The sequence below is a fragment of the Lepisma saccharinum genome, chromosome 11 (assembly GCF_977018435.1).
Source record: "Lepisma saccharinum chromosome 11, izLepSacc3.1, whole genome shotgun sequence".
In the NCBI taxonomy this organism is placed as follows: Eukaryota; Metazoa; Arthropoda; class Insecta; order Zygentoma; family Lepismatidae; genus Lepisma; species Lepisma saccharinum.
Window position 1 is genome coordinate 70043353 of NC_139239.1, and position 144179 is coordinate 70187531.

Consider the following 144179-nt stretch of genomic DNA (forward strand, 5'->3'; position numbering starts at 1 on the left):
AAGACCTATTGAGCATTATGCGCAATGTTGTTTCGTTGAAATATCACCCTTTGGAGGCAGTGGTGCCATGGTCTGAGGAGGTATTTCTTTTCAAGGACGTACAGAGTTGGTTCTTGTAGAGAATGGGGCAATGACAGCTTGCAGGTATATTACAGAATGTGTGGCAAATCATGTAGTACCATATGCACCATTCATAGGCCCGGACTTTGTTTTTATGCATGACAATGCGTGTCCTCACATTGCGAATATTGTCACGGAGTTCTTGGACGAAGTTGCGATTACGTGATTAGAATGGCCACCACAAAGTCCAGACCTAAATCTGATAGAGGACGTCTGGGATCAACTGAAACAACATATCAGAAACCGCGCAATAGTTCCAGAAACAATTGAAGAGCTAAGACTTGCTATTCAAGAAGAATGGGAGCAATTGGACCAAGAAGTGATTGCCAACCTTATTCGAAGTATGCCACAGCTGTTACAAGCTGTAATTGATGCCAGGGGAGGTAACACCCACTACTAGACAGCTTATATACCCCACCAGTACCAGTTAACAATATTAAAAAAAATATTGGTAAGATTTCCTTTTCTCTTTTTTTTGGGGGGTAGTTTTCTGTAACTTTCGTTTTTGTTCTAATTTATCTTATTAACAATAAATTGTAATTTGTCTTCTGTTGAATATATTCAGGTTTTCTTATTTCCAATAATTTCTGCAACCTTTAGTTAGCCTTCGAATCAGAATTTATGCGTTATCACAAAAAATGCAAGTGTCCGGTTTTTTTTGTCCAGCAGTATATTAAAAAATATATGTTTCTCTATGGGGGAAGTCCACCTTGATATCCTATTTAGTGTCACTGCTATTTTCCGGATTTCACCATAATATAGTGGAAATTTTTTTTTGCCACGATGCTTTAGTCGGCACGACGTCTAACTGCCACGCGGAAGACGCGGGTTTGATTCCCGGGCGGGTGATAAAAAGTCGAAATTTTTCCGGCATTGTTCCTACAAGAAGCGGTCCTGGGGCTCACTCAGCCTCAAATGGGTACGTGGGAGTAAAGTGAAAAACTGTGATATGAAGGTTTTGATTATATTATGATATTGTAAGTGAACCAAAGAAATTCCTGGAACTTGAAAAGTGCCAATAATGAACTTTCTTTACACACTATAGATATACGTACTTGTATATATAAAAAACAGTTTTTAAAGTGATAGAAATATAGTTGTTGGTTGCGCCAGGAGTAATGTGTGACTACCGCCATGATGGCGGCGCCATCTTGTAGCCCCTGCGTTACCATTCGGTTATGAATGGAGTCGTATTACAAGAACAACAATGGAGATATTCTTTGGCAGTTGGCCCGCCAGATCACCGGTTCTGTCCGCTTGTGATTATTTTCTTTCTGGATTCAATTGAAAGCAAAGGTCTTCCAACCAACCCTCACGCACCCTGTGAACCACAACGAACGGGATCCGGGAGGAGGTGGGTCTAATTCCTACCCAAAGAAATGAATAAAGTAGTTTATTTTGCTTAATTATGTATGTTTTGTTATGTATTATTTTGTCTTAAGCGTGGGATATTTAAAATCGCCCGATTGATTCATTGTTACACCTTAAACATGACGGAAATAAACAAGGGCGTCGTTAGCGGGAGGAAAAGGAGTAATTCTGAAAAATATGGCATATATAAGAAATTGATGTATTGTGCAGTGGGATGCACAAATAATGCTCGGCAAATCGTCCATGACTATTTTCATTAATTTTCCTCTTGTATATTACACGTTTTTAAGGGCTAGACTTTTACGTATGCCGAAGCAGAGGCTATCGGCCGTTTGTTTGGCATTTTGTTTCAATTCCAAAAGCTCTTAGTGCATAATACAACGAGAATAAGCATGGTGGTGGAGAATTTGCTTGGTAATATTCATGCATCCCACTGTAGAGCGCGCCATTCAATCACTTACGGGAAACCATTTTATGGAAATAAATGAATGGAGGAACGTTATTAAATTTAATTGTACTTTTTGCAATTTTACCTCTCTACGTCTGAATGCCAATCAAGAAGGGGTAAATTTCTGTAATCGAACTTTGAACATCCTACACGCACACTTCTATGTCACTATACTTAATCATAAACAAGAGCAATTAATATACGCAAATATGTGAGCAAGTCTTCTCAGGCAGCAGATCATTTACAACTACGAAACCTTTAATTTTAATTCATAAAACGTAAACCGTTCGATTAATTATACGAGTGAAAGCTGTTCATGGTCAATATAAAAGTGTTTGATTGCACAATAAAATGTATGGTAATAGTGCAATATGGAAGAGTTACACGCTGGGGAAAAGTAGCATTTACATATATATTCGTTGGGGGAAAAAGTGAACTTGAAAGACAAGTGCTGGTGTTTACATCAGATTGTTTTAATATACGCCAGATACCCATTTTACATAGCTCATGACTTTCAGACAGAACCATATGTGCTTTTGGATGTGGATATATGTAATGAAAGAAGACAATTATATTCAACAAATGTAGAAAATAAAACACTAAAATATATATTAAATTCCCCTCTTGGTTTTAGCCTTTTGGTGGAGTTTGTCAATCCAAGCTGCTCGCGACGATGATGATAGAATGGTAATTACATGAAATCGAGAAGAGATGATCACAAAGGGAGTTTCATGCACAGGTGTACAGTGGTATCCACTATTGAAACACATTGGCTGGGTTGAACTCGGAAATTTTATGCAATAATATATGTCATAAGTAGCCTGAAGATTTGCCCTAAATTATTTTTTCCTTGGGCAGAAAATGTAGTCTTTTAAGTTTAAAAACTGATTCTGGCAATTTATGAGAGGAATACATGAATTTTGTGGTGGATGTTTTTGCCTATTTCACTCATAAGTACCTATTTCAAAGATTTAGTGCCTAATCTGGGAAAATGGTGAAAAATCTGCCCCAATTAATATTGCCTATTATATATTTTTTCGATGCTTTTTGTCTGCCTGTTTTGAGACTTTTTATTGCCTATTGATCACATCCTGGTTATAAGCCCTTATTTTACTTTCCTAATAACAATGTGACCACGGGTAGTGAAAAGTATCATATTGGAGATTTAACAAATTATTATGAATTTTTTTGATAATCAGCAATAAAGTTGTGAGATGTATAATGATGAAACATCATGTTTTTTTAAGCGAGGGGATTTTGTAAAAAAAATATAATAACTAGGCACATTATGGGATGGGTTCGAGCCCTACGGACACATATAAGTTGGCGCTAATGGAGGTGTATAAGGTTTTTACAATTTGTTCTCCATTTTGAAAAAAAAATAGACTGTTACGATATTGGAACCTCGCTGAAGCCGTATGCAGCAGTCTTTGGGTGCTCATTCGAAATCCGTTGACCAAACCAAATAATGTTTTCCAAGAAAGTTGTTTGAAATTAAGAGATTTATCGAACGAGGTGTCACTGGATCTCCTTTACCATTGAAAATGTTTGAGGTACTCCGAGATTTCCTTCGCCAGTAGGGCACCATGCACGTTCAAATCACCACGATTCGATTCGCTCCAGGCTTTTTCGTGAGCTGGCGTTGATAGTCTGTGAAATTTATTATACGTCTCGGAACTTCTACTCTACAGATTCACCCTGTTTAGGACTATGTTATATTCTATTGGTAAAACGTTAGTGAAAACGTCATAGAATAATTTCTTGCTCCCTCTTGTAGTTTTCTTTCTGACATCGCTGCTTAGAGTGAAAGAGAGCGAGAGAGGAAGAGAGAGAGAGAGAGAGAGAGTATTTAAAGCAATAGCTACAAAGGCAAGAGTCCACATGCAAATATTTTGTCCACTCTTGGGCCAGAATGACGGCTGTTCATTCGTTTACCCCTAATTTTAGAAAAATATACAATTGGATCATCATTGGCCAATAAGGGGTATATCCAAATGTCAACCTCACCTCCACGTAGTACACCTTGAGCTGCATTTTGCAGACTAACAAGGCTCTGGCGTCTGGACTCATGGCCAGCAAAATCCTCTATGGAACTTTTGTTGTGTGCCGTCCATATATGTTTGTAATTGTACATACCTTCATCTACTTCATATCATCTTATTACCTTATATCCTCATCTTTGCAATTAGCCAAAATGGCAGAAACGCGAAGTAAAATAAATCAATTCAATCAATCAATTATTGGCAAATATACCCACCAGCCCTTGTCCACCATTCTGCAATTTTTCTGCCATCGATACTGTAGGTAACCAAAATGATACACTTAATCAGAACTGGAGCAGGCTCCGAGAAACAATATGCAACAATATCAGCTCAAGATACAAAATAAATAATATAATCAAGTATGCATTTATTCCACAATTCCTTTCGTTCAAGTAAAAATAGTGGAAAGTTATTTAGTGCAATTCCATGTAGAACACAGTGCATCGTGTACCAGCCTTTTCACGTAAACATGAACATTCCGTTCATGCCACGTTCAAGTAATATTCAGATAAACCCTTGACATCCAGCGTCTTCGTATTTAACGAGCAATGAATCACTTTATTTGAGGCACATATCGAGAAATGCTAATCGTCCAACAAGAGGCTGGAAAACCACATGCTAATATGAATCTGCTTTCACCTTGATCAAGTAGAAAAGGAAAAAGAAAGGGCGGTATATAAGCGAAAGGCGGCCTGGAGGGGGTACCACAATTGCTTGTGAACTGCAGCGTGTAAGATCGTTCTTGCGAGGTTGAGGAAAGAAGAAATGGGAACATTTACTTGGCTGGTGAGTTTGTAAACTGTGTTTAAATTTCAGTGTTTTTTGTTGTTGTGCGTGACTTACACTGAAGTCATGAAGGTTTAGTGAAGAGTGACTGGTTTAGCAAATACGAAATTGTGGCAAACACAGCAAAAAGAAAATGACATAAATGTTGCATTTCTGGGTTTTCGTTATCCACATAAAAATGGGACTTACTCAATTCAGACCACATTTTAGAACAAAAAAAGAAAAGACACGACTCTTTAAAGTGAGAATAAAATTTGTTTTATGTGTACAAATCACTGTGCGATGAAAAACGAAGACATGTCTGCCCGTAACTTTTACGATTACACGCAGTTCTGTAATTACACTTGTACTGATATTTATAACCTGAAAACTAAAATCTTGTACTTCTACTCGCATGTATGTGACATAAGCATTACATTACTTTGTTTTGGGGTGTGAACGATTCATGATAGTGAAAAATTGCTCAAAAGTTGAAACTCAGAAATTGTAGATTTACGGCGATCTACATTACTAGTTCGACAATGATTGCAGAAAAGTAACACAGAGATAGACAAGCTACGTAAAGCAACTACAATATAAACCTCACTTAACAGTATGCCAATGCCAAACCAAAAGTATTCCTCAGCATTAGGAATGTTGGCAACATTAGCGTCATAATAGTAGATGTAATATGTGTGTGTGTGTGTGTAATTGATATTTATATTTTTGTAATTTCATGTCGATTTTCTGTCACTTTTCACAAATCGCAACGATGAAGACGTCAAACAGAAAAGCGTTATTCGGAAAGTTGTGTTAAATCCACTTTTATACACACATAGTCTAATCGGGACTGGCCTTAGAGTTTAGAGTTGGATCCGAACCTTTATGTGCCTCCACCGGCTATCGAACCCGGAACTTCTTGATTACAAGGCGGCGGCGACGTTACCACTACGCCATCGTGGAGACAAGGATACTTTGGGCCCTCTCGAAGGCGTAGAGACCAAGATTGTAGCCTTGCAATCAAGGGGGGGAGTGTTCGGTTCCCGGTGGGAGCACAGTCCTTTTGTTAATTGGTTCGAGTTTTCTTTTTAAGTTCACTGTTTGCACAGAAAGGCTCATTTGGACTCAAGTGGGATCCGAACCACTATGTGCCCGAACCCGGGACTCCTGATTAGCACAGTCTTTTTTATTTTTAGATATTTTTCCGATTGGAATATCTGAATTCAAAAGTGGTTTAAACGCACTGAACTAGAAATAGTTTTGTAACACCCGCTCCTAATTCGCACCGACAGCGTCAGACATAGAAAAGCAGGCGTTCTTCCTTTAAATTTAAACCGGTTCATTTATCACAAAAATGAAAGCTATTTAATGTTTTCGGTGTACTTCAGCGCTACAAAACGATTCATGATTCGAAATCAATGCTACCATTGCCACATGACTGCCGCTGGTCACACAAGCGACAATAGATGCTGTAGGACTTTAACACAAACAATACCCCGATAACTAGAGATGTAACACTTTGTTATTGTATGGTAGGATTATGGTGACCTTGTCTTGAGTGGAAGCTGCTTCAAGTTTTTATAAAATGGCTTGGAAAAGGTGGTTACCCATATCACCATCGAAGGACGAACCTATTAGTAGTGTATGAAATGTATAGTCACCAATGAAAATGGTATCCCTTTATCCTGAAATACCCGCTCCCCTGCAAGTTATTATGTGTGTTATCTAACACTACGGCTATGGCAGAAGTTTCCATTGAAGACTTCCTATTGAAATTGGCTCTTCGCCGTACAGTTAGGCAACACACACAACGCCTTACAAGGGGAGCGGCTATTTCAGGATGAAAAGATCCCATTTGCATTGCTCGCGACTGTTTTACAAGCCTGTGTGAAGCCAACCCCCTTCATTAAATTAAAACCATGTGAATACTAAGAAAATTAAAAGTAAAGTTAAAGCTGTGCATTGCATCATTCCAAGAAAAAGAACTTGATACCCTTCGCGGGTGTTCAAGTTATTGGCTGTAAAATATAGGCTAGCGCGTTCTTATTACTTTTTTCTGAAAGTTTTCTTCATCCCTGTTAAGATAAAGCTATTTTGAAATGTGAGTTATCTAGAGTACACAATTTTTGCTTTCTACAGTTAGCGTCTTCAGTAGGAAATAAATTCTGTTGTAAAGCCTTAAATGCAGAAAATTAATATAAGGTTACCATTCATTACCCTTGATTCTAATTGGTATTCATCGTCACATTTTAACTAGCCCCATGAATATGTGAAGTAAAAGGCACAAAGCAAGAAGAAACGAAGCAAACTGCCCAAAGACATAATAACACGTCCATCAAGGTTTGCGTGAAGATTTTCCTAACCTACTTCATGCACGAAGTTAGAAGAGAATCCTTGATTGTAGGGGAGATTGAAATCACTATTTTTCCTCCCCTTCTCTTGCGGTGTGACCCAATTCTACTGTCCGTTGGACGGTGTTCGCTCTTTAGCTCCTTATACCTAGGGTTGCCACCATATCTCTCCTTTACCAATAGAGAACGCACACTGAACGAGCTTGTGCTACTTTATTCACAGAGATGGAGTTTGTTTAGAATCACAAAAAATGTTCCTGCTAGTGTTGCCCACGAGACGAGACTTTGGCCTGTCTCGTCTCTTGGAGTCTCGTGGAAATGCTGTCTCGTCTCGAAAATATTCGTTTGTCTTATGGCACATGGTCAATCTCGTCTCGTCTCGAATTTTTAAAAGCCTGTCCCGTCTCGTCCCGTGGGCAACACTAGTTCATGCTAACCAAACATTTATTTAAATAGGCGACAAACATATCATTAGTTCGCAAGAGCCAAATTCTCTTAGTAAAACAAGTAAAGCACATTTATTCAGAGTTGCCAGAACATTTGATCAAAGTTTTTGCTTGTGGTTACCAAAAGGTCTAACCAAACGTGTTTTGCTGATTCAAATAAATCAGTTTTTCTGTGTACTGTGGGAGAACTGAATTTTATTTCTGTTATGTACTATAAAAAAAAATAAGTTTTTTTGTCTAATTTTAGGTGGACTGATTCGCGACATCCCTTGTTAGGAAGGTAGTTATAGTAAAACTAACGAGAATAGATGGAGAGCTAAAAAAGAATTACCAAGAAAAAGAACAATTGGAAAACAATATGGCAATTTTCCTTTTTCAAGTGGGGGACTCAAGCAAACCCCTTTAACCTTCCTTGCGAGTGTCCATTTCATCCTCATCGTCGCGATTAACCTAAAAACATAGAAAAATCTGCATAGAAAAACAAAGTGAAACATAATCGAGGAAAGTGTTTACAACTTGTTTCGATAACTGCCGCTATCCTACTTCCCACAGCAGCGAAGAAAGTCATTTCCAACAATTTATTCCAAGTCGCCATCAATTAGAGAGAACGGAGTCACCACGGCACAAACTCAGCGGTCCGTGATGCCAGAACGTGAACGAAGATTGTGATCTTTCCCCTTTCTTGGTCATCCTGCTTCTTAATTATATTTACGAAGCATCCACTCGTAAGAACCTTCCTTATCCTTTCGATCCCAATAAGAGGAGGAACACGAAGTTTTGAAAAGCGCTCCCCAAATGGATTCGTTCCTTTTTTTCCCCCCCACACGTGGAGCAGGTTATGTGATGTGGGGCATTTAGCAGCGTGGTATTTTTATATAACGCTCGCTTTCCCGGCGAAAGCGTCTACGCATCTCCACGGACAGTGTTGCCAAGCACTATCAGTAGAAAAGAACTGAATTGCACCTGAAATGGAACCAAAAAGCGCTTTCGAGGAAACTACAGCTTATAACAATGTACAGTGCTGCTTTGGAGGGAACGTATCTTTTCCATATCATATTCCGGTGAAGGTAGGAATTTCTCAAACTTCTTCCACAATTCGAAACAGAAGTTTATTCTGTTGTTTGAGATCTAAGATATTTTGGTCGACTTTCTATCTCTCCAAGGAAGTTTCCAGGTTTGAATCACGAGTTGGGCATGGGTGTCCTATGTGCGTGTCCTTTCAGCAATTTCATCTAATAATTACTTATGTTCATAGTCGCGATTTGCGAAAAGTGGCAGAAAAGTTACGCTAAATAATAAGAAATACAAATGAGTTTGAGTTTCGTCTCTTTGAGTCCACTTTTATGGGTTAATTGGGACTGGACCTACAGTTTAAAGTAGGTTCCAGACCACTATGTGCCTCCACCGGGTATCGAACACGGGACTGCTTGATTACATGATAAATATTTAAAAAATCGCGACATTTAAAGTCTATTTTAGTTTTAATTAAGTATTTGGGTGACACGGAATTTCCAAAGAGAAACGTCCCAACATCTGAAAAGGTGGTAGCTTTATGTTGAATACGAATGCAAAATTGGAAGATCGGGTTTAAGAGAAGCAAATTGGCAACAATGGAAGATACACTGTTAACTGTTTTAGGTGATGCACAGCAACATATATTTAGAAAGTGTATTTCTTCGTAACAAAATAAAGATTGCTAACACCGAAAGTACTAGATCTGTAGTTAGTGTGCTTCTAATGGACTATGAGAGCTCATTGTAAAAGAGCCAAGTTGGCAACAGTGGCATGAAGAGATGTAGAAGTACGATGGCCGAGATTTCAAAGAGGCTCGTTCAATACCACGATTTGAGCAACGGATCATGAAGGGAAAAGTAATTGATAAAAATGACGGCAAGAAGTTATTTTTCCAGCAGTCGTTTCAGCATTGCATCAGAAGGCCCTGTTGAAACGTGTATCAAGATGAAACGGTAGTTGTCGAAACAGATGGGAACCGTTGCATGTATGAGATAGACAGGAAAAGGAAAAAAGACAAAAAGATAAACAGAATAAGATCACGATAGGTCAGTGTTCGCACTAAAAAAGGAGCAGGGAATCCCCCCTCTTTCTGTTCTTTCTTTTGCAGCCTCTACATTGTTAAAGGGGCCTCCCCTATGGCGCAGTGGTAGCTTCATTACCTTGTAATCAAGGGGTCCTGGGTTCGATACCCTGTGGAGGCACAAGTGGTTCGGATCCCACTATAAACTGTAGGTTCAGTCCCGATTAGCCTTACTGTGCATAAAGTGGACTTTAAACACCAACTCAAACCAAACTCTACATTGTTAAATTCGTTAACAACCGGATATAGAAAATTTTCTCCCCTGTGAGTTGTTTTATTGATTGAATTAGGTTATTATACGTAGTGTTGCCCACGAGACGAGACTTTGGCCTGTCTCGTCTCGTGGAAATGCTGTGAAATGCTGTCTCGTCTCGAAAATATTCGTTTGTTCTCGGGACACATGATCAATCTCGTCTCGTCTCGAATTTTTAAAAGCCTGTCCCGTCTCGTCCCGTGGGCAACACTAATTATACATCATATTTATGTCACATTTTAGTTAATCGCAACGATGAGGATGAGTGATGATATTATAAAATCAATAGGCGTGCACAGATACTCTGATTGGGGGGGGGGGGGGGACGTTGATGAAATTTCAGTCGGGAATGAAAAACCTCATTCCATCTCACTGTTTTATTGTATTGATGAGTACGAAACGGGGACGCATATAGTGTGTGCTCGGACCCGCCGAAAAGTTTATGTCTAAAACTATATATATGAAATGCAGCAACATAGAGGCTGCATAACTGACGAATAAAGCATGTGAGACTGTTAATAACTCGAAATTTTATAGAGAAAGAAGCAGGATAGTTCAATTACGTGGTAAAAATGACTCCTCCCCCGGAGTTGCTTAGAAATATTTCATTTTCTTTAAGAGTATAATATCGTTTAATAACGGCGACAAGATTTCTCTGCATTAAATTTCTAGGTGAAAGTATATAGGGGGTATAGACGTTCGGAAAGAAGAAGGGGGGGGGGTGCTGGCTACATCTATCCCCGCGAAAATGAATATCAGCCTCAAAGTTATGTATATTTCACACATAGTTTGATTTCAGTCGTAGTAATTTACATTAATTATTATAATAAGGATGCAAGAACGTGATAATTTCAAACTCAAGTGGTGTTTCATTTGCCTCCTCTTGCCAACCCGTGCGCACACCTGTGGATAAAATTGATGAAGGAACACTCACAAAGATCACTCATGTCCAGGTCGTGATTCGAACCTTGGTGTTCCTCGTGAGTGTCCCTTCATCAATTTCATCATATTATCCCCCATTCTTACTTTCGCGATTAGCCAAAAAATGGCAGAAAAGCGAAATTACATCAACCAAATCAATCCATTAAGGAATCGACCTAGAGCTGTCTGAATGGAATCCAGATGTCCTTCGTGTTTATTGGAGTTATTTTCGTGACTATGTCTTGCCGTGTACGAGTGTTTCATGATACAATCACATCGAAAAGCAATCGGTTAAGATAAACACGAATGTGCATAGATTTAACAAAAGAACGATGCCAAATTCTGCAAGGCCCCATTCGCCTCTTACGTCACGCTGATCAAATTGAGATGTGTCTTAGCTGACTGGAGAGAAAAAAAGGGCACACCAAGACTCGACATATGTCAACCGCAAAATAAATTATGCATGCCTTGCGTGAAAGTCCACTCGAGCAACAGTTCCACCAAGAGAAACAATAGCAGTTCGAACTGGTGTTTTGTAGAGTGAAAGTTGTTAAGGATTTAGGTGTTCTTTACGGTACGTGATTTGTTTTTTTTTTGTAACGTTTTGCTGGTTTCGATGATGATGTGATATCCGCTTTTCTTTCTGTGAAGTGGGGGAGAAAATCATTATTTGCCATGTGCTTAGCATGTCGTTAGCGACAACACTTGCTCTCTTTGGTGCGTGTTCAAACTTCCTTTCTTTATAAGCTTCCGTAAACATGTTGATCGGCGTTCACAAATTCCTTCATTCAGCGATAAGAAAGCTTGTCCGGGCACGCCTTCACATATTCATCGTAGAACTCATCGCTGTTCAAGGAATCATTCAATCGGTGCTTTCACCGGATAGATCAATATCACTCATCAAAGAAACCTAGTAATAACACAGTGAAATGTGTTAAACATTGGGAAAAATATATGATTAATCGTTTTGTATTCTTTCTTCTTTTCACGGCCTCTCCCTGCGAGGGTGTTGGTTACGCCACTGTTGCACATTACCCTCAGGCTGTAATTCTGGAATGCAGCTCAGTGGACCAATATAGGCAAAGGTGTTTAGCTGCTACAGCTGCCTGTGTCTGATCCTTTCAAGGACAGTCTGGGCACAATTTCTTCCTTTGATTCTGCAGACCGTAATTCGATTAATGGCATTTTCTTTTTTTGCACGCTTGCAAGAGATGGAGAATTACGGACCACGTTAGTTTGCCAAACGAGAAAATCAGGTTTTCGCTCAGCACAGACTGTTTGAGTTTCTTCTTCTTCGGATAAAGATTGCACTCGAGCAGAAATGTTGTACCATTGCTGATATACCTTCTTTTTTTACTTGTTAAGCAAATAGCATGTACTGTCGTATCAAGAAAGTAAAACACCCTCCAACGCTGTCGTCGAATTTTCAACCCTCCAATCAGATGCTTCCCTTGGCATCCTTCCTGCCCCGTGCGTTGCCAGAATGGAAGGCGTTCTTCAACGAATCGTCGTCACTTTTTTTCAGTTCCAAGTGTTCGAAGAGGGAACCGTACACAGCGAAAGCAGAAACGTAATATTTAACGTTGTTGAATTTGTTGTCAACAAAGCAAGAGATGTACGGTAGCTTATTATCATGGATGTTCGCAGGATTTTTTCCAGGGAGGGGCAAGCAAGGTAGTTTTTTCCAGGGGGCCAAAGTAGGCATATTTTCCCCATAATAGTGATACCCCCTAAAAAAACAACACTATATCAGTCTGAAATTATCATGTTTCTTCAACGAATTTATAATCATTAACATAAATTACTGTGACTGAAATGAAATTATGTGTGAAATATATACTTTATAGGTTAACACTAATTTTTCAGGTGGGACGTGTCCCCCCTTGCCCCCCTTTCCGGACGTCCATGCTTATTATTCAGCATGGCAACACGGAGACACGCTGGTACAAGCAAAGGGGAAGCGAGAGAATAAAACAAATGACTGTTCACTTTAGTTTGAGAGTAGACTGCGGTGTTTCTCTTGTTGATTCAACTGAGTTTGACTTCCTTCCCTAGATGTTAGAAAAACTACAAACTTGAGTTTAGTTGCTTCAGTGGTTGATTTAATTAACAGCCCTAATGTGTTCCACTAGGGCAACCGCATTGTGGACAATAGAGGTCGGTGAGAGGAAAGTTTCAAGGAAATGTTTGTTGTCTCAGTTAAGAGAATCACTCCAGCATTCACTTCAAACAACTTACACGGAATTCCTCCGCAAGGAGTGTATTCGATCTGGTAGATTCAGAATACGAATCTAACTTGAAAATTGCAATAATGGTAAGTTGTGACACTTAAGTTCATCGCCGATTTTTTTTAAAAAATAGTTGTTTTATTTTCAAACGTCTCGGATTGTTGGTTGCTCCATCCGCCAAACACTTCCCACAAACCCGCCAATGCATATTTGTTGATAGAAATAAAAATTCCGGGTCCGTCAGAAAGCCGCCAACTTTCCAGAGCAAGTAAGTAAATAGCCAGCCAATCCGTCCATCTGAAAACACCACCAACACGTTCTGCCCGGGTCACACCATAAAATGGGCAAGAGAGCCCTTTATACACAGAACAGATATCAAGAATTACAACATATATTTTTCTGTTTTAGCGTCCCTATCTTTTCTCTTTTGACTAATGAATATGAAGATGAGTGATGGTTACATGAAATTGATGAAGGGACACTCACGAAGGAGCATCCATGCTTTGCCTGTAGTTCACGCGTGTAAGACATTGTTGGTGTTTAAAGTCCGCTTTATGCACAGTAAGGCAAATTGGGACTGGACCTTCAGTCTAAAGTGGGATGCGAACCACTATGTGCCTCCACCGGGTATTGAACCGGGGACACCTTGATTACAAGGCGACGACGCTACCACTGCGCCATCGGGGAGGCTTGTAAGACACTGTATGTCACCGATTAACATTTCTGACTTCAGCAAGTATTGAGCTTAACAGGAAGTACCCGAGTTTGGTACAGATTCGCTCCGCCTGGGCCAACGACCACAGGTTGTGCCGCCTGGAGTAATTGTAGAAGATGCATGGCAAGTGTGGCCGCCAAGGGAAAGAGCGCTGAACAAGTCGCTGTAGGTTTCCAGCAAGGTGGGGGTCTATTTCCTGATTATCAATATTCCTGGCAGTGTTAGGAAAGTCGTTCAAGTTACTTTACTTATCCTCAAAATGTAACACATTACCATTATTTTGAAAACCAACATGTTACTAACGATAGAAAGCAATTATGATTCTATTTTTCAATGAAGCTTTTCCCCACATCTTTGAGAGGCAACGAAGACTGCTGTTAAGTTCATTTGTGTGTAATACCCCTCCTCCAGAAAAATGGATGGCCCTCAGTACCCTAACAGCGTTTAGAAATAAATCTTTGGACTATCAATGTATGTGCATATAATTCTGCCACATAGCTACAATATCCTGTATTAATTTTCAAACTTCTGATATTTTTTGTGTGCTTGGTAACAATGTCAGTGTTCGCGACAGAGGTATACTGGTTGAATCAGTGGAGCCTAGACAGCATTGCATGGGACTCCAACGTAAAATGACTTTATGCCAATTAACATCCATCTTCATACACAGTTTCAGTGACGTCATGTAATTGTGGAGGAGGATCTTTATATTTTTTACTCTTTTCAGTTGTTTCCATTCTTATAATGTTATTTTTCTCGTCAGGCTTTCCGATCTTTCTTCTTACTCTTCATGTCAACATAGGGTTCACTTAATTTAATATAATTTATATAAGCTGACATCAGTGCAGGATCTACAAATCTTAGCCCCCACCGCAAAATATTACCAAAGGCCCCCTCTACCTACCTTTACACACACACACATTATATATATAAAAGTATGTATATATATATTACACATATATAATGTCTGTGTGTGTAATTCTTGATCTCATGTTGACAGACTCAAGGAGTTAGGCTGGGTACAATTGATAGAAACAGGTTAGGCTTAGGGGGAACCACGTTGGTGTGTTCCAAGCGGATGTCCACCATAGTAGTGGCCACCATATTGAATTCAACTCTTTTTTTAAAAAAATGGGAAGGGGTGATGTGCATAGGCGCTGATTTGTTAAGAGATTGGGGGGGAGGTAAACCTAAGTAAAGCATAAATACTGATTTCTTTCTGTTTGCGGGAAGAGGGATTTTTTTTCCCCTTAAGGTGGAACCTAATACACTTGAATTAACCTTTGAAAAATAGTAATTGCAATAACTGTATTTGACAACAAAACTTATATATCAGGGTACATCGAACTTTATTAGCTGGACAAAAAATTCACTGCACTACTGTGATTCTATAATTATACAATATAATACTTTACATGTAACTTTTGACTGAGAATTTTTTATCATATTCTGTTTTTAATACTTATTCTTACAATCCTTTATAGGAGTTTAATATCTTCACACATATTAACATAAAAAAGGAAGGCCCAAGATAAAATTTTCATCTGGGCGAGCGATTTTTGACATTTCCGAAGGGAAACAAAGGAGCCTATTTTCCAATGGGCTGGCTCATTCAAGAGCATGAAGACTGCAGTATTTCAATGCTTCTTCCTCTATTCTCGCACATATTCATTCATAATATGCCATGCGTTTTCCTAATTTCATTGTCAGTTTGAAAAAGGAAATACTGAAATAGTAAGCGCACAAGCACAAGACACACCCTCAAACTGAGTGATAGTCCCACATTATTGATTCCCATTTCAGAGCAGAATCCTGCGTAATTTCCCACCTGTTGTGTGTGAAGTTTCTGTGTGCAAAAGTTATGTAATATGTTGGAAGATATGCATTGGGCCCCTTATAAGGGGGTCAAACGAGAACTGGATGGGCCCGGGCCTCTCTGCCCCTCCCTCCCGGTTTCGACACCGGTAGTTATGTGATATGATGACACTATTTTCTCATGAAATTGTAGCCTGATTTGATCTAAGGTCGGAATCTTTCCGGCTTTGTCCCCGCAAAAAGCTGATCCAGGGTCCACCCAGCATCAAATCAAATGGTACCCGTTGGGTGGGGGGTTTAAATGCGGCCGGAGCGTAGTGCTGATCACATCACCTCCAAGATGTCCAGCATCGAAAATATGTGGGCCCCTGCCCCCACATATCCTAAATGTGCCTTCATGACACGGTGCTACATGCGCAGGGAACTTTAACTTTAGCTGTGGTATTGTACTCGTTTCTGTACCTCTGAGTAACTACGTTTATTTTTTATATGTGCATATACGAACACTCTACTATGTAAATGGCTGAGGGCCCCCCTAAAGACTTACTTGTATCCGTCCCCGCACCGTGGGGTTTTGCGGGTTGTAGATCCGGCACTGGCTGACATCTTCCTCTTTACTGGATCCTTTCTCCCCTCTAATCAATCTTTCCAGTCATGGGAGTTTGCAGGGAGGAAACCTTTGAAGACGTTTACAAAGAGCAAAAAATGTTACTTCTTTTTCCTCACCCCCTTTTATTTGTAACTCTTTGGTCTATTTCTTTATTTTTAGTTCATTTCCAGACTTCGATCTTCATGTCTCAGTTCTAGTACCTCTTCGTTCGTGTTTACTTCTTCTCTTCTCCATTCCATTTTTCTTTTTCTCCTCCCACTTTGTCTGTTTCTCTTTATACTTTCCCTCTAACTATTCTTCCATCTCATTCTCTCTCTCTCCTTCTTCCTGCGTTTCCTCTAAATTTATTTATTTCTCTCCCTCGATCTTATTTCTCTCTCTCTCTATATATACACACACACACACACACACACACACACACACACACACACCTGTTTTCCCACCCTCCATTAAGAGGAAGCTGGACTTTTCACGCCAAAGCGAGGAAGTTTTAAAAGTGCTCTGATTGGACTGAGATTTTTACACGTAATAGAGCTACTCCCGAGGATAGCGGGAATCTGGGTGTGGCTGCTATACACTCCATGGAAGTTGAGATATTGACAAAGAATGGGCGGACAAGCACAGCACCCCCAAGAGAGGAAGGTGCAAACTTAAGAGTATTGCGAGGAATCGTTATTCATTTGTTATTTCTTAGGTCACACACTGCGTTGACGAAACGTTATGTAAGAGGAAGCCACAAGCACCAAACCCCGAAGCGAGGAACCAACTAAACACAATAGTGTTCGTAAAACGTGAATAGAGAGGAACTACATGATGATTGGCGGTTGATTCGAAGCACGCGCTGGTGTTTGACGGTCATAACTCGGCCCCCATTGGCTGCGCCAGCTGTCAGTAATCTGCCGTCGATCACGCCGCAACCCAAGCACTGCCCTCCATACCAAATCATATGGGAATAAATGTTGCAACAATGTGCGAGAGCGTCTCCGCGCCAAAAGGGGTGGAACAAGCTGGTTTCGGATGGCTTAGTAACGGTGCAAGCGGTACGACAGGCGAGGAACGTACGGTGGCCATTTTATACCTCGCGCAATTAGTCGACGTAAGGTGAAAGGAAATAAATGCAGGCCCGTAGCTAGAGGGGGGCAGGGGGGCAACTGCTCCCCCTGCGAAATGTACAGAACACCTTCTTACCTGGTATTCTCACTAATCTTTACAATTATATCCTGTATTACTCTAGAAACATAACAAAGACACTTATTGATTTTGTGATTTAATGAGGTGTGTGGGAAATAAAAGTAAATAAATGGGGAGTTGTATCTTAGGGAGATAGACTAAATTGTGGTAGAATGAAAAATTACTTTTATAAAAAGAATATATTTGAATTTTCATCACATGGACTTGTTACTTGTTTGGGTTAGTTCTTAACACCGCTTTATGCACAGAAAGGCTAATCGGGACTGGACCTACAGTTTAAAGTGGAAATCGAACCACCTTGCAATGTGCATCTACCACCACCATTGCATGGCATCAGATACTATTATTTCGATGGATATTGTGATGCGTTGGAGGCTGATCGCTGTTAGTATTGTCAGTTGGGATGTCTAGATAAAACTGTTTTAAAATATATCTTAATTCTGGCCATTTAAGCCATGGTTGAATTTTCTTCACTTCCATTGGAACACCGTTAAGTCATGTTGATATTTACTTATATTGATTTATTTAACATAAAATATGTGTACCGTCACGTTGACCTAGAAGATGATCAGATGAGAGAATGAATGAAATGTATATATGAAATACAGGGTGTTCCATTCGGTCTCGGCCCAGGAGAATCCTGATTTCGGACTGAAACCTAATTTCGAATTTCTCTTTTTCTGCATAACCACTAACCATTTGTAAGCTGCCACTTAGAGCGATTTGATTCAAGATAGTTTTCAAATCCGAACCTGTGCATGTGATCAATATTTTCAAGGGTTCGAGACAGTATCGCCCTGTGTCTGGGTATTACACAAACTCTTGTCGAACGATGGAGAGGTGGTCTCGACACATTGATTGATTGATTTGCTTCATTTTACTTCGTTTTTTGTGCCACTTTTGGCTCATTTGAGAAGATAGGGATGAGTGATGATATGATGAAATTAATAAAAGTAAAACATTCTCCTAAAGCCGACGCCACCAAAATAATCCAGTCAAGGTCACACCATCTACCTACAGTTTTTTAATAAGCAACAATTTCAACTGAAAGATTTATACGCGATCAAATAGAACGTAAATTATAGCTGTTGTCTACTCTTACGGCGGACGATCTATATGCTGGCAAGAAAGGTGGGAAGCGAGGAAAATTCAGCAGACCAACCCGGCCACAGCGTATGCGCCTAGACTTACGACGTCGCGGAAGGAGGTGCTTCACGCACCTCATACTACAGCAGCTTAACACAAGGCTGCTGCGCAGTGTTGCCAACAACTTGAACGTAAAAGTCGCTAAAAGTCCTTAGAAAATCCGCTAGAAAGTCGCTAAATGAAATGTAAATGCTCTAGAAAAAGTCGCAAAATCAAATGTACTTTTAAAAAATAGCAAAAAGGTGAAAAATCTAGTACTTGCCTATAAAAATATTTCCTCGTTACTTTCCTCTTCCTCTGAACACTGCACTTCACACTGATTACCGATGTCAGATACTAAATCAGCGAGAAAATGCATTGCAAGAACGTTGTTTATTATTTCTGTGCACTTGGTTTTATGCAGACGAATGCATGCTGCACTGCACCTGTCACCAAACCTTTTCATACATAATTCGGACAAGTGATTCACGGTTAGCAAAGAACAGTGTTCGGCAACGAATAAAGCTAAACCAGCTTTAGCACTAGAAGTATTTAAATTTTCCGATTGAACTTTTTTTCTGCTGTTTTGCAGAACAGAAGTAACCAGATCTGACTTTATGTTTCTGTGTTTCCGAAAGTTTTTTTCAGATCAGTAGCTTTGGCATACAGATAGTTCTACTTTGGAGTACTTACAGTACGCTTTCGCCGTGTCACTATCGACAGGGGCCAACCATTTGTAGAGTTTTCCCCACTCTTTCCAGCAATGTTGCTTGTATTGCGGTTTTCCCATACTGGACACTACCCTGTCCTGGCCTGCGCACAAATCCACACACGAACTTTATAATTTACACTAGCACTTCCTTTGTCACCATACACTACACAAAAAACTACAATCTGAACCCACGCACGACGCGACCGCCAAGTCAAACGTTCTGTTTTATAATAACTGAGCCCCAACGGAGCCAGGAGGAGTATCGGATAACAATGAGCTGTGAGCAGTGATGTTTACAAACATCACAAACCTTACTGGAAAAGGGGATACGCTTTGCGTCGGTTTCTGTTTGCGCATCAGAAGCGAATTGCGAGGGTGTTTACTTATTTAATAACTATGAAACGGTATTTAGACGTACCTACGCATATATTTTGCGAATTCTCCAGATTAGTTGCTACAGAGCACACGAAGTAGCCAGAAAAGTCGCTCGTCACTTTTTCACGTCTTTTGTCGCCAACTAGCATTACAAATCCGCCAGGTTTAGCGACTTCTCGCTAGAGTTCACAACACTGCTGCTGCGTTTCTTATCGCGCTGGGTTGGTCGCTTCCCCGATCCCCACTTCTCTTGGCAGAATGTAGAGCGCCTGCCGTAACATTAGACAAGAACTATAACTTGCATTCTAATTGATCACCTATACACTTTCATTGACAAAAGTTTGTAATAAAATATTCAAATTAATTTTGAAAACAAATAGGCTACAACGTTATTAGCGTAAAATGTCAGCTATATTTTATGGTTCATTTGAACGAATTTTGCTGCGCATTGATCTTGCGCGCTCGCTACTTGTGGCTTTTGCCAGGCTTCATTTACTTACTGCGGATGCAAATATTTCCCGTAATTCTACAAAACATTATATTCGTCTCTTCCACAGTAATAATCAACACACTCACTCTCTCTCTATCTCGGTAACAACGGCGGCAGACGATTAGTCATCTAGGAGTGCGGAAGGGGTACGGAATGAAATGTATGGAGTACGATGTTAAAAATATAGAATGCATGAAACCTTTAGCCACTACATCAAATACTAATCAACTTTTAGTATGTTTCTATGAAAATATGTCAATGAAAGTGAAGACTTCTGTAGGAACTAACTTAATTTTTGTATATATGTGTTATTTAGCATCGCTTTTCTGCCACTTTAGACCAAACAGGATGATGAGGATGAACGATGATTAGATGACATTGATGAAGGGGAACTCAAAGCCGGGGCTCTATCCATTAAACTTCAGTGACAATATCAAAAGTCCACCACTTATTGGACTGTGCCATCGAGGAGGCACTTAATTTTTGCAAGTTTTTTTTTGCTTTTTACCACAGCCAAAAACCACATGCTATGAAATTCGAAACGAACAAAGCTTGTTCAAGGCTGGCCATGGTATACTATATTGTGTACAACGCTATAAGTTACAATCATAAAGAACTAAGTGTTGTTTTTATCAACAATACTCAAAAAAGAAAATATACTCACACTAAGCTACAGGTAATTATCGAAAGCGACAAAAAAAGAAGAAACAATTCTTAACAACAATGCTGACGGAAAAGATACAGCAGCCGCTGATCTTTGTAGAGACTGCATTGAAGCAAATGTAGCTTTCTAAATTTTTCGTTGTCTGCAAGATCCTTGAAAATCTTATTAACCTTTGCAATGATTATTTTATTTTGCTTCCTAGTGTCCGTTCGGGATGCTTCACTTCCACCGGCTAATGTTCCACACGTAAGATGCTGCTCCTCAATCCTCAATACTCAGTGGCGACGACTGGGTTCCAAAACCAGGGGGCAATATACCAAAACTGGGGGGGGGGGGGGGGGCAAAAACAGTATATTTCCCTTTGTAGATAAGATTTAGCATAGTGTGAGGGCAAGATTGCGAGAAGTGAGGGGGCAACTGCCCCCCCTCGCCCCCTCCTAATCGCAGCTACTGTACTAATACTAAATAGATAACCAAATAGCGCTTTCACAAAACAACATCGAAAGCGAAACCAACCGCAAACGTACGGTCACGGACACTTGTAGGTTGTAATGATTTATTTGAAAGTCAATGGTATTGTTATAATCCAGAAGTGTCCCTGACTGTACAAGGTGCAAAGTGTCAACTGAGCAGCTTAGAACAAGCGAGGCAACCCTAGAGTGCCAGGGGTGTGGAGGAGGCAAGGGGATACTCCGAAAGCGAGTGTCCTTGACTAGACTATAATTGGCGTCAGCTTTAGTAAAGTTTAATATCACTCATTTAGAATTCATGAATACCTAAAAAATTAGTTGTTCACACAATGATGAAGTAACTCTCTTTGTAAACAAGAATTACAGGCTGTATTATCGATGTATATAAATGCCTGAATTATTGACAATGCATTTATATTTTGCATGAAAAGTGTTCACAATTTAGATTCCCTGCTGTCAAAAACTCTTCGCCACAAAAAGGTAAAAAAGGTAAAGTGCTCCCCTGTGCTTAGCACCACGCCATGAAGGCGTATAGGGGGTGTGGGGATAACGTCCCACACTTTCTTGATCCGGTCGTGAGTGGGGGTGATGTGATCAGCATTACGCCCCTGACCGCCTTTACCCCCCATGGTTTCCCCCAGGTTCCCATGTTATTCGACGCTGGGTGGGCGCCGGGGCCGCTTCCATCGTTAGAAAAGTTCCCGGATTTGAACCGGCCGGGGATCGAACCCGGGACCTTTAGCATGGTTGTCAGACGCGTTACCGACTGAGCCACCGCGCCACAAATAGGCACAACAAAAATGTTAATTAAATGAATTTCACTGTTTTAATGCGACGTAATACCCAGAAAAGAATATTCCCTCTTGTTTCTCTGCACCTGATTTTTATTTCACTAGCGTAATTGCTGCATATATCAGAGAAGTAGCCTCTTGATTTTTTTTCCAGAATAATACACGAGCTTAATACATCCCGTGGCGTAACAATTCTGCACATGGTCTACAAAGATGTCAACGGAAAGTTTAAAGCTTGATGAAAACCTTTTATAGGAGTGTCTTCTCGACATCTGCGACATCAAAGCGTCAAAAATGATAAATAGAAAAAAAATCGACTTTGGTAGTTTTTGTTCCTTTTGTGCGGTCCTGGAAGACAATATGTGTAGTCATAGTTAAAGCCCGCTTATTTCTCTTTCGGTGGAGCCCTATTTCAAAGCCGCGGGTTTAGCTGCTTGCACATAAAGTCCATTCCAGTGATAACTTGCACTTCTCCAGCATTCAGCATCCCAAGTTGACCACCGCCTGGAATTTCAGGATGGGCTTCAGGACTGTTGATATGTTGTTTTGACATCAAATAGAACAGATGTATAAATTTTCAGATTCACACAATTTTTGCAAGATTAAAACCTAAATTGACGGTCTAAAATGGAAAGTTAGTCTTCTTGGATGCCCCAGTCGTTACAAAGCTATCAAGGAGCACTTATTGGCGCGAAAGAAGAATCCCTTTAATTTTATTTTTTATTTTGTGCGAGACATGAGAGTGTATACGTAGTTGTGTTTGTCCCATTGTGCACTCGTAAATGCATTCTCATCGTCACCCCAAGAGATAAAAAACAACGAAAATAACTGAAGAAAAAGAGAGTGAGTGTCGAGAAGTTTCGACCTTTACAATCGTTGAGGACACGGTGCAACCTAAAAAGATCAATATTGTTAATTGTGTACATTACCTTGTTTTTGCTGATCGCTGATTCAATTGTTTTTTACATACTTCTAAAATATTCATTGCATATTGAAAACACTTGTTTTGTAAAAATAAAACCAATCGAACGCAGGCTTAGGGTTGTCCGACCTGTGATGGCATGCTGTAACTGCTGTTGGCGTAAGTGAAGAGATTCCTTCCTAGAGTTTTCTCACTAGCCACTGGACTAACTGTGATCCTATATATTTTATACCCTTAGTCCCTTACCGTTGGAAAGAAGTATGCACACAAAATTACAAAGCAATTCGAACTTTCAGGATTCGTGATTTTGTTTATTTCCCTTCGCTCTTGTGCCAGGATGAGTGGCGATGCAATTAAATTGATGAAGGGACACTCCTCACACACCCATGACGAGGCCGCGGGATTCGAACGCCGAGACCCATGGCGACGTAGCGTGCTGTGCTAACCATCATCCGCCACGAAGGCCAGCCTTTCAGGATACGTCCATTACAGTGTGGCGAGGGGGTTTAAACTTTCACGTTTAAAGGTAGGTTCCTGTCGCCAGGAAAGAGATGAGCATTTAAGAAATGTTTTCTTTCACCCATCCTACTGGTATATATCATTGTTGCAGTTTAGTGTTGCTATGCGAAGGCAAACTTCCCTCAGGGCAGAAGAATCCAGACAAGATTTTAGGTGAAAAGGGGGCGGCGCCAGGGGTGCGCGAGTGAGTGCTTGCGCACCCCTTAATTTTCTTCCGCACCCCCTTCAGCACACCCTACGTTCAACTGATAACACTAACATTAATATGTAATATTATGTCATGTCATATTGAGCGCCGAATGATAGGTTATTATTGTATGCAACAGGCAAGCACTGAAAGAGGTACCAATACTTTTCTGTACTTGCGGCAGAATTTGTAAAGATCAGCGGTCGTTTTTCTTCTTTCGTCAGCATTGTTGTTATCAATTTTTTCTTCTTTTGTTTCTTAAGTGGTCTGTTAGTGGTTTTTGATAATTGCCTATAGCTTAATGTGAGTTATGTTTTTTTCTTTTTTGCATTGTTCATAAACTGTTTGTTTTCCGCCTACTTGTTCTTCCTTCCACTGGAGCAATAAATTCAGGTGCTTTTAAAATATCACCTCACCAGGTCGTGCTCTGGAAATTATTTAATGCGAGTTGTAACATGAAGGGTAGTTTTCTTCTTAATACGTTCTATGTATTTGTTCCACGAAAAATGTCCAGTAAACGTACCATTTCAGGCTTTTTCAAAGACTGTTAGGAAGAGGCCCAATGTTCACGAATAAATTTTACAGTTCGTTGTTGGGGATAGTGCTGCAGAAGGGATTTTAAAGATGACACAGTTCCTGTGCCCTTCGCGTTTTGTCTTGTGGCAGACGGTGCCTTCATTGGTTACATTGAGAAGGTTCAAAAATTGTCTTTTTAAGGGCAGGATGGATTTATTTTGTATTTCACTACTTTGTTCAACGTGTATCTGAATGTTTACACTGCATGGTACGACCACTTTCTTGGAGTAGAAGACTTAATACATGTCATCATGGACGTCCAGGGGGAGGGCACAGGCTGGGGGGTAGCATCCCTGGAAAATGAATGTCAGTCTTAAGTTATATACTTCACACATATATTTTAATTTCACTCAGTAATTTATGTTAATCAGTAGCGGCGATTAGGGATGCAGTTGCCCTCCGCTTTTTGCTATTTTTGCCCCTGAACTGTGCTAAACCTTTATCTACCAAGGGAAAGTAAACTGTCCTTATCCTTCCCCTCCCCTCCCCTCCACACTATTGGCACCGGGCTCCCTCAGTTTTGACAGGTTGCATGCGTGTTTCATGTTTTCCTTATTTTCAGAATCGCACCCCCTAACTTTCTTTCTGCAACCCCTCAGCAACCCTAGATGAATAATTCTGGCGCCGCCGTTGGTGAAAAGGGATCGAAAAAGTAGACATATTTGAAGATACAGTCGTTGCATATTAAAATCAAGCTGAATGGAGGCACGAATTATCAGTTTTTCATAATTACATATTTCAAACTTCTTACTTGGGAAAACCGTATTTTCTTCATAAAGTTTTGTGATCGTGTTTTAGTTTTTCCTTGGATAAATGGACATTTTTCATAATGCAAAGGGAAATTATACTTTCCACTTTTTCAAACATTTGTTTGTTTTCTAAGTAACAATTTACGGAGTTCCGTGATTAATAATGTAATGAAATCCGATTGCTCGTGTTCCCATCATCGCGGTTATCAGCTTAAAATGAGTTTGAGTTTTTGTTTTCAGTCCACTTTATGCACAGAAAGTCTAATCAGGTCTAGTTTTACAGTTTAAAGTGGTATCCGAAACAGCATGTATCGAACTCAGAACCTCCTGATTACAAGGTGACGACGTTACCACTGCGCCATCGGGGAGAGGTCTTGGCTTAAAATTCGAAAGATTCCTTGGTAAAGGAAATCTCTCTTTCAATTTTTCATGTCCATGCCTATGTGCGCAATTTAAATGTAAGTACAGAGAAGTTCCCAATGTTTCCTTTTCTCTCTACAAGCTACTCGTGAAGAAAAATATAAAAACCATTAACGTAAATAGTCATTTACAATTTTGAGAACGCCTTTACATGACTAATTGCATGATATGCTTACAAAATTTCAAGGTTGTATAAATCAGTTTGATTTATGTTAATTGTGTGATTGACAAAAATCAGTGTTTCATGTCAGTTTTAAAATAAAAGAAATATACAATAATGCACATAAGTAATTTGTGGATATCAGAATCACTTTTAGTGAAAATACATTAATTTCTTAATTTCAATAGTTTTTACTTAAAGTGGGCTTAAAATCACACTTAAACAAAGAAACAATTTCCAGGAAAAATTAAGTGGACAAATTATATGTACTCATGGAGTTAAACTCGTAAGAGTTATGAATGCAGCACTAGCCCCCCCCCCCGCCTTCCCAACAGATGCATAAAATCAGCTTAAATGTGAACTCCTTGGCGTCGCAAGGTGTTTTTTCGTGAAACGTCCTCTCCCTAATTAATTAACTGCCATATTAATGCTAAACTTCGTCACACCTTTTGCACTACTCAAATACTCTGGGTTTTGAGATATTGCATGAAATAGAAAGACACAAACATTTGCACCGCACCACAGTGACCATGATTCATGGCTTCCTTTGTAACTAGATTTCTCGGAGACATTAGCTGCCACACAACAATCGTAACATAACCCCCCACCTATACTGTTATTGAAGAGTTTGGCTGGTTGTTTCCATCGCGGCTTCTCACCTTTGATCAAAGCCTTGCCGCCTGAAAGTCTCCCTCCCTTGTTTTATCTGATCAAGCTACAGCCAGGGCATTTGAAGCAGTGTTTGTTTTTCGTTACGTGTACTTCGTCTGTGGGCTGCATAGGAGTGCGCAGACACTCCGATTAAGGGGGAGGGGGGGGGGCAAAAGCCTTGATGAAAATCCAGTCGGGGAAATTAAAACCTCATTCTATATCAAGGGCCCATAACCAGGTTTTTTTAGGGCTGCGGGAGATCCTAAAATGTGGAACAAAGAGAAGGGCCGAAAATGCAGTTGGATTAGTTGAGTTGGATTATTTTACGTCACTTTTCTGCCACTTTTGGCTAATCATGTAATCGTGACGATGCGGATGATTGATGATATGATGAAATTGATGAAAAACACTTACAAAGAACACTCATGTCCAGACCGGGATTCGAACCTGGCGTCAGAGCGTGATACGCTAGCCACTCTACCACGGTGGTAGGCGAAAAGCTGTTGGAGTATTAGATGTGACCAGCAATGCTATGGTGGTATTGCAAGGAGATATATAATTGTAGAGTTGCAATTATGATCCAAAGTAACGGGAATAAATTAATTCATCGATATACACCCCCTCTCCCAACCTGACAATAAACAGCACAGTCGCTCACATTCAAAGTCTGTCACACAGCGTACAACTGAGTGATTATTTTTGCACTCAATTCTCAGAAGTATTCTTATAGTACGTTCCTCCGCAAACTGTGTTTTCAATTTTCCATTAATTTTCTTACATCAGCACCATTGAACAACCATGATAATTCTAGGTTTTGATAATAATATATTTATAAATTTAATTATGCGCATTAGCAATGATTCTTCAATGCCCTTATAATAATTAACAAAAATCACTGTGTCTGAATGAAATTATGTGTGAAATACATATAATTTAAGGTGGACATTCATTTTACAGTGGGGCGTTGGCCTGCCTTGCTCCTCTTTCCGGACGTCAATGGTGCCGGTGATTGGATGCCAAAACTTGGGGGTGCAAGGAAAGTTTACTTTCTCTTAGTAGACAAGGCTTAGCTCCAAGAGGCAATGTTCCGGGTGCAAAAAGTAGAGGGGCAACTGCCCCCTTGTCCACTAATCGTTGCCACTGATCTGCAGAATTTTAGAAAAAATAATGTACATGTCGCATTTGACGTAGTATCAGAATCATTCAACCACCTAAGTATGAAGGAGTGCTAAAAACAAGAAATTTTCCGGAATATTAATGACAATAAATTTGTTAGAGGATAAAGTGGGAAAGTCCAATTACATAGTAAGTAACGTAATTGCTTGGAACTCTCATTGACATGAAGATATTTCATTTTTCTTTAGTAGTATAATATTGTCGATAAGATTCCTCTACACTAAATTTCTAATCGGCAGTATTAAGGGACAACTGCCCCCCCCCCCCTTTGCCCACTCCTATGGTGGGCTGTATTCTTGAGATTTGTTTTACAAATTTATACCACACATAATTACAGCCGGGAAGAAATAACCTGGCAGTAACGTCACTCCCTGCTAAGTCAGCGTTGCCAACTACTATGAAAGGAACCATAGCACGAGTAAGAGTACGAGCAGCAAGGATCGCTGTGCAAACTACCAATCTTCAATTTAATGTTAGCACTGCTAGATGTTTATTTTATGTTTGTTTATTTTAATTATTTCATATAATTCGGCTTTCAGCAAACCTTCTGCATGCGGAATATTGTGAGATGATAGCCACGACTTCATTTCATCCTTCTGCTGTTTGATGTTGGGATTTTTTTCAGTAACTTGTGGTATGGAGGATTGTCACACACAATAACAAGTTTGGGGGCAGATTGGAAAGAAGCTGTTCTTCGAACCACAACATAAAATGGTTAGCGTTCATCTCCCCATGATAGTCACCAGAAGTTGTTTTTGAAAGGAACACTAACTTCGCCCCTCCACAAATCCACTTTCACCACCGGCATGCACAATAATAAACCTGGGACCCTTTCCTGTTGGCACTTTTAACCCCCCCCCCCCGAATCTTTGGAATCCAGCCAAACTTTGGGGACAGTGTGGTGTGTGTTCACGAAACTTTCATCCATATAAATGAAAGACCGGCGGTTTGCTCTGTGCACAGTTCTTTAACTTCACGCAACGCAACGATGCTGTTTCGTTCAAGGAGTAGCTTCCTGCTGTTTACGCTGTGCTTTTTTAAATCTGAATCCTAATTTTCTTATGATCATACGCAACGACCAACGCGAAACCTTAAAATTAACATTTTCTTGCAGTTCCTTCATCAGTTTATGTATGGTGACAACAATGCCTTTCGTGTATTAAACAATGGATTGTTTGGCGCACGACTGCTTCATCAAAAGAATCCAGATTTGTGACACGTTGCTGGGCGTTCGGTCGGTTTTTGCCCGCCGTTTAAAAAGATTTCCCGCTCGCAATCGCAACACTTTTGTGTTTCTTCTTCAAAATTCTCCACACAGATCTTTCACTGACACCTGTCGCCACGGGCGTTCTGTGAACAGCTGTGGTTTTGTTTTCATCGCAATCAAAGTACTTATACACATTGAAAACTATTTCTCTTGTATCGCTGTGCAAGGGCTTACCTTTCTTTACTCCACTGCTCATTCTACAACAATGACAAAACCAACCAAAAAACCCTCCCTAACAAAGAAACAAAATAGCCTGCAATCCCTCGCTCGTAGCTGCGGTTTGTTAGACTAATTAGCAGTGTGGGGGTTTGCACGCCTGCATCACTCCTCTCGGAATGATTTCGATTGGTTTGCACGCCACCTTGTCGTCCGCTCTAGCGAATGAGCCTTCGCTTCTGGAAGGAGAGGTGAAGGTGGGAGATGACGTCACTGCCAAGCTATTTCTTCTGCGCTGTAGGGCCCGGGACTTTATTGTTTTAAGTTATAACAATTTTTTCATTTGGCATCGAATCGAATACTTATCTACGCTTATCTGATGAAAATCAGCCGAAATAGACAAACTTGACAAGGCATATTTTAACATATTTTACCAATTTCGCGTCTTTACAACGTATTTCTTCAATTTTCTCATAAGAAGACATATTTCTGTATAATTTCGTAATTGTCTTGCACATAATCGGTTATTTTATAATTTATTGTTCGTACCTTTAACGCAACGGATAGTTTATATTATCGATGGAAGTATAATTAAATTAAGGACAAAGAAATTAAAAGAAGATGCTGTTTTTTCTTTCCAACTAATACAGAACAATAATACCCCCACCCCGATTTTTTTTATCCTGCGGCAGTTGATAGCCGTGCGAACATTATTGAGGAAAGAATGTACTCTGTCATTGTTGTGCATGCACAAGACTCACAGTAAACAAGTGTCAATTGTTCTCGTTTGTTTACCTTTTTCTCGCTTCTCACAACAATCAGTCAAAAGCAAAAATAGCATTCTGTACATTACAGCCCCTTCTCTATCGGCAATCGAGTACAGGAGTTTCAAGATATTTTTCGTTGGAGCCAGTGTATATACCAGTGTCCTGCGTTGATATCGACACTTGGGGTAGCAATCAGTGGTGTGCCCAGGGAGGTTGTTGTGGGTCATAATCCTCCTCCCCCCTTTAGGGTCCAGTATTCCTAAAACTAGAACGTCAAAGAAAAGAAAGGATTGCAAAATGAGGAAGGACTACTGAAAAGAAGCGCGTGTTAATCCCACCCACTTTCGAAAATCCACAACATGTTGATTTGACTATTAAGCCAGAGATCCCGGGTTCGAACCCTTACTTTGCCATGGGTGTTATTTGTGTTTGTTCCTTCATCAATTTTATCGTACCATCTTGACGATTAGCCAAAAGTGTAGGAAAAGCGAAGTAAAACAAACCAAATTAAACAATCAATCAATGATTTGATTTATGCTACTTAGCGTGGCTGTCACATTTGGTTAATCGCGAAGATGGTACAATACAATTAATGAAGAGACAAACCCAAAAAACACACATGCCGAGGTAGGGGTTCGAACCCGCCACTCCTGGTGTCATAGCGTGCAGTGATAACCACTCCCCCGCGGTTGGTTGATTTGGTGTTTAAGTCCACTTTATGTACATAAAAGCTAATCGGGACTGGACCCACAGTTTAAAGTGGGATCCGAACCACTATGTTCCTCCACCTGGTACCGATCCGGGGCACTTGCACTCCTCCACGGAGGTCCGCCGACAACAAGGATGAGTGGAAAGCTCTAACTATTCGGATACTTGGGTATCGGTAAAGCAAACTGTATATTTACTCAGTGGTACGTAAATTTCAATTGGATTTTTGAAACACCGTATTTGTATATGATTAACGTTTTTCCAAAAAAAAATGCATTGTTTGATTTCCCTAATTTCTCCATCTCACGATCTCGTCACTGAAGGCAGAAAGGTGAAGTAAAATAAACCAAACCAACAACAACAATTAGAACGCAAGTTTACTTGCCCAAATTAATACATTCGTATTTATGATTGTTTAGCTTACCCATTTTTTATTGTAGGCCAAATTATTTGTATATTTAAATAAAACTCTACTAAAACGAGAGCGAGAGAGAGCGTGAGCAAATATTTGTTATTTAATCATTCTATATTCCATATTTGAAAAAAAGAAAAGAAACCATAACACTTTTGTCTTCACATAATACAAGTACGTTCCCATTCATATACAAATAAAACTACGTACATCCCATATTATACATAATACTAATACATATTGAACAACGTTTAAAAGGTTGTGTAAATACAGAGAACATAAGTACTGCAGAAAATTTTCCCGTGAGTTCTTTAGAGGATTTACAAAGGAATCGAAGGGAAACCAATCCCCTATCTGTCCTATAGGAGATAGACTAGAGGACCTGAAACCACGGACTTTCAACCATTGGAGAGGGCGGCGAGGGGGCAAGGGAGGTACAGGCAGAAATCTTGTCTTTCCCTTCGGCCGGTTGTCTATACCTGGATCTGGTAAGGCGGAAGAAGAGCCAGCTAGGGTATCCAGCCTTGCCAGCTGATCACAACGAGGGACTAGAAGCGCGTGTAAAGAAGTGTTGCATATGAACTGAGGCTTCAAGATAATAAATATTGTGATTTGAAAATAATTAGAGACGTGAGATTGATTGATCTATCTCTGCTAGACTAGCTACACCTCAGTGCACGTCACTGGTGTATACTCTGTCCTGGCTTAGAATAATTGTAGTGATCCTCACGATATTTCCTATATTTTCCCACCACATTCTTCGGTTAAAGGAATTCTGTCTTTATTTAATACCCCACCTTAATCCATCTTCTCCGAATAATGAGAAATTTAAAAGTACTGTTGTGCATATATTTAGTTTTACAGGGAATATTTCTGCATTTTCTAACATTTTACATTTTTTATGACATAATTACATACATATTTTACAGTATTATAGGACGTAAAGTCCTGGACCCTACACATAACACATGCCCTAAGCTCTTGTTCTCCCTTATTTGCATAATGACGATATGACCACGAGCAGTGTTAATAATATAGAACACTGACAAGTATCAAATTGAAAATCTAATAGATTATTATGAGCAGTAATTAAGTTGTGAGAATTCTTTAAGGGTATGCTGTAATTATGAAAATCTTTGTTTTGTTAAATGCTGGGACTTTATTTCTAAAATATAATATCAATACGAGACAAATTGCTGAGTGCTCTTGAGCTCCACAGTTGGCGCCACTGAGGTAAATCGTACCTGGGCAATTCCGTTGAAGATTTTTCACCTATTTGATGTTCTTACGTACGAGCAACACTCCAGTACAAAACAAATTTTCGTACATGTACGTTCAAAGGAAATAAAATCAGCTACTCAAAATTCATGGTAATGTAGTAAAAAGTCCTGGAAATATAGAAACTTTTTTTTTCATCTATCCTTTCATATCATATTTATCGAGAAGTTACCTCAAAGACACTGGGGTCACCTATCCAGAGGTAGCTTCTCTCACAGACCCCTTACAAAAGCACTGAACGGATCAATGCTCTTCTTCTTTTCATTTTCATATTATTTCCTAATTCCATCTACAAGAAAGAATGCTTTTAATCTTCTAGTGTCATTAGTGTGCCAGAGCAGGTGTTGGTTGGGCCATCCATACCTCTCATCCCTTTGCCACAGCTTTCCTTTAAAATGAAGGCATCAGCCTCCCTTATGAAAATCCTTCACATACCACTGTATGGGGTACAGAAAAAGTTTGACAAGCAAACCCGTGAATTGCTTTAAAGAAAATGCAAGGGGGGTGGGGGTCGAGATACATGTACATTTGATTCCAAAGTGAAGTTTTTTATATTCAGACAGAAACACGTATATTGCTGGGTGGTTTATGCTTGATTGTTGTAATTTGTATTCTTCCGAGTTGCTGTTTGAACTTCTTTAGCTTAATAGCGATGATTGGATGGAATTTATGATGAGGCATGCCACCAGAAGCGGTAAATCTACTATTGGAAAGGTTGACGTATCTTCATAAAAATAAATTCACAGTACCATTTATACACGATTTGTATGTTATGAAACGAGTGAATTATGGACAAATAATGATTGCTTATTTAAATCATAGCTTAATCTTATGTACTCGAGGTGGACCAATCGTGAGGCTGTTACGCTGCCACGCGGGGCACACGGATTTGATTTCCAAGTTGGGCGATCTCCAAGTCAATGTTTGTGTCCGTTATATGCACAAATGGGTTATTCGAGACGGGGTTACAGTTTAAAGTGCTATCCCAACCACTGTGTGCCTCTATGGAGAATCGAGACGTATTTGTTCTGCTTGCAATTTTTAACCTGGCAGGACGCACGCTGTGTAATTTTAATTGTTTTAAAGCTTGTACTTAGTAATACCTTTATTGATTAATTTAATTTTATTAATTTTGAACATTTGAATGGAATCACACAATTGATAAAAACGAGAAAAAAATAACATGTTGAAACACCAAACTGAAACGTGTGAGCACGCGTTGGGTTAAATTTATCCAGGCAGTTTCTAAGATCCTGCTAACTAACGAAGTAACTCAATGGGCCATATTATCGGTTACGTCACTGGCAGACTGCTGCATTTGGAACGCTTTTTCTCCTTATGCTATACCATTCGAGCTAGATCGCAAGGCAGGGTCGGCTTTAGGGCGGTGCAAACGGTGCCACCGCACCGAGGAGGTATAGCTGTGGTGGCGCGTCAGTTAAGATTAATTTGAATGTTGTGTTGCCTCTGCACTAAAACCATCCTTTCTGATATATTTCGCGATATGACGGAATACTTCCTAATTTCGCATGTCATATTTGTAGGAGACAGAAACAGACACAAGGGGCTGATGGTATTGCAGCATCCCTAAATCCATGAACGAAAAAATAAAAATGTGGGAAATGTTTGAGAGATCATACGTATTTTTTTTGCTCACTACACTCGCAATACAAATGTTTCCAGAAGGATCATACCAAGTTTATACTTAGGCCTATTACTTTGAAAATATTGGTGCATTATCAAACTAATGTTGTTTTTGGTTTGCAAATAAACATATTTGCCAAAAGAAAAAATCGTTCTTTTAGACATCATCAAATGTTTCTGCGTGGGGTCTCGGGTTTGATACGCGGTGGAGGCATAAAATGGCTCGAATCCCACTTCAAGCTGTAGGTCCATTCCCGATTAGCCATACTGGTATAAAGTGGACTTAAAACACCAACTCAATAAATCAATGAAATGTTTCTTCTCTTAAAACTAATTCCGACAGAACTGGAAGATTTTTCTTCCTAAAATTGATGTGTGGCGCCGAATTCTTTTCTGATCGGGGCCCAGGAGTGCTCACAAGTGAGATTCATGGCGTTCCTGAGTCATGGGGATATTTAGGGGGACAAGATTCTATAGTTTAGCTACCAATTATACATATCTTCACACAAATATGTGGGGATCGTTTCGTTTGATTCACTTGTTATTGATTTTTAGTTATGGTTGTTATTATGTACAGTTTTTCTACCTACCTGTGGGTGATCGCGGCGATGGGATAGAAATGAAACACCCCCTCTTATGCCTTTAGAATCGGTTTGGAAGGGTGGGGGAAATGCTGTTCTCATTAATACAAGGTTAGTGAAGCAAACAAACTAACAATGGCAGTGAGACTCAGCAGTTTTGTACGTTTTATGTTAGCAAACATGAAAGTGAGCCGTGCCTTTTCTTTCTTGTGTCTTTTAATTTCAACTGGATCCTGATATCCGGTTCTGATTTTCGGTTCCGGATACCCGATTTTTATTTTCATACCAGATCCGAATCAACAGTTCTAAATTCAGATGTAGATAATTATGCATCTCCCATTTTTTGTTGTATTTTCTTTATACTACTTACGATACTCGTACGTTATGCTTCTAAATTGAGCATAGAAATGAGAGAAGAGAAAAGAGAGTTGTCATGGTTTTCTCTTTCGTCCTATTGTTTGCAAAGTTAGCATATAATTACCGGGAAAAGCAACTTTAGAAGTAAAAAATAAACCTGTTACATTTACGTACCTAAAAAGTAACAGAGTTGCAGTTATTCCCTTTGGAAGGTAACTTCGTTACAGTTAGGTACTCGATGAATGTAAGTATTAGTTGCAAACGGCGGCATTAGAAGTAACGAATTACTTTGAAGCACTGACCCATCTCCACTATTTACTTACGTACATAGTCTAATCTTCACCTTCCCGTTGCAAATTTCAAACACTTCTGCCTTATAGTGTAAATTAACTAACTAACTCTCTAGCCTTCTTAAACCCGAAGGTTCATGGCTGCAGAAACACAGGCCTTCCATCTGTCCTCATCTTGAGCAAGATCTATATACTCTTTTCCATCCCTACCGATTTCCTTTAGGTCTATCTCAACGTTCTCCCTCCATCTTCGTCTTGGCCTTCCTACAGGTCTCTTACCATCAGGTTTCCCAACAAAAATCCAATAAACTCCTCTTTCCTCTCTTATAGTGTAAAAAATATAATAAAATTAAAGTTAAATTGTAAGCAAGAAATGCCATCTATCCCCACGTGAAATCACACATTCCAGTTTGGTACCTTTCTTGAGGTTACTTTTTAAAAATTGTAAATAAGCGAACATTACACAAGAATGAACCCACCACGACAACTAGCGCCCCCCCAATCTTATGACCCTTTGCCTCACAGAGGGTGTTATTGATTATTTTGGGCATCACTACTCGAGCAATATGGTTTACCATTGGATCTGATCCCAACAGATACATGATGCTACCATTGACGGGAGTTGAAAAACAAAATGGTTATGCAGTTAAACCTGAGTTATATGTATGTCAAGGTGAAGAGAAAATAATACGTATAACCATAGGCGCCGACTCCATAGGGCTTGTGGGGGGGGCTTTAAGCCCCCCAATATTAACTATGTAGGGCAGAGCCCCCAAATAATTTTGCTTAAGAGGATCTAATGTATTATTTTGCTTCTCTTGTAAAGTTTACTCTGAATTGTGCCACATGAACTTAACTTTAAATAAACATTTAAAATTTTCTAGACCATCAATTTGGGGGGGCTGAGACCGCTAAACCATCAACTCTGGGGAGGCTATGACCAGAGACAATCTGAGTATTGTTAAAATCTTTACTAAAAAGAGTTTCAAAAGACGATGTGCATGAACTAGGGTAGTGGATGGGACGTTCTGGCTACAAATGGCTCTCACATGACATTCAGAACGAGATCATTGATATATTAGGGAGATCTGTTTTGCGCTCCGTGGTAGCAGATATTAAAAGTCGGGAATATCTTGCTATTATGGTTGACGAAACTTGTGACATGTCCATCCGTGGTATATTAATATTCTGCAAAAAATTGATATTTTTGAGGAATTCATGGGCTTTTATTAGGGGTGTGCGGGACGGGATCGGGACGGGAAAAATTTTCTATTTCCCGACTAGGTCGGGAAATTTTCGGGACAGGAAATGTTCGAAATTTCCGGAAGCTCTGAAAATCTCGAATTCTACACGTCATTTTCACTTTAAGTGATTTGTGGATTAAATACTAACAATTTACGATAAGTTCCAGAAATTGACAATGCAGAAAACGTCGAGAAATAACGACATTTTAAAATGAGCATTCGGTATTTCCCGACTGCTCGGGATCGGGACGAGAATTTTTTTCCCCGATCCCGGTCCCGACTTTTCAGAATCCCGCACACCCCTAGCTTTTACGAGATTCCGAACGCTGAGGCCAAAACTTAAAAAAGGGAGAAAGTGAGACATTCATTAATTTTTTTCAGTGATCAGAGCCCCTGCGTATAACTGAGAATTACTTTCAAATCAGATTTACATAACACGCCATTATTAAAATAAGTGCATATATTTTGAGTTACAACATACAGTATAATAGAGGTCATTTCTGTCATAAAGTGCTAAATTAACGAATTTAAAAGTTAACAGTTTGATTCTTAAGTACATTACATTTGCCACTTTAATAGTTTTATGTCGATTAGCGTCCACTTCCCGTATACAACTTACTTTCTGGTCAAGCATGTAACTTTTCCTCTCTCATGAATTTAATCATATCATCACTCATATTCATTGTTGCAATTAGCCAAAAGTGACAATAAGACGGTGTTAGTAGACCTAGTGGCCCGGTACTGAAACAACATTTGAGGCTCGGTGAGGCTCGCAGTGTTGGCAACTGCTTACTCAAAAAAATCACCAAGGTTTTTGTTGGTTTAACCTAACCTAAAGCAAGGAGCTGGCAATTTTGCTTGAGAGTTCACAAACCGGAAGTGAGGCTCGATCGCCTTAATGGATTTCTCTCGTAAGGCATGATCTCCACTTGATGGCGCAGTGTTGTCAACTCCTTACCCGAAAAAATCACCAAGGTTGTGGCGCTCGTTGTAGCCTTTTATGATGTACATTTTGAGGGGCAGAGTTGGTGATACTGTGGGGGCACTGTAGCCTTTTATGAGGGGGGGGGTTTATTGCCCTCTGTTTACATCTGGCAACACTACCGTAGATTTTTTGACAGTGTTGTTAACCTACTGGGTTTTTCACTGTAAATTTTCATCAAAGGACCTGAGGGGTCCATGTACTCTTTATGTCTGGCAATACTGTTGGGGGGGGGCCTAGTGTTGGCGACACTGTGGGTTTACTGTAGCTTTTTATGAGGGGGTCTATTGCCCTCTGTTTACATCTGGCAATTTTATTGGATGTTTTGTTTGAGGCTTGGGTTTTGCCAACCCATCCGAAGAAAATTCCACTATATGATCTTTCACTGGCTAAGCTAACCTACAAATAGGAATTGGCAACACCGACGAGTCTTGAATTATTATTTGAGGCTCGTCGGTGTTGCCTACCCACTCTACAAAAATTCTACTATATGATATTTTGAAACTTTTGAATGCAACTTATCGTAATTTTCTAACTGTGGGACCAAATGTTTATATATCGTGACTTTTGTAAACCTCTTTCGGGAACAATGTGTCGCACACACACACGTGCGCGCGCGTGCCTGTATTGTGACGCAAGCAAACAAAAAAAAACTTTGCGTGTCATTACAAAAAAAAACTTTGACCGTATTCTTAAATAACTAACAAAGACAATGAATCTTTTTGGCTTCCGCAAACAGATCAACATGGAGACTGCACCGCCAAATTCCAATAACCTCTTACCTTCCGTATTATCTAAACTCAATGGTTTACTGATTGTTCATCTCAACAGCATTTGGACGAAACTGAATGACGATGTGGGCAAGATGTTTTATGTTTTTAATAACAATTTACATTTCTACGAAATTCCGATCGACGGGAAACTTCAAATCACCGTGAATCCGGAAAACGCAGGCGAAATCAAAATTTCTACCGGCAAGAATATTTTTCGAATCAAGCACGACAAGATGCTTTCTAACATTACGTACGATGTTTCTGCAGGAGATTATTTTTACATGGAACTCCTCGGAGATTACGACAAACTTATTCCTCTTTTTGTAGAATTACGAATCGTCTATCCTATTATAAATAACCGTTAACCAAAAATGCCTAACGACATTTTCGGCAACACCAAGCGTGTAGACCACGCAGAAGAGATTCTCATGTTGGACATTCGAGTTAAGAAGTTGAGGACCGATTTGATCGCTTTGCAGGAGACCTTAAACAAAAGTTTAGAGTCGGAAATCGCTACGCTCCAAACGCAATGTCTCGACCCCATTCTGAAAATCGATTCCGAACTGAAGACGCTCATAAAAAATTATGTCGACGTACCTTCTTACGACAACGTTCAAAATATACAGTTGAGCGTGGATTCGCTTCAAAATGATTTGGCCAAATTACAGCAATTTCAATCGAAAAATGAAGATTTGGAAAAACTGAAACTCGAAATCGAAGAACGAACTTCCGCAATAGAAAAGAATTTCTCCGAACTTCAAACCGTGGTGAACGATATAGACGCAGAACGCTTGCACGTTGTCGTTTCCAAATTACAAGAAGAATTCACCGGCACGTTGGAAGAAATTAAATCCAAGTTGCAGACTTTGGAAGATACCATGACGAACCTACCATCGTCGGACGAACTGCAGGTCATCGGTAAAAGCGTCGCGAACATAAAAATTCAATTGGAGGCCTATCAAGATTTCGAACACATTCAAACCACCATCGCTACGCTTCAGGCGTCCTTGGAATTGATCAACGAAGAAATTAAAAATATTCACGCCGAAGCGAGAGCGTTGACGAGCATTCAAGACACGTTGAGCACGGTTCAGCATAAAATCGAATATTTAGAAAATTTAAACGTCGAATCCAATCTTGCTCATTTTCATCACGTACTGGACAACATACAGGGTGACTTGGAATCGTTACGGACGAGCGTGCCTTCGAGCGAAGATTTGGAAAAATTGAAAACGGCGGTGACGGCACTATCCGATTCGAACGACATCAAAAGTTCATTGAGCGATCTCGAGAGTAGGGTGGCCAATCTCCCCACCTCCAAAGAATTGCACGCTTTGAAAAGAAACATATCTCGAATGCTGAAACGACTAGAAACGGAAACGGCGAACGTGGAACAGATTCGAGACGAAATTAGTTCGCTGGTGTCGACGCTGCCCACTTCGCAGAGCGTCGCCGACCTTCACACGCAGTTTACAGAGATGCGAAGCATCGTGAACGATCTTACCGAGAAGAGCTCGAAATTGAATCAAGTCGAGAACCTTCAGAACATCGTCGTCAACATCAGAGATCAAGTCGGAGTGCTGGAATCCACGCAGGAATCGACGCTGGCTTCTTTCGGCGCCAAGTTGCAAGAACTCAACGAAAACTACAAGCAGTTGAACGTGGAAGTGAAAATCAAACCGTCGTTTTCTGCCGTAACGGATACCATAGTCGAGCATTTGCTGCCCATCGAAAATAAACTCGGACAAGTTCACAGTAATCTGCTCGGCGTCGACACTAAATTCGCCAAATTGTTCACCCTGCAAGCCATCGAAATCAACAGCGTACCCAATCAACAGAGAATCTCCACGTTCGTCGAAGGTAACAAACTGTACATGTTGCATCCTTATCATCCGTACTACAAGTTTCTCCTCGATGGCACGATTCAGATAAACGAATTTTCGTACTGGTCTCACGGTAGAAAAGCTAGCGTTCCCACCATGACTTTGATATCGAATCGTGGTGTCCAGAAAGCAGGAAACATTCCTCTGGCGCGTTGGAACGAAACGCGCAACATATATGAAATACACGAAGACGAAGATCTCACCGTTTTCGACGTGAGTGCCGGCGATAAGCTGATCATTCAAAACACGAGCGAAGTGCCACCCTCTTTGAATCCCATCACGCTTGTGCTTCTCTTGAAACGTAATCTCTAAGAAAAAATGTCTAGGCAAGCCATCGTCGAAGAATTGCATAAACCTGCACGCCGTAACTACGAACGTTTGGCTGTGGTAACCAAGGGCATCGACGACCTCTGGCAAAGTGACCTCGTGGAGATGAGTAGCGGCAATTTGAAAAACGTGCATAAATTGAACAAGGGCAACAAGTACCTTCTCACCGTCATAGACACGTTTTCGAAATTCGCATGGGCTCTACCTTTGAAAGCCAAAACGGGAACGTGCGTCACGGAAGCATTCAAGACAATTTTTCGCGAAAGCGGCGGCAGACGACCACGGTTTCTGCAAACGGACAACGGTAAAGAATTTTACAACGCCGTATTCCAAAAATTTATTCAAAAACACAAGATTCGACATTATTCGAGCTTCAGTCACATCAAAGCCAGCATCGTGGAAAGATTCAATCGAACCTTGAAAACACACATGTGGAAACGATTCACGCTTCGGGGAAATTACAAATGGGTCGACATCCTGCCGGAACTCGTCGACACCTATAATGATACGGTACACAGAACAATAGGCATGAAGCCAGTTGACGTTACCAAGTCTGACGAGCAGCGTTTAATTTCTACCGTTTACTGTCCAAAGTACACACCCACGACAAAAAAAGCTAAATACAAAATTGGAGACCAGGTGAGGATCAGCAAATTCAAACGCACCTTCGAGAAGGGATTCACAAAAAATTGGAGCACGGAACTCTTTACGGTGGTTCGAGTTCTACCCGGAAACCGACACACGTATATAATAAAAGATAGTAGCGGCGAGATTTTGAAAGGAAGATTTTACGAAGAGGAACTCTCTAAAACAAAACACCCCGACACGTACCTCATCGAGAAAGTATTGCGTAGGAAAGGTGACAAACTTTTGGTCAAATGGCTGGGACTTCCGGAAAAGAGTTGGATCGACGCGAACGAAGTGATCTTGTAAGTACGTGGAACGTGGTGAAGCGTCTACCGGATCCGGAAAGTCAAACGAGAAAAAAAAAGAACGGCGAGTTGCTTCCCGACAGCATCCGCTGTCTGATCGTAGGTCCTTCGGGGTGTGGGAAAACGACACTGCTCGTGGACAATTTTCTCCTCGCACCGAATTGGTTAGATTGGAAGAACAGGCACCTGTACGTGTTCTCGAAAAGTTTGGAGCAATCCAAATACCAGCAACTGATGAAACTGTACGATGGCCTGGACATTGCAACGTTCGCCTCGGAAATAAAACCACTCGACGATTGTCGTGAAAATTCAGTCGTCGTGTTCGACGACGCCATCCTGGAAAATCAAAATGAAATTCGCAACTTTTTCACGCAAGGTCGTCACAAAGGAATGGATTGCTTCTACCTGGCTCAAACGTTTTCCAAAATTCCAAAGCAGTTAGTGCGCGACAACGCTAATTTCATATGTTTGTTTCGTCAAGATCACACCAACCTCAAGCATGCGTACGATGACTACGTAGGCGGAGACATGAACTACAATCAATTTTCGGAAGGCTGCTGCTCTACTTGCTGGAACGGTGACGATTTCGGATTTGTGACGATCGACATGACGAGGAAACCCAACGACGGAAAATACAGAAACAAAATCAACGACTTTCTAAACGTTGCAACGTTGTGAGAAACGACGTGTATAAATAACGTCATGACGAAACGAAAAATCGAAGACGAAAATCTCAAGCTTCGCGATTACCTCGCGAAACGCTTCAAAGGTTGGAAATCCGAGAATCGCGGATTCTACGAAGAGAAGAAACGTCAGGATCAACCCGTGATCGATGCCATCAGCAGTCTAGGTAAAGAAATTAAAAGTGTCACGGAACAAAATAAAAATTTGATTAATGAACTCGTACCGCTCGCAGCTAAAAGTTACGCCGTACCCACGCCCATTTCGAGCATTCCTTCGACGCCGTTCGAACTGAAGGATGCACCTGCACGACGTCGAGCCATAGGCAGCACGTCTTCGGATAAAATCGAGTTGGGACCTTTGGCACGAGACTACCTGAGCACGGGGAAATTCGACAAGGATGAAGTGTTCGGATTGTATCCCAGCATGGAAACCAGCGAAGGCGGCGGTGTGGTGTGGAAGATTGGGAAATCGAAGGTGACCTTCGAAGGCAACGACATTAAAGTCAATTTAGGCGACAAGGATAGTTGGAACAGGTATCCGGGTACGGTGGGACTGTGGGAACTCGTCGCCAAAAAGCAGCCGAAAGATTACACCGACGAAGATTACCAAAGTTACAAGGAAATTCTGATCATGACGGATGCCTTGTACCAGAACAACGACGCCTCGCAGAATAGGGTGAAATCGAGCAGCGGCGAGAAGTACAGGAATCTCATCAAACCGATTTGGAACCAGGTCAAAACAGGCAGCGGCGTCAAACGCTACAACACGTTACCCAAAGAATTCGTTTGGGTGGACGACGTTAGGAAACTCGTGGACCGATTGTTGGTGATAGCCGGCGAAGAGAATGCAGGCAACCGTAATTTCTACAACGAGAAGGTTGGCATCGTGGACATGATCAGCACGAAACTTTCCAACTTCATCGTGAACGACGACAAGGGCATAGGTTACCTGATCAAAATCATCAACACGCTGCCTCCGAAATTCTGGAACGTGGCCGAAGGAAAGGGACTCGTGAACGACATCATCAACAAGTTACCTTTCGAGATGCATCTACCTGGCTACCAGTACTGCGGACCAGGTACCAAACTCGAGAAAAGATTGGAGAGAGGAGACAAGGGTGTGAATCCGTTGGACGCGGCATGCAAAGATCACGACATAGCCTACAACACCACGCAGACGGATCTGGACGCACGTCACGAAGCAGACAAAAAATTGGAACATGTAGCTTTCGAAAGGTTCGTGAGCAGAGACGCATCGCTGGGTGAACGGGTCGCCGCACTGGGTACCACCATCGCCATGAACACGAAACAAAAATTGGGGTGGGGTATATAAATAACATACCGTAAAAAAAACTACACAAGGAAAAATCTCAGAATATATATATATAAATAACATACCGTGAAAATAACACATAGAGCATCAACATGAAGCCCAAGGGTGTCGTGTACCAGATACCATACTCTAATCTTAAAAATCTAGGTGCCCTCGATGGGTTACTCACCAAGAAACAACGCGAGAAGAAACGTTCTTGCTTGTCGAAAGGACACGGAATGAAATTGCTGCTCAGCACACCTCAATTGAAAAGATTGCAGCGTTCGCGGAAACAGCAAAAGATCGGAGGTTTCATATTCAGCATCCCGGCCATCCTGGCAGCATTGGGGGCCGTTGGAAGTTTGGCCGGCGGAAGTGCCGCCATCGCGAAAACCGTCATCGACTCGAAGAAGAACAAGGCCGAGTTGGAAGAACAGAAACGTCACAACCTGGCCATGGAGAAGAAAGGAGGAAAGGGCGTGATGAGAAAGTTTAAAAAAAAGAAACAGAAGCACTCACCAACCGAGACATTGAATCTCTGATCGAACCGTTACAAATCAAACACTTCAGAGGAGTTTTCATGTCCGACTCGTTACCTTCAAGCGTTAAAAAAAGAGAATGCGGAGTAGTCAACTTGGACGGTCAAGAAAATCCAGGCACGCATTGGATATGTTACCACAAAAACGACAATGATAAAGCATTCGTTTTCGATTCTTTCGGAGGTGTTCCACCTACAAATTTAATTCATTATCTGAAAACGAACAAAACCTCTATATACTACAACGACGAACGCATTCAAAATTTCGGAGACGTGAACTGCGGTCATCTCTGCCTCTCCGTGCTCGCGTTTCTCTCTAAAATAAATAACCCTACGATCGAGGATTTCCAGAAAGCATTGTGGAACCTCAAACAGCATCACTAGGATGGGCGTGTTCCATCTCACGAGCGAATCTTCAATCTTGAAACTCACGCTGCACGACGACATCGTCTATCCTAAATCCGTGGCTCTGCGTGCATTCTACAGCATGTACCTCATACCCAATGTTACGCAGCACAACAACAAAATTAGCGTCGGAAGCGAACACATCGTCGTCACGCCAGGCCAATACAATCTTTCCACTTTGCAAGCTCAATTACCCAAAGGTACATACCTTTCTCAAAATTCGGTCACGCACAGAGTGGAAATCCTATCCGCGACGGAGACCGTGGACCTGGGCACCATGGGAGAACTTTTAGGTTTCGAGAACGACACCAAACTCGAAGCTTGCATCAAGCACGTGGCAACCAACATTCCTAAATTCTTGGCCATAGAGACTCTGAACGTACACTGTAACGTGGCCGAAGGTATGATCACGAAATCTTCGGACGGATTGTTAGGAAGTCACAAGCAGACGGGAATCATAGCCACTTTCAAACCAAGTTCCGAGTTCATGGAACCGATCATCTACACGCCCTCTTCGCCAATCTATTTTCCAGTATGTCGCAACCGCATAGACGACATAGAGTTGGTGGTGACGAACGAGAAAGGAGAGGTGGTGGATTTCGCAGGTGCCACTACGACGGCCATCGTGGAGATCAACATATAATAAATAACGATACATGTAAAATGGAGCAAATCGAAAGTTACGAATTGCAATCTTTCCCTCCCAACCGTCGCACGTTCGCCAATCTGAACGAGGCGAACAGGGAGATCGAATACGACGTGGACGTAGGCGACGGGTTCATTCATCCTCACAGAGCGGACCTCTACCTTCAATTCGACGTGGTGAAGAAGGAAAGCGGGGACGCGTTTCCCGCAGCAGCAAACTTGATACTCGTGGACAACTTCGTGCCTCACCTGTTCTCGCAGGTGGAGGTGAGGAAACACAACACCGTCATCGACAGAATAGATTATTCAGGCATCACGTCGACGGCGGTGGGAACGTTGAAATTATCCAAAACGGACGCAGCGTACTACCAGGCCGGGGGATTCGAAGCCGGGACCAAAATATCGACGAGAAGTCACACGGTGCTCTTTCCCATGCGTCTGCTGCCTGGTTTCTTCTCGGACTACAAGGAGATCATGTGGAAGGGAGGACTGAGGGTCACGTTTCGAAGAGCGGCCAACGACAACGACGCACTGATGCGATACGCTACTTTGGGTCCGGACGGCACCACGCCGATAGCCAACACTTTACCCGAAGCGGCGAAATGCGTCATCCGGAGCATGGAATTGAGAATGCCGGTGGTGGAATACGAAACGAACTACGCCCTCAAGTACAAAGCGGAGATCTTGAAAAGTCCGCAGGTGCCGATTCACTTTCACGGTTACCAGTGCGTGCAGAAGATGGCGTCGGGAAGTCACATGGAATTCGACGTGACGACACAGTTCAACAACATACAGTTCGACATGCCAGATTTCGTCGTAGTGCTTTTTCAGACCGGACGCGATGACGATCAGGAAAAAGATTCCAGCAAGTTCGACGACTGCAAGATCAAGAACGTTTATCTGAAGAACGGTAGGAACGAAGTGTTCCCGCGCGAAAATTACAACCTCGACGTGACCAAAGACGATTACCTCAAACTTTACGAAGCTTACACGGCTTACAAACGCGTGACCGAAGGAAGCGTGGACGTGTACTACGCGCCCAGCGAATTCAAAGCACGCAGGCCGATGTTCGTCATCAACACATCTAAGAGGAAGAAGGTTGTGGTCAACGATCGTACCAACATCAAGATCGTATGCGAGTTCCACGATGCCTTGCCTGCAGATACTCTGTGCAGTGTCATTCTTATTGCAGAGAAAACATTTGTGTATGACGTCAAGAATGAAAGAGTAACTGAACAGTTTTAAATAAATAAAAAAAAATAGCACACAATAAGAAATGTGGAATTTTATATATATAAGTACAAATTGCAATTAGCAGTTTCCAGAAGTTTAATTTTGCTGTGCCATGCATGCATGTAATCGAGGAAGTGGAAGTAAATTAAAATTGTTTTTTTCGCATTGCCTATTACTTTTTGTTACACTCTGGGCAGGCCTTACTAGTTTGGAGGCGATAGTGGCCCCACGGAAGTGTATGGACCCCACATTCAAGAATACACCTCTTGTCGTCGTGTGCATCCAGAGCAACTTTCCTGACAATATTAGTTGTAAGCACATGATCGACGCTTTGGATACGATGCTCTTTTTGTAGAATGGGCGATTTTGTTCTGAGGCACTCGAGGTAATCCTCAAACTTGAGGTGCTCCCGAACCACTTGCCTGCTTACACCCTTTGCCTTTTTTGTTACAGAACCCTCAGCCCGGATCGCATAGGCTTTGGCACGAAGTCCAGCAAACTCCACAATCACATCCCCGTCTTTCTCGTCCTTGAGTTTGCCGGGTATTTTTTTGTTCCGGGGCAGAATTCCATACCGGTTTAGCTGGGGATAGCCCGATGTGTCGAAGAGCTTGACAAGAGCTGGAACTTTGGCTATATCACCATATGCATCGGCCGTGCGAACATGGTACACCAAGCTGTCCGTGTCTGTGTAGAGGAGCGAGATATTGTGGTTGTAGTGTGCACGTAGTATGCCGTAATATGTCTCGAACATGCACAACTTGCTCAGATCCAAAACTGCAGCTCCCACATAGATGGGCTTGTTGAGTAGCACCTTGCCCCGGTTCATGTGAATCAGAGACATCTGTTCGTTGTAAATTGTTCGAGACCCGAACAGCGGGCTTGCAACAAGTCGACGACACTGTGTTTTCTTCGTCACCAACCTCACATCAACGCGATTTCGCACATTCTCCATGGTCTTCCCAAATACCGCATTATTCATTAATTTGAAAAAATCGCGATCAAGTTCCGAAGTGGCAGCAGTGCGATGGTTGGTGTTCAGTTCGATGTACGGCTTCAACCATGGAGACTGCCTGAACAAGAGCACGCCGTAAACTGCTTTGACCGAGACCCCTTGCTGCATTAACCACTGGAGGTTCCGGTAGTGTAGCACATAACGCTTTTTGGGCTCCAAGTCCATGACGAGCTTCGGTTGATCCGAGCCAGGTGGACACTTCAATTCCGGAGCAGGCGAAAGGTCACAGAATGTATCCTGCAGCTTCTCGGGGAAGTCAAGGTCCACCTCGGCGAAGAACCCATGTTCTGAATCGTCGAAGCTTTCGATGTCGAAGTTGGAGGGGTCAGCCCACTCAAACTGTCCTGTTGGGAGTGGCTGCATCATGGAGTGCCCGTAAAGATTATTCACGTCAGTGTACATGATGTAGCTTGATGGTTGGGAGGGGTCGTAACCAGTGGCCATGTGGTGATTGTTGGCGTGTGCGAAGCGTTGCGACACTTGGACCATGCCGCCCCGGATAGCTCTCTCGATGAAAAGCATGATATCATTATCGGAGATAAGTGAAAGTTTAACTTTAGTCAGCAGGAGCATGGCCGACGATGCCAGTCCAGGAAGGCTGTAAAAATATACAGGGTCCAGGTTGTAAATGTTTATCGCAGTCGCCCGAAACGCCTGGAACACATCGGCAAGAAGCGTCACATCAAGCTTCAGGTATGCATCGTGGTAATCACCGAAAGTTCGGCAACCCAACTTGACCCACATAGACTGAGCATGCTTGTACTCCTCGTCGGTAATACCTGAACCTCTCAGCTGGCTGTAGAACTTATCCTGGGGAGGCAGCAACTCTTCTTCGAACTTGGAAGGGTCTGTGACGTATTCGTAGGGGTAGACCCCTTTACGTCTGATGAGTGCGACATCTAAGTTCGGGAAACTTGATGTGGTAATGGCTAGTTGGTCGTCTCTGAGCTTCCCAGCAAGAGCATCGAGGCTTGCCTGGAGGAACCTCAGAGAGTCGAGGAACCGAAGCTCGATGCTGCTGCTTGAGTTGGGGATCGGCACCCACTTGCTGATGCTAATATAACGCTCCTCGTTCTGTGCCAGGACATTGATTCTCGCATTGTCGTACCCTAGATGTGTAACCAAGTGATGGAAATCATATCCCGAGCCATTGTGAAAAAAGACCGGTATGAAGCGCGGGTCCCTGGCTCTCAAGTTACATCTGTTGCACCACGGGCCAATGTAGCTTCCGGTCCCATAATGGTCATGGTGGTGGACCTTTTTGTTATCGTCAGTGAAGACCGAGTTGCAAACAGGACAATTTAGAGCCATTTCGTGCTGATGCTTGTTTTTGGGAGACAGAGGCAGCATGGGCTTGGGGGCCAACAGCACCTTCCCTATCTTGATGGCTTCCTGTTGCATTCTCTCCAGGAAGTGTTTGGCCGGGTCGGGACCGCGATACACATAGGGCTCGGAGGCAATATGTTGGTCTCGCCACACCACAACATAGGAGTAACTCGAGGCCTCGTGGATTTGGAAAGGAATGGTAGAGGATGTTTCGGGGTTGGGCTCGCAGTTAGACAGAGGTTGAAGAAAGGCCTCGAAGTCTGCTACAATATAGGCAGGATGCTTCACCATAGCACTGTGCATGCGAAAGCACTCTACTGCACCAGGTTCGGGCAGGATAATTCGTGCAGGCTTGTTGGTACTACAATAGAACATGTGGCGAGCTAGCTTCTCAGCAGCAATGTTGGGACCTCTGATGCGCCGGTAATTTTGCTGTTCTCGATTATGAAATATAGCCAAGCACCTGCGACACACCTCGACGTGGCGACTATCACTGCTCCGTTGGCTCGAAACAAGCCGAGAGAGGGAACGGATAAGGGTGTAATGGTGATGGGTTTCGTCCTTGATGAGCAGGAGGTTGATTTCTCGTACCTCGTTGTTGTTGCTCACGTTGCTCACCCGGATGGGGTGGACCTCATTTTCGTTCTCGGTGAGACCGTAAACATTGATGGCTAATTGCAGGCCCAACAAGTTACGAGCACTAACCTCAAACTTGCGAATATGGGAGACTTCTACAGGGTAGGCAATCCCGGCCATTGCAACCTTCAGTTCCGACTCATACTGCGTGTAGTGGTTAACACGGCGTGGATTGTTTTCCCTAGGTATAGGGTGCAATGCTGCCAGCACCGACCAGAGGAAACATTTGGTGTCTTTGTTCTGAATATTGAGAACAGCTTTCCTTGCTTCAACCTCGGGTGGCAGGGCAATATAGCTAGACCCTGCCAGTGGCAGGAACTTGCTAAGTGTCAGACAAAGTTCGTGGGGGTCGCCACACAGCGAACCGCCCGAGCCTTTAGCCTGATGCTCCTCGTGCTTTGCCACAAACTCCTCGACAAACTTGTTGTAGATGCTGTCGAGGTCAGTGACATCTGCCTGATGCAGTGTTTTTGCTTTTGTGGCATGGAAGAATTTATATATTTCATCAGACGGTTTCTTATACTTGCAGCATAGCACAGCATAGAATTTAGTGGAGTATGTAGCCAATGCATCGTTGAGGATGGATATTATCTTAGCTCGCTCGCTCTCCAGAAAACTATGCACATCGCATGAGCTGTCTGATGTTATGTTAAAGTCTTCTAATAAATGCTCAAACGCAAATCGGTCTGCTTTCTTCGCCAGCTTGACGCGTTTGGCAGGTGGCGATGCATCGAGGGAGGTTACTTCTACCTTTCGCTTGGAAGGTTGCGGTAGAGATGTTCCAGTGCTCTTGCAAGTAAGCTGGTGTCGCTTGAAGTAGTCAATAGAAAAATTTATTCCACACTTAGAGCACAGTTTGGTTGCACATATTCGCTTTCCCGGCACACAAGTACGACAGTGCCTTTGAAAATTTTTACTTGACATAGTAATTTGGCACGTAGGGCAATTTTTTTCAGAACGCATAATGCAGAGATTTTTTGGGGGTATGTTATTTAATACCTAATGCTGTGCAATGCAAAATATAATTGCTCACTTTTTTTTTTAACTATTTTCTATGACCTTACCCGGTTTTTTTGTTTTTTTTCGCCAAATTATATGCTTCTAGTCTCCTATACAATACAATATACGTACAATATTGTCACCAGTATCATATTTGAGCACGTCGCTTGTCACCTAAACACTACAGCTCACAGGTCGGCAAAATCTGACATGAAAGCAGATAATACGCTTATGCCTTATTTATATATAATTTTCACGGGGCGTTCAATATTGTCATCAGTATTATATTTGAGCGGGTCGCTTGTCACCTAAACACTACAGCTCACAGGTTGGGAAAATCTGACATGAAAGCAGATAATACGCTTATGCCTTATTTATATATAATTTTCACGGGCGTACAATATTGTTAAGAGCGTCAGTTTCCGTAGAGCTCTCTTTTTCCATCTTCCCTCTATACAGTGAAGCTGTAGAAGACACAATTAGCTAACCTAGCATACAACATACTTTCCTAATTAATATGGATATTGTCACACATTCCTCTTATTTTATACTGTTGTAAATGGAAAAGATTATGTACGGTAAATGTTTTGTACATTATAGGGAAAAAATGCAAAATATCCCCCAACTTTAATTCGATCCACCTCTGAATCGAATTTTTTACATATTTTCACGCCGCCATATGTTGTTCTATTTTGCTTCTTTTACTTGCCTTGCTTAATTAACTCTCGCTAATTAGCATTTTGTACGCTGGATGTGCTTTTTATTATTTTGTGTTCGGTAAGTACAAGTATATTCTTACATAAATTATTGTTTAATTTAATAAATTGTAAACTCGGAGCCTGCTATACTAACATTCCTTCTGTCTATTGAAAGCAAATGTTGCATACATGCGGAAATAACACACAAAAAAAAGCGGATGGAAGCAATTTAAAATCAGTGGAGCAAGGTCAGTATTACGAGAGCGTAAAAACATGTGCTTTCATTCAACTTCGAAAAATAAGAATAAATGTGTGCATACAGAACACATATGCTTTCTTTTCACAGTTGTAAAATCATATAAATTGTACATGAAGTAAGTTACGGGAAGGCTCTCTCTTTTATGTCTGTGTATATGTTGTACAATTAGGTACAAGTATTGTATAATTAGGTACAAATTGTTGTACAATTATTTTCCCCAGTTGTCCAGTTGGAGTTGGGGGCATAACACTGGTACTATTTGTAATCACAGTGCTTACTCATGTATTTTGTTTAATATTTTATTTCAAATTCACTGTCAGAAACTAGCGTTGCTGGATGTAGGTTTACCTACTCTGTTGGTTGTCATTGTCAAGCTTCCAGTATTCGTACAGCATAAAAAGCTATAACCCCCCTCTCAAAATATATACATTGTATACGCCAAGATGCTCAATAGTCTAGCAACACATCATGAAAAAACATGTCAAGAGAACACAGTGGGTTTATAAGTCAGTGCTGCCAACTCCTATTTGAGCAGGTCGCTTGTCACCTAAACACTACAGCTCACAGGTTGGTAAAATCTGACATGAAAGCAGATAATACGCTTAACTCTTCCCTCTCTTTCTCTCCTCTCTCTTTTTTTTTTTTTTGTAAAAAGCTGTAGGTAGGCTGTCGGTTGTTTAACTCTTCCCTCTCTCTCTCCTCTCTCTTTTTTTGTAAAAAGTTATGGCAAAAATACCAGTAGGTTAGCAACCTTGCTTTATGCACTGTAAGGCAAGCCTCAAGCAAGGTTGCCAGCTCCTTGCTTTAGGCTAGGTTAGACCTGGTTAGGTTAGGTTAGGTTAGGTTAGGTTAGAGTAGGTTAGGTTAGGTTAGGTTAGAGTAGGTTAGGTTAGGTTAGGTTAGAGTAGGTTAGGTTAGGTTAGGTTAGGTTAGGTTAGAGTAGGTTAGGTTAGGTTAGGTTAGACCTGGTTAGGTTAGGTTAGGTTAGAGTAGGTTAGGTTAGGTTAGGTTAGGTTAGGTTAGGTTAGGTTAGGTTAGAGTAGGTTAGGTTAGGTTAGGTTAGCCAGTGAAAGATCATATAGTAGAATTTTTGTAGAGTGGGTTGGCAACACCGACGAGCATCAAATAATGATTTCAAGCCTCAAATAATAATTTCGAGCCTCAAAAAAAGAACATCCAATAAAATTGCCAAATATAAAAAGGGGGTAATAAACCCCCCCCTCATAAAAAGCTACAGTAAAAACCCACAGTGTCGCCAACACTAGGCCCCCAACAGTATTGCCAGACATAAAAATACATGGACCCCTCAGGTCCTTTTATGAAAATTTACAGTGAAAAGCTTTCATTTTTCATGATGTCAAGAGCATCTACCTCTAGCGCAGGTTGCTTGTTGCTGACTTACAGACTGATAAGAGCTTATGCAAGAGCACCCTGCTTGGCGAGCTGTAGAAGCCACAATTACCTAACCTATTTTTTTTAAAAATATATTTGTAAAATCCATCTAATGTCTGAATTTAAAAAAAATATATATTATATTTGTTAACTGTTTAAGGAAAATTTTTGCAAAATACCCCGACAACGTTTCAGCTACTAGGACCTCATTACCATGAGCCTAATCCTAGTAAGCCACATACACACCTGTTCTTCGTATCGCATATACTAGTAAGTCAGATGACATCATGGGAGAATCACATTTCCCCCAAGAAGCCCACCACAACAAACGTCGCACATGCTAGAAGAAACAGGATCAGGATATTTTATGCTAAATTTACGGCTGCCTGTATGCAGTTATAGGCAAATCATTAAAAGAGCGCTCTAATATACAATGATTTCTCCTACCATGTACCCTAACATACAATTTAACATAACAAGTAAAATTTCGATTCGTCTATATATACCCAACAAAACTCAGAAACTCTCATACGCGAGAGCTAATATTTTGCAACAACTATAATTACCCAACACTAGCAACAAGAACAAAAAAAATATATCAATTATTTGTATAATATTAATTAGTAACTTTAGATAATATTAATTATTAGTTTTCAGTTGTAATTAATTTTAAAAAACAATTAATAACATGTTAGGTGATGATAACCAAGTGCAAAAAGCATTGCATTTTTTTTTACACACAAACAAAACACCACATAGTTCACAAAACCTCTAACAGATGGCAGATAGTTACATGGTTCTAGTTAGGATGATTTTTGGGTTGTTGGATTGGGGTTGAAGAAGACTATTTGTTGTAGTGACCACAGTATTGTTTTTTTTTTGTGTGTGTGTTTTCTGTTCTCTTACGAGAATTAATATAGGTTGTCATAGAACCCTCCAATTCATGACTTATGAAAAATCTGTTTGGTGATTCATCACGTACACCTATATGTGAGAAAAAGTATGAATAGTGGTAGTGTTGCCAGATGTAAACAGAGGGCAATAGACCCCCCTCATAAAAGGCTACAGTAAACCCACAGTGTCGCCAACACTAGCCCCCCCCCCCAACAGTATTGCCAGACATAAAGAGTACATGGACCCCTCAGGTCCTTTAATGAAAATTTACAGTGAAAAACCCAGTAGGTTAACAACACTGTCAAAAAATCTACGGTACTGTTGCCAGATGTAAACAGAGGGCAATAAACCCCCCCTCATAAAAGGCTACAGTGCCCCCACAGTATCACCAACTCTGCCCCTCAAAATGTACATCATAAAAGGCTACAACGAGCGCCACAACCTTGGTGATTTTTTCGGGTAAGGAGTTGACAACACTGCGCCATCAAGTGGAGATCATGCCTTACGAGAGAAATCCATTAAGCCGATCGAGCCTCACTTCCGGTTTGTGAACTCTCAAGCAAAATTGCCAGCTCCTTGCTTTAGGTTAGGTTAGACCAACAAAAACCTTGGTGATTTTTTCGAGTAAGCAGTTGCCAACACTGCGAGCCTCACCGAGCCTCAAATGTTGTTTCAGTACCGGGCCACTAGGTCTACTGGTGTTAAATAACAAAAATCAAATAAAATCAAAAGGAAAATAGATTAAAGGGAATTTTGTAATATTTCAGGAAACATATAAGCAGCATGACTTTTTCTTTGCCAAAGAGGGGGGCGGGGTGTACTGGACCCTGTGCTCTTTTAGTTATAACTACACCCCCCACCCCCGTATGCATTCATGGATGTCCTGATTTTCTGTTCAGAAAACCTGGTCAACCTAGTGTACGTACAAAATAAAATTGGTATCTTGTTCTGAACAACTGCGTCAAATCTCCTCTGATTTCATGCCGCGTGCCGCCTCTGTTTGTTGTCTTCTCTGTGATACCGCCGCGCCGCACTCCCCTTTCTCGCAATTCCAGACCGACCGCCGCCATATCCACCTATCCTGTTGCGTATTTGTGTTTTTGTGTGACATTGTTGTAGCTTGGTTACGTACAAATCAACTGTATTTTATGTTATAGGTATTATAACACAGAATTACCTATAAATGCACTACGTACAAGTAAAGGTTAATTAACACGTTTTAAAATTATATTTTCCCGAGACCTACAGTAATTGACGTATAAAACCGAATTACGCAGAACTGAGTTACGTATGAAGGAATGTGGATCGTTACGATACGTTCAGATTGGGTTCGATTGTTGGGCAGAGTAAAACACCCAAACAAACAGGCTGATGTAGAATAGGATATCATATTGTATCAACTTGATAATTAATAGTCAAGTCAAATCACCAAATTTCGTACTTGTAACTAATAGTTTCGAAAATATCGCAACTCCAAATATACCATGTGATATCGGTTTGGTGTTTGATTTCTTTTTTACTTAAACCTATCCAATCATTAATTTTACCTTTACACCAAGCACCATTAAAGTGTTTATCGAACCTATTGGTAAACAGCTAATAAACACAAGAAACCAACCAACACAATAAACAGCGTCTAAAATAGAGGAGTAGCATAACCAAAATCTCTCTCTTTTCTGTCCGGTTTAATTGATTGATTTGGTGTTTTAAGTCCACTTTATGCACAGTAAGGCTAATCGGGACTGAACCTACAGTTTAAAGTGGGATCCGAACCACTGTGTGCCTCCACCGGGTATCGAACACGGAACCCCTTGATTACAAGGCGACGACGTTTCTGTCCGGTTTAAGTACTAGGGTATAATAATCGGAGGTTGAAATATTCAGCTAATGAAGATTTTTCTTCTAATCTGGTAATTCGCTTTCTACTTTTCTAGTGATTAACATTTTATGTTGCAGTTGCAGGTGCATAAAAATACATGTTTGGTTGAAAATATATTTTAACGCCAAAAATAAAACTTGTGAACTATCGGTCATTCTAAACGCGTCCTCAGGGCCTCCCCGATGGTGCATTGGTAGCGTCGTCGCTTTGTAATCAAGGGTTCGGGGTTCGATACCCGGTGGAGGCACATAGTGGTTCGGATTCCACTTTAAACTGTAGGTCCAGTCCCGATTAGCCTTACTGTGCATAAAGTGGACTTAAAACACCAAATCAACCAACCAACGATTTGTGAAAGCTTTGATGAATTTACTTACTTTTATAGCTCGTAATGCAAGATAGTACAGTTCTTCAAAATTTTCTTGTGAAGTAATACATTTCAAGCCCGATGAGACGCGGCAGGAAATTTAATAAAATTCCAGATTGTTTCTTGCAGACAACAGGAGCCTACTAGGCGTATGTCCACAATTTAGATGCGAAGAAAATCGTAAACATCAAGAAGTTTTAACTTGCATTTTGCTATTTATGGTCAAAATTATATGTATACTGGTTAATTGCGGCGATGAGGATGAACTATTAAATATGTGATAAAAGAAACACAATCTAAAGGCAGCCACACCCTGACCAAGATGAATATCATGACTCATTGAATTTGCTGTCAGAATTAGTAGGTCACTCCACTAGACACTAAATAACAAAAGGGGAAGTGAGTTACATATTCCTTCAAAATTCTATTACTTTAAACAAGAAGAGTAAAGTTCTATACACCTGTTTCTTCAATCTATTAATATTTCCAATATCAATTTTCAGAATTTTATGGAGTTGATTGTATCAATATATATTTCAATGCATAATAATAAGTATAATGAAAGCGTTCGTTATAATTGAATTGAATTGTTATTTTAAGTCGACTTTATGCACAGAAAGACTAATCGGGACTGGAACTACATTTTAAAGTGGAATCCGAACAACTATGTGTTTCCACAGGGTATCGAACCCTGGACCAGCGATTGCAAGGTGACCACGCTGCCACTGCACCATCAGGGAGGCCCACACAGACCTATTATAAGTCTCGAAGTAAAAATCATATGTTGCAACAAAAGGAAAGAAGTTAATGACGAACTATGCATGCAAAAACAATAGTAATTTCTCATACGCACATTCTTCGTTTGGCAACTTCACTCATTGCCATACCATTTCTTCCCTCTAATCTCTTCAACGCTGTCACTTACATTGTACTTAATTCCTAGCCATACAAGCGATTTCAGGATTATTGTGTTTCTGCACAGCAACAACAAGAGATGAGGGCCTTGGGGAATACTGCATACACTCAAAATGCCAAAACATAGATATCAACTGAGCAGACGGTCCCACGAATCACAACTGTTGCCACTTTCAGGTGAATGTGGAGGAGGGGATATAAATTATATACGTATACATACGTATATAAACACAACTGTTTATTATTATTATTATTATTATTTTATTTATTTGCTTACTTAAACGTCCTCGTTGTCTCCAACGGAGAGAAAACCACAATCGTAAATCTTGGTGCGTTGCCAGAATTAATTATATACAGAGCATTCCCTTACATTCGCTACGAGACTCGGCGGCAAGCGGCCCGGTAGCAGCGCTTGTCTTTCCCTGTGAACGGGGTCCGCGACAGTCGCTCGAGTCGGCTATTAAAATTACAGTTTTCATATTGTGTACTAACCTTGACTACAGAAGGTGTTGAAAATGATGTCCCTCTGCTACAACACATTCCTGGCATCTCCGAAAGAAATTGACATTTACACGTGCAAGTTCGTTTACTACTGTAATTCTCCCGATTTCTCGTATAATACTCTCTTTTAACTCACGGATGGTGTGCGGATTGTCTTTGTATACTTTATTTTTTAGATTTCCCCATTTTTCTTTCCACTTTTATTCAGAACTGACCCTGTTACTCTAAACTTTTTTACGAGGTTTAATCCGAACCACTATATGCCTCCACCGGGAATCGAACCCGGAACCCCTTGATTACAAGGCGACGATGCTACCACTGCGCCACCGGAGAGGCCAAAAATTTGAAAAGAACAGCTTGTTGAAGGGAGGCCAATGACACATGAAAAATTGGAAGATTTTTTCCAAGGAAAGGCAAGCAAGGTATTTTCCCACAGGATGGGAGGGAATATGTTTCAGAAAATTGATGACACATTTGGCTTTTAAGCCCATAAAAAAATTGAAAATTAAGAATTATATTTACAACCTTTCTACCTGCATATTTAAATTTGATCACGATCGGACGATTTTTTAAAATTTATTGATTTCTTGTTTGGAAAAAGCAAAAAAAAACGGTAGTTTTTTTATTCTCAAGACGACTAAAAATCGAAAATAATTGGTTACTATAGCTTAACACAGAATTGAAACAGTCAAATTTTGATGTAACTCGTTTTTATTTAGGTCTACTGATTAATTTTTAATTGGAGTCCAAAACTCGAGTATACATAGCTTTTGATCCGATAGTAGGCAGACAACAAAAAAGGTGTATCAACAATGCAAAGGATAACACAAAGCACCTGACACTGAGCTATAGGCATTTATCGACAAACACAGACTACGTGAAACATAAGAAGAAACCATTCTTAACAACAATGCTGACGAAAGAAAGACAATGGCGGCTTGCCTTTATAAACTGCCGACAGTACAGGAAAGAAATCGGGGATCAGTGTTTGCCTGTTGTAAACAATAACAGCGGTCTCACTTAGAACGTAACATTCGGCGCTGAATATGACATGAGACAGCATGGCACTCGAAGAGTTGTTGTTGTTGAGTTGATGTTTTAAGTCCACTTTATGCACAGTAACGCTAATCGGGACTGGACCTACAGTTTAAAGTGGGATCCGAAGCACTATGTGCCTCCACCGGGTATGGCACTCTAAGAGTTGGTGTTATTGGTTGAAAAATGGGTGCGGAAGAAAATTAAAGGGTGCGCAAACACTTCTTCGCACCTACCCCTTGGCACTGACAAAGAAAGGGTAGTTCAGAATTGCCAAGCATCTGGTCTGAACGTCTGACCACTCTCCCCCCACTTAAACAGGACAGGGAGGGGGGAGGCGGCGGCGTTTTCCTTTGGTTCGTTTTTTTTTTCAAGGGTAGCAAAATACTCATTGCAGTTCATTCCATCAATACTTGCGTCAGTAACATCTCTACAAGCAAAGGACAATTTGATCAAATCTCATACTCTATTAATTAAAGTAGTTAATATTATTATTATTATTAATATTAATATACATATTCAAACTTGCAAGCATAAACGTAATTTCAATCAAGTTCAACATAAGATTCTTTTTAAGTACACTTGATGCCTAGAAAGGGTAATCGGGATTAAACCTACAGTTTAAAGTGGGATCGGAACCACAATGTGCCTCAACCGGGTAACGAATTCTGGACCTCTTGATTACACTACGTCCTGGAGAGAGAGATTCTAAAATGGCAAACTTAGGTTTCTCAATGGGTTAACACTTGTATTGTAACAGTGAATAGTACAGAGTATACAGAATATGAGAATCGCCTTGTAAACTGGCGATATGCAGTGGAGGTGCACTATACACTGGTTCGAATATTATATTATATAATATGTAATATATTATATATTACATCTTATATATTATAAGAATAACTTACTTTCTGTCCTCCAAAATCTGGGGGAGAGGTTAGTTCAGTGTAATACGACGCCAGGGTTTCCGGGTTTGATTCCCAGCCTGGGCATGAGTGTCCCTTCCTAAATTTCTTCTAATCACCACACATCCGCACCGTCGCGGTTAAATAAAATGGCAGAAAAGCGCCTCCTAATAAAATTATTGAACACTGTGAAAAAGTAATTCGCGGACTGTAATTTCTTTCTTAAAATGTGTCAGCCATAATTCTGTTTAATTACGTTGGTTTTATGAATAATTTTAAAAATATATTTTTAAAAAATTTATAAAGTGCTTATTTTTATTACAAAGCGAAATGAAATAGAATGTTTATGGATGAATGAGGAAAGAATCTGATTCCAATATTTCAACTGATTTCACAGTCGAATAATCATTACTGACTGAGGGAGCGTAGGGTGGCAGTTGTCCCTCACTTTTAGCCACTTTTGCTCCGCCACTATGCTAAAGCTTATCTATAAAGGAAAAGTAAATTTCCTTTGCCCAATCCAGTTTTGGAACCCAATCGCCGCCACTGTCGACAGCACGCCTTGCAACACACACCACCATCCTGAGCCCAAAGGAAATTTCCCTACCTGGCCACCTTTAGTTGTCTTTGTTAGGCTGTGAAGTGGAAATGGAAACTTGCTACTCCTTGCCGCAGGCCTGTCTCTCATCCCTCCCTCATGTATATGCCAGTGGGCGATGCACTGACCATACGTAGGGGACGATTCGTTGCTGCCACTCGAGAAGAGGGAAAACATGTGCCACATACTAAGTTAAATACTAATGAGTCGCCGTAGTTTTCTGGTTTTCGATATCATAGTCTGCTCCAATTGTTCTCACGTTGCCACTGTCGTAAGCAGGATTTTTGTTCTGGAAGGGCTTACAAATTTTCATTTAAAATTTGGATTTTCTTAAAATTTCTGGAGGGCAGTAGCCCCATCAGCGCCCCCTGCGTACGCCAGTGCAAGGTGCTATGCCCCACAGGAAATCGAAACCTTTATTGCTCGCACAAAGTCATGCGTGTCGTGTCGTTTCAGTTTGAAATCCCCATGTAACGTGCTTCTTGAAAACAAAAATTTTGGACTGAAGCGACACAAGCTGCATTTGTAGCTTGGACTGGACTATGTTCTCAATACGGTGCATCGTGTCACCTGTTTCTGTTGTTCCCGCATACGCAATGAATCTTTTGCATTAGATTGTAGGGTCTCGTGTCGCTTGTCGCTTGGGTGTGAAATCACCATGTCGCTCGGGCCGTGCATCAAATTGACTTGGTCTGTTCACTTGTGTGCGGTGTATGTGTTGCTTTAGTGAGCTTTTGCATGTCGCTCGAACTGGGCTCTTCTCTCATTGAGAGATTTCACATTGAAGAGACACGTGGTGCTTGAGAATCTCACCAGTCAAACTCAGTCTTCTGGGGCTACCGCTAAGGTGTGAAACGTTGATATTGATTGACTAGTTCCGAAGCGACATGTGTTGTGTGTCGCTTTGGTCTGAAAGCTGCTTGGCATCTTCGTGTTGCTTGTCGCCTGTAATTTTCAGACCGAAAGGTCAAGCAACACGTGGATTTCACTCCAAACTGCAAGTGCAAATGACATATGTCGATTGGAAACGCGTCAATCCGCAGCAACGTTTCATAACGTAGCGGCAGGCATAATAGGGCTCAGAAACTTGCGTTGGATTGGTGAAATCCTCAAACAACACCTGTCGCCTGTAGTGTTGCCCACGAGACGAGACTTTGGCCTGTTTCGTCTCGTTGAAGTCTCGTGGAAATGCTGTCTCGTCTCGAAAATATTCGTTTGTCTCGGGACACATGATCAATCTCGTCTCGTCTCGAATTTTTAAAAGCCTGTCCCGTCTCGTCCCGTGGGCAACACTAGTCGCCTGTAAGTTCGGTGTGAATTCTACCTTACTTTAGAGACATGTATTACGAAAAATATTGAAATGTTAGTGAAGAACCTATTCTTATTAATGTTTAACTACGTATTTTGCCATTTTTGAACATATGCATCTGCATTCTAGTGACGAAAGAAACATTTTAAGGGTGGAAGGTATTTCGGGAAGGAGATTGAAGTCGTACACTTAAATACGCCACTGTCACCACAGAGAAGGAGATGCAAATTTTTAACGAGTGGAGTAGACGGAGAAAACGAATAGTTAGACCACAATTAAGAACGTAAATATGTATGTTGTTTTTGTACTATACTGTCCTGTATCTGGCTTTTGTGCTTTAGTTAGATTAAGCGCAATCATTTCCAGTATTCTAGCATAGGAACTCTGGTTGAATATTTTGTTAATTAATACAAGAAGAAATCCTACTAGTTTGCTTTCTTGATGAGGAAATACACAAGAATTTCCTACAATATTCTTTGCTCGCTCACACGCGCCCTCCGGCAGATTGCTACAATTCTTCGTTGATATATATCTTTTCCGAGAAATACGAGACATAATTGCCCAAGCTCAAACCGATATATTAAATACGGCTACTATCACACAACGAACCCTCTCAGAACGCAATCGTGAAGCGCCGTTAACATTTCCCATGTAGACAATGATGTAGCAACGCTGCATTCTCCAGCGTTGCAACTTATGCAGCACTGCGAACAATGCAACGTTCAGAGCCGTCAGTGAAAAATGCTGAGTCATGTAAGTTGAGGGGGAGATCCGACAACGCTGTTCTCTGCAACCGCAGGCCCCACCCCCTACGATCTTCCTCGCTCCGCCTTGACGTCACCGCCGATGTAGTTCCGCAATTTTTCACACACTGCAGATGTCTCTGGCGTCGCACAAACGACACACACGTTGTGTGTAGGTGATAAGCACAGAGCCCCGTTGAGAGGAACCGATAAACACCTGATACACACGTACAGGCACAATGCCCCGAAAAGAGGAACCAGAAAAATGCACTGTTTTGTAGCATAACTCCGAGTACAATTGTCGGACATTGTTCTATCTTTTATCAAAATATAGATCTTGGTCCCCTTCGTCGATTAATTCCACGACATTAAATTTTCCTTTGCCGGTTCGGCCATAATATTAAATAATGTGCTTTCTCGTTCCGAGGAACCACCAAAATTACCTCGCAATGAAAAAGTCCCTCTTAATGCTGGTAATTTTTCTGATCTTGTTCCTCCTAATGACGGGTATACCAACGCACACACACACACACACACACACACATAACCTCTCTTTTTCTCTCTCGCACTCTGTCACTTTCTCACTATATAGCTTCTCAATTTCTTTCTTTCTCTCTCTCTCTTTTTTTCTTCTTTATTTTTTCTTTCTCTCGCTTTCCTACCTGTTTCTCTGTCTTTCTCTCTCTTCCCCCTCTCTGCGTGTTTGGCTTCTGTTTTCCCTTCCCCTCTCTCTATGTGTGTGTGTGTGAGTGTCGCTTCTTTACTTCTCTTTCTGTATATATCTCTCACTTACGTTTAACTACTCTTTCCTTCTCTCTCTCTCTTTCTCTCCCTCTGCCTTGCTTTTTAATGCTCTTTCTTACTCTATCTCTCATTCCCTACCGCTTCTTTCAACTGTCTCTTTTATATTTACGGACATCACTTTTTCCGATTTGACTCCTCTTGGATAATTTTTTGCAGGCGTCCATGCTTCCAGCGGATCTTTTAGCGTGTAGTTTCTTCTTAGCAGGTGTCCAGGCCAATTTATTTTGATCGCTTCCAGCATTGCTGTTGCTATTCGAGCGCCACTTCTGAGCGATCGCAATGAAACTTCCAACATCGCCTGTTCTTAACCCAGATTCGAAACGCGATGCCCTGAGCAGAGGAGCAGACGACGGTGCGCCAAGAATCCAACAGCGAACGTGCAGAACTGTCGAGCAACTTACGAGCAGTGATGCCAACCCTAGAATAATGGGGCTAAACGTAGCACAAGTTGAACTTAGTTGGCACCTAGAACCTTGGGTTTGGCATAATATTAAAATCATCTGCAAACGCGCGAACTTGGGAGACATAAATTGAATTGAAAGGAATATATTAAGAAAAAATTAAGAAAAATCCGCAGATGTTTGTGTGCAAATGTTAGAATAAAAAGGTATCTATCATGCCGATCCAAAGTCAAGTTTTTTCCAGCCACACCCTGTTATATCAGTATTTTCTTTATCCTTCCTTACTTAGCCCACGAGAACATTTTATTGGAAGGAAATCGGTAGAAAATTCACAAATGACGCTTTTCCTAGTCGTCGAATTTTCTCAAACTTTTTCAAGCGTTACATGGAAACCATTTCATTAGTTAAACTATTGTAATTAATTTAATGGGAGAAATTCCCAATATTGTTTAATTATAGTAAATAATCAATAACGCACGTTCACAACTCACCCCAAAATAGATGAATAAATTGAAGTTATAAACTAAGTCATCCGAAAATAATAATAATACATTAATAAGTATATAATAATATAAATAATAATAATAATAATAATAATTGATCCTAGCGCAATTTAGTCGCATTTAGCATAGTTGAAGAGTTTAATCAACACTTTTCCTGATCGGAAGGTTGGCAACGCTGCTTACGAGCGACGAAGCTGCAAGTGAAAGTGCAGGCCGCTGGTTGGCCGAATCTTCGTCCGTCCAAGAAGTGCTTTACCGGGAAGCTTTTGCAGCGCCCTCTTGGAAGGTCGCCAGCGGAGGGAAAAGTGGAGCATACTTGCGGCCCAGGGTGTGGACGCTTTCTCGAGCGCTGACCGACTTCCGTTACGACCGCCGCAACAGCACATGCTACGGGTCTCTGGGTATGCTAATCTCCCCATTTTCTCGCGCAATGGGCAAGCTATTGGTCTAAATACTGCCTCGCTAGATTGTCTAAAGGCGTACGATATCACGACGATGGCTTAATGAAGCCCAGGAAGATCCACGAATGAACTCTCCACGGCTCTGTTGAAAATGTGCAGGTGTAATAGTCTGCAAAAGGACATACATCGTCCCTAATGAATTACATTCAGAAGAAGCAAAAAAAAAAAAGCTGATTTGTTTGAAAATAGAAATAAGAAGATTGCATTTTGCCTCGCTCTTCGTTTGTACAATGTGTTTCCTACTATAAACCACACCCCACGCAAGCCTATCGAAACAAGACTCTCATAAAATAAGGGGGCACACCAATGAATTTGAAAGAAACGGGGAACTTTTGTTTTCATTTTAAGGCCAAAATGGCCATAACTTTGTCTGTTAAATTCTTAGGGAGGTGTTGCATGTTGAGCGTGTTTGGACAAGTAACTGATAACGTGTTCAAGTTCTTTTTATTTTAAACCTAACCTTCAGTTTTGGAGCTATATCAGTTTTTCAGATACTGAGCAACTGAGGTGATTTTCTGGATTACTTAGTCTAGGAGAGATACATTTGCTTACCAAAGTTAATCTTTCTAGTAATTGGGGTGTAAGGGTAATCCTTTACGAAGACACCAAAATGTCAATATCCCTTCCGGGTAGTACACTCTGGACTACATTTTGCATACTAGCGAGGCTCTGGCGCCTGGACGCACAAGCAGTATAATCTTCTGTGGGTCACGTGTTGTGTCATTCTATATGTTTCTGATTGTTCCTCTCATCCATCTCATCACAATTCATCTTCATTTTTTCATTAACCAAAAGTGGCAGAAAAGTGAAGTAATCAATTAATTAAATAATCCAGTAATTGCAGTTATTAAGACCTTGATGACCGACACAGGCACACATACTCGACATTTCAATAAGCATATTTCATCAACTCTCGCACAACAATAGGTACTCTAAAACGAATAAAAATATTAGCCTACTTTTCGGACAGTAATACGATCTAAACTCCAAAAGAAATACAACTTGAATGCATAAAAATTTCACAACCAAATAACACCTTCTTGCAACAACCAGGTACCAAAGATTTAGCTTCCAAACAATGAAACAAATATTTACGCATATTATTGGTAAGGCACATGTGTACAGAGCTCTCTACTTTCTCTGCCGCTCGAGCACTACAGAGCAAATTTACTTACGAATAAGTTTATATTAGGGCACCATTATGCTGTGTAAGCAGTTATATTTGCTGATGTAATTGAGTATCCGGTAAAGGAACCATTACGTTGTTGAATTCATTAGACAAATGCTCTACTCTTTTTTCTTCCGTTTCGATTTCCGAATAACTTCGTAGTAATTGGCTCTCATCAAACATACAGACGAAATTGCTCTCTGGCAAAGATTCAATGTTCTCTATGAGAGTTTTGAATTGAATCAAATTGTTGTTTTAAGTCCACTTTATGCACAGAAAGGATAATCGGGACTGGACGTGCAGTTTAAAGTGGGATCCGAACCACTGTGCCATGTGCCTCCACCGGGTATCGAACCTAGGACCCCTTGATTACAAGGCGACGACGTTACCATTACACAATCGGGGAGGCCTATGGGAGTCTTGAGATTTCAGAAATGTAAAGTTGCGAATTAATGGTAATCAAATTGGATTCGAATTATTGTCTTCAGTCTATTTATTTGGAGTAAAATTTCGGAAATGTTCTTAACCCCTTTCTCATGAGATGAACTTTGTCTGGTTGACAGGTCCAGGTATTTTCTGTTATGTGGATAAGACGCACTCACCTAGCGAAATCACGTCGCTTTCTGTTAGTGTTGCGAGCGAATTGCAGAAGAATATTTTCACTGCATCCATTTCTGTACGAGCAAACCTAAATATTCATGTAATGGAGGGCTAATACTTGCACAGGCAAAGTATATACGACCAGACTTTAGGACCAGACCGGAAACTAACACGACTCGAGTGAAATTGAAATTTGTTAGCCCCTCTTCTTGCATTTTCAACATCACACGAAAGTATTGAAATGATTTATAGACAACACGAGCTACGTCTGTGTTTTCCCCACCTGATTATTACTAATTCTTTGGAGTCATTGTTTCTGTTCAGTAGGTGCCTGGCTGCTCAGTCGTGCATTGCAAGTCCATGAGGGAACAGAAAGGAAATATTTATTCACCACTGCAATAATATATATATCTGTGATCGATTGTGAGCAGTATATTAAAAAAAGGGGGGGGCGAATGTGTGCTTTCGAAAGGGCCCAGCGGGATTTTTCCCGGAGTTCCGGTGGGCCAGTCTGACCTGACTTTTACCCAGTGGCGACGATGACTCGAAATTGATGGCAGAGCCAATCCGACTTTAACCGTATTTATGGCACTGGTACGTGGAGAAGAGATTCAATGTAATTGACTCCAATTGTTGACACATTTTCAATGTTTACCGACAGTAAACAACAGCGTTGGCTTCTGTTTACTTCGCACAAGCTTCAAACAAGGAAGATTTTTCTGATTAAAATTGCGACCTTGTTGGCTTGGAGACGTAATTTGAAAGAAATGTGTGTTCACTTTGAGTACACACAGACACAAGCACCCGTTCCTTGAATCGAATTTTCTGTATGTGATATTATCCGATATATTTCTGAGTTACACAGAAATTCATCTTTGCGGGGAGCCTTTATGGGGCAAGATGTATGACTCTGTTTCTTTCCCGCCACAAGAGCAAGCGACAGTACGGTGCTGTGTCCGCGAAAACCAATCAGATCGGGAATCTGCTACCGCCGATGTCAAAACTGGCCTCACTCTGTTCATAAGGTCAATCATCTCTGCCATATTGTGGCTTTCTCCCCTTGTTCCAAAATAGAAGTAATGCGCAACATGAAAGGCTTTTTATAGCTTTGTCGAATGTTTTAAATATGGAATAGTTTTGGTCTATTACATTATGACGGTGGGACGCACAGTCTATATTTTTCACATTAAAGTAACTACTCTCATAATAATAGTTAAGCTACATTTTTCTTCTGCCCTTACAATACCTTCCCAGAACTATAGGTGAACAATTTTTTGTCATGGACAGAACAGGTAAAACATTGCCTCTTTAGTTAATAAGAACTTTATTATAATTTCTGTTAATTTTCAAATTTAAAAACAAAGAAAGACTTTTGGATATTGTAGTGGAGTTCAAGGGAAAATGTAGCAGTTAAAGGATAAATTAATTGTATTTTGATGTCACGGGTGGGGCACAATACAAAGTAAAAGAAGTGTATGAAAAAGTTAAAATAAACAAACAACATGTGAAATACCTTCTACTATTAACTAAATTATGCATAATACTTGAATTTCTATCCAAATGACAATTTTAGGTTGTTGCCTCACAAGATAGAATAAAGTTAAATCATTTGATTTAATTTTAGGAATAGAGATTAAGGAGTATTATTTCATTGAATGCCCCTTTTATGTTTCGATGCGAGGGAGACGGTGGTGAACGTGCAAACGAAAAAAGAGAGCACCGTGCGAAGAATTCTTGCAATGTGGAAAGGGTGTACTGGGAACAGCGTGCCTGTGAATCAACACTGACTGGACTGGCGGGAAAGTGACAGAGTTGTAGAGTTATGTCTATGGGAGGATGCAGGGACGTTTGCTACGCCACTATTCGGTCGCCACTGTTTCGCTATCCAAAACAAACACATCTTTTCGTGAAAAAACGAAATCGTTTTCACGTGGCTCTGCATCCAGGCCTGTCCTACTTCCCACATGGCAATACACTTCCATTAAATCTGAGTTAGATTGAAAAAATATTTTGCAACTAATATACGACGAGAAGAGCTGTGGACAAATTGAACACTCTTTCCAACTCTTGGGAAAACATGATCCTGAGATTGTCTTTGGCTAAAGAACGAGCGAGGCAAGGTACAGTAAGTTATGGGAAGTGGCAACCGTAATGTGGGAAATACCACGAAGTCACTTTCTAATGGCGATATAATAAGCGGTTCATGTGTTAGAAGAGGAACTCGTTAAGTGAAATGTAGCATTTAATAAACTGCGATCTCTCAGGTACTCAAGCGAGCATTGAAAGCATTCCCGCTGAGCGGTCATGTGGAAGATAGATCCTCAACAGATAATCTCTTCCATTCATAAAGCTGTTTGTGCCTGGCAATAAGCGTTTGTTCCTGACGAAGAGGGTGAAGGGTTCTGAATACAAGGAAATGTAAAACAATGGAACACAAAATATCACTTCCATCTTTTGCCGAATGACCCTTCACTGGTACAATGTAAAGTGGACCTTGTACTGTTCCACCAAGTGCAAGGATGATGGTATCCCACGTGAGAGTTCATTCTGTCGCTGTTGAAGGAAGATTTGTAAAACCAATAAAGGCATGTTTTTGTATCTGTTACGAATATATGCCACATTTGTATTTATTATGTTTTTCCTCGCTCTTCTGCGACTTGGGTATTATGGTGCTTAATGATGATTTGACCGCGTTTGGTCGCACCCATTAGCTTTCCCGCGCTAGCGATCAGTCCACAGTTCCTGTGGCAATTAGAAACAAGGAAAATGACGTCTGCTGGGCCGAGAGGAGCAAATGGGAGCAGAGAACCAGCTCTCTCGCCCATGCTGTTGCCACATCGTTGTCTAATCCTTACTGTGACGAGTGTTTAGCGTGCTGCACATACATTCGTGCATTCCCTTGTAGCTCATCCGTAGCCTGGCTTTATAGCAGATAGCGACAACTTCGTTTCTGCTACACAAAGGTCAGCGTTCGGCACGTACGAGAACAGGGCAAGCACGCCAGTCATGACCAGACCCAGGACTTTTATGTAATATCAAAGTACAAAATATGTACATAAATATGTGGTATCAAAGAATATGTAATATTAATAACAATCGAGTATCCAAGCAATTTCAATAATACTGCTAGATATCTATTTTATTTTAACATATTCAACATAATTCTAAGGACATAAGTTGTTCAAATTCAAATTTATATTAAGCTTATAAACTCAAGGAAAGCAGAACAATGTGTACATATTCAAGAAACCAATTTTGTCAACTATTAATTACTTTTCACATCGCAAATTATTGTATAATATGTAAATAAGAGAGCTCTTTGTAACTTTCGAAACAAATTGTAACAAGAAGCATCTATAGTTACAACAATCGAATGAAAATACAAAGCTACTTTTGAACTTTTTGTACAAGGGAACATATTGTGTAACTCTCTACGTACAAGATACTAGCTTTCTTGACCATCGATGCCAAGTTTCTAGATGCTTTGTATAAATCTAAAAGTGAAACGAAAATATAAAACCAGAAAAGGGGGAGGGGAGAAACTCCAACATCTTTCGGTAAATAACAGTTCCCGTAATTTTCTTTTGATCTTCAGCCTGTCTTTCGACAGTCTATTTTAAGTGACCGTAAGCACTAAGCATCTCATTGATTATAAAATATGACATCACATGAGCTACAAAGTTTCTTCATCATGTTTCAGAAATCGAAAATATAAGAAAAAGGATCAAGATAGAAAAAAAATATTGAAATATGTTGTTTTATGTAAAGTAAATGAGCAAATATGTAAAATATGTAATATCCTGGCAAATATGTAAAAATATGTAATGTGAAACTTATGCAAAATCACGTCAGTTATATAATTCGTTGACATTTTCCTGTTCAAGGTATGTATCTAGAAAGTAATAGAATATGTAATTACATACAAATCGGAGCTCTAGTAATGACATTTCATGCACGTGGAATATGAAATGAAACTGGGGTTATGAGAAATGAACTAAAAGCACATATAAACATTTCCTTAAGATTCATTTTAGGAATTAGATGGCTAAAAATAGTAAGCAACCAGTAGCTATGGAGAAGTGGAGAAATGAATCAGCCTGAGGTACAGGAAATGGAAAGTATAGGGCATACAATGAGACAAAATAATCAAAGCATAGCAAAACTGGGCTTAGATAGGAAGTTCCAAGGCAGAAGGTGATGAAAAAAAACCCTGGAGAGACGCTGTTCAACAATGTCATAGTTTGAACCAGAAAACCTTTCACTCTTAGAGACAAAGAACAGAATCCGCACTCGTGCACTCCTCAAGACCACATATCTCCAAGTAGGGTGAAAAGGTCCACACGTAAATAAGATGAAGCTCTACACTTATGCCTAAGCCGAGATTAGAACCCGGAGCGATAAGTAGCAAGATCGACATATTCGATGTCACAATATACACAATACATTAAACTTATTTAGATTTGTAGTATATTGTGGCTAAATACAGATGATGAATCCCAGTTTTATAAGATTGCATTTTAACAAATTCAAAAAGAAAACACCACGGCCATTGAATGGGTGTCTCAATCTCATCACTGAAGATTCCGTGTTCGAGTCCTGGCATGGTCATAGGTGTACATTTGCGAGTATCCCTTCATTTAATCTTCATTCATCCACATCGTCGCGATTAGCGTGAAGAGGCACAAGAGGAGGTAAAATAAGGAGGAACAGAAAAATTCAAATTTAAACAAGGTACAAAAACAAAAAAATTGACATAATGAAAGTCGAGTGCCACAAATTTACTTTCCTTAATAATCGTTGCATTGTTAAGTACAGTATGTTCTATTAAATAATTCAATACTGGAGACTTGAAAGCGTTGCTTGAAATGACCCAATACTCCTTATGTCGGATGGCAGATGACTAGCACAGTTTTGTAAAACCAAGAACACAATGAAGTCAGGTGTTTGGAAAGAATTTCCCTTAGAAAGCAGCATTCAAGTTCCACTTAGAAGATAATGCAAAAGCAATCGACAGCTTGTGCTAAGGTTGTGCTCCCATTATAATACTCGACACCATTCCCTCATTTCTGTCTCATTGTTGTGAATGTTTCAGCGTGACAAGGTGGTTATGAATTGAGAATCACGGAAATGAAGAGTACAATTAAAGTGAGAATGTGTAAAAGGAAGCGAGAAGATCACGTATGCATGTTCAACTCGTTATGTCCACAGTCCTAAGAGGGTTGCTTAAATGTTTACTCAACTTAGAATGCTAAACGTAAACATGATTTAACAACTTTTTAGGAGAGTTTGTATCATTGTATAATTTATACCTTAATAAATAAAGGGATTATTCTTCATACGAGTTTGTATTTAAGTACACTCTATCCACAAAAAGGCTACAGTTTAAAACAGGATCCGAATCACAAGTGCATCCACCGGTTATCGAGAACTGTGAGCTTCACGCCTGCCCACTACACCTGAAGGCCAGTAAGCAGCAAGGCAGAGTATGTAAAAATACTGCGGAGATGGTAGCGTCGTCGTCTTGTAATCAAGGAGTCCCGGGTTCGATACCCGGTGGAGGCACATAGTGGTTAGGATCCCACTTTAAACTGTAGCTTCAGTCCCGATTAGCCTTACTGTGAATAAAGTGGACTTAAAATACCAATTCAATCAATCAATCAAAATACTGCGGGGAAGGCGTCCTCCTTTCACATTACCACCTCCTGTTCCTTCAGCCTTGATTACAATACAATACAATACTTTCGGATGAAGAAAGGTTTCATATTGCATGAACGCGACCGACGATGCCTCCCCTCTTAAAACGCTACAGTACCACTACAGTTCTCACATGTGGACGAAAGCGCCCATACGGCCGTTTGATCAGGCGTGGTATAAAATATATATTTTAAATAAACTATCCTGGATACTAGACAACCCTTTTAACTTTACTATTTCCCTTGGTTGCGGATATTTAAGGGGTTAGAGGAGCAATGTTGTTCTCACCATGGAAGACCCTATCGATTAGGTTTCCATTGTGTTCTAGAAGATTTAAGTTTCCGGAATTTACAATAATAGATCCAAGTCTTTCAAAGAACATGCATGCTTGTCTTCACTGAGGCAGACTGAAGGTGGTGTGTGTGTGTGTATTTATTTACGCACAAAAAAAAAAAAACCGCTTCGGACCTGGGACGAAGCTAGCCTAGCGTGTTAATAATATTCATCACATAACGGACATATAATTTATGTGCCACTTTTGTTTTATTAATATATAGTAGCAATTTTTTACATTTATGCATAAAAGCCACGGAAAAATTGGGGGTGAGGGAATGGAAGTTTCGGGGGGACCGTGCCTCTCAGGCCTCAACTTAATGGTCCAGAATGAAAGTTTAGCTCCTTCAGGCAGGAGATATAATCTCCAGTCTTCCGCACGCACAAGAAGAGGAACCAACGATGCTCCTCGGGGCAGTTGAGATCAGTGTTGGAAGTGAAGGGAAATTACTCTGGACGCAGGGAAATCCAGGTTGAATTTTAGTAAAAAGGGGAAAGAGGAATATTATGAGAAATGTCAAAAAGTGCAAGGAAATTTGAACATAGTTGCTTCACATGTTATAGTCAAGCTCTAAGAAGTGAGAAATATATTTTCCTTTCTCCCGTCGCGGAATTTCTCCTCCTCCCCCCAAAAAACATTAAAAATTTAGATTTGGCTTTGTAACAGTCAATACCATTTGAATTATCTGATTTTTAAAATGCTTATGGTAACAAAGCTAGTGCAAAGCTAATGTTAATTATTGACATGAAAATTCTCGTATTTTTATTTTTCGCAAACTGTATAATTCTATACCAACAATCTTTATGATTTTGTTATTCTTACCTTTATTTCATTGATTAAATCAAACCCATGTTTTCCTATGAGCCTCATACTAATAATAACTATAGTAATAATGGTTGATGTTGAAGGGGTGTAAAGGTTCACCTTTTCTGACGACACCCAAATGTCAACCTTACTTCCACGTAGTACACCGTGGACTGTATTTGGAAGACTAACGAGAGACTGGCGTTTGGGCTCTCAGCCATTATAATCCTTTGTGGGACTACTGTTGTGTTCTGCCCATGTGCGTTTATGATTGCTCTTCAGCAATTTCATCTTATCATCTTTCATCATCAGCTTCGCGATTGGCCATAAGTAGGAGATCAATCAGCGATTGGTATAGTTTTGTGATGGTGGATTTCAATTTCTCCGAGATGAAGGGAAAAACTGTACCACAAGGGGAAATTTTAGACTCAGATTCTGGAAACACTGCCAGAGTTTTTGTTTATGATGATCAACAGGGAAGACAAATAAACGATGCTAAGGTTAAATGCCAGACGAGCCAGGAAGCGTTGCGTACGATTTGTTTGAGGGATTCGCCTGGCTCGGAAAGGTCACGCTTCTTCAAAGCGGAAAGAATTATTGTCATGCTTACAACTTTTCCCATTTTCATTTCGTTGACCTTTGCTTGCCGTGAATTTACACGTGTAAATGTCAAAGATGATTACTCCTCTCTTCCTCCCAGGCAAATATTGTAAAGGCAATGACTGCAGATTGTTACGATTGACGAGATTCGAGGAGTTTGTAACATTTCAACTCGGGTTCTTTCTTGCTTATTGGAGAGCTATGGTTGATAGACTTTTAGATATTGATATTCTTTTATCGTGGCCTTAGTGGAATATTGTATTGTAAAACTATTCCTTGTGCGTTACACCGTGATAAATGCACTTGAATGGGTGTAAGGTTGAGGTAAGTTTCTCACACATTCCCGATATAGGCCATAGTAGAGGTGTTGTGATCAGCATGCTCCGGCCACTTTTACAACTAGGGTTGTCGCCAGTACGCGTTCATTATAGAGCTAACTGGCTTCCCGCCAGTCCGTGCTGAGTCACGTGAGCACTGTTGCCGATACACTTGTATTTTCTGCTACACGGCAGAAGCGCTTTATACACTGCAATAATTCTTTGCACGGTACTTTTTCAATTAGCTTTTGTGCCTGCACCACCATCTCCTCGCCTACGAACTTATAGGTCCTAGAACCACTACAAAGTACAAACACTAACACCACAACAAGCACAATAAAAACGAACCTTCCATGTCGCACACCTATTATATTTACTGCCACACAGCGGCAGTAAAAGATAGAAAGTCAACATACAGAGCCAACTGACCCTATCAGTAGGGGTGCAGCAAAGTTTGGCAACAGCGGTGACCGGTTTGCCGACGTGGTTGGTTTTCGCTGACAGTACTCCTACTATAGTCTGCTCTTTTGAAGGGAAGCCGCTACAGTTATGCTATTTGATCCATAGAGGGTGTGAGAGCTGCAGAGCCATTTTACGCAGGGACATTCTTTGAAACATTACCACCTGTGATAATTCACCTCGAGGATCGAATCCTGGCCTTCCAATTGGAACACCTTGTATTCGAGGTTCGTTTCCAAGTAGGGTCACGGTGTAGTGGTTTAAATTGTATTTTTAACTGTGGGTCCAGTCCCTTTTAGCCCATCTGCTCAAAAGAGTGTACTTGGAACAAACTTTGCCAAACCCTTACCTGATTGACAATTAAACCCATCTTCCACAAAGGACCAATAAAAAAAATCGACAAGAAATGACCTCAAAATCCAACCATTTCTTAAAGATCCTCCGAACAATCGCCATTTTTCCTTAGTTTCGCTTTTAGGTCCATGCTCTCGCATGAGCGACTTCGATTTGTGACATTACAAAGCATTTTCGTCTTTAAATGTCACCAAGGCACTGCGTTACACGGACGGCATTGTTTCTTATACGTCAGAGCACCATGTTGTGAAGAAATCGAGGCATAAGAAAACTCAGAAAATAGGTGTCGATTTTGGTGAAAACAAAATCTTCAATCGTCTGCTGCCTTTAGAGTGTAGCTAACAACCTAATCTAACCTAACTTATCCTTGCCCAATTATGGAAGGAAGGGAAGTTGAAAAGCACTGAAAAAAGAAGCCAATGTTACAAGTTTTAAAAGTTAGTCTGGCGTTTGTTAAGCGGGAGACGTAGGTTCGATTTCCAGGGTGGGAAATTTCAGGGGGGATTTTTCCAGCAACTTCTTTGAATGGAGTGACTCTGGGTTTCGCTCAGTCCCTAATAAATGGGCACCTGGAGGTAAAGGCGGTCGGAGCGTGGTGCTCATCACCACACCTTCACAAAATTGTCGATATTGTATATGGGGCCACATCTCGCATATTCTTTCAAGGCGTGTTTCAATGTGCAGTGGTACACACCCACACGCATGTTACATATATATTCGTTACTGATCTAAAGTAACTGGCAGGAAGTTATTTGTCAATCCTTATGCGTTTCCGATGTGTGAATGAAGTGTGAATCTTTCTGAACCACCGTGTAGAATATAATGCTCGGAGGTACGATTTCACACTAAACAGAGCAAAAATGACATTTCACACCGTCTGCCGCCAAGAAGGGAAGCTGACAAGAGAAACTAAAGGCATTGTGCGTCAAAACGATATAACAGATCTCAAATGGATATTATTTCGTTATTTAGAGTGAACAAAGGACACTGTAATTTACTCCACCGTCGGAGCGAGTGATATCCAGAGCAGCTAAACGCCTCATCCGCAATGTAATAGCTTTGTGGCTACTCTGGGAAAGCAAGAGAAAGAAAGAAAAGTGCAGCCAGTCACAAAGACCGAAGGAATGCGACGAGAAGCGACCGGATTGTTGGCCAACAATAAACGACTGAGTCACAATGGGCGAGGCTCGAGATTGTAGTCTGCATCCCATATAGGAACTTTCTTTTTTCTTATATTTTTTGTCGGAGGTGCAGGTTGTTCGATGTCTGCATGCGCATGCCAGAATCCTGTAAGATATCACTTTCACTCCCTGCCATGTTCTTTGCTGTTAAATACTTTTCACATGTATTTTGATCCGAATGCAAGTTTCGAAACAGGTTATTCGAAAGGAGTACTAGAACAAACAATAAGCATATCATTGAACTCCTGAGAAAATGTCCTATTCAATTGAGGTGTCATAAGTAGGAAAGGGATTTTAAGGTGCAAAATTATGGTCGGAAAAAGAAAAAAAAGGGTTCTGAAAATTTTTCAAAAAGGTGCTGATAAAATGCCTTTATTCAAATCTCACTTTTTCTGCGCCTTCTGTACATGTATAATGACACAGACCGAATAGAGAACTGTGGTTCTGCCGAGAAGATTTTCTTGAATTTTGTGTTTTCTCTCGCGAATTTTGCTAAATTATCTTGGGAACTATTGGGGCTGCAATGATTATATTATACCATTTCATAGCTCTCGTTCTGCTCTACAAAATGAGACTATAGGATTGTATGTAGCTGCTCAAGAAGAGTGATAACCATTTATTTTTCTGTCTCAACTTTTTTTTTTTAACAAAACATGAAAGAAAACGAAGAAAAAAGGTGCTGAAGCATCAAAGAGGGGGTAAAAAGGGGATAAATGTGCTAATCTCAAGAAAAGGTGCAAAAAGGTGCAGCTAAGTGTGTTCATGAAAACAGCTGTATTTCTGGAAAGGTCCTGCACATTAAAATCCGTTCCCTAGTCATAAGCTACGGCTTCCATTAAATTTTTTGAAATTGAATCCAAGATGGCGGCTTTCGTGATGGTAACAGTCATCGTCACCCTCCTCTCTCATCCCTATTACAAACCCACAGTGTTAGTTCTGCGGAACAGTATGTCATTCAACTGTTTTTCGGATGTCTCCATACTTTTGTACCACCCTGTATATTGTCGTTCGAGGCTTTTGTAAATTAGACCTCAAAGTAAAGGGTGTCTAAAAAGACAGGATATTTTGAAGCTGAGGTGTAGAGACGAGAATGAACAGATGCAAGAGATTTAATCATGGAAATGAACAGTACAGGGGATGCCATCTCAAGCCGATGGTTTTTGCCTTGATGATGACGTCAAGTAGATGACGACCATTTTTGCTGCAGTTATCAGGGGACATCCTGCATAGTTAGACGTTAAGATGTCTACAGGAATCTGGGCGATTTCTTCGCAGATCCTTTCGATTCGACCTGCTGCAACTAAAGAATTGGTAAAGAATCAGGACGAGGGGCTAAAGGTAGATCTGAATTGGTCTGGTTAAGACTGGGGGATGGTTACAATTCGAACACAAAATGGAGGATGACAGCGCAGAATATTCTATATGCGGGCAATTGTCACATTCTCCTCCAGACAAGAGAAAAAAAGCACAATAGGGACATAAATTAATCTAAAATTGATTACGAGAGAGATGATGGGAGGGAAGGAGGGAGGGAGGGAGGGGTAGAGAGGAGAAGAAATGTAAACAAGGAATCTTGTAACTTACATTGTATTTGGACAAAGACTGGAAATATGTTGAGAGGATGAAAATAGTTTATAAAGACTACTAAATGCAAATACTTAATATATAATAGGAAAGCTATAGTGAAAGCGAGGAAATTAAATGTTGGTAGTTGCAGACTTGTAATAAACGAAAAGGGCAAATATTGGAATGTGTGCGCAAATGACTGCAAGGTATTTAGACCTAGTAAGTCTCACACTAGAAGTAAATTCTCTTTGATTCAACTTGGACTTAATAATTTGCCATATGGCGGATTTCTAGGAACCGTCTCACTGCTCATTCACGATGCAATCTCCACACTGTGCAAAATTGCTTAGCAACTGCTGCCACGAAGTTTATTTGCCAGAGTTGTCCAATCCGACCGTTTCAAAAATGGACCTTTAGTTCCCCGCAATATTCTTCGTTAATTTATGATGTAGTTCTGCTGGACAATGCTACCAACCTTGGCAAAGAGAAGTTCTGGTGGGTTTCTAAAGTGAGCAGAGGCATTAGCATATTTGGAGGTTGTGAAGAAGAAGCACATGCCTTAATCCACTCACGCGTCTTCATGGTCACTCATTATCATACCCTGTAGGAGAGTGCGATAACCTGGTATCAGTTACCAGGAATACGTGTTGCACTTGCAGAATGTTACATTGTGGTCAGTATTTCAGAAGGACTCTTTGTGGTTGCAGAAAGTATATTACTCGTATTTTTTATTTATCTTCTCGTCTGGGCCAAATTGTGTTTTCCGAATGATTCTCTTTATGCTTTGGGCAATCAAGGACTGGCTAACACACTCAGAAAACGGCACCAAATGTAGCCGGGAGAAAATTGGTTTTGTTTGGGACTTGAGAAACACTCTCAAATTCCCACAACCTGCACACTGCCCTCACAATGCATCGTGTACTGCCTCTTGATTTGTATACAATTACCTGGCTTGTCCGTTAAAGAGGAATAGAAATAACAAATTTTAGGGACTGTTTTAACGACAGTTCATTTCTTTACTGTTTAAATATGCCGGGTGTTTCATAAATAGTTGAGGGGTTACAAAAATTTATTGCAAGTAAACTATTGAAGTTACGTTAATGAAACCAGTCCAGAAAGATCGAGGAACGCAAACAGTTTGTACGTGTATGTTTTGTTAAGCTGACAGTTCACATCCCTGCCGCTAGGCGACACTCAATTCAGCCACATCACTCAGTGTTTTATGCAATGTTTTGATCCCCAAGATAGAGTAAACCGATAAGCATTAGACGAGGAGTCTGAAATATTCTAGAGTGAGATGAAGCTACGAAGGTGGGTGAGTGAGCCGCTGGGTAAAGAGCTAGTTTCTACAGAGTTGCCACATCGCTTCGGTTCCTTTAATCTTGTAGTTGCTTCATGTACAGTGGGATCCATGAGTATTATCGTGCAAATTGTCCATCACCATGTTCGTGCACTTTATTTGACCTGATAAGAGCTTCAAGAATTCAAAGAAAACTCAAAACAAGATGTTGATAACTTCTGCACCAGCATACATAAAAATCCATCGCTTAAAAACACATAGGATGTAAGAAAAAAGTTACTGAAAATAGTCATGGACAATTTGCACGGTAATACTCATGGATCCCACTGTACCGCTCATTTGAAATGAACCAGATGGTTTCATCGATGTTATCACCTCACGTGTCAAATGCTAAATAGTTCTTACGCTTAAGCAGTAGCCATCCTCGAGTTACATCTGGCAACCTTGCTTCTGGAAACACTCCATGCCTTGGAAAACTTGTCGACTCGATTTTGAAATCTTACTCTACGCTTCTTTATATGGCGACTCTGGATTACACTACTGAAGGTTTCAGGTTCGAGTCCTGACCCGAGGCTTGAATTTAAGTGTTACATCTTCGTCGTCGTGATTAGACAAAAGTGTCATATAAAACGTTGTATAAAAACGTAACAATATATAAACCAATACAAGGTATTGCACCCAAGTTAAAGCAGAGTCTCCGTTATGTCGTACGCTCTCAAACACACATCACGAACACTTTGTAATGTTTACTTGCTGAGTGAACCATTTGTTAGAAATAGGATGGTGTTTGGTAGGTTATTTATATCTCATTTCTCGTTAGTTTTATTAAAGCGAGCTTGCAACCTACAATTGTCGTATTTAAGGTTAACATTCAGGCGCGTGCCCAGGATTTTCGTAAGGGGGGGGTTATGAATCTAACACATTTTCCAGTTCACAGGTCAAATTTCTTGTAATAAATTAGATAATTAATATACTTGGATTTTACCCCAATGAACGCAATCAATGTATTTGCTATGGATGCTTCATGTTTTTATTGCATCATATAAAAGCACCTGCTTGAATATTTCCAAATTATTAATATTTTATATTTAATTGCTCAAATATAATTTTTAAACAAAAAATATGTACACTCAACATTGTAAGAACATTAAAGAGATTAAGACTACTTGATGTCTTAAAGACAGTAATAAATAAGGTACCACAGTTCAACAATTTAAATTCTGAAATTTAGGCATCGAGGTTTCTGTGCGAGTTCTGACAATATGTCGTCACAAGTAACTTTTATATCCCGGTGAATGTTCAGAGCAGCTAACCCATTTAATCTTTCTTCGCAAATGGTATTTCGAAGATAGGTCTTCAAGTGCCTCAAAGTTGAGAATGATTTCTCATTTGATGTTGTTGTTACCGGGATTGTACATAATATGAGCAAACGTGTGTTTACCCAGGGAAATATTACTTCACTGCATATATCAATTGCTTCAAGAGCATTTACTGGACGTCTTTGCATTGCTGCAAGATGACGATACCACAGTTTCATTTCAGTGTGAGCGTCGTCGCCTTGTAATCAAGGTGTCCCGGGTTCAATACCCGGTGGAGGCTAATAGTGCTTCGGATCTCACTTTAAACTTTAGGCCCAGTCCCGATTAGCCTTACTGTGCATAAAGTGGATTTAAAACATCAAATCAATCAACATTGTACTTGTTGTGGAGATGGTTTTGCTAAATATTGTGTACATTTTTGGCATTGTATTATTATATTATTGGTCAAAACATTTCTTTGACAGTCGACAAACAAATACGAACCGCTTCAGTAATTAACATTTTCTACTACAGTGTCATTAATGTGTCATATTCATTTTCATATTAGGTCTATGGAGAGGAATTTTGTATAATGTTAACGTTATGGAACGGCGAAACCAACTGTTGAAGGGGCCACTCCCCCCTTCCCCTCCGAAGCCCAGTACCGCACCACAGGATCTGTCACTGAGCCCGACAAAATCTTGCCAGACAGTGCTCGAAATGCAAATTCGTAGCCGAAAAGGGAGGGGATGTTTGATCGATTTTGGAAATACGAGGGGGTACATCCTTGTATGGATCAACATGGAGACAATACAGTAGGTGGAGGATGCTCAATATGAAAATTATTCTAATTGGGGGTATGATTTGTGAAACTTTCTTAACTGGAGGCAGCATCCCCTACTTCGACCACTGATGCCAGAAAAGATGCTTTTGAATTTATTACTGCACATACATATTACTTATTGTATTTGTTGCGTTTGTACAAGAGAAATATTCAGAAGATTTGTAAGGAATATTTACAGTTAATAGGATGCCTATCTAGTCTATCCCGTGTCGTAATACAAACTTTATCCCTTTCCTACAAAATAATAAAACTGTCCATGCCAACCGTGATTTTATAATGTGGTTGCATACATATACACTAGCGACATTAGTGCCACTGCTCCGACGCCAGGGTTTCAAATACCTTGGTGGATCTATAAGATAGGTAATATCGTTTTTCGAGGGTTCGTGAACAAAACAAAAAGTAAATTATTTTAAAGTCCATTTTATATTCAGATACGTTAATCGGGACTGGTCTTAAAGTTTAAATCGGGATACGTACCACTGTGCAATGCACCTTCACAGGGGATCAAACCCAGGACCTCTTTGATTACACCACCATCGGTGAGGCCCCTGAAATCATTGAGGAAACTTGTTCATCATGATGTTCTCTCGCCCTGCGAAAGTTTATTGGTGATATAGGGTGACATCCTACACACGTCTTCCAGACATACACACGCGGGCACACCCCTCCCCTGCACACACACGATTGTATGCTTACAGCACATGCTGTGCTCTCCCAGAAAAACAATTCTAAATCCGCCTATGGATATATCTGCTATCAAATAATGAACGTCACTTACCTCGACAGTTCCTTGACATAATTTTGCAACAAGGTTTGCAATATCTTCTGTTATGCCTTCTTGTTGAATATCAAGAGTCTGAAAGTTCGCACGTTTCACTCTCGCAATTCGGATGGAATTCCTCTGAACTTAAATCGACCTTTTCTGACGTTCTATTTGTGGAAGGTGAAGCTTCAACTTCCATTTTTTGTTTCTTTTTGAAATAATCTAATAATATATTTCTCCTATTTTTTCTATCCATCTTTAGTTCCACGTCAAAAATCTATTACACACGCAGAAACGTAACACACAACACGACCACTTCGACTTGCTACCTTGCAGACTGCAACTCGCTACAACCCCAGTGAACACCAGGACTTGGGACAAAGATACCGGGCGGTCGAATGTCTGAACCATGCATCCAGCTTGGTCCAGCTCAAATTACGTCACCAGTGTTGACAGCAACCAGTAGTGTTGGCAACTGCTAAATTATTTACGCACAAATTCAAGCGAGATCTTTCACACATGTTACAAGAAAATTCAATAAACTGAAGGCTGGAAATTGGTTGCGAAAAAAATATCTAATTTGTAAAGAGCACAAGAGTAAAACGTATAATATTTTGGCATATTAATTGCTTTTATTTTGTTTATGAACTGAATGGGCCAGTTGCGCTATATAACGCATCCCTCCCTTCCTCCCGGCATGCTATTGTACAAAACATTGCTTGCCTCCTTCGTAAAACCATGCCTCGCTACTGCCTGCAACAATCATTATTATTATTATAATTATTGATATTTTGAAATAAATATGCATCCAGGTGCGAAATAAGATTTTGACTTACTTTGCCTACTAATTGTAGTGATTCAAATCTCACAGAACTTTGCTCTGCTGGTATAAATGGTATAAGAAGGGGAAAGAAAGAAAAGGGAAGTTAGCAGCACTGTCGTAACAGGAAAGGGAGGGTCATTCTCCTAAGAGGGTCATCGTGGGTGAAAGAAAGGGGAGGAGGGATTCCTTCAGTTCGCATTCCAAGGGTTGCGGCTCTTTTCTTGACCATACTGAGAAGGAAATTCTCCTTCCTTTTCAGTGACTAAGGAATGAATGAATGCTTGTGCATTGCTGTAACTCAACTCCAGTATTATCAAAAGTAATTGAAGAAGCAATACATTTCTCATTGCCAAATGTAAACATTTTACAATATTGGCAATTTATGAAATAAAATGTATTTCTGCTTTGATTTTTTTTAAATGACGAAACCAATGGGGGGGGTTTTAACCCCCACCAACCCCCCCCTGGGCACGCCACTGTTAACATTCCTTCCTTCTAAACATAGCGCGCTACGAAGCCAGAGGTCCCGGGTTCGAATCCCGCCTAGGACTTGGCTGTCTGTGTTTGTCCGAAATGAGTAAAATCGAGAATACAGTAAAAATTGACATGTGTGAAAGTTTGAGAAATGTGTGAATGACGGGGGATACTGACGAATAGGGGCATTCCTTTTAAAAAGAAAAGTGGTTAGCACATCGCGCTACAACGCCAGGGGTCCCGGGTTCGAATCCCGACCTGGGCATGGATGTTTGTGAGTGTCCATTCATCAATTTCATCATGTCATCACTCATCCCCATCTTCGCAATTAGCCAAAATTGGCACAAAAAGCGAAGTAAAATAAAGACAATCAATCAAAATCTTCTAAGCAGAAAGTAAGTACTTGCAATAAATATAGTTTTTTGTTGGGGATTCTCTAAATTGAAGTTCAAGTTTAGCAAAGAAATTTCTTAGCTAAACTTGTATTTCATTTTTAAAAGATAAAAAGAGGTAAAGCTAATCCCTGCACATTGAAACATGCAGTGAAGACATATCGGGTACGTGAAGGTAGGGTCTCACATATTCACAATCTCAGCTATCTGTGCTGATGTGATGAGCTCCATGCTCCGGACGCCTTTACCCCTCATCAGGTACCCATTTATTAGAGGCTGAGTGAACCCGAGAGCAGAAAGAAAATACCTAAGCTGTAGTTTCACACCTTGCCATTCCCTTTATTGTTTTCTGATTCAATTTGATTTAATTCTCGACTTTTGTTTTATTCAGAACACACAAGTACAAATATCTATATCTTTTCCAGGATTCGAATCCAGGACCCCTGGCGTCATAGCGCTGTCCACTGAGCCACGGAGGTCGACCCTACTGAACCACCGCGGTTCTTTGTGTTTCATTTACTTTTTACCGAGTTTCAGTTACTTAAAGTAACAACTTGACTTTGAAGCAAAGATTTCCAAAACTAAATCTCGCTTCGCTTTCGATTCAAAGGACACATACGTATCACGTGTTACAATTACACCTTAAATGACAGACTGACAGCACGCATACTTTCGTATCGAAGCCAAGGACGCTTTTTTCACCTCCCACAGTGATCTAGTTCGCTGCAGAACGTGTTCGAGTGCAATAGAACCCGCTTGCCTTGCTCGTCTGTCATTGGTCTCTTCGGACCCGGTTAAATAGTTACGCCGTGGGGAGGTACGTGCAGGTTACCCAACAGCTTGATGCCACACCCCTTGCTTGTGTTTTTGATATTTATATCCGGCCGCAGGCAGAACTGAATGAAGATTCTGATAACATACCAGAGGTGATATCACCAGAGCTTCGGGCGCCGAGGCAAAGAATGCGCCGAACGGGAAAAAAAATAATTGAAAAGAGTATAGTTGTAGCGCGCTGTGAAAGTGTCGACGATCCTATTAAATCAATATTATTATCAGCTTCCAAAGAAAGACTAAGCATCCTTGCACTACCATGTTACAGGCCAGAACAAGAGAGAACTTAGGTAGATGGTGATAAATGGAAGCACGAGAAGCAACACAGTTTCTATACGTTATGATATGTATGTATATATATGTGTATGTATGTACAATTCTTATGTAACGATATATACGCATGTGGTGAATTAATATGTTGCTCAGAGTGGATTGATCAAATAGAATATCGAATTTAATATATTTTCTGTTTTGCTGACTACAAAAAGAACCCATAGGCTCCTGATTTTGCATGTCCATAGAGAGCAGGTAAAAGATGAGTACGCTCATAAAGTTGCTCACCAAGGATATCCTATTGCACTGTCACAATAACAATAACAACAACTATAATGTTGAATAGTGAAAGATGACCTAATGTTACTTTAATGAGACGGCTGGTGCCGCATTTTACAAGTCTATTTACGTCGGTCTTAATAGCAGCAATTTGTATTCCTAGTGTGAGGGTATAGTAGTTCCCTGGGGTTCGCGGACCCCAAGTTGTCGTGCGAAGCCAAAGATCCCAGGTTCGTACCATGGGCAAGGCATGAGTGTATGTCCTATCTTCATTTCATCTGTCGGCGGGATTGTCCCCACCTTTCCCCCAGTTCGAACACTGCTCTTTGCAGTTATTACGATGTTGATGATATTTAGATGTCATTGGTGAAAGAGAAAATACAATGGTACACATCCTCACATGTTGAGTATGTTTAGATGTCCTGCCCGGTAATTGAGTCACCAAGCGTCCATGGGGCACGGATAATGTGCCTCAGGGTTTAGTATCCACACTATTAAAAAAATGGTGCTAAAACATCAGAGACAGTGGCCCCACATTACATTTTGGCTAATGTTTAACCTCACTGATGTTAAAATATGAAAGATGAATGGTTATAATCAACACCATTTTAGCAGGACTAAGGTTAAACATTGACTGAACTGTGGTGTGAATCTCTTGGGTCCACTCTTTGTGTCGCTTTAACATCAGTGTTTGATTTCTTCAATTTACTAGTGACACTTTCCTGATGTAATAAATCAAAGATTGACACGCGAAAGTAGATCGGGACCAGATCAGCCTTCAAGTCTTTGCACGAAACTTTTCGCAGACTGAAATTAGTTCATCCTCAGAACCCAACGCTAAAATAAAAGAGCCAGGTATGTTGGCAGTTTTCTTTTTACAGTGCTGCTAATTGAATAACGTTACTAGTGCAAACATACAGCTTCCTCTATTACATCAGCAATAAACACGATCAAGTTCGTGGGCTAAATGCAAGCCATGCTTCCTAGTTCAGAAGAGAGACCCACTTCCCGCTTCTACTTCAGTTCTGGCGAAACTACTTTCTCTTGCTCACAGAAGCCGCCTTTTCTGCAAGGGCAGATGGAAAGCTTCAAAGAGAGAGAGAATATAGAACTTTGCTTCCACTTGGTAATAAATAACGAGGGAAAATAGATCGAAATCCATAATAAAAGCTACAGAGACGGATAGAAAATGTGGTTACCTTGTACTGCCACTCAATGTGGAAGATAAATGCACAGTTCGGCACTATTCGGAACAGTGATTTATCCACACACCCCTAACACCCCCCCAACACCCTCCCAAATTTTGACGAACACCCCCCCCAAGCAGAAAAGAGGAACACACCCCCTGCAGGGGGGTGTAAATATGGATTATTATATCAACAATAGAATGACAATACTTCAACATAAAGGAACCATTTGTAGCTCTACAAGAAGCGAAGTCCAATGGACCTTTCGATCAACTACAACCAAAATGTCAAAGAAGGAGGGTAGAATGTTCAGCATAGTGATTTCCTGCAAACACCAGCTCCCTTACAAGGCTTCACTAGGAAAGGGACACTGCCATCTGGAGAATGTCAAACTGACCGCTAACCCTCCTTCCAGGGAGCACATACCGCACACAGTGTTGACAGTTCAGCGTTTGAATACCTAAATAAATATTTCTTAAATACGTTACAGGTTTATAAATTCAACCCCTGAGTCAATGAAATTTACATTTCGTTTCATTTTCCTTTCAATTCTTTCCATGGGCGTCCGGAAGGCTTCCGCCCCCCGGAAAATGAAAGTCAACCAGAAATTATATATTTTCCACATATAATTTCATTTCAGCCATAATAATATGCGTTAATTATTGCATGAATGTGTTAAATTCAAATTTAAGCAATGTTTTTTGAGGGAACAATACTATTATTGGGGAAAATGTCCCTTGTTTGCCCCCCTGTAAAAAAATACTTTCCTTGTCTCTTGCTGTAAAAAATCCTGCGGACGACCATGATTCTTTTATGTGAAAAATGTACGATAAAAGTAAGGGAAAAAATTCAAAGATACAGGTTTGACTCTTGTAGTGAATTGTTTTACAATGGTTAGCAACACTATTTTCTGTAACTTGGGCGAGATGGATGATTTTGGAGTGGTAGAGAAGAGAACAGTCAAATGCCTTAGGTCAGTCTCAGTGTAGCATCTCAGTTTGTGTGTTGTCGTTCTACTTAGTGTAACAATGTCTAAAACTTTACTGCAAAATTGGCTGAAGAAGAGAGAGAAATTGAAACCAGACAGAAAGAAACCGAAAGTGGCGAGTAGAAAAGCAGTGGTAGGCATAATTTCTTCCAACGGATATTGATAAAGTACCCCCGGGTTCGATACCCGGCGGAGGCACATAGTGGTTCGGATCCAGTTCCGATTAGCCTTAATGTGCATAAAGTGGACTTAAAGCACCAAATCAACCAACCATTCATAAAGTACCAATATAAAATTTACTGACCGAGTATTCAATATAAAACGGCAAGAATTTCACGAAGAACCTAAGTGATTCATTCACGTAGAACCTAAGTGATTCATTCACGTCTATAGTTGATGTGTGTGACAATTTTTGTGGCCTTAAGAGTTCTTACCTTTGTAAAATAAATTATATTTTATAAGAGATTAGAAAGAGAGTTGTAAAAGGTGGGGGGAGGTTACGCGGGGTTTGCCTGGGTGCAAAGGACAAATGGTCTGCCAAACAAGCAAAACAGATATAAACAGAAAAGCGTTAACGTCGTAGTGCCCTGTGAAATTACTGGCACCCTATTAAAGTTATTGTCAATTTGCAAAGATATAGATTTAGTAAAAATTGTCTTCCTCTTTTTATCTAGTCTGTTCCCCGACATAATGACATATTATTTTTTTCCCCAACTTTTCAGAGGAAGCAAAGGAAGTATAAGGAATTAAACATAAAAAGAAATTTTATTTACATTAAGTCCCAAATTTATATTTGACCATAGGCGCACCAGTGGGGACACGACGATGCATGCCACTGCTTGTTGGAAAACTTGGAGAGAGAAAAATTTTGCTTGTTTCATTGTGCTCTTTGTGTTGGAAAGTGAAAAAAATGCTACTCAATTTTAAAATAATTTAAAATAAAGCATTACCTCAAATTAGAAGTGAAAATTCCTTGCCTTTCCTTTGCAGCTAACGTGCCATGCGTTTATTTGCACATGTTATTTAGTTTTCTTTTAAGGCAAAGAGGCACAATTCCCTAGAGTATCTCGTTCAGTATTTGAAAGATAAACTCTCAACAGCGGCAAGCATATTTTCCAATGTTTTGTGAGGGTAAAAAGACTTCAATATGAAATTCCTTGATCGATTTCATTCAAAAGCAATACCAGATGTCTATCAATTGATAGATTGATTGAGTTGGTGTTTTAAGTCCACGTTATGCATAGTAAGGCTAATCGGGACTGGACTTACAGTTTAAAGTGGGATCCGAACCACTCTGAGCCTTTTCCGGGTATCGAACCCAGGACCCCTTGATTACAAGGCGACAACGCTACCACTGCGCCATGTGGGAGGCCCCAGCTGTCTATCAAACATGCATCTCAACTTCCCACTATATTTTAAAGTCTTCATGGCCATGCTCTAGAGTTTCATTATTTTATTTCAGTTTGTGAATCATTGTTTAAACAGAGATTTGAAATCACCAGCGGCATTTGGAACTCACTCGCAACATAGAACTATTAAAATTATATATATGCATATTTCCTAACTGTAACTAGAACAGGAGGGGGCAGGGGGCATGTGCTGCGGTAAAGAGGACACCGAACGAGCAAAGCAAGATTGTATAGAGTACACATTGTGGGATACTGTGAAATGAAAGTATTGTTGCTATGTTTAATTAATAATGTGCATTATAAGTTTGCAAATAAATAGTTCTAAAAATTTTCTTGCTCGCTTCGCTCGCAGTATTGTCATTTATTTAAGAGTCATATTATATCTGCAGATACATGTACTTATTACTACTACTTCAGACAGGCAAGAGCGCACGCACCCATGCAATGCATTCTCACCGATATTTCATCGATGAATTGGGAACCCCTCACGATAATATGTGAATTACACCTACGATAAGAACCATACAAATACAGTAAAAAAATATTGCGCAAGTGTTCCTAATCTCTTTATAATTAGCTTAAGAATTGCATTAAATGATCCCTGGTAATAATATGTTTAAATTTTGTGTTTTTCAATGTTATCTCTTGTGTTTGTCTAACGATTGATTAAATCAAGTACTGAACTGTAGACTGAAATGTTAACATTGTAACAAAAATATATTTTCCATCTTTTCCAGCATTTGACATTTTTTTTCTTCTGAAATGTTACGTGAAGGGAAGGGAGGGGAGGGGGGGTTAATCTCTGGAAACATCTATGAACAAATTGAATTAGGGCAAACATTTTAAAATGGTCCAAAATGTGCACTTAACATTTCCAAACTTACACCCCCCCAAAACTTCCCAACACCCCCAAAGGGAAAAATCCTGGATAAACCCCTGATTCGGAATGAACCGGCGACACTTCCCGAACATTACTCAAGGAAATTGAACCGACAGAACATTTCCGTTTTATGGAATCAGTCGAATAATATCATCTCAGCATATTCAGTTAATACAATCATAATTTAATTGCATTTTTGAACATTCACGTTTTCAAGTTTTATAACATGGTGACACTCGGTTATACTTGTACATATTGTACATTGCATGCCCACAGCTGATTATGAACATCTGTTACAATTTATAGCTCTTGGGGAGATGATATATACATTCTATAATATCACAACGCTTCGAAAGAAGTTACTGGACTCCCCCCCCTTCCCACCGCGCACCGATAAATTTTCAAATAGAACACTGGTACTACTTAGACGGCACCTATGAGATTAAATATTATTATTGAAATTGTCAAAATTAAGGAGAATTCTGCATTATGCTAGTCGAACTGGGATATTCTGCGCATATCATTTATCAAGATAACATAACCCCACAGCGCTACAGCCCTTGGAGGGCCTTGACTTACCTACCGACTGCTGGTCTCCCTCCCACACTGTTCCTCCGTGATCTGTTATAGCGTGGAGATCTTAGACCAGTATTGGGGTGACGGGTGATCAGCCCGACGAACCCAGCCGTTGTTGTAGGTCTTCTTGACCGGGTTACGCTCACTCACTCGGAGCTTCCCAATTTCCTCACGATGGTGGGTTGCCACCGGCCCTATACGTAGGCCGAATAAATTCAAATCAGAGCCGGATTCGAACCTACGCCGTCCCGCAGCGAACGATCTCAAGACGAGTGAACGCCTTAACCCGTTCGGCATTTATCAAGATATTAAATTTAATTTTCTGCTTTTGTGTATAGAGGGAAGCATATGTACTATATAAAAAACTTTATTATAGTTTTTTGAAGATAGAAGCAAAACAGTATTAGTATGTTCTACACTCCTGATAAATCTGTTTTTTTTAAAAAAAATAAGGTAACAAATATTTTGAAGAATGTCATAACATTCTATTAGTATTATGTAAACCGAAGACTATATATCAACAATCTCTTGATATTGAGCAAATTCCTCAAAATGGACGTAACTAGTTAATTTTTTTCAATAAACTCAAAGATTCGTTGTTGTATTACGAATGATGCAGGGGATAGATTCTAAAATTGTGATTTTCTTCTTTTCCAGGCGATTTTTGCGACGCTTGTCGCGATTTCATCGGCCCAAATAGGAAGCAGATATTCGAATCAGGATGCCGTAGGAGTTCCCCAAGGAGCGGTGTATGGCGGTGGTGGTCCTGGACTCCGCACCAGACCTCGCTTACGCAGCGAAACCGCCAACGCACCTCAACGACCGCAAGCCAACCCCGACTCTTCAGACGAAACTCCGGTGCAAAGGTTAAGACGGCCGATAACAAGGCGACTGCTGCGTCCGAGACCAACCCAATCGGCACAGATTCAACAGACTCCAGCTCCACAAGGCCCAGCCATTCCTAGCAGGGCTCTTCCAAGGAGACCGGTCATTCCTGGAGCCGTCCCTGGTGCAGTTCCTCTACAGTCCCAAGAGAGGGTGCTGACAATTCCCGAGCGACGTCCTGCTAACCCTTCTCCACAGGCTATCAAGCCCGTCGTGGAAGAGGAAGACGAGTACGACGACGAAGAACCTCAGCAAGACGGTATCATCGGTCCTCAAATCCCGCTAGACATACCGATCCCTCCAGGAGCCCATGCCTTACCGTTCCGTCCGCAGACCACCATCGCTGCCATCCAACCTTCACCGTCACCCTACGCGGTCCCTCAACCGGTTCCGCGCCCCGTTCAGCCAATCATATCTCCTCAGCCGCAAATCGTGCCACGCCCAACCCAACCGGTACGCTCGAGACCGCAGAACCAGGTCAAGAAGGTCCCGTCAGGCTACGACGACGACGTCAGAGGACAGCAAAGACAGCAGTTCCAGCAGCAACCGGTACGTTCCCAGCCGCGTCAGCAGGTCCGTCAGCAAATCAGGAACGAGGAAGCAGTACCGTACGTAAAGTCCCAGAGAGTCAAGAAACCGGTAGCTCAGATCATCAAGAAGTACCGTTACGACAACGACGATGGAAGCATAACCTGGGGATTTGAGAACGACGACGGAACTTTCAAGGAAGAGACGATTGGAGTAGACTGCGTCGTCAGAGGAAAGTACGGATACACCGATCCCGACGGCGTCAAGCGTGAGTACACCTACATCAGCGGAAACCCGTGCGACAAGAAAGAGGAAGAACAAAAGGATGAAGGCTACCTGGATTATGAAAACAACAAGTACGTATTTCCAAACGGTGACGCGATCGACTTGCAGACGGTTGTGAAAAACAGAGCCAGACGCCCAACTGGCAAGTAAACAGAGACATTGTTGGACATTATTTCCCATTCTTAAAAAACATTATTGAGGTTTGCTCTGCAGTGCCATTGCTGAAACAGAAAGAGTCAAATCTACAGCAAAGATGCCAGCACAGTCATCGCTCCCTGGAAGCCATACAGTTACATCCGTGTACATAGCATGTAATTTATAACACAAGTTAATATCTCGTTTATTTTCTTCTCTTCGTCCTAGAAACAGTGAAAATGGCGTCCTGTATCAACTGACATAGGTCAGTGATTGAACTCCTTTCCAAACAATGCAACACGATTTATCATAAAATTTCTTGTTAACTTTTATCACTGTTCTCATGTACTATTGCGTATTGAACAATGATTTATTATGGCAGAGGATGTTTGAAGTTGTAATAAAATGTTTTTGTATACAATTGGATGTTTATATTCAGTTAGACAGTAACCAACTATAGTATTGATGCAAAGAAAAATTTTGAGAAAAATAATAATAAATCTGTTTCCAATTATAATTAATAGCTTTAAGAAAACTTTCGGATTACTATCAGGGAAAGTTATCAAATACAGCTCTAACTATTGTTTCCAATGCAACATTTTCTTGCTATTCGTAAATATTATTGACTTTCTGTCAAATGACTTGGATCAACATAGTGCAGACACCTTGATATAATTTCGTCTCTTGTAATCAACCCCTTGAGATGATTTTATCAAGCATTACATTTTGTTTAATTTTTGTTCTCTCTTAACATTGAGCAATGTAATTTTTTACAGCTATATTTGTCTTACAGTTGTGTTTCATTTGTACAATTTTTATTTCACTTGTTTTGCGTCGATGTTCTGTCTCTTTAAACTAATCGCAGCGATAAGGACTAGATAAAATGGAAGAAGATACACAAAGAACACCTACGTCCACACACACACACACACACACACACACACACACACACACACACACACACACACACACACACACACACACACACACACACACACACACACACACACACACATATATAGCTATATATATATATTTCTCTCTCTCTCTCTCTCTCTCTTGACCAAAATGTAGCACTGTGATTGTGTTTGTGTAAGAGTACAGCTGAATCGAATGTAACTACAAAAGAATATTTTCCGTAACCACACAATTTCAAGAATGGCGCAATGATGGGAATGGAGATTTCAGCAAAAAACTTATGTTACGGCCCCCAGGCACCCCTAAAAAAATATGGTTTTCAAGAGTTGATGGGACGTCACCAGGATTTTTTGGAAGGAGACCAGGTCGTTGATATAAAATGAAATAGTGGTGGTAATAATTACAGAACTACTGTAGTATAATCAGTACCAATTATTATCATTGTTTATATTAGATGTGCCAGGAAAGCAAATATCTGCCAGAACTGTTTTCCTTTATAATTTCATACTTAAAACCATTAAAACACTGAAAAAAAATACATAGCATTTCCCACAATTTGTTATAACTTTTAACCACGTCAGGAAGAAAAATGTTTGCAAATTCAGGGGAAATTGTCACGTGGTTTAAGTAGTGTGACGCTTCACTTAAAAACTTAATATTTTGAATTTGGAACAGACCACTTTCTCGTTGATCTATTTATCATTTGGTTTAAGCGGTAGAATATGAAAACATCAAGTTCTGCTGACCTAGTTTTTACATTTCACTCTACTTTTCGAATTGACTCATTTCCCGGGGAAATTTTCCCCCTTTCTGTTATTCTACTGGAATGCGAATTAATCAAAATGTATTTACTAGCCTTTCCTTTATAGCTTGTCACAAATGTAAGATGTTTAAAATTTTCATACTATGAAATAAACTGTCAGTTTTCAGGGGGTGGTCGATTCCTCCTCCCCTCCCCCACTTCTGATGTCCGTTATTAAACACTAATTAAAGCGGAAATTGGCAATTAATGAAGCGAAAATGAATAAATATTTGGAAAACTAGTAAAATAAATAGCTTGGATTGTAATGCAAATACTTGTTCAGTAACTCACTAAAAGAAATACCGAATGAAAAAGGTTTTGAGTTTAGTTTTAAGTCTATTTTATGCACACTTAGGCTAACCAGAACATGGTCTACAATTTAAAGCGATTCACTATGTCTCTCTACAGAGTATCGAACCAGAGGCCACTCGCTTACAAAGCGACGATGTACTCGCTACGTCATCGGGGAGGTCCGAAATGAAAGAAGCGAAAGTGTTCCAAAATGTGGAAAAAAAGGTGTCAGTTTTCGAAACGGGCACTTAAAAGTTTGTCGCCGACGTAGAAACGCTAATAATAACTAATAACCTTGTCATTATCTTTAAAGAAACAATATCAATTCGTTACTAGGTTCCTTGAAGCATCTTGTAGCAACACGCCTGCAGCCTAACATCAATTTGAACTTGAAAACAGGCAATTAAATATAATGCCAAACGCATACTGGGGAATGAAAATAAGTAGATCAATTCACGATAAACGGATGTTGACCCGTTCAAGTTGTTTTGTACCAATTTTTCTGCCAAGGATGCAACCTTGAATTGCAGGATTCACCGGTTAGTTTCGTCAGCATCCGTTCTCAACTTTCTCCACACTTGTCTTTTTTGTTTCTTTTTTGCACTTTCCTTTTTTGCTCTTCTATGTTTCAAACAAGTTCTAATAATTACCCTCGATTCACTACAACCTTGCACGTAAGAAAAAAAGGCAAGAAAATAAAGCACTACATTTAAATGCAAATGGAAGGAATCTGCTACATCTATTTTTACTTGGGCGTCGCCGAAAAATTTTTTATAGGGAGGATCAACAGACCCGTAGCTAAGGGAAGGTTAGGGAGGGCTGAAGCCTAGGGCACCATTCAAAGCCTATTTAAAGACAACAAAGTCAGAATATGCAACGGAGAAATTTACACTTGGCAGAGTTAAAGGGAGAACAAAACATACAAGGTGTTGCTCGCCCCTTGTTGCCATTGAAGATCTTCAATTGATTGATTGACTGAGTTGGTGTTTTAAGTCCACTTTATGCACGGATAGGCTAATCGGGACTGGACCTACAGTTTAAAGTGGGATCCGAACCACTATATGAATCCACCGGGTATCGAACCCGGGATCCCTTGATTACTAGGCGAAGACGCTGCCACTGCGCCATCGGGGAGGCTGAAGATCTTCAAGTGATGAAGTGACCCTTTTCCTTTGGAATTTCACACAACATATAATATCATTTCAATAACAGTGATTTAAATAATTATTTAAAAGTGTTACAGGAACGTGACAATTTCAAGCTGAAGGAGTGCTCTGTTAAGGGGCAACACTATTTTGGGGAAAAAACATACCCTGATCGCTCCCACTGGGAATATTACTTTCCTTGCCTCTCCCTGGAAAAAAATCCTGCGGACTTCCATGCGCTCCGTTCAAACGTTGTCAGTGTTACTTTTTATCGTTATTCTCGTAATCTCCTTCCTTGTTTCCGTTACTGAGCTTCTACGGAAGGCAAATTGGAGGGGACGAGTCTTATTAGATGCTCTGAACAGAAAAACTGGTGAAGTCGTTGACAAAACATGAAAGTATATTTATCTTGTCTCTCCCGTCATGTAGAGAGAGGGAAAAAATGAAATAATTTTTTTGCCGAGATTTCATGAAGCAGAGGAAAAAAGAAAAATGAATCAAGTGAGATGAAGCAAAGCGGAAGTAGAAAAAAGATTATACGATATTATTATTTCAGGGAGCTTGAAATTTTTCGTAGGAAGCATCGTTTCTATTCAAGCTTTTATTGAAGTTATATTTAGCAGAGAAATCCAGTGGCATCGCTTATGGTTTATACTAGGGGTTTCGCAATATATATATATATTTTCATACATTCACCTGTAACTTTCCTCCTTTAGTAAAAAATCTATTACTTGATTTCTTTTCTTATTTAACGGAACTTTTCTCTAGGCCTGGATTTCCAATATATATATGGAGCAACATTTTTATAAAGTACCCCTCTAGCTGTCTCAGTGCCATCCTGTTAAACTAACAGAGCATCCCCTCAGCTAGTTCCAAGGCTCGACCAAACATTTCGCACCTGACAATTTCAACTTCAAGAACTAAATTATTTAACATTTCGCATTACTACCGAAAGGGGGTGTCCCTCCCCGACTTCCCATGTTTTTCCCCACATAGAATTTCCCATGGGGAGACAAACAGAACTATATGAGAAGGCCTAGCGTTATGACAGATGGTTAGTTATTTTTTTAACAGTTTTTACCACAATTCAAATACCTCGTTTTTTAAATATTATGTTACCCATTTCAAAGTGTTTTTCATTTTTCCATATGGAGGGCTGGGTCTGTAGCCCTCTCTCAACCCTCTTAAAATTTGGCATGGCAAACCTTATGTGCAATAGGGAAAACCCACCTTCATGTAATTTTTCAGACAATAAATATTCAGATCACAATGAAGGAGAAGCTGTTACATGTAATAGCAGTAGACTTCGATCCACTTTTCCATATGGAACCCCATGTGGAAAAATAGATGGTGGTGTAGTTACATGTAATACCACCTAAAACAATTTTTTGTAGAGTTAGATCCTCTGAAATACCTCTGGCACTACTACTGAATCACAACATGAGTGAAGAATTAGTTAAAAATTATAAAATCTACAAACTGATATTGTAGAACCCTTTTGTCTCCACTTATACACAAGGTTAGAAACTTGACAGAGTGTGTCGATGGAACACCAATCGATTCCAAAGGAAATGCAAGTTATAAACGGAGGAAATCTGACAGCAAACAGGAAGGCAGCATACAGAAGGGTACACTTTTCAGGCTTCCACGATGGCGCAGTGGTAGCGTCCCCGCCTTGTAATCAAGGGGTCCCAAGTTCGATACCTGGTGGAGGTACATAGTGGTTCGGATCCCACTTAAAACTGTAGGTACCATCCCGATTAGCCTTACTGTGCATAAAGTGGACTTAAAATACCAAATCAATCAGTCAAGTGTACCATTTTCTTGGTTAAAATAAGGAATTGAAGAAAAGCAGCTTAAGACAGAATGAGTTGAACCGCGAGCACAGAAAAAGAAACATTAAAATAGCATATAATTTACAGAAAAGAAAATTGAAAGATATGAGAATCTATTAGAAACTAGCTCCCTAGTCTCTCAATGTGAGGATAATAAATATTATACAAGAATTCAAAATATGAGAAATTAATGCAACAGTTATATCATTGTGTTACAAAGTTCCCATAAAAAATCTCAGGTATCTCAAGGATACAAAAAGGACCAGATGCATTGGAATCTTCTATTATTTTTTTTAAATTCAAAGTTCTGCAGCAACAAAAATGATTTTATATTTAAAAAAATATATATTCAAGCAAGAAGGTAATTGCAGCCACCTGTGGCCAAGCCCCATGAGCGATCAATTCATATTCTCATCACCAAAGATTCAAAGTTCTAGTTTCAGCTTGGGCGTTGGTGTTTTTGTGGGTGCCCCTTCATCAGTTACATTTAATTATCATTTATCATCATCATAATGATCAATATACAGTAGAAAACATCATAAAAAGAAAAATATATGAAACTAATTAGTAGATAAGTAAGCATTATAATGACAATAAACAGTAAAAGAAATGTCGAAGTGAATATTTGTGCATGTTCATTATTACTACTACTACCATTGTTGCTCCTCCACCTTTACTATTTCTACTATCATCACCACTATCCTTAATTTCTGATGTACATGTTACATTTTGAAGTAAAGTGCATGAAAAATAAATTATCTCTTAGGAAGCATTTGACATTTTTACTTCAACTTGAATAAAAGAAACAAAAATGTACTCCATGTAACAAGAACATAGCAAACCCTGTCTCAAATATTTCTGGACAAGATGGAATGCGATGTAGTGTTAGTTTCACAAAGTGAAAGACATAGTTTAATGAATGAATGAAGCTCCACCTTGAAAGCCAAATGCCAAATTTGAGTCCATTATACATAGTCAAACTGGGACTGGTCACACATTTTAAATGGAATCTGAACAACTGAAACAATTTCTACATATCAGTGTAATTCTAGGAGAGTAAGCTTAATATTAACTCTTCATGTCATGCACTGTCATGTTCTTATAATTGAAAAGTATCATTCATGTGGTATGATACTTGTTTCAATAATCCTTAGACCATCATCCATTACAAATATAATGTCAATATTATTTTGTTAAAGAGTCAGAGTGGTACTTAGAAGGAGAATGAGGGGTATCTTCCTCTCCCTTGGTTGTAAATAATTTAGCCTGCTTCATAAGAAATTACTGGAGTATTCCCCCTTTCTCCACTGGATTTTTTCAAGTACCACACTGTGAACAGTCTACTTATAACGCACAAGTGAATACAATTAAATGACATTCAGGTCTTCAGATGCTATTCTTCCATTTCCTACCAGCCAGAAAATATGATGTTCCGGCAACTGAAACTTTATTGAAGAATACAAAAATTTAAATAGCAAGATGTATGAAAGAAAGTGGAATATGTATGTATAATTATTATTTATTATGGTAATAAATTGTTGTACAGTAAAAAAGTATAAAGTTTATGCTATTATAGCATATGTTCTTTAGTACAAATTCAATATAAGAACAGTTTGGAAAAATGTTAGCATATATTCATCCATTTCTTTTCTCAATAATTTTAATGACATCAACTGACATTTGACATTGTTACTATATTGCGATTATTTCATATATCACATACAAAGATGCATTAAGTTAATATATAAACAAGTTTTAATTCTTAGAAAACATAAAACAGAGGTGTGTTTCACTTTTCTCATGAAAGTAATATTGATGTTCTGATTCTAAAAAATTAAGTGTAAATTAAATTGAATTAAAAATGGACATTATATTTTCACAATCAATTATAACATGTTTGGGGTTCTGTGATATATCTTTAGTATTAATTTTTCAGATTTACTTTCCATGGATTGGAAAATGAACACTTTCAGACATTTTAAAATATAATAAATTTCGAATTCATTGTTTGTGTTTAAAAAGAAGCTTGCTAGTGCAGTATTTATTAAGATTACATAATTTACTTTAAAATAAAGTGTCATTTAAAATGTTCAAGATAGTAAACAGTGTTTTGATACATTTCTCTACAATCAGCTTCTAAGGGTTGTTTACTTGTCAAATAAAACAAAACAATATTTTCTTGTGAAGTTTAGATTACTTTTATAATACAAATGGATTTGAATGTGTCAGTGTTTTGTCAAACTTTAATTTTCGCTATCAAACATTATTATTTCTTCCATGGTTGTTAATAAACACCTCTCGCTCCTTCCCTTCAGATCTACAAATGACTAGAGAAACTAATATGTGAAATATATATATAAAGATAATTAAGTTAAAACAACTGAAATTCATGAAAATATGATCCACGCAATGTACATACATAACTTGCTTTACAAAATATTAAATTCCAATAATGTTGATGTGAGAAATATGCATTTTTACCAAGATTTTCCTCTTCAGTAATTCTTACAAATGTATAACACATTTGATTAATGCTGGAGTTGATTATGTATGGATGCAATGCAAAAGAATTCACTTGTTTCTTTACTTTCAAATCTTAAATTTAGCAAAACTAATTATTTTTAATTTAAAAACCAAAATTCCAGACATTAAATGACAATTTGTTATAATTAATGAATCAGTTGGTTTTCACTTATTTATAATTAATAGGTGAAACAAGAAAAATACAAGCAAGCTCCTCTTTCCAACCCAGATTATGGAAAAAAAAACAACACACATTTTACTTATCCACTTAGCCCAGTTTTAAAAATATAATTCTACATGTGTAATAACCCAAACCATCTTGTACCCCTTACAAGAATTCCAAGTACCGCCACCAAAATCTACATAATTCAACCTGCAAATGGAATCTATTATTTACATTATTCTCCTGTCATAATCTATCAAAATTATTGTGTATGAAAAATTCCTAACACTGATTACAAGATTTCTTGCAATAAACAAGCATATAGTCTGGATTTGCACTGCATTGTTTATTCTCTGCCCAGGCTTCACAGTATCTGTTGTGATCACGGCATGATGTATCTCCAGAGGATGCTGTAATAAAGTTACAAGAAATAATAATGTAAAGTTTACTTCTACAGAAACAAATAATCACTGTTCAGTGGTTCCTCAACAAGTAGGGCCTGAGAATCAGTCACTCTGCCCATGTTTTTTCTTTCCTCATCACTCGGTTCAGCATGCCATGCTCGGATCTGTAGATTTTCATTCGTGCAGAATATTAGATTTCAAAGTTCATTTACCTTGATATATTAGCAGAAATAGGTGAATGGAGGAGGAAAACATACAAACAGAAAACAGAAGAATAGAAAAAGAGAATAGCAAAAAGAAAAAGATTCAGTGGGTACAGAAATAAAATATTTTTGAAGAAAGTGGTTATACGGTTGGTATACGCATGAGCCTGGCAGCCATACAGTGTGCACTGTCAGCAAAATGACGTTGCAGACTGAGAACAGTGCTACCACCTACAACTGATAGCACTTGGCCACAGACATTACAAAATGAGACCTAAACAAGATCAGAAAGTGATACTATTATCTTGACCTGAAAAACTTATGTTTATATCCCAGAGTCAGTGGCGTACGCAAGGGGGGTGTTACGGGGTTTAAACCCCCCCCTTGAGCTTGTAAAATATTATGAAGAATGCTGTGGGAAAAAAATGAAATGGCCAATTTTTCACAGTCGAAGATCTGGGACAATAATATTACTATTACTACTACTACTACTACTACTACTAATAATAATAATAATAATAATAATAATAATAATTTGAATTATTATTTCCATGCAGCATGGAGAAAAGCACAGCATTCCAAACACAGGCGTCTTTCAGAGTGATGCCTTGAAAATAATCACGAGTTTATGAGATTAGGTAAGGGTAACTGATTTAAAAGAGAAAAAAAGTTGTTTTGTATCTCAGTTGCAACAATGTTGAATACACTGCCGTAAGCAGGATTTTTTTTTTTCGGGAGGGGCTGGAATAGTAAATGTGGATAGCACATGGCTTCGTTTTGGAGGGCAGGATGCATAATAAAATATTTCGTATTTTTGGAGCTTTTCAGTCTATTAAAATTGTATTCAAAGACAAAAATGGTAATCGGGATTCACTTTAAAAGAGGTTTCGCATTTACACATTTTGATTTTTTAAAGTTCTTAGCGGATTTTTATTTGAAAATGCTGATTTTCTCAAAATTTCGGTAGGGGCTGGAACACCATCGGCCACCCCTCTACGTACGCCAGTGTTCAACGAACATGTATTTTTTTTGTGTGTGAACAATGAGAATTAACAAAATAAAGTTCTTGGTTCGTTGTAAGAGGCTAATGTATAGACAAAGGCTAGGCAGACAAGAATACAGTCACCAGTTCGCCTTCCCATTGTGTTGTTTACCGCAGCACGTTTGAATGTCTCTCTTTAAAATGTCTCACCTTGTTGACTAGACAATTATTGAAACGACAATAAGCTTAACTAATGTAAAATGTTTATTGGTAAGAACAGGGAGACAATCCAGATGTGAATTATCGGGGACATTTATGCGGGGAAAAAGCCGGAAAAATTCCAACCAATTCCGGGAATCGAATCCGGATCTCCCGCGTGATTGTCACTTGTCCGACGCTCTACCGACCAGATTACTGCAGCTCCTTGGATGAGTTCCACACTTTGATTATTTCAATTTATTTTAATATATTTCTTGTATTTATGGATCTTCTTCACCCTTGAAATGTCTCACCTTGTTGACCAGACAATTATTTCGTAACAAAGAAACAAAAAAATGCTCCCAGGATTTGATAAAAATCGAATGACTAGAAAGTAATTTCTTTCTAATGTTTTCATAAATACTATATTTATGTAGATCTCTACTACTTAATAGTAGTAGTAGTGGTATTAGTAGTAGTATTAGTATTAATTTAGCTAATTAATTATAAGTATTATTAATTGTGATTATTATTATTATTTAATTAAAGTATAATCAAACAATGGTAATGTGAATTTGGAAAAAAGTTTTAGAAATAACACCCCCCTTGATGAAATCCTGCGTACGCCACTGCCCAGAGTGAGTTCCGTGCTCACACATACACGTACCAGTGCAGTACCAGAGCAATGCTAAAAGTGTCCAAAATTAATAGCTTCACTGGAAAGTGGAATACAGCTTGTATTCTTTATTTATAGTATCAAAAATATGTGGAACTTGTGTTAGGCAAAGAAACAAACCAACTGAATGAAAAATGATTGGAAAATCGCAAACATCTTATGACAGCAAATAATGACTTAGCTAATCATCAGTACTTTTGGGTTGGTAAACATGAAAGTGGCAATATAATATGAGATGAACCTGGTTTCTGAGTCATGTTGCATATACCCTGTAAAGAATCAGTCAGCTATTTAGACAGAACAGGTACTCAGAACACAACACCAATAAAACATTAAAACGAGTACTGTCCAAGAAGACCAGCACATCAGAGAATCCAGACACACCAGGAAATCCGAATACATCAGGGGACACAGAAATCTCTCCGGAATTAAACCTGAATTCTCAGGAAACACAATGTAAAAACCATTCACAAACCACAGCTGAAGATCAGAAGCCTACTATGCAACTCCAAGGATGATTTAGGACTTAAAACACCTGGAATGTACTGTATTATATGCAAATGCAGTAAAGCATATATTGGGCAGATGGGCAGGACAATAGAATAGCACTGCAAAGAACACCAAATCTACATCAGGAATTTCCTGTGGTGAGAAGTTATTAGTAATATTGTCTGCACCGAGTTTCTCTGATGCCTCATGAGTACTCGTCTTATAAAATCCTACATACAACATCTTTTATCAAACACGAGTTCATTTGTGCCCAAAACAACTAAAAATGTAAGTTTTTGTTGTGTATTGCTCTAGTTTTGTATTTTTATTAAATATGTAAGTTTTGTATTTTAGAACACTCAATGAATATTTGTTGCATTTGTGCCCAAAACAAATAATGTGTTTTATCCAACTAAAAATGTAAGTTTTTGTTGTGTATTGCAAGAGTTTTGTATTTATATTAAATATGTAGGTTTTATATTTTACAGCACTCAATGAATATTTGTTGCATTTGTGATCAAAACAAATAATGTGTTTCATCCAACTAAAAATGTAAGTTTTTGTTGTGTATTGTTCGAGTTTTGTATTTTTTATTAAAGATGTAGGTTTTGTATTTTTTAAATAAATATATTGGTTTGAAAAACAATTCTGTTCACGCTTCGGGTCATCTGAACCACAATAATTCTCAAAAGAATATGTTTTCAATGCAGGTCATCACATGAGTCTGTCAGATGCTACGCGAGCATCGGTGTTAGGAAAATTGGCACGAGCAAGGGAGGGTTAAGTCCACTTTATGCACAGTAAGGCTAAGGGACTTGGCAAACAGTTTCAGGTGATCACGATGAATAATTTTTTGAAAAATTGTATTTCAATTTGCATTGCTGACAGCAAATTATACAAATTATACACAACCATCAGAGTCGAGCAACCATTCTTGAAATGAACAATAAGATATCGAGTATAAAACCTGAAACTCTTGAAGTAATACTTGTACAGTATAATAGCTGTGGGTGTCTGTTCTCTAAATGCTTTCAATTTTCTTACCACAATCAGAATTTTTCCATTGTTTTTGGCAAATATTCATGGAACTATCTATATTAGCATCATTGCTTACCTGTATTGCATGATCCACATGCTTTGGCACAGTATACAGTCATGTAAGCCGTGTTCTTTATGCATTCTCCAATGCTAGCCCACCTCTCACACCTTTGGTTGTAATTGTTGCATCGGGTGCCTGAAAGTATGTACTCTTTTAGAACCAGATAATATGCAATATACAAAAAAAATATTTTATGATGTCTTATTATTTGTGTTCAGCACTTTATGAATGTGCTTCTCATCCTCTAGGCCACAGTCTGGTACCGGAACCTGACATCAATTATACTGAACCATGAGAAGTTCATCATGAGATACAGTGCTTGACAACTAAGTTAAACCTAATTATATATGACTGAACTGAATTGCTTCTGGATTCTAATGCATACTGCTGAAGTCAGATTTATCTTAATGAATAAGTAAAAATATTTTTCCTAGCATTCCTAGCATCGAATGACATGGGTACCTGGGGGAAACCTTGGGGGGTAAAGGTGGTCAGGGGTGTGATGCTGATCACATCACCCCCACTCACGACCGGATCAAGAAAGTGTGGGACCTTACCCCCACACCCCCTATATGCCTTCATGGCGTGGTGCTAAGCACAGGGGAGCACAGATTCTTTGTTTAACCTAATTTGTTGCTATTGTGCGTGTTTAAAGGAAGAGCAACATGTCAATTTATGACTGAATCAGCATGTTTTTAGATTTTCTATAAGTGTACTAAACACAATGAAGCTACAGAATTAAAAGTGCATTCATTTAAAAAAAAATGTGTATGAAAGTTTTTCTAAGTTACAAATTCCACATGCCTTACAAGAGACTTGTTTTAGTTGTTTTATACGATTTCTCCATTGCATTTACAGTTGTATAGATAATTAATTTTCATAAGCAATATATTGAAAACAATAAAATACTTTCCAATAGAAACCAATTCATTACAATTGACCAATCGGTTCCAATTGACCAATCAGTTTGGATTGACCAATTGGTTCCGACAGAGTGTCTGAAAACTCATATTGGCTATCAGAACCAATTGGAATAATTTCCAGCTAGGAACAAACCTAGATATTATTGAACTATTACTTTTCATAGATTATGCGATAATTTATTAATATTAAATTTCAAGGGTATATATTAATTAATGAATAAAGTTAACAAAATAGTTGTTTTATGAGTAAAATTGTAATGCGTGGGCCATCAACTTTGAGTATGATAAAAAAATAATTTACCAGGCTGCAATCTCTTGAACGTTGAGAAGCACATTGCTGTAAAATATAGCACTTTTCAGAATATTCTAAAGCCATCTTACACACTGTGATCATTATTATCCTTTGCTGTATCCTGCCTCTGGCTGGATGTGATGTTTATATATCCAATTTAAAAATAAAATTAAACTGCACTCTGTCCTGGGAAACTCTAAAGTGAACGAATGAAAACAAGTCTTCTGTGCAAGTAGGACTCCAGTGGACTTAACCAATGTACAAGTGAGAGGGTAAATGAGTGCAGGGAAGGGCAAACACGGCTACATCTACCAGCCATTTGCAGCACCATGCGCTGCTTTGCTTCACCCACTCGCTTTCTTCCCTCCACTACCTTCATGCACAGGCTCGCTCCACAGATACCCAAGACAGAGGGTAGTTTTATCTTCTCAGGTTACAAGATTCTAATATAATGGTTGACAGTGTTTGGGTCAGATTTACTAATTTAGTTTGACAGGAATGAGGTGTTAAAAAGTATTAGATTTATTATTGTAGAACAAAAGATGAAAGTAGGATATAATAATTTATCTTGTAGTCTATGGTTGTTACAAGCATAAAAAGCACAGTTGATGATGTTTCACAAAATAAATGTCTGATGATGGGAGCATGTATTCTCCTGAAACTTCACAACAAAACACTGTGTTTTCTATCCATAGACTACAAGAGAAATAATTCTATAATGCAAGCAAAGCATACATACAAAAATAGGATATACTGTAATAGCTTAAAATATTATTTTAGAAACTGAATAATGTTTAATTTCAAACACAATCTCTTTTAATGCCCCTAATTTGTGGACTGCTCTGTGCATTCTGTTTATATTCCAAAGTTACAGCATATGAAGACATTTTTACATTTTATAATACTGGAGGATGCATTGTCAATTTATTCATTGTTAAATATGCATTTTCTGCATTGGAATAAATATAACTCATTTGATTAATTAATCTGTATGTGTTACAACATGCAGAGTTTCATTGTGTTTAAACAAAGAAGAAATTCCTCTTACCATGGATGTCAGAACTAAAAGGGGACTGAAGGGATGCATCTGTTAAGAATTCTGAATCACATTTTTGGAGTGAGGATGGTAGGGTGGGGTGGGAGTTCATGCATTCATCATTATGCCCTCACCCTTCATTTTCAGAGTGTATTATTGGTATTGGAAGTCAAATTATTTAAGCTAGAATGGTATCCCACCTTATATAATATCTTCTTTCTCTGCAGCTCAAAATGAAGAGCAGGAGAATTTTCAATCAAGGCAGTGCTAAATAGCCAGATGATATTGAAAGTCTACAAGTTATAATTCCTCCATAAAATCAAAGTGATACTGGTGAATTGCAAAATATATCCCTACAGTAATTCAAGTCTATTTTAGTGTACTATACTATAATGTCCCTTCAAATAACTAAAAGTTTGACTGTTACTTCAAGTAAATGCAAACAAAAACATCTAGTAAAAATCAATTAACCATATTTAATAGATAAATAACTTAGTTGAAAAAAAAGTGGAATGAACTGGAAATGAACCGGAGATGCTGAAGGGGAAAAATGATGGTTGATTTGAAACCAGGTGGGGCTGAACACGTAATGGAACTAAATGAAACAAGAATTTCACTAGGACCTTCATCAGTGCATAATAATAATGATGATGATATACATATGACAATCTAGCATTATTCAGCCAATAATGGTTTGTGCACAGTTGCAATCTACATGATTTCTTACCCACAATTATAAAATACTAACCACATTGTTTGCATGATTTAGCACAGTTAACAAGCATCCATGATGGGTTCCTTTTGCATTCACCAATCCCGGACCAATAATTACAAAAGTGATTATTATCTACACATCCAGCTGCAAAAGAAAATAGAAAAATTATTACTATAATACTTGGTAATATTAAATCAATACTCTTTTTACATAGTTTTGTAAAAAATAAACATTTCTGAGTAACACGTCTAATTCATTGAAGTTGAAAATATAACAATTAAGAAACTGATCTACTTTAAAAATAAAATTCACTCTTCAATCATCAGGGGTCTTCTAAATGAGGGGGAAGGGGAAACAAATAAATTAATATTTCCCCATTCGATTTCATAATGTGTTCTTGCAAATCCTTTTGTGGAAGCAAATTGTAATTTAAATATATATATTTAAAAGAAAATAATTACATAATAAAACTTACCTGGTTTAGTTGGTTTTACAGGTGGCATAGTAGGTTTAACTTGAGCACCATTGCATTCATACAGGCGGTTCAGTTTAAATAGATCTGTCTGCAAAGAAAGGATTATAATTAGATATAATAAGGTTTCAGCAGCAATGAAATAAATGGTATTATTTTTAATACTTAATGTAACAATTACAATATTCACTCAAGTTAATGGGAGCATTTTGCTTTGCCTACCACACATAAGAACAATTTTCTGCCATAAGTGTGGCAAGTTAGAGCTCTGGGTCAGTGATTTGGTCTCCCACTTTTGATACAAACAGTCACAGGCTCAATTGCAGTGTGCAATTGCTTGCACACTGCTAATAAATGAAGTTGAAAAATTGGAAAACCCATTAAGCAAGAAGAAACCATGTGCATATGTACTGCATGGCCTGAAATCCTTCCTTCTATTTTTCAGTAAGGTCTGGATTTGTTTATGTGGAGGCCCAGGGCAAAGAACATTATGAGTCAGTGCTCCTGTACAATATAAGTTATAACAACTGATATATAAGTTATAACACGTGTGATTGGTCAGCAGGTGTGCGCAAGGCGTAAACTTATTTTCAGTCAAGATGAAAACCCTTGCTATGCTGCACCCGCCCCCCCCTCAAGTTTCATGAATCACACATGCTTCAAATAATTTTCAAAAGTTACCTTTTATTAACATGTGATTCTATAGCAGCAGTAACTTCTGCCAGAAGACATAAAGAAATAAAAGGCATTATAATTATTTTTGGAAACATCAAATAAAATGTATCCATTCAAAGACAAATTACTGTTAAAACACATGAAAATTATATTAACTTTAAATTTCAAACTTTGAAATGCAAGACATATAATTTCTCAATTTTCATGTAAAATCATAATACATAATATATTGTATTTGCCATTTTTTCTGCTTGCGATTTTGACTTTGCCAATTTTTCCTTTGCCATTTTTTCCTTTGCCATTTTTACCTACATTCCTTAATGGTGTTATTATGGAAACCACATTATAGTAACTCGAATGCATTATTTCATTCTCAGTACCTTACTCAAGTTATTGTAGTTGCACTTTTGATAGAAACGTTTATGTATCAAAAGAACCATCAACAAGAAGTTGAGAAAAATGCATAATGTATAATTTATATAAATAAATAAAATGGTGGTGAAAATAAGAAACACAAACATTTTCAAAGACCAATATTTCATGCGAGCAATCTATGTAAGAATTATTTGTTTATTAGATTTCACCACTTGCTTAAGTATAGATCATTTATGTGCCACATTTACACATTAACTAGATCTTGTAGTAAGAATTTATGTATATGATTTCACCAAAAAGTGAGACTAGAAAGAATGATTCTTTGTAATTATAACTTTCGGTTATCTTGGACACAAAAGTTCAAACAATGGAAATGAAAAGGTATATGTGAATTAAACATTGCATGTGGAGAATATTGTGTTGTCTGTGAAGTAACTACATTGTATGTTGTATCAAGCATTTCTATTTTTTTGATATTTACATGATACATTAGACAAGTAAGTCACTTACTTTGCTAAAACCGTGCCTTTGGCCCAGTTGAATTCCAGACTTCACTGGAACAATTGTTGGTGATCTCCGATCTTTGGAGAAAGCATACATACCATAGTGCATTACAGAACCTAGGAAAAAGAATGTCTACAAAGTAAGCAATATAGTACACATGTTAAATGCTTTCCTTGTAGAAAGAATAGTTTTTAAATACATTTTAATCTTCTTGTTTACTTTGAGAAAACTTTGCAAATTAATTTTTAGATATTTCTTTGGCCTGTTTAGGTCTGTGTGGCAACCTAAAAGGAGGGATAAGAAGGGGGTTTATTAGAATACATTTTTGTATATGTGGGAATGAACTCAGCTTTTAGAAGAAAGTGAATTTGTCATTTACTATATCAATAAAAACTTTTGAGGGAGTGGAGGATATATCTTATTATTATAATATTTATTTTCATGTCTTTTTATCTTCTGATGACTCTGATATCCTTCTTCCTTACGAAAACTGGAGCACTTGGCCAATATAATACACCCTTCACCAGTCGGTTTTTGTGGATGGCAATGTACTCTATGATGTATTGTAATAAAATATCGCTTACCTATTTCTTCAATATCACTTCTCCAGTGCCATTTATGTCTTATAAAGCACAAGATTAAACAAAGATCAGATGGAACTTTGTAAATAAATCCCCCTCACTCTGAACAAAATGCTTAGAAGTTTCAAAGTAATATATGAATTCATTAACACAAAAATATCTTGCATGGGCAAAGTTTGGACCTAGACATTTTCGCAATAAATAAGTTTGGGAGGTGTTATGACAGCTGCCTTTCATAGTCTTCAATGATAATTTGTTAAGTTAATATGTGCTCTTAACACAAAACAGTTAAGGAATATCTATGACAATCATCAGATTAAAGTTCAGACATAGTTTACTTATATATTTGAAAATATGAACTGAGGAAAAATACAATAACTTATCAACATATTGTTCATACCTGCCAATGTAAGGAACCAAATGTAAAATGAAGTACTCACTTAACTACACTCACCTGTGTCGTATTGTGCATCCAGATTTTGCATGACTCTCCAATTGAATTTCTGGAAATTATATTCCATTCCTATAATCACGACAAAAATATAAAAGAAATGGATTAACAATAAATAAAACAGCAAGGATAAAAAAAGAACAAAGCTAGCTCCTATTATATGAACAATGACTGAAAAATGTATAATTAAAAGAACAACAGTAAAGAAAGGATTTCAAGTATCTGATGCATATTTATAAAAAATACCGACCACCTATATGCGAATATAAAATATAACATTCCATAAATTTCTTATCTTGAATACTTCATTTGAACAGGAATTCAATTCTTTTCTCCTTTTGATGCATCCCTGAAGGTATAGTGATAAGTTGTCGCCTAATCAAGGTGTCCCACTTTTGATAGCCAGTGGAGGCGAGGCACATAGTGGTTCAGATTCCACTATAAATTTAGACCCTGTCCCGATTAATTATTATGTGCATAAAGTGAATTTATAAAACCTCAACCAATCTTCTCTCCTTCAAGGTAAATTTTATGGTCATTCATTAATAGAATGTTTCTTCTGATCACCTCTTTCTTTATTGGAAGATTACTTTTTGATAGAAGAGCCAAGTTGCTCAACCTGACTTGCCCTTGTGCTGAGATTTGACTTAATCCTCTCGAGAGCAGAGAAACTTCTTTCAATCGTCGCCACTAAAACATAATTAACAAAAATCATAATTCATTCTCTCACTAGACCACACACTCGACCTGCCTTAAAACATTCCACACACCAAGGAAATGAATCCTCTTAGAACATCCCCTGATGGCATTTCGCCTCCAACTGTCCTTTGTCACTTTTCTTATCATTATCTGTACTTTCTCATTTCATAAATAATAAGACTTGGAGCTGCAAGCGTGCATCGTGCTATTATACATAATATAAGGTATAAAAATTGTGGTGTAAATATTGTAATCACTCCCCTGAGTTATTCGAACGAAATGAAAGGTAATCGAGGGAAATCAATTCTCCATCAGTCCCTGTAGGTTATAGACTGGAGTACATGAAATAGAAACAAAGGCCCTTCAACCTTAGCACCAGCCAGTATGTTGGAGTTACGAGGGTGGGGAAGTTTTCCTTGCGGTGGCAGTCTCTACCTGAAACCTGTCACGCCGCCAAAAAGGCTGGTAGAGTAGCTCCTTCCAGCCTGCCTGCTGATCGTTTTGAGGAGTTGAGTGTGTTGCATATGAACTGTGGCTTCAACAAGACAATGAATATTGCACATTGAAAATAATAAGATGCAATATCAACTGATTTATCACCGTTACACTTGCTACTCCTCATTGCACATCACTGAGCTTCAGAATAAGACAAGTAAAAGATACAAAAAGACCAAGTTTTTGCAAAACAAAATTGTGGATGTAATGAGAAGACAATTATCTCAGTGCATTAATCATAGAGTGTGAGTGTGGCAAATGAATAACTGAATGACCCAAAGTGACAATTTATTTTATGCATGTTCATTCATTCATAGCATACTTAATAACAGGGTGGTATTTGTAGTTGGAAGATAACTACTGACAATCATCTTAATAGAAAACTGTAAAGAAATATAAAAAAATACCTCTTTGAATATTCTGCCACATAATTCTCACATGCTGATCTCTATCAGCTCGACTCTGCTCATGCCAGAAGCCAGCAGCGTGCATGAGTTCATGAATGATTATTCCTTTGTACACACATCCTGGCCCAAGAGATACTTTCTGCACATTACCACTTCTACCCACTTCACTGCTGCACCTGCATAAAAGAACCTTTGTAAGTGTGGATATAACTAAACAGAAGATTAACAAGCATACAAAATTATTTGTCACAATCAAAAGTTAGTTTGTCTAAGCTTGTTTCAAGTGTACTTTATGCAGAATCTGAAGCACTGGGTTTTGTCAAGATTATGTCATGTGTGTGTGTGTGTGTGTGTGTGTGTTGCCATTAGAATCTGAATTGAGTTAAAACTGGATGTGAGTAGTGAAAACTAGTTTCTGAAAATGTCTGCAGCTGAAACTCTCTCTTTCACTAGTTGCAAATAGTTTTAATGAATGCTTGCAGCGAAATCTGAAAAATTAATTCAGGTTTCTAGTTACAACTACTTGTAAGTAACATAACTATAGTCGAAACATGTGGAGCGATTGACTGTCAAAACTGGGGCCAAGGAAAGATTACTTGATCTTAGTAGAAGAGGCTTAGCATATAGAGACCATAGTGTAGGGGCAAAAATGGAGGCAACTACCCCCTTGCCCCCTCTAATCGCCGAATCTGGTTGAAACCAATATTCATTAGTTGCACTCCAGTTTAAGCTTAATTGAACATAACCAACATATATATTTTTCAAAGAAATCCTAGACAATAAATTCACCACAAGTACAATATATTTTAAAGTGGTTTGAACTAGCAAAAACTAGTTTTGACAATATTTATGCAAGTTTACACCAAATCTTTGACGCACACAGAAGATCCGCAGCAAATCTGAAAGGGACAATTCTACGCAAGTAAAACAGCGAGACCGAAAAATCAGCGAAAACCAGGGACGCTCGGTGGGTCAGTTGGTATAGCAATGCCACGACATGCAAGAAAGAAGGGTTCAAGTACTGCTCGAACATGCATTTTTCATTAAAACTTCTACAAAATTTACACTAGTTTCAACCCTGGTAAGTACTACGATTTAATTTTATTTTCCCTATAGGCATTCGTTGGAACTAGTTCTAACTACTTATTTCTTCATGCTTCATTGTTAGTATTATTATTTTGAAGGTATTTCTCGGGGGAGGGGTTAAACTCCGAAACTGCTCCTCTTGAAGGGCCTTTGCCCTGATCGAGAATTGAACTTAGAGACGCCTTGATGTTGTGAACATGTATGCCGTAAAGGGTTTTAGTGTGAGGGGGTCAGGTCGTTAATATAAAATTGTGTAATTATTAATAGTTGTAAAACTATTAATAAAACAAATATATGAAAATAGTACTAGAAAGATGAGACGAGAGAGAGAGAGAGAAAGAGAGAGAGAGAGAGAGAGAGAGAGAGAGAAAGAGAGAGAGAGAGAAAGAGAGAGAGAGAGAGAGAGAGTGGGGGGAAAACCCATGGCTGAGCCTCGCCCGCTAAATTAAGTGATTATTTTGATAAACAAATACCGAATAACAAATTATGTCCTTAGGTCAAGGTAAAACAACATATTTTTAAGAAAAACTCTCCCCTTAGTCATAAATGGGAAGAAAGGCAATTGTTGATTTTCCGAAAAAGAAGAAAATAGAATTCAAATCGACTACCAGCGCATGAAGTAGAATTGCTATCTGGGGAGGAGGATGTTTGGTCGAGCCTTGGGTCTAGCTGTGGGGGATGGGATGTTCCTATGTTTTAACATGGTAGCAACGAGACAGCTGGGGAGAGGATGCTTTGCGAAAATTTTGCCAACAAGGGGAATACCATACCCGCAACCCCCTCACTTCGGGCACTGATCCCTACATCGTTTCATTCTAACCTTTTATCCTTTGCTTTTGCTTTTGGGCAATTCATTTGGTCATACTATTTCACGTATAAATGGTGGTTTTTCAATTGGAAAACGATTAGTCAAAGCCATTAGGTGCACTATCTGTCTAACGCTCTTTCGAGTGTTATCGATCGACTCGGCTGTTGTGGTCCACCAGTCACGTTCTCTGGTTGATGTGGGAATTCGTTCACATGGTACAGTAACGTGGAAAGTCACGCCAGAACAGTTGCGAGGAAACATTGGAAATGTTGCGGTCGGTGGTGTAATTAAAAGTAGCTATCGGGATTCAGTGAACCCCGAAATGTCCCGGAGCGCGAAATTATTATGTTTATCATAATTTGCTTACTTAAGGGTGGATAAATATAACGAGTTTTAATTTAAAAAATCATTTGTATGATTTTTTATTAGCATCACAGTTTGATATTTTAAAAAGAAAACCTGCATGAAGTTGCTCGTCTTTCCCCCTCGATACGATACACATAAATATACACATTTGTTTTTCAATGTTTAAATTGTATTTTGATCATGCCTTTCCTAGTGTGTTACGCTGTGCATTAGAACTTTCCACATAAAATGTTCAATTCACAGTGAAAGTATATTTTATATTTATACTAATATGTTGTTTGTGCTTAATTTAGAGAACAGTTATGAACAATTACGTTGTCTCACTCCTCGTGAAACTAAGACGATGGATTTCCTTTTTTCAGTACTTTAATTGTTGAAATGGTAACTTGCTAAATTTTATCAGCCGCCGTGTTTGGTTACAGTTTAATGATAATAACACTATTTACAGTTCAAATTAGTTGGTATTTTGTAATATTTCTACAGAAAATATTTGCTATTTTTGTCCATGAAAACATATTTGTGTTGTAATGCAACAGAAAGTTAGCGTGTGTACAGTTTAGTTTCATATAAAGTTTCCTTTTTGTATGAGTTGTGAGCGTCACCTTTCAGTAACTCTACAAATATTATGTTCCCATGCTTTCCTCTTGAAAATATTGTGTACCTAAGGTTCTAATAAATATCATTGAATGATTACGAGATTAATATACTTTCAGCGAAAGTCATTTCGGGATCTACAAATTATTTTTGTACATGAATCCATAAATTACTTTTTTAACCTGAAAGTGATTTAAATAATTAATTTATTATTTAATAAAATCATGATTTAAATCAGACAAACTTGGTTTATCTGTTTCTCTTTTTCTTTTGTAACTAGCCGGCGTCCATGGCGGAGGGGTTAGAACACCTCTTTACGATGCCAGACGTCCCGTGTATGGGTGTTCTTTGTGAGTAACCTTGCATCAATTTTATCATATCATCCCTCATCCTCATCTTCAGGAGTGGCAGAAAAGTAAAGTAAAAAAATCCAATCAATCAATCAATCTTTTGTAGCCAAGTTGGTAGGGAAATGGCACGGTATGTCAGAGACCTCGTCGAGTCTGCATCGTTCGCTGAAATGTCTACAAAGAAGTTCACATAGAATGTGAAAATCTACTGTAAGCCTAGCCACACGTAAGACATGGGTTGAGTTACCAAGCTGGGTGATCTCTTGCAGGAAATTTTCTCACAACATCCGTGCATTAAGCGGCTCTGGGGTTCACCCAGCGTACAATCAATGGTTACACTTGGATGGCCTTGCCTCTCATGGGAGACGTTTAATTCGCACGCCAGTAACAACGCAGATGGGGGGGGGGGGGGTGAAAGGTTGAGGTGATGCTCCTTACAACCCCCCTAGCAAAAAAAGTAAAACTAGATTAATAAATTATTTTTCAGGCCAGATTTTCTTTGTGTGTAGCAATTATGATTATATTAGATTTGGTCGCCGCCACAGCCTCTCCCCATACCCCTTATTTTTTGTCGTTACTCTAGCACACTAGCCATTAATGCGTAGTGTATTTTGTCTTTGATGGAGCATACGTCCTTAGGAGAGTTTCATGATCTCCCCAAGGGCAGTGACTTGCTTTGGTACAGTTTAGATATTCATAAAAATTTAAATATGCAAAAGTTAATTTATTTCGTTTTTGTACTCTGCATAATACTCACCTGTTGCTCTATCAGTCCCCTATTCAATTATTCGTGCCTTTTGCATCCTTCAATGCTATTACATCACATTGTTAAAAATTCTTTGTGTGAAAAATGTATTGTATCCACAAAGGTAGTGGAGACGCGAGGCATATAATATCGAAATTTCCAAGTATAACAGAGACAGAACTATTTAACGCAAAACTCTGCATATATTAAAGGTACAATTTAGCAAAACGTTTTACAAGTTTGGTGGTGGATCCAGTTGTTTGTATGTGGATGAGACCTTCACACAAGCTTGAAGCGTATCCTGATCTACCCTATTTCTTAATTTAGCCGTTTACAAAACGGATGATAATTTATATTCATTCATTATTTTGACTTTTAATTAGAAAGAGGACTGAGTCTGTGCTTATTACAACGGAAAAAAACTAGAAACCTGGATTCACCTAACCTTTTCAGTGGGTGACGCAGGGTCTACGCATGGAACCCCATTCAGTGTTTCTTTCAGAAAATTTGCTGTGGGTCGGGGGGAAGGGACATTCCAGAGAAGCGAGAGGGAGTTGTGATTCTCATCTGCGAAATACAACATATGTGCGTTTGACATTGAGAATTACCAGTGGACGTTCGTGGTTCGTCAAGGAACTTGACGCTGAGCGTTACAGGTTCACTCTGTTGAACAACTTGAGCATAAACGGGTTTATCATAGCCTGCCTATTGAGGTTTTCCATGAACACTCACAGTATGAGCTGAAGAGTGTTCATGTTTCTCTAATTTCCCATATTTCACCAAAGCTTTTCTGAATGATGTAAAAGGAGCAGTTATGAACACGCCACCTGTCCTTTGCAGAACTTTTGCGTCATTCTTCATGAAATTTTGGCATAGTTTACAAAACGCGCCTCCTTTTACTTCTCTATACTCCAGCCAACTGTACTTTTCTTTCCACTGTTTGTTGTATTGACGTTCCTCTTTTGCACCTGATGATTTCGAAGGATGCAGGTTGGAACTGGAAGATCCCACGGTAGACTGTGTTGAAGGACTACAACTTCCCGCGATTTCTTGCTAGGTCCTGCCACTGAAACACTAAAATAAGAGTATATTGCTCTCTTCATTCTTCTTTTGCCGTGCAGCAAAGAACCGTAATATCCCACTGCTACAACTGCAATACAGCTCAAACGCGCCTTGTCTTTTTTAGACCACCACTTTTCTGTAACGTTTACATTCTCGAAGGTACAAAAAGCAATGCGGTGGCTAGATTATAATAATCGCATAAAGATTTTCTTCTCAACACTTTTCAGTTAGTCCACCTTTGACTCAACAATCGATTTTCTTATAGTTTACAAGTATACTGTTGTGTATCAATTACAAAGAAAATACCGCGTCGGCTTTGATCACAACGAGTCGGCGCTTTTGGTGTGAAAAAAAGGCTAGTACGGTTGCCAGTTTTATTCTGCTTCTTCTGTAAGATTGGACAAGTGTGGGCGTTGTTATTTACAGAGGGAAATATAGGGTGACCAGACATACTCTTTTTAAGAGTATTATACTCTTTTAGAGGTTCATATACTCTATACTCCTTTCAATTTGCAAAAATCCACAAATATACTCTTTTCCTTGCTAATTAATTTCATTCATTATTTTACACATAAAAATACCTTAAAATCCACAGAACGGAAAACTTCAAGATGTCAACAAACTGAAGTATTTACTCCTTGACTCATGAATTTCCTATGAACAATTTCAAGTGTCATTTTCATATTCCATCAACAAGCAAAACATATTTCAAATTCATTGGAATTTAATGATAATGATTAGGGCTGAGCCGAGACCACTTTGAACCGATACCGATACTCTTACCGATTCCCACCGATACCGATACCTGAAAATTGCAATAATTAAAATTTGTTCAAAATATGGATCAATATTGGTGTGTAAATATTCTCCTCCAATTATATGCATCAACATACCAAGAAATTTGCTTTAGAATATTCAAGAATTGCATCAGAATATTAAAATAGATATTATGTAGTCACAAAATATAGTTTTTTGTGCAAAATTAGTGTAAAATAAAAAGGAAGTTTTAATTTTGCATAATTTCCAGGATAATTAGACTGTCAAGAAGTCGCGCAGGATTTTTGTGGACCCCGTGAAAGAGCAAAATGCATGCGCACCTTCAAGCTATAGACTATACTCTTTTTGGTCAACAAATATCTGGTCACTCTAGGGAAATATAAAGACAAAAATATTCGCCACACGAAGAAATGCGGTCCGATGCGAGGGAAAGAACGGTAGCAGAAAAGTTTTATACTTTGGTTTTGTTGTTCAATTTTGAACACCGAAATTTTTGGAGCTCCTACAGAGAATCAAACCCGGGACCGTTCGCACGAAAGGTGAGAGCGCTAACCATTTATTTCAGTGAAAAGGGAAAGCCCCTAAGCCGTAGTTTCCCGCCATTCTCTTTCTCATGTTAATTGGACTTGTTTCGCCACTTTTTTATTCTGGACAAACACAAACATCTACGCAAGATTAGAGGTGAAGTAACATTTTATAATTCCATAATTTATAATTGATGGTCAGTCCTAATTATTAAGTTGCTTTTATATGTTCTGAAAAGTGCAACCATCTTGTGTATATTGTACGAGGCGATTCATGGGTTCTTACGGTTATGACATCATAATGTTCATGTAAATAAACTAAAAAAGGACAGAGTTTTACTATAAATAGTTCCGGATAAAATAGGATCAGCTCCTTATGTCCGAAACAACCAGAATTCATAGTTTTAAGTACTTTACAATGGAATGACTACTTACCCAGCTCCTGGCAATATGTAGATATAGTCCCTCTGCGTTGTCCGTGGAATAAGCCTGATGCATGTCTTCTCATGATAGTCCTTGAAAGCAGCAGCAATAACAGATCTCTCATATATGCCTGAAATTTAAGAAACTTATATTTAGGCAGAGTGATATTAATCCTCTAATATCTCTGGCTTTCCTGTATTTGAAGCTTGGAAGCGAGTCATAACTCCCAAACCGACGAATCAACAAGTGAGTCGCTGACGTAATATCAACTCACCACCTATCGCGAACCTTTTCTCTCGCGCTCTACTCTCTTGGTAGGCTCGCTAACTAATCACGGCTGTAGATGTTCCGAAAATAATCCGACTCTAAATGGGCACTAAAGAGACAGAAGTGGAGAATAAGCTTAACGAAGAAAATAAAATAACACTTAAGAAAAAACTTCTTCCAAGAGCATGGTTGATATAAAGACTGTCCTGTACGGCAACAGAAAAGGTTTCTCACAGTTCCCTTCTACGTCGCTGTTGGCTCTACATTGTCATATCCTTAGATGTTATGCAATACGATATACATGCAGTGTAGTTTTGGGTTGACTATCTATAAGGATGCAGATTAAGGTGTTTTGTTTTTTGTTCTTGTTGAAGAACAAATATTTTTTGTTAAGTGCAGACCGTACCCCGCTTTTCGGTATTTTTTTTTATGTAGAGTTTAACATCTAAACTAGATAAGTTAGCCGCGGGAAATAATTGGAACTTGGATGAAAGTAAGGAATAAAGTCTCCAATATAATATCCATACTTACTAAAAGTTGCTGATATGACGTATGGAATCACACCTCCAGGCCATCTCATACTCATATCCCTTATGGCATTTTTAGTCTGCAAAGAAGGGAAAATATAATTTTGAAACTACTGGAACGTTTCTCAAAGAAATTACTTTTGAAACACATTTCCAACATTTTCAGGAGAGAACTTTGTTATGTTCTGACAAGGTAATAGTTTTGAACAGAAGATTTAATTTAATATCGAAAATAAACCATCATATCTATACATTATGATATATACAATCTATGCACAAGGAGCTCAAAAGTTCATAACTCAGAAAAATAGGTGCTCTAAACAAAAATACGAAACAATACTACACAATTTATGGAATATAAAAGAAAGATGGCATTTTCTTGAGTATCACGTTAACATTGCCAGGTTTAAGGAAGAAATATGCAGCTATGGAACTATATTACGAGCTTTCTATTCAGTGGGGCTAGTGGTATAGCCCTCTGCCCCCCAAAATAAGTTGCTACCATTACGTGACGTCACGCCTCAAGTTGATTGGAGACGGAGTGAAGGGGGCATTATTTATAAACTTTATTGTGAGTATAATCAAATGTAATTTGAAACTATCAGTGGCGTAGCGTGATTGTATGAAAGGTGTAAGACTTCCTTAGATAAACCTGACCTGAATATTGGATAAAGAAAACCCAAAGATATTTTAACTAAATAGAATCTATTTGAATCTAAGTCATGTATGGGCATACTCAATTTCAAACACAAAATGCACGCACACTATGTTAACAATATTAGCATATGTATTACTTAATGAAAATTCTCATTTATTCTGTAACTCGATCCGACAAATTTCGCATTCAGCTTAGTTAAGGACACAAACCCTTCTTCTGGAAAGGTCATGTGATATTTTTATTCTTCTTCTTATTTTTCTTTCACTAGAAAAACATTTGTGCGAAATGCGTAGGATACAATTTGCAAATGCATTCGAGAATATTACTCATTATCATGGTTACGATATTTGCGCACATTTTGAAAAGCATATCAAGCAACTTAGTGAAAGGAAAAGGCAAAAAAAATATATATCTGTAAATCACAACGCTAAGTATTACGCGTATGCTTTTAACATTAGGGTAACTGGGATGCACGCGCCTAACTTTGCGGGCGCTGCCGGATCTAGGATTGCCAGACATTCCTCTTTTATCTTTAACTTCGCTGCTTCTAATGAAGGTAATATCCAACATTATACCATCTCTTTGTTAACTTAATAGTTAGTTTACACGACACCCGTTTTGTTAGCTACACCTCCCGTCAAGCACTGTTGAAACAACACGGGAGTCGATTTTCTTGGTTCTCTTCGGACCGTGGCAAACATGAGTCAGACGCAGCGGGGACAGAAATTCTCGCCAGTTTGCACCCACTGTAATGCGTCTTACAGTTTGCTTACAGTGCGTGAGAATCGGGGCGCCCTGTCATTGGTTGAGAAGATACTACGCGAGCAAACACACCCGCTATGGGCGAGTCCAAATCATTTCTTCCATTCTCCCGCACGTAAGTCCTCTCAAGAAGCCTTACAGAGAAACAACTCGAATCAAAACAAGTCCTCAATTGTTTCGTTAAAAGTTCTACTTGCAGTCTGATATATCTATGTGCGTTCAAGCGATAAATACGTGAATTAAATAAGTTTTCTCCAATAATTTCAACTTGTAAGGTGGACTTACAAGCCTTACGTGGGCACTACGCCGCTGGAAACTATTGGACCTATTCTTTCAAATGTTATGTGGATCATTCGCATACGATATATAGTTCAGGAAATATAGCTCTAGGAAATTGAGTATCTTTTTGAATCACGGTGCATAGAGCTCAATTTGGTGTGGAGCTACGGAGCTACTTACCTCACCAGTCCGGCTAAAGTTGTGTGGTCCTGCACCGGCAATGTCCCCTTCAAAGAGGCCAGCGATTTCCAACGGATCTGGGGAGTTCTCGTCCTGAGGAGGCAGCAGCAACTCTGTAATATAAAGCAACAGGCCAATGTATCCAACTGTGAATGGATACAAAACTCAGATAAAATGCAAATGCAAGCCATACTGCTGCATTTGTATCAGCAGTTTAGATCTTTCGCTGGTTAACAGATGCAAACACACAGTTGACGAATGTAGTAATAATACATGTTATTGTGTAGAGAAATAGTTTTTGTTCACCTGCTCCAACTAGGGTGGCAAGAGGGTGGGTCGGTTTTTCGACCCTCTTACCATCCTGGTTCGAGCAACTGCAACGAACTACTTCCGCTTGTTTCTTCTATAGACGACAAACTAACGTTATTTCCAATCGTACTGAACAATATTTGCAACACGAATATTAATTGATTTGTGCATTGTGTGGTACTCACCAAGGCTCTCAGCATTCTTGAAATCTTGTGGAGTGAGCGGTTCCCCCGGAACATTCTTCTCCTGAAAAATGAAAGGTCAAAGTTACTCCACACAGAACCACACATAAATCTAACTACATGGAAGTGAGGTTGATATAAGGAAATACGTTGAGAGAGAACAGAAATAACAGAATATATATAGCCTATATATATATATATATATATATATATATATATATATATATATATATATATATAGAGAGAGAGAGAGAGAGAGAGAGAGAGAGAGAGATCCTTCGATATACGATACCAATATTACATACTTATTCGAAGAGTAGAGTACTATGAAAAATCAGTCAATAATTACTTGCAGAATATAGTAATTAAGCATCTACCATAAAAGTTTGTTAATATATGGATTCATATTTTTCAAATATAGTGAGAGGTACGTTATCCTGCCATAAAATACTCAAGTCAGATTGGAATAGCAACATGTGCATGTAAAACAACATAGCGGGTTAACGAGTGTTCGAAAAGATAATCCTTAGAATAATATTTTACGAGCCAAGGAGATACTTGTTGTACCAGCAGGACATGCGAGCAACCTTGGAGTAACAGGAAGATTACTTTTATCTCTAGACGGACAGTAATTGTGATTTAAATGCAGGAAAATATGTGTGCCTAGTGTCAGAGGGAACGGAATCGGTAACTTAATTGCAGGACGACAACGAACACAATCCAAATAAATCATATACAATTCATTGGAAAGCATGGGGCCTGTAGAAAAACTCCAAAAGAGGTCAAAAACGAAAAATTAAGTGGAACATATTGATTGAATTGATTAATTGAATTGTTGTTTTAAGTCCACTTTGTGCACAGGAAGGCGAATTGGGACTGGACCTACAGTTTATAGTGGGATCTGAACCACTATATGCACAGATAAGGGTATATACACCATTATCTGTGCTATTGCCTCCACCGGGTATCAAACCCGGGACCCCTTGATTACAAGGAGTCGACGCTACCACTGCGCCATCGGGGAGGCCAAGAACATATTGACCATGTTTTCGTGACCAGAAGAGAAACTCTTTAAGGATGAGATCAAAGAAGACACAAAAGAAACAATAAAGAATGAGAGAAATGACGAAATAAAAGAACAAAGAAAGGAAGATGAGGAAAATAAAGAAAAGGGAGAGAGAGAGAAGCAAGATTCATAGAAGACAGAGAGAGAGAGAGAGAGAGAGAGAGAGAGAGAGAGAGAGAGAGAGAGAGAGAACAAATAATAAAGGGGGACAGAAATCGTGAACGCAAAAGAAGAAGAAATAAAGGAGGGATGGAGTAATCACGAACAAAGGAATACTATACGGCGTACGCTTTTAGAAGGAATATGAGTTCGGCCAATACACAGCCAGTGCTACTGGGCTGTTGCCAAACTAACTGCTAGCGCAAGGGAAGGACAGATGATTCGCGATGTGTCAATTAATTTCATAATGCATGCACAGTATATATGAGTGAAATATAGGAATATTTCATAGTGAATATTTCTACACAGCATTATAATATCATACGCGTATCGCTGTAGCATATACAAGAAACCCATACCTGACAGAATCTTGAAGGTATTTATTGTAGAGAAACTGCCAGGTCATCCATTATCACTGCTTTTGTCGTCTTCCTCGGTCTCCGCGTCACTCATTTAACTCATTTCCGAGTCACTCTCCTGGAGGTTAATGATTAGATTTTGCACCCTTGGTGCCTGTACTACTGGTGATAGATTTCGAGACTGACATTATTTAAAATAAAAATAACACACGAAAGGGCTGTATTTAATCTTTTCACAAACTGTTCTTCGTGGCGCACGAGTGAACGATAAGCGAATAATTTTACACCAGACTTGCTACGAAAACGCTGAACTCAAACTGACCCAGACTTTCAATGTTCGAGAACGCCCAGAACAATGAAGGGTCATTGTTTATATCGAGACGAATTTAACACCCACCGTTTTACCTAGACACAACAACTCAGCTGCGTCAACACGGTGGCGACGAAAAAAAAACAGGCGGAAGGAAATGAAAGGTGATGTTTCCCTTGTTTCTTCAAGGAACGATAACTCCGGCTGTAGGCGACGGAAATTCATGGGACTTGGACAGTCAGGTTAAAAATGTCTTGCCCCATCTTATCATGAACCTTAAAGTGGCGAGTTTTATGAAAACTTCTTGCGCGCAAGAAAAGTACAGAACGCGGCTTTTAACTTCCGCGCCGCAGTCTCCTAACTGTACAACGTTGCACTCCTGCCATTGGCTGATCGCCACGCACACCCTCTACATGGCCCCGCCCGATATCGCTTCTAAAAGCGTGCGTCGTATAGAACTGAGAAATGAGGAAAGGCATGTAGAAAGACAACAGATGAAAAAAGAAGGAAGTAAAAAGGAGAATGAAGCAGGTCTTTCTCTCTTATTCCTGAGGGAAATTAATTTTAGCCACTCATGACGGAAAGGCAAGGCAAAGTAATTTTAACACTAGCATCTAAGTGAAATTCTAATTATAATAAAGATATTAAAGGGAAGATGAATTTTTATGTAACATTTTGTTTTAATACAATGTTGCAGCTTTCTCATGATTTAAGCTACTTTTCTTTCCGTGTATTCGGTGAGGAACTGCAGACACTTAAACAAAGGTCTCAGTTCTTTTGCTTGAACTAACATTGTTGTGGTACGGCCTTATTCTGATCTCCCGTGCTGATGGGTACGCTTACTTTAGAAATCTAATGAAATCTTTTAGTTTCCGCTGCCCAATATCATTAAATTAATTTAATAAGTGTTGACTCCCATTGGCATACTCCATTTCGGACACAGAAAAGTTCCAATTAATCAAAATATTTTCACTTCAATATATTTGTTAATGATGATTGCTGTGCATACTAATTTGACCGTGGTGCCAACCTCGCTCTAACTCGAGAACTTCCCACGGCCCTACAGTTGAGAAACAGGGCTCTAATAGTATCAGAGAGTACGAATGCAGTGGAAAATGTTTGTAGCAAAGCAAAGCCTACTAAATGACAACTTTTGGCTATTTTCATCCTTGTATATTTGTGAAAAAATTGTTGACAGAATGTTTGTAAAAGTGGGGACTACCAATACATATGAACCTCGACATTGCCGGAGTTCCGACATTTCCGACACCTTCATTTGCGACACTAAGGCATAAACTGTTTTTTCCCGTCATAAGCGACACTGCTTGGATTTTCCCCTACGATTTCTAATTTGTTTACCAGAATTAGCGACATTTGCGTACGTGCAGCAGCAATAGCGTCTCTGAAGAAAGGATTTCCCGAGGCTCAGATCAGTGGTTGTAATTATCACTTTAACCAATGTCTGTGGCGAAAGGTGCAGGAGTTGGGACTAGCAAACGATTACAAAACAGATCCTAACAACGGCACAGGACTAACAATGCAGTCGAGGGATGGAACCATGGAGTTAATGTATTGACGGAAAAGTCAAGTCCTAACGTGTACCAATTAGTGAAGACTTTAAGATTAGAAGCTGTGTACAACGACTACTTATGTGAGAAAGGCCTTGAATCTTAAAGGGAAACGTAGACGACGTCAGTACATTACATTAGATGAGAGAATACAAAGAGCGTTTGCCGACTATGAAATGATAGAGATCTTAAGCGCTATTTGAGGAGAATGGTGGACGTTCAGAAATTAGAATGAAAATAGTATGATGTTGCTTCAACTACAAGAGAAACGACGCATTCTACATTTCTACATTGACAAGGTATTGCAGTCTGCTCTTATACTGACAAGGGATCTAAACAATCCGTCATTGAGAAAGGATAAATACATCCAGCTTTTAAACACCCAGCTTCCATGATGTCAGTGTGAAGGAAAACTAATAAAGGATTTTAAAAACGCACAAGCTTTTATGATGGTGCTCCTAAGCCTGGATAAAGTGTGACGGGAAGCTATTTAAACTTTGTGTCGCAGATGACGGTGTCGCAACTGTCATGGAATATTTTCCATACAGTGTCGCATATGACGGCAGAAATGCTAGTGTCGCATACGACGGTGTCGCAAAAGTCGTGGATTCGACATTGCCTACCTCAGAGCACACTTACCTCTTCCCCAACGCCAAGAGGAATATCCCCTCCCTCCAGATTGTTCGTCACTTCAACAGGTTCTCTATAGGCGCCAAAGTCATCGTCAAGCAACGATTGCTCGTTCTGGAACAGTATCGATTCATCCCCACCGTACAGCAACGGCTCATCATCCCGAAACTGGGGCTCAGAGTATAGGGTCCCTGGAAAGGAGTAGGCCCCTGAGAAAAGTAGCAGACCCACAACAATGGCCGTGGGAACGCCGGATGCTTTCGTCCTTCCGGAGACCATTGCCGTTCCTCTGGCAATAAAGTATCTTCGATATTGAGCTATTTACGAGGACCTCCACTTCGGTGTCCCGCTGTAGAATTACAACTGTGCAGAGGTGAAGGCCTCCTTTATTGGTGTTATCTGGCAGGTGTTATCTCACCAGTGTGGCAACTCTTCCTCTCGATTCTTGGAATAACCAGAAATTTCAAGCTGCTTTGGTGCCCTTGACATTGACGCAAGGTCTTTGCTACCTCTGCAGAGCGTTCAACCACCGGTGGCCCCCGACTGCGGATAGTTGACGTCCCGTATGGTAGAGCCTCCACGAGAGACTCATCCGAGAGATAACATCGCAAGATGGCAATGTGGATTTGCCAAAAGATGTGCGGGTTGCTGTAAAGTTTGATGAGGCTTAACTCTACTGTAACGACCACTTGCCCAATTTTTATTCTTTCGTAACCGAAATAATTCTGATAGTTTATTAGAAATACCTAATCATGATTCTCTCAACGAGGGCATCGTATCACAAAATCGTTAACTTAGAGAGCAAAAAAGTAAAGTGCTGCCCATTGAAACATATAGGGGGTGTGGAATTAGGGCCCCACACTTTCTTCTTCACGGCAGAAGGTGGGTGATGTAATCAGCACCACGCCCCTGGTCGCCTTTACCCTCCAGAGTATCCTTCAGGTAGCCTCTTTAAGCGACGCTGGGTGGACACCGGAGCCGCTTGAATAGGTGGGGAAAAAAATCCCGTTTCTGTGTCGACATAAACGCTCAAATTATCGCCATATTGGTTACAAAATGGTCGCGATTTTTTTTTTTACAAAAAATAGAAGTAACCTCAAAATATATTTTGTTCTCTCATTCAGGATTACGAGATTAAGTGTAGTGATAACTGATAAGTGCCCTTTTATTCCTAATACTATGTAGTACCAGAAAATTAGAGGTGGCCAACTCGGGCCTGCGACTGAAATGAGGACTGAGGGGGCGAAAATTTTCGAAAGCTCCGGAAACAAATGTGCTACACATTTCTGCGAGAATATGAATAGCTTTCCAAATGTTTTCATAGATTAAATTTTATGTGTTTGAGGTAAATACGTAGAGAGATTGGCACCATATTTAATTCGATACGGCGGAATATAGTTTTTCTCAGTTTCTTTTACAAAACTTGAAAATACATTGTTTTGAATTATGATAATGTCTAGGAATATGTTTCGTCTTGTTACAAGTGTTATGTAGTAGCCTACCCCTAATAGCCCCCCCACACACACACACGCAGAGAGAGTGTGAGAGAGAGAGAGAGAGAGAGAGAGAGAAAAAAAGAGAGAGAGAGAGAGAGAGAGGAAGGGGTTCTTTCCCTTTATTTCTACTTTAGAGAAGCTAAAAGATCTGGAAATATCACCACGTATATGTGGTCTAATTTATTCACATGTCCCCCATTGACTACATTTTTATTTGATTTAGAAACCGCAGTTTAAACACGTTCATCTGTGTTGAAAAATTCAAAGCATTTCACAAATAGATAAAATCTGTACAAACAACTATAAAACCGGTAAACACAGACAGAAAACATTCGCCTTTCATTAAACCTGGACACACCAGTTCAAACCGACCAAGGAAGTACACCGCTTACAGTTATCTTAACTGTGCCGTCCACACCAGTTGCAATTCCAGAAACCAGTTCAACAAAAGGGGTTATCATATTTGAACCACATTCAGAACAGACGACTTTTAAATTTAATAACAATGCTGTAGAATTTAAAGTAGACAGTTTAAAATGCAAAATTTAATTTTTAAATTAAAAGTTCTTACATATTACATGATCCGAGTTCTTGAAAATAGGTTTTGATTGAGTTGGTGTTTTTAAGACCACTTTATGAACAGTAAGGCTAATCGGGACTTGACCTACAGTTTAAAGTGGGATCCGAACCACTATGTGCCTCCACCTGGTATCGAACCCGGGACCCCTTGATTACAAGGCGACGACGCTACCACTGCGGCATCGGGAAGGCCTCTTCAGTGACGCAGGAACGTTTTTCATTTGGAGATACAAAACTCAGCCTCCCATATATATACAGGGTGACTGGTAATTAGATGTATTCCCTGAAAGGGGTTAAAGTAGAGACAATTTGCAATAAATTTGACCATATGATACCCCGTCCGAAAATTAGTAGTTTTCGAGATAATCGAATTTCAATTGTTGTTTTTTAAATGACAATTTTCCACATAAGAAGATGAATTGAGAAAAAACTGCTCATTGTATGGAACTTATTTCAGCGTTTTCTGATAGCTAACAAATAAGTGGTTCGTTGAGAAAAAAGTTTTTCCCAAATAACAATCACATGTAAGTAACGGGTGGGTCTAAACTTACAAGTGATGATAAAAAATTGCACTCTTAGTTTACTTGGCAACGTATTAATAACAAAAATGGTATGACACGAAGCGTACAAATTACTTAAATTACTTCCTTGTGTCATCTGCTATCCAACAAGGTACAAATGTTGCTGACATTCGCATTTGTGTACAAGAAATAATACTTCATTCATCTTCATGTGAATGGAATCAATGAACAATACAATTAAAGAACATTATATGTCTTGCTCAAAGTGGGCACCTCTGTTACGAATGCGGGCACGCAGGTTTTTACGGACATTTGTTCTCTTAACTCGTGATGTGATGCTGTCCTTGATGTGTTGACCAGCTGATAAGATCCTCTCCCTGAGCTCTTCTTACGAGTTTACCGGTGTTTTGTCATGTGGCTCCAAATGTAAAAATCGCAAGGCTTCAAATCGGGGGATCGAGCCGGCCAGGGAATCGAGCCGCCTCGGCCAATCCATTTCTTTGGGTAATTTTCATCCAGCCACAGTCGCACGCCCAGGCAGAAGTATGGATGGGCGTAATCAACAATCATTTGATCGAGCCTACTTTGTGCAAGACATATAATGTTCTTTAATTGTATTGTTCATTGATTCCATTCAAATGAAGATGAATGAAGTATTATTTCTTGTACACAAATGTGAATGTCAGCAACATTTGTACCTTGTTGGATAGCTGATGACACAGGGAAGTAGTTTAAGTAATTTGTACGCTTCGTGTCATACCATTTTTGTTATTAATATGTTGCCAAGTAAACTAAGATTGGATTTTTTTATCACCACTTGTAAGTTTAGATCCACCCGTTACTTACATGTGATTGTTATTTGGGAAAAACATTTTTTTCAACGAACCATTTATTTGTTAGCTATCAGAACGCTGAAATATGTGCCACACAATGAGCTGTTTTTTCTCAATTCGTATTTTTATGTGGAAAATTGTCATTTAAAAAAAACAACAATGGAAATTCGATTATCTCGAAAACTACTAATTTAAGGATGGAGTATCATATGGTCAAATTTATTTCAAATTGCCTCTACTTTAACTCCTTTCAGGGAATCCATCTAATTACCAGTCACCCTGTATATATATACAGGGTGTCATTTTAATGGCGCAGACGGACCACGGAAACGTATAGAAGACATCAAAACAAACAACTTTTCTCAGTAACATTTTTCTCATTGTCCTTCGATTCGACGCTACAGCCGTTCAAAATGACCGTTTTGCCGCCTGGATACTGGCAACCTAACACAACATTTGATCGTATCTGTGACGTCATTTCCTGCTGCGAAACAGCGCACGGCAGGGTTGCAAGGAGCACGCAAATTTTGTGAAAAATGACAAGCTACCAACCACATTATTAGCTGTAAAACGAAACGAGAAACGCATTCAGTAGACCGAACATCATAGCCTACCAGCCGGAAGATCAGCAGTCATCTCAGGGGAAGGGGGAAGTGAACCAACCATATGAGAAATGGTAAAAACGTATTCAAAATGAAGTGTCATTATCGGATTTTGTAGTGAATATACTGCCCTGTTCACAGTTGTAAACTATTACATGTGTAGGCCACCCGATATATAGATAAACACAGTCGTCGGAGAGCTTGTATTACTACTACTTATATCCATGCATTTTCAACCATTTTTGTCACTTGCCTCATAATGTCCTGAATATACATCACATTAACCTATGTGTTGCTTACCTTTGAAATTTTGATTTCTTTCATTTCTATTTTGTCATGTGTTCAGAGTGTCGCAGACAACTAGTATCAGATGGACGAAGTGGATAGACTAAATTGTAGATGCCAACTTGGTAACTAGATTTGCAAATATCTGACATGTAAGCTGAGACAAAATTTGATATGACCACTTCCACTTGAATTCTATTTTCTTTCTACCATTTTTCGTATCGTTTCTTTACTTCCTGTTAGGTTACAGAACGTGTATTCTCGTTTTGTGTTACGGTACATAATGTGGCTGATTGTAGCTATGTCATTTTTCACAGAATATGTGTGTTCCTGGCAACCTGGACCGCATCGCTTCACGACGGGATATGATGTCACAAATGCAATCAATTGTTGTGTGTGGTTGCCAGCATTCAGGCGGCAAAACGGGCTTCTTTGAACGATTGTAGCTCCGAAACGATGCACCAACGAGAAAATGTTACTGAGAAAAGTTGTTTGTTTTGATGTCTTCTATACGTTTCCATGGTCCGTAAGCGCCATTAAAATGACACCCTGTATATATATATATATATATATATATACACACACACACACACACACACAAACACACACACACACACACACACACACACACACACACACACACACACACACCCACACACCATCACACACACACACACACACACTCCACAGGCACCTATACCTAGGTATAATGTGAAGGCATGATAAATATTTCATTTAGAACAGCTCACACGGATTTCTGTTTTTTTAATGCAAAATTTGCATAAATAAATTTTATTTCTTTGCTTTTCTTAGAATTTATGGTTATTTAAGAAAAAGATTTTAAAACCAGATAACAATTCCGAAACATATAATGATCTTGAGCTTCTTCTGAGCTCATCCTGAATTTAATGAAACGGAAAATCAAGAGCTCGAAATGTGAAAATTGCGAACAAAGATACATCTATTCATTTCAATGTAATGTGAGATTAAAGGGGGTTTGGAGGATTCCACCCTCCTCTATCTTGAGCCGTCTCAACCAGGAATAATCATTTCTCACCCACTGGATATACAAACCATATTATCGAATATATCATACATATATACGTATAGAGTTCCACTTCAGTTTAGTTCATTTTAATTTTAAAGTCCCATAGCTACATATAAAAATATCTTTAAGCAATTTATGGCAGATGTGTACCACATCCAATGCCTTTTGGAAGCCATATATTCGGTATTTTCTCAGATACGTATCTAGAGGACGTTATATTGAAAAAAATACTGGGTTGGAGATGCTTCGCGATCTACTCGTTAGAGGTCAAACTTTGGAACATTTGTAAAGTATTTGACAAAGCATTTAGTTGTAATATAATTAACTGTACCTAATGACGCTCTTCAAGCACTGAAAGTACTATCATTGCATATACAAAACTGAAGTCCTTCATATCTCAGATCAAGCAAGGAAATCCATACGCTCGAAAGTTTTTTTTCTTTTCAATGTTCGGTGGACAATATGAAGGGCCGCCCAAGGTTTATTGTCTTATGTAGTGATATTAAATGCAGATACATGCGTGTGTTTTAAGGTGACATGCCAATTCCTCGTTTATGTTAATAGGTGAACTTTAAAGCAAGCAAATGCATGTGTGTGCCACAGTTAAAAATGTTCGCATCTACAAAGAAAATCCAAAACACATTCCCATTTCGCCGGCTTCCGTGGCGGACTAGTTAGCATATCGCGCTACGACACCAGATGTCCCAGATTCGAATCCCGACCTGGGCATAGGTGTTCTTTGTAAGTGTCCCTTCATCAATTTCATCACTCATCATCATCAACATTTTGACTTTAGAGTTTAACTTAAAATGGCGTCTGTGTTATATTCGATATCTAAATTATATTTTCAGCAATTAATGTCCAATTCTAAGTATACCTAATACAAGGTAAAAACAAATCCTCTATCCTCTGATAAAATCACAAATTGCACCTTGTTTTAATGTCTAGGAAACATTTCATTTCACCTAGGAATGGTATCGCGATGAGATGAGTAGAGAATACGTAATTGTCACAGCCTTATCTCGTCTCCTGTGTGGTGAGGTCCTTCTCGTTCTTGTTTGTGCTTATTTTTGTTTCGGTTTCCACTCAGAAGTTGTTCAAGCTTATTCTAGATTCACTTTATGCTCAGATAGGCTAATCGGGACTGGATCTACAGTTTAAAGTGGAATCCAAAGCACTGTGCATGTGGGACCCCTTGATTACAAGGCGATCTATCCCGACCCACGATATGCTTAGTATAAGCAACACGTACATTGTGTCACCACTCAACGTTTTAGAACGTATCCTATATGTATGTTATTAAAGCAAAAACTATTCTTAATACCGTTTTTCTGTTTTATATCTTGTTTCGACGCTGCAAACCGTCGAAATATGGAATTTTATCCTGAATAGATGAAATCGGGCATAACAGGCTCGCAATTGTCACTTTGAAATTTCAGTAAACAAAATATACGATTTACTTGAAAAAAAATCAATAAGATATACTCTTGGTATGTCTAGATAAGACACATAGTAATTTAAATTTATTTTAAGCAATTTTTTCAAATATGATACCAGTTTCGAACGAGATCGTCTCGCTTTGATCTTGCAGATATTTATTTCAGTCTCGTCTCGGAATTTGAGAGGAAACAGAGACTCTTTCTTGTCTCAGTACCATCTCTATTTTCGAAAAAACTCTTAATATATAGGTTTAAGTATATTTTTCCGAACACCCTTTTACAAAGTTATGAAAATTTTGGGTGAGGTACAGGAGTACATTGTACCCCCCAAGTTGGTCTGTCATGTCTCGTCTCGTTTGTGTAAGTATTTCGTTTCCAAAAATTCCATTTGAAAAATTCATATGCATCCCTGATGAAGCCTCTTCTTTAGAAAAGTGTACCCCCTTTACGCAAAAAGAGGGAATTCGTCTGGAGCGTGATGTTCTGAGAGTAAACTTTATCTCATTCCATTGTTCCACACACTTTTTAAACAATTTTCATCTCCTTAAAGAGGTTTCCAGGAACACAAGTCATTGAACTAACTAGTAGCAAGCACAATGTAGTAGAATAAGTTTACAATGGTTTGACTTTCCGAGGCAAGAATAATGCTTTAAGTTATACCTATGAGCGAATTGAAAATAGGTTCTTTTAACAGCAGCGCCTTGCTTGATTTGGAGTTTCAAGTCCACTTTATGCACAGTAAGGCTAATCGGGACTGGACCTACAGTTTAAAGTGGAGTAGCACCTTGCGTCTGTCAAATTATCTAAGGGGGTACAATTGATTTTACGGATTTAGGTGGTACAGTACCCCTTCAAAAATTTGAGGGGTACAATATACCCCTGTACCCCTCCCGTTCCTGCGCCACTGGGCCTCTTGAAAATAGGGTGACAAAAATCATCAAAATGTTACAATAGATCTTTTGATGTTTCCATTCAAATATTGTGTAAAAAATTATGAGCTGTAAAAGGAGAATATTTAAATCAAGAAGACTTAGGTGTGCATCCCATGTGGCACGAATGGGAGAGGAAAGAGGAGTTTACAGGACTCTTGTTGGGAAACTTGATTGTAAGAGACCTGTAGGAAGGCCAAGAGGAAAGAGGAGGGATAACGTTGAAATGGACCTAAAGGAAATCGGTAAGGATGGAAAAGATTGGATTGATCTTGCCCACGAGAGGGGCAGATGGAAGGTTTGTGTTGCTGCAGCCATAAACCTTCGGGTTTAAGAAGGCCAGAGAGTTAGTAAAAGGAACTGTACAGAATATTCGTTCTCGATACATCTAAACTGAATTGAAATAGAAGATTGAAGTTCGAGCATAAGGGTTGTGTTTGTACATGAATCTAATTTGTATATTTTTCTTTCAGTTACCAGGGGGACACTTCTTTCGGCCCCCTCCCCCTCCCAATACATCAAGATCCAAGTATAGTTGGGAAAAGGTAAATTTTCAACACCGTCAGGAATTACCGTTTTCCCCAAAATAAATATTGACAATTGAAAAACAAATACATATATGCTTTACTGTTGTCAAATGTCTGCATTGTAGCAAATACAAACCCACCCTTTTTTGTATAATTTGTTTTATTTTACTTCGCTATCCTGGAACTTTTGGCTAATCGCAAAGATTAGTAAGAAAGCTGATAAGAAGGAATTGGTGAAAGCAAAAATCGCAAACATACACATGCAGGATACAGCACGAGCCTCACCACATAGAGAACCGTACTGGGTGCGGGTCCAGACGCCAGGGCCTTGTTAGCATGCAAGAATGCAGTCAAGGGTGTACTCCGTGAAATAGAGGCTGGTACTTGGGTATTTTCAGAAAGGGTTATCCAACCCTCCCCAAATCTGTTTTAGTAAAATTTATATTATGTGTCTATCTTATTATTAAGAAATAACATTATTTTAGGCATTTTTTGTTGGTGGCAAAAAAACTAGTAAAAATTAGTATTAAATGTAAGACTTGACAAGACTGGGACTACAATTGCAACAAGCCTTATCATCTCTTCTTGCTATTGGAACAGAAAGAAGTTGATTAACTTTTATCAGAAATTCATTTATAAAGATTAAACAAAGTTACTTTAATTTGGATATTGATTCTATTAAAAGAGTTTTTTACTTTGTAACGATAGTGAAAAGGCATCTTTGAACCTTGTAAATACTCCATCAGTAAACACCATGTTCTTAGGCCATAGGTAGCCCTACTTAATACACATTTTCTCCATTTAAAAACAATGAAGACAAATAATCACACCCTACAATATGAGTAGGGTTAGAGAGGGTGATATCAGAAACTCGCCGGGTATAGTTTCGACCAGTGCAGCAATAAGAGTAATTGGATAGGTGTTTGCTGAGAATTAATGAGATCCTGTAGAAGCAAGATATCCCACAGGGAGAGTCCGGACATAAACACCTGCTCTCCACATACTGGTAGCCGCTATCTACCGCATCTGCGTATGATTAATGGATGTTTGGATCAACAAACTTTGCTTCGCACATCAGGCAAATTGGAAGCAAACATTTGCAACGTGCGCGTCAAGAATTTATCCCTAATGCAGTGTAAATCGAAGTCACAAGGTAGATAGATCTATGACTCTCTTGGTACGTTTAGCAAACAGCGGTGGTCTATCGGTAAACGTAACGGCTTGTCGTCTTGAGTGTGAATCCCTGTAGGTTAGTTCTATCAAATGGCCTATGGTGAGTCCAAGAACAGGGCTATTTCACTATGTCACTTTTCTGTGAAGGCTAGGTCCGCGTAAACACTGTACATAATATAATCTCCATGTAATCACATTTATTATTACCAATGTACTTTCATTCAGAGTTTTACTGTAATTTACAAGTTACAGTAAAAAAGCAAACTTCCCCGTGCATATACTATGAAGTTACATTTAAAGGATGCGAGGGTAGTGCCACGCACATACTCGATCTCGGCCATTTTGGAGGTGATGTGATCAGCACCACGCTCCGGCCGCCTTAACCCCCAAGGTTTTCCCTGAGGTACTCATTGATTTGAGGCTGGGTCAGCCCCAGAGCCGCTTTATGCGGGGACAAGGCCGGAAAAATTCCGACCTTAGATCCACCTCGGGAATCGAATCCGGGTCTCCCTCGTGGAAGTCAGACGCCCTACTGACTAGACAACGGCGGCTCTGAAAAATGATTGTGTTAGTAAAATGTATCAGGTAACTAGTTACTTTTAAAAAGTAACTCTCCGTACATTGCTTTCATTTTATTTTAACCACGGAATTTACCTATTGCATTTTAACAGGGTGGGCCCGCAGGTAGGCAAGCTTATTTTTTTGAGTGGGTCGTGGCCCACCGATGATGCTGCCCCTGCCCTCCTTCAAGTACCACCACACACTTAACGAATCTCTTCCAAGATTTAACCAATCTCTTCCATCGTTTTCATCCAGGAAAGATTCAATACGTATCCTAAGGAAACACTTCTGGGCTGAAACGGCTTTCAACATGACAGGACAAATATGATGGGCTTTTTCATCTTCTTAATGAAGCGAAGGGAGCAAATAAAGCAAGTACACTTCGGAGAGATATTCCAACGATCAATTTACTTTGAGCCTTGTACAGAGACGGAGTCGAGAAGGGTAATTATGGAGGCAACTCATTCTAATAAGTTGACAACGATTGTTTGCACTCGCAGAAATGACATCGTTGAAGAAGTTGCTACGTTCAATTTGGCAGACGAGAATGCTCTCCTTCATGGAATGGGAAATTCTTAACTACCCAGAGTTCAAGTACGTGAAGTCTGAGATATATGACAAATTGTATAATAACAAATGTAATAAGATTGTTGTAGAAGAACGCAGTCTATTCGAAAAGTTAAGAAATGCACTAATTGGTTAGTACAGGATTTTCAACCAATTAGTGTGCATATTACATGAATTGTGAGTTTCTGTTTTTAAGTCAACTTTTATCAACCTGCTGTTAAGGTGGGAACTGAACAATCTTGTGTCTCCACCGGGTATGGAACGGGTGGTCATCTTGTTAAAATATCTTGTATCTTGGAATATGTCAGAAAAAGCGTCCAACTCCTTGATTACAAGGGGACATGTTACCACTTCGCTATAGAGGAGGCCATCAATAAATAGCTAATAGAATTATTCAAACCAGCGTGGACTCGATGGGTTCGTGGCTTCGCGCGCCGGGTCTGCACATGCTCCCTATCTTCAGGAAGGAACGAAATGTCTGACTAGGTGTAGTGGCGGCTGGTGGTTTCGCTGTGTGGGTGTGCACTTCAGCCTCGCACCCGTTTTTGCGTACATAATGATGCTAAATGTATTGGCAACCCAAGTTATGACCAAACCGGGCATCCTCCTTGATTAGAGCAAAATCCCAAGCGTGGCTATTTATTTGTTTGAGTTTATTTATTTTTAGTTGTAATCTATCTAGCAGTTGTTTATTTCTAGTGACCGACTGACCAAACAAACAAAATCTAGCGAAATCAAGAGAATAATAAAGATTAAAGAAAACAACAGTACTCTGTCCATACTGCCATGCTTCGTATTTCAGATTTTTTCCCCCTTCCGCGGTATCCGTATTAATGCAGTTACTGCGCGCTTTGTAGCTAACTTCCCTCCAAATATTCGACAACGTTAAATAATACGTGTATGATTTCGATATGCACAGTTTTCCCTTTCATCATGAAATCAAACACTTTGCACTGTAACAGGAACGAGCTTTTGACAGTGTAGCAATTGTTGCGACGCATGAACAGGCACACAGTGAAAACAGCTGACTGATCAACGATCCCCCCGCGCGCGGTGATTGACTACAGCTCCATAAGGACATTTCGTTTTGTCCACGCTGCACTAAGCAAAGGCAATTCAAGACATTGTTCAAAACACGCGTTTCGCTTTCAGTTGGCTCCCTCCTTTCTTGCCATGCTCGGAACAGGGTGGGCGAAGATACCAGAAAAATGTCCCTTTTAAAAAAAAAACTCGATTTACGATGATGTGTGTGTGGGCTGCCCAATGCGGCTGCCTCTACTCCGCCACATGATCTCGCATGGAATAGGATTGCAACACTGCGTGAACACAGCACTAAAAAAAGAAAGTTTAAGTCATCGTAGGATCCGAGCACTTCGAGTTCTGTCGGTCGCGGGACTTCTTGAGTCAGTTGTCAACCTGGTGCCAATGAGAGTTCCTTCCTGCCAAGGTCGTTCATGCCTGTAATTTTGCCACCTATGAATCGGAACTTTGTCAACTCTTCAGCCTGAGTGACAACAGACATGTTACACCGGAAAATTAGCATCTTAATTGCGATATTTATCAGATAATTATTCGGGGGTGGTCCCTCTGATAAAACATCAATATTCTCTAAACTCTTCGAACGGACTGTGTAAAGCATTGTAAATACTCCAAAAACTGAACCTGCTCTGCAACACAAGAGAAATGCCTCATTAAGGAATCAATGTACCTTTGTTAAGTTATTAAGTTCAGCATTGCACAATCTTTTCAATAATGCTGATAGAAGAATCAATAAAGTTTGTTAAATGACAACGACTCCTTACCACAAGAATATAATTATTCTTTAGATGCCTAAATATATGTGCAACCATACATGTATGTCTTTCCAGTGACTTATTGCAAGAGTTGGCTATTGTGCTTGACTCGATGAAATAGAGTTATTGAGCGAGGCAGATTCATAATAATAATAATAATAATAATAACCAGTGGCTCGACAGCCCTTGAAGGGCCTTGACCTATCTCCCGACTGCCAGTCTCCCTCGCACAATCATATAGAATAGAGGTGTGGAGATATTCAACCGGTAATGGGGTGACGTGGGGTCAGCACGTCGAACCTCCCCCCTCCGCGCCGTTATAGGAGATTTTTATGACCGGATTACTCTACTCACTCGTAGCTCCCCAATTTCCTCACGATGGTGGGTTGCCACCGGTCCTACACACAGGCCGAGAACCCATAGACTGAACCCAGACTGACTTGAACCCATGCCGCCCCGCATTCGGAGCCCAAAGCACAGAGCCTTAGACCGCACCGCCACGGAGGAGGACGAGGCAGATTCATATGAACAAAAAATAGCGAAAAATGATAATTTACCTCAAAATGACAAAAATGTATTTACTTGTTTAAATGTTTGATTCTTGGAAAGGTTTGTTAAGGAGTCGAGTCGAGATTTAAGTCCACTTTATGCACAGTAAGGGTAATCGGGACTGGATCTACTGTTTAAAGTAGGATGCGAACCACTATGTGCATTCACCGCGTATCGAACCTGGGACCCATCGATTACAAGGCAACGATGCTATCACTGCGCCATCGGGGAGGCATCGTTTGTTAAGGAGGATTCTCAAAATCGGTCTTCACGAAATCGAGAAAAATAATATGCGACTCAAGAAATCGTACAGTTTGTGAAGATAATTACTTTTAACACGTTGCGTATTTTAGGCTGCCTCGACAGTAGAATAGTTATTTGCTACGAATAAACTATTTGCCCTGAGATATGATAATCTACATAGGCATCCCGCCACCATTATACTTATTTTTTGCGTGCATTACGCTCTGATTCGGGACCACTTGCAACTGTTTGCATATATTCGGTTTACCGCCGCACAAGCGGTCATTCTTCAGTCTGGTCACAAACTACTCGAGCTGGAAACATTGTTTGGACGCAACGGCGATACCCAACCCTACCTGTTGATGACCTGCGAAGGGTGGAAAGGCGGCTCCCTCAAAATTCCGAGAAACATCGAAGTGCTGGGTTCCTACACTGAAATCCAGTTTTTTTTTTTATAGCAGTGTTTGTCAAGCCCATAATACTGCAAGCTACAGACGCCAACCTCCTCTCTCTCCTTGCGTGCTGCAAACAGCGGCAGTTGATCGCACTGCGACTTGTGCGAAACGAACGCACCTCAGCCAGCAGACGCTCGTAAATCGAAGATATGCTCCCAGATGGGGCGTGGAAACGTTTGATGCTTTGAAGGACCTCAACTGGTCTCCGGGGGCGCCGGCTCAGAACAGGAAAACTCTGCGAACCCCTCGGTCACTCCCGCTGTCAACGGTGTACGAATACCCAGACATACTTGACTCTGACTTCCTGACTTCTATAACTCCCACCCAGACGTCTATCTCAAATACTTACACCTATCCCAACTAATTATACCTACCAAACCCAATAATAATACCTTGTGTTCTTTTACAGGTGAGTCTACAAGCATGTATAGAGCGACCACAAGGAAAAAAAACCTTGGACGAAAAGTCCCCGCCCAGCTTTCCTTTCCTCCGTTCAGCTCGGGTCATAAAGAAGCATGGTTCACTCTCCCCCGCCCCTCCTCGCGGGAGTATGGTGCACAGGAGTCGCGGGTCTGCGCAGGTTTCTTTGCTTGTGGTTCCACTATAGAAAACCCTCCCCACTAACACGCCCAAATTAGCTTGCAATAATTAGACACTCTCTTCATAGGATACCTCAAATACCAAAACCTACCTCAACCCTTTCTGACCAGAGGAAACCCGGAGTGGTAAACAATCTGGTAACAACAACCACCACCTAAATCAAAATCCATAAATCCATGGTCAATGTATAGATCGACCACAAGGAAAAAAACCTTGGGACGAAAAGTTCCGGCGCAGCTTTCCCTTCTTCCCTCCACCTCTGGCCATAAGGAAGCATGGTCCACTCTCCCCCTCCTCTACTCGCGGAGGTACGGTGCACAGGAGTCGCGGGTCTGCGCAGGTTGTTTTGCTCGTGGTTCCACTATAGTGACCAAGTTTCCCCCTCTTCTTCGGTTTTTTTTACTGGAATAAATAATCTAAGAGTATACCCCGCACACGAATGTTGCGATTATTTAAATTTGGAGGTTTTTACTGCCAATTTATGCATGCGGCAGGTTTTTTCCTCTGTCACCCAAAAACTTTATTATCTTTCCTCTCTTCTACCTTCGCCTTTTAATTATACTACCAGTAAGTGCCGCAAAGGCAGACACCGTTTGATCTACACATACTAGGTGTGCTTTATAGGTACTCCCTAACAAGCATGCTATGGAGGGCCCCGAAGGGGAAGGGTATACACACTGAGAACCCCAAACCTAAGGAGGACGCTTACAAGACGAGGCGTTGCCGCAGCCTGTGCTGGACCCCACTCATCCCGGCGGGATCTTTGGGGGCCGGGACTTCTCTGAAAACCTATCAGTATGACTATCAATGGTTTGTCTCATGGAATTTCATTAACAATATTACGATAATATTCAATACAGTGGAATTTAATTGATGTAGGGTTTTGAGGATTTCTTGTAGTCTTTTACTCTATATTCCATATGTTTAATGCTAACAATATGATTTATATATGTAATTGGAAGTAAGATGCTTGAAATGAATTTTGGGATTTGCAGGCATATATGACCATATTGGGCCATTCAAGGTATGTGAGGAAGAATCCTCTTATCTAATATCCTTACTTGAGTTTGAACTGTTCTTTTAGGTCTACTTTATGCACAGAAAGGCCAATTGGGTTGAACCTACAGTTAAAGTGGGATCCGAAACACTATGGGTCACCACCAGGTATCGAACCCATACCTGAGTAAAAAAATGGGTGTGAAGAGCCCCTTGAGAAAGGTTGAAAGTTAAATGTTATGAAGACTTGCAAAGGACATACACAAAACTACGAACTTCCTCAGAGACAGTATAAGAGCCCTGCTCTTCTCAAAGACTTAATGACATTTGTTAAAGTGCTGTCATTATGTCCCAACCTGGTCAATAATTGGTAAGATCAAATGTTTGAGGAAAGTACAGGGTGATTTTTTTAAAACTCATGGTTTTCTTTGTTGTGTAAAATTTGTAAATGAAGTATTATTTCCATGCGGTTTTAGAAATGGGTTGAAATTACTCTCATGCAAACCAGAAAAGTGAAATTTTATACAACTTCGATTGATTGATTGATTTGGTGTTCTAAGTCCACTTTATTCACAGTAAGGCCAATCAGGACTGGACCTACAGTTTAAAGTGGGATCCGAACCACTATGCGTCTCCATATACAACTTCGAGATGACGTGGTTGCTATATAGGCATTCTAGGTTCACTTGTGTAAGGTGTGACCTTTTCTTACTCTATTTTCCCATAACTATTCATTATCATAATCATAGTAGTTTTTACAGAGAAATAGACTGATAGAATTAAAACAATTACAATTTTACTCCAGAAATTATTCTGTTTGATAACTTCCCCAATGAGCTGTTTATTCTATTCTCTCATGGCAGATGGCACTGAACTAGTTTCTATGTTGTATTTTCCAAAATATTATTTCATCTACAGAACACTGAATGTAAGTTATGATAGAAATTAACTGTAGTGTAAAATATTTACTTGCGTGTACAACATAACATAACCCATGGCTCTACAGAATCGTTTCTCAACCTATAGGGTGCGACCAACTCCTGGGTCCTGAGGGGACATTTGGTGGGTCGGGAAGTTTGGGTCGAAACTTTGTTAACTGGGTCTTAAAAACCTATTACATTAAATTACTTAGATATATTGTTTTAACACTTTAAATTCAGGCCGTGTTGTTGTAAAAAAGCAAATATATGATTATAAACTGGGTGCACACCCCTACAAAGTAATTCCGCTGGTTCCCATCTTATGGGCCCCATGAAGTGTAATATCCTTCAAGGTGGGTCCCCGACTGAAAAAGGTTGAGATTCACTGCTCTACAGCCTTGGAAGGACCTTGCCCGTCAACTGACTGCCAGTCTGCCTCCCACAACCCTACCTAGAGGTGTGGAGATCTTTAACCAGTAATGGGGTGACGTGGGGTCAGCACATCGAACCCTCAGCTGTTATAGGAGATTTACCAGACTGGGTTACGCTACACAGTTCTAGGTCCCAATTTTCTCAGGATGGTCGTTTGCCACCAGTCCTATACACAGGCTGAAAACCCAGAGACTGAACCCAGGTGAACTCTAGCCCATAAGAAAAAACTGTGTGATGAAAGTCCCGTTAATATATTACATCACATTTTAAGTTTGGAAAACAAGTACTTACTATATGTATATATCTTTTATTCCAGTATATTTCATACCTACAAGCCCCCAGCCGATTTGTAATGGTTTCGTTAGATGAATAGCGCTAATGCCCCATCAGTAGTTTTTAATAATACGTTTTATGTTTTATTCTTATTTCCTGAGACAAAACCTTCGAATCCTGGCATTTTCAGCATCAAATCTCCCCCCTCTCAGGGTACTCCACTGATATCAATTGCAGAGAAAGTGAATGCATTTGTCTTTCGTTTTATGAGGCCATAGACAGATGAATGGAATTTTCTACGTTGGTAAATCAGAAGTGTCTACATCTTGCGATTGAATATGGTACACAAGGGAGAAAATTACAGCCGATCCCCCTATAACACTAGACATTCAGTGACGGCACCAGAAACAGTTGCTGATATTAAGTGTGCTGTATCCTGCAGATTGACACCCACGTTAAACTGCAGCAATTGTTATGAAGAGAAAGAGACAATTTCAGAAATGTTGCAACATGGCTCGAGCGCCCTTTAAAACACTTTGGGTAGCGCAATGATCCGCTCACCCCACCCTTTCATTCCTGCTTTTATTTTCTGCTAATAATCTCTAGTAATGTCGTAGTATTTATTTTATTTCTGCTAATAATCTCTAGTAATGTCGTAGTATTTATTTTATTTAAGTGCATAAAAATGTTCTACAAGGATAAATACCATTGTTCAGTTATTGCAGGGGTCCTGGGTTCGAATCCCTGTAAGCTTTCTTTGTGTCATCAATTTTTCATAGCATCGTCGCAATTAGCCTAAAATCTGAAAAATACGACGCTAAATAACAAACAACGACGAGGGAGGGGTAAAACGCATTGATATACGAACAAAGTAATCGCTGTAGAGTTTACACAAGATACAATCGCGATTTGCCCAAAATGTCAGACAAGCAACGCATAATAGGGAGAATACGAAATAAAAATACTTATTACACAGATAATACACGGACCATTTTTCATGCACAACGGAATGATTTACGTGCTTGAATTTCAGGAACTTGTCCTACGTATGTTGTGCTTCTGTGCTACTAATTCTGTATATCTCGTAACTTAGATGTAGAAATCATTCAAACGTAACATGTATTAACTGGACAATGGTATTTATTCTTGTAGAACATTTTTATGATTTTAAATATAATAATTAATACGACCTTACGAGATATGTCCCGAATTATTAGCAGAAAATAAAAGCAGGGATGGAAGGGTGGGGTGAGCGGATCATTGTACTGAGACGCATTCAACTGTCACTGCCAAGAGTAAGAAGATATGATTGGAAGAGAGGTTGCTATGACAACGCTTTACGTTTCGAAACCGCCGTAGGGTGGCTCCACATGCCCGGTTTGGTATACGCACAGATTACAAAGGAGAGATAGGAAGTAAGCGATCTTATTAATGTGTAGCGACGAGTTCTCCCGGCCAGTTAGTTCTGTGTTGATTCTTCGAAGACTCTTGGTCGATCTCTGCTCCCGCATATAGCCCAGCATTGCAAGCACACGGGTGCTTAGGGATACGAGAGGGCTTTTTACAGTGTGGCCTACACTGGTAGATTATACGAGTGGTAGCAATATTTCTCGGCCTACCAGGTAGAATATACCCATTGTTTTAAGCTCAACCTCCTACAGTGTGGCCTGCCTGTAGAACGGAAACGTACTCCTTGTACGGCCTACAGGTAGATTATACGCATTTGTATTGGGTTACGGTTTAGCTCGTGGACATATTTACTGTTGGGGGACGGCCTACTAGTAGATTATACGAAGGGTATCCTTATTATTTGGCCTACTAGTAGATTATACATCTCACAACAGTCGATGTAGAAATGACTTCATCTTTTGGCCTACTCTGGTAGATTATACGAGTGGTAGCAATATTTCTCGGCCTACCAGGTAGATTATACGAAGGGTGTTAACCGATAGTTAATTTTCATTAAGGGTAAAATAAGCAGTTGTTAATTACTGTCTTTAGTTTAGATTTATTAAATTTTAAATTAAATAACATTAACTAAGCCTTATCTATTATAAGCTTATAATAAATTTATTTTGCTTGTTAATATTACTCTTTGGTTAATAGGAAGGCAGATTTAAATGTTCCTTGAGTCGCTAAATTGATGTCCTATTGTCCCCTATGTCAGCACAGTTGTATTCCAATGCCCTAAAAGAAAAATAAGGTCCCTTACCCCCTCTCTGGTTTCTCTAAAGAGGAAAAATTGAAAGTCTCTGCAGTAGATGTAATAAGAGAGTTCTAAGCCCTCATTTGGGGCTCGAATCATCATGTGGGGCTCGTCGTAGCCTTTTATGATGTATATTTTGAGGGCAGAGTTGGCAACACTGTGGGCCCACTGTAGCCTTTTATGAGGGGGGTCTATTGCCCTCTGTTTACATCTGGCAATACTGCCGTAGATTTTTTGACAGTGTTGTTAACCTACTGGGTTTTTCACTGTAAATTTTTATTAAAGGACCTGAGAGGCCCATGTATCTTTTATGTTTGGCAATACTGTTGGGGGCACAGAGTTGGCAACACTGTGGGCTCTTACTGTAGCTTTTTATGAGGGGGGTCTATTGCCCTCTGTTTACATCTGGCAACACTGCCGTAGATTTTTTTGACAGTGTTGTTAACCTACTGGGTTTTTCACTGTAAACTTTTATTAAAGGGCCTGAGGGGCCCATGTACTTTTTATGTTTGCCAACACTGTTGGGGGCCTAGTGTTGGCAACACTGTGGGTTTTTACTGTAGCTTTTTATGAGGGGGACCTATTGTCCCCTTTTTATATTTGGCAACTCTATTGGATGTTTTTTGTTTGAGGCTTGGGTTTTGCCAACCCATCCGAAGAAAATTCCACTATATGATCTTTCACTGGCTAAGCTAACCTACAAATAGGAATTGGCAACACTGACGAGGCAATTATTATTATTTGAGGCTCGAATCATCATTTGAGGCTTGTCGGTGTTGCCAACCCACTCTACAAAAATTCCACTATATGATATTTTGAAACCTTTCACGGTGTATGTTAATTTTACTAGCAGTGTTTCCTACTAGCAGTGTTTCCAACTCGTTGTAGCCTTTCACGGTGTATAATTTTTTTAGCTTTTTGTGTGTGTGTGAGTGTACGCGCGCGTGTATTGTGACGAATGCACTCTCTCATCCTTGAAGGATGAATGCACCTTATCGTAATTTTCCAACTGTGGGACCAAATGTTTATATATCGTGACCTTTGTAAACCTCTTTCGGGAACGATGTGTCGCACACACACACGCGCGCGCGCGCGCCTGTATTGTGACGCAAGCAAACAAAAAAAAAACTTTGCCTGTCATTACAAAAAAAAAAACTTTGACCATA

At 39.5% G+C, this 144179-nt stretch overlaps 2 protein-coding genes across 2 annotated transcripts; one reads left to right on the plus strand and one right to left on the minus strand.

Moving 5' to 3' along the window:
- The first annotated feature begins 4678 nt into the window (after positions 1 to 4678).
- On the plus strand, positions 4679 to 91063 carry LOC145995305 (uncharacterized). Its single transcript, XM_083131909.1, has 2 exons — positions 4679 to 4767; positions 89467 to 91063. The coding sequence occupies exons 1-2, from the start codon at positions 4747 to 4749 to the stop codon at positions 90655 to 90657; spliced, it is 1212 nt and encodes a 403-aa protein (XP_082988035.1). The 5' UTR covers positions 4679 to 4746; the 3' UTR covers positions 90658 to 91063.
- Positions 91064 to 98438: 7375 nt separating this feature from the next.
- Positions 98439 to 124265, minus strand: LOC145995064 (zinc metalloproteinase nas-6-like). The gene is made up of 12 exons (XM_083131596.1): positions 123996 to 124265; positions 119898 to 119958; positions 119404 to 119516; positions 117529 to 117604; positions 116743 to 116860; positions 109996 to 110171; positions 108398 to 108466; positions 107369 to 107478; positions 105812 to 105899; positions 105370 to 105480; positions 102386 to 102505; positions 98439 to 98729 (listed from the first exon to the last, which is right to left on the minus strand). The coding sequence occupies exons 1-12, from the start codon at positions 124263 to 124265 to the stop codon at positions 98602 to 98604; spliced, it is 1440 nt and encodes a 479-aa protein (XP_082987722.1). The 3' UTR covers positions 98439 to 98601.
- Between the last annotated feature and the right edge of the window lie 19914 nt (positions 124266 to 144179).

What these genes read in the sequence shown, in the direction of transcription:
- LOC145995064 (XM_083131596.1), bottom strand. Translation starts at nt 124,265, where the DNA reads ATGGTCTCCGGAAGGACGAAAGCATCCGGCGTTCCCACGGCCATTGTT. An exon ending in TGTAAAACCAACTAAACCAG is followed by an intron (nt 105,481 to 105,811) that starts GTAAGTTTTATT and finishes TTTCTTTTGCAG; the next exon opens with CTGGATGTGTAGATAATAAT. An exon ending in ATGTGGATCATGCAATACAG is followed by an intron (nt 98,730 to 102,385) that starts GTAAGCAATGAT and finishes ACTTTATTACAG; the next exon opens with CATCCTCTGGAGATACATCA.
- LOC145995305 (XM_083131909.1), top strand. Translation starts at nt 4,747, where the DNA reads ATGGGAACATTTACTTGGCTG. An exon ending in TGGGAACATTTACTTGGCTG is followed by an intron (nt 4,768 to 89,466) that starts GTGAGTTTGTAA and finishes CTTCTTTTCCAG; the next exon opens with GCGATTTTTGCGACGCTTGT.